The sequence below is a fragment of the Lactuca sativa genome, chromosome 9 (assembly GCF_002870075.4).
Source record: "Lactuca sativa cultivar Salinas chromosome 9, Lsat_Salinas_v11, whole genome shotgun sequence".
NCBI classification, from domain to species: Eukaryota; Viridiplantae; Streptophyta; class Magnoliopsida; order Asterales; family Asteraceae; genus Lactuca; species Lactuca sativa.
This window is the reverse complement of record NC_056631.2, coordinates 212767208-212911386: the sequence shown is the minus strand read 5'-3', so window position 1 is coordinate 212911386 and position 144179 is coordinate 212767208. Positions and strand designations below refer to the sequence as shown.

At 37.9% G+C, this 144179-nt stretch overlaps 6 protein-coding genes, 1 long non-coding RNA gene, 2 other non-coding genes and 1 pseudogene across 11 annotated transcripts; 4 read left to right on the top strand and 6 right to left on the bottom strand.

Annotated features, from left to right (window-relative positions):
• Positions 1-9942: 9942 nt before the first annotated feature.
• On the bottom strand, positions 9943-10049 carry LOC111899094 (small nucleolar RNA R71). Its single transcript, XR_002852771.1, has one exon. It is a non-coding gene; the product is annotated as a small nucleolar RNA R71 (small nucleolar RNA).
• A 36565-nt stretch (positions 10050-46614) lies between these two features.
• LOC111899060 (UDP-glycosyltransferase 71K2) lies at positions 46615-48374 on the top strand. The gene has a single exon (XM_023894916.3). The coding sequence runs from the start codon at positions 46883-46885 to the stop codon at positions 47459-47461; it is 579 nt and encodes a 192-aa protein (XP_023750684.1). The 5' UTR covers positions 46615-46882; the 3' UTR covers positions 47462-48374.
• Positions 47618-48374, top strand: LOC122194423 (anthocyanidin 3-O-glucosyltransferase 2-like; annotated as a pseudogene).
• Positions 48375-65745: 17371 nt separating this feature from the next.
• TRNAY-GUA (transfer RNA tyrosine (anticodon GUA)) lies at positions 65746-65831 on the bottom strand. The gene is given in 2 exon segments: positions 65746-65781; positions 65795-65831. It is a non-coding gene; the product is annotated as a tRNA-Tyr (tRNA).
• Positions 65832-66350: 519 nt separating this feature from the next.
• On the bottom strand, positions 66351-68777 carry LOC111899036 (lysine-specific histone demethylase 1 homolog 1). The gene has a single exon (XM_023894917.3). It carries the CDS (start codon positions 68588-68590, stop codon positions 66482-66484), a length of 2109 nt encoding a protein of 702 aa, XP_023750685.1. The 5' UTR covers positions 68591-68777; the 3' UTR covers positions 66351-66481.
• Positions 68778-77727: 8950 nt separating this feature from the next.
• Positions 77728-82510, bottom strand: LOC111899037 (uncharacterized). Of its 2 annotated transcripts, XM_023894918.3 has the most exons (14): positions 82187-82510; positions 81647-81723; positions 81175-81333; positions 80869-81082; positions 80298-80384; positions 80059-80198; positions 79898-79978; positions 79527-79591; positions 79250-79425; positions 79022-79152; positions 78865-78952; positions 78550-78766; positions 78382-78473; positions 77728-78282 (listed from the first exon to the last, which is right to left on the bottom strand). In XM_023894918.3, exons 1-14 carry the CDS (start codon positions 82352-82354, stop codon positions 77851-77853), a joined length of 2127 nt encoding a protein of 708 aa, XP_023750686.2. In that variant the 5' UTR covers positions 82355-82510; the 3' UTR covers positions 77728-77850. The 2 variants fall into 2 exon arrangements, with proteins under 2 accessions (XP_023750686.2, XP_042754331.2); XM_042898397.2 differs by lacking the exon at positions 82187-82510 and having other exon boundaries at positions 81175-81311.
• A 1976-nt stretch (positions 82511-84486) lies between these two features.
• On the top strand, positions 84487-88465 carry LOC111899088 (probable DNA helicase MCM9). 2 transcript variants are annotated; one of them, XM_042898540.2, is made up of 19 exons: positions 84487-84735; positions 84888-84990; positions 85068-85203; positions 85270-85408; positions 85496-85562; positions 85652-85826; positions 85897-85996; positions 86070-86167; positions 86275-86340; positions 86440-86532; positions 86636-86746; positions 86875-86947; positions 87030-87096; positions 87185-87266; positions 87356-87477; positions 87556-87623; positions 87695-87852; positions 87922-88074; positions 88195-88465. In XM_042898540.2, exons 1-19 carry the CDS (start codon positions 84614-84616, stop codon positions 88239-88241), a joined length of 1980 nt encoding a protein of 659 aa, XP_042754474.1. In that variant the 5' UTR covers positions 84487-84613; the 3' UTR covers positions 88242-88465. The 2 variants fall into 2 exon arrangements, with proteins under 2 accessions (XP_042754474.1, XP_023750740.1); XM_023894972.3 differs by having other exon boundaries at positions 86630-86746.
• Positions 88466-89437: 972 nt separating this feature from the next.
• LOC111899038 (dicarboxylate transporter 2.1, chloroplastic) lies at positions 89438-93420 on the bottom strand. Its single transcript, XM_023894920.3, has 4 exons — positions 92469-93420; positions 91179-91492; positions 90124-90572; positions 89438-89745 (listed from the first exon to the last, which is right to left on the bottom strand). The coding sequence occupies exons 1-4, from the start codon at positions 93288-93290 to the stop codon at positions 89630-89632; spliced, it is 1701 nt and encodes a 566-aa protein (XP_023750688.1). The 5' UTR covers positions 93291-93420; the 3' UTR covers positions 89438-89629.
• An 11782-nt stretch (positions 93421-105202) lies between these two features.
• LOC128128374 (uncharacterized) lies at positions 105203-106010 on the bottom strand. The gene is made up of 3 exons (XR_008226211.1): positions 105932-106010; positions 105362-105630; positions 105203-105274 (listed from the first exon to the last, which is right to left on the bottom strand). It is a non-coding gene; the product is annotated as an uncharacterized LOC128128374 (long non-coding RNA).
• Positions 106011-117349: 11339 nt separating this feature from the next.
• Positions 117350-120836, top strand: LOC111899039 (bifunctional riboflavin biosynthesis protein RIBA 1, chloroplastic). The gene is made up of 7 exons (XM_023894921.3): positions 117350-117505; positions 118107-118446; positions 118658-118873; positions 118978-119300; positions 119387-119516; positions 120125-120421; positions 120488-120836. Exons 1-7 carry the CDS (start codon positions 117456-117458, stop codon positions 120707-120709), a joined length of 1578 nt encoding a protein of 525 aa, XP_023750689.1. The 5' UTR covers positions 117350-117455; the 3' UTR covers positions 120710-120836.
• Positions 120837-144179: the final 23343 nt, after the last annotated feature.

Sequence of the window (144179 nt, the reverse complement as noted above, 5' to 3'; positions counted from 1 at the left end):
ACGAAAAGTCTTGATTCTGTCATACACAAGAACTCTGCGAGTTAGAGGGTAACTCGACAAGTTCGATCGCGAGTTCGAGGTTCTCTAGTTTATGGAACTCGACGAATTGATGGACCAACTCGACGAGTTGAGTCAACTAGATGTTGACTTTGACCAGGACTTTGACCAAATATTGACCTTAACTTTCACTTTGACCTAAGTTGACCCTTAAAGGGGTATGAGCATGAAAGGGTAACTAAAGGAAATTGTTATGTATAGGAGTTTGAGAGGAGTTGATCCCAGAGCCAAGGACAGTTCAGCTACTACGATACATTGAGATGAGTTACCTTTTAGTAGAAGTGGGTCGAAGGCACTAATGCCGGCCCACTAGTAAGAACTATAGTAGAGATGATTGTCTTTGTGATAATTATCTGGTATGTCACTATCTGTTATGCTTATATGCTAGTATGTTATGATGTTATGTGATAGTGGTAGGAGGGGTACGATAGACCCCAGTACCGGTCGATAACGCCAAAGGGGTATGCCAGCACCCGGATAAGCTAGGCAGTTTATGACTTATATGTTAATGCACTAGGATGCTATGTGGTAGAAGTAGGGGTGAAATAGTCCACGGTACCGGTCGAAAGGACCGAGAGGGTAGGCCAGCACCCTGATATGCTAGGCGAGGTACCAGTCGACAGCATCGAACGGGTAGGCCAACACCCTGATATGCTAGGAAAGTTATCAGTCGAAAGGACTGAAGGGGTAGGCCAGCACCTCGATATGCTAGGCAAGTTACCGGTTGAAAGAGACCGAAGGGGTAGTTAGTACCCAGATATGTTAGACATTATGTGTTATGTATGGTGTGTGGTATGATGGGGGAACTCACTAAGATTTGTGCTTACGGTTTTCAGTTTTGATTTTAGGTACTTCTTCCTCGAAGCGAAAGGAGCTGGCACGGTAGCAGTGCATCACACACACGATTTTCTGCATATGAGATTCTTGGGATTTGTATGCTAACATTGTTACTATTTTATGACATGCTTTTGATCCGTATGATCTATAGTTTTTATGAAATGAAATAACTTGATGATGTTTTCTTTAAATTGTTTTATGCATCGTTTTATCAAAAATGAAATTTTTGGTCATGATTTTTGGGATGTTACAAAGATCCCTCGAGTTATGATGAGTATTCTGATGATTTTTATGGTGTATTTTCAGTATGGTGATGCTACGCACTAGGCCAGTTGACAGCTCTGGCGCAAGTGGGATAAGGCTCGGGCTTTGGAGTCGGGAAGCTCGATGATCAGATGAGGGAGTTCATCTCATTTGTGATCACGCGCAGTATTATTGACCAGACTTTTGTGATCTTCGGTACGATCAAGGATGGTATCTTGGAGATTTTAGATGAGAGACTAGGTGCATTCCGCACTAAGATGGCGGTCATGATAGGGGCACGCATAATGACATTCAGGGAGTTCCGAGCTTCCAGGGATCCAGACTACAATGGGGCTTGGGACCCCATTGCTAGCAGCAGGTGGTTGGCAGATGTCGCCAACGCCTTTCATACTAGTAGATGTCCCAAGGGGGACAATGTCTGACTTGCTTCCTGTCTCATGAAAGATAGGGCACGCGACTGGTGGGAGGCGGTTGTGCATGCTATTGGTGATACTGCCCTTGATACTATGACCTGGAGCGACTTCTCAACAAGGTTCAGGGCCGATTTCGCACATGTGATTGAGGTGCAGCACCTTACGTGGTAGTTCCAGGATCTCCGGCAGACGACTGAGATGGTGACGGAGATCACCTCTATGTTCAGGGAGAGGGCCCTTCTCGTTCCGCAGTATGTGGCAGACAAGGAGATGAAAAAGGCCTGATACCTTGACATGTTGAGGAGCGATATTCAACTGTTTTTAAGTCAATCCAGCTGCAAGACACTAGAGGATATGATTGTGAGGGCTTGAGATATATATATATATATATATATATATATATATATATATATATATATATAGAGAGAGAGAGAGAGAGAGATTGATTTAGAGATGGAGAGGAAGAGGAAACCACATGTGGCATCTGGTGTGGAGGGTTTGGGCAAGAAGCCTAAGGAAGATTCCTGAGGGAACGGCCAGTAGGGTCGAGGCCGCTGCAGCAAGTGTGGTAGGACGCACGAGGGGACGTACAGGGCGGGTAGTTCGGTTTGCTTCAAGTGCGGCCGAGCTGGTCATGTCAGCAGGGACTGTACTGCTACCACCACTACCACGACAGTATCTGATCTGATTTTCTTTCAGTGCAATGAGAGGGGCCACAAAAGGTCCTAGTGTCCTAGTTTAGCAGCAGCATGACAGGTGGCGGCACCTGCTCCTGCTACATTGAGGATTATTGATGGCCGTCAGGCCGGGTAGAGACGCCAATGGCGAAGAGCAGAGCCTTCCACTTGACAGCAAAGTCAAGTGAAAGACTAGTGGATCTAGTACATGTTAATTTAGACTATTCAGATCCACCACAAAGGATGATAACTCTATTTGTCATGATTACTAATGTATCAGTAAATATGGTTGTGTTCATAAGATTAATCATAATTCTGATTCTTTGGAAAAGATTCAAAGAGTAGCAGAACAAATAAGAAGAATCTATTAGGCAGAAAGGAAAGGAGAGTAGTTTAGTATCATGTTTTGTGATCATATTAATGATTGTGGAACTATACCATAATTGATCTTCGAAGAACATCTTAGTGCAATTGTGTTACTAAGAAGACGAATCAGATATTGTTGAAATGGTTCAATCGAGAGATGAGTTATACTTTGTTTCTAATCAAGTTATAGAGTCATGCTCTAGTTACTAAACATCATATCTTGAAACTTATTTCATACTAAGTAGGTTTATAACACCTCATGAAATGTGGAGTAATAATGTTTTCTTACTCTAGCACATTTGGAATTGGAAGTTGTGATGTTTTTGGTAAAACAAAGGATGAACTAAGGCCAATTTCATGAAGTGTTTCTTGTCAAGAATCCATACTAACTTTTATATATTTGTTTTTGCTTGTGAAGGAATGTTCCTTGAGAGAGAAACTTATATGTCAAGAAGTCAGTGGGAGTCTTAATGATATTGAAGAGGTTGAGGATTCAATAAAGAATAAACCTTTTAGTTATCACAAGCACGTGACCTGAGGTAAATAACTTATCGTGTTAAGTTGACACATTCTTTTTTCTGTGCACCTTCCAGTTGGGTTGGCAATACTTATCAGTTCTATGGTTCTCATTTGACAGTGAAAGGCAGAGCACATTAGTCAATGAAAGTATATTGATCAATGTGAACTGCTTAACAACATGGAAGCGCTGGTAGGCCTTTGTGCTACCAGATGGCAAGAAATTAAGAATAAGCAAAGTTCAGTCCATAAAAGCTAAATTCGAATTTGGTTTTTTCATAAACCTTGTCTTATGATTGTAGGCTGGAAATTATATATTCACATGGATGGGAACATGTACACCATAAAATCTAGGTAGCAAAAGGTTTCGATCTAATTTGAATAATTATGAGGAAACACTTTCGCTAGTAGATTTTAAAGATCTGATAAATATCATGATGGTTAGTAGTTGTGATAATGGCATTCTCAAATTCGCAATATTATTACGGCATCCATTTTCATAGTTCGAATTTGTGAGATATGGCAAGGAATTGTTTCAACCTTCAAGACATATGGTTATAAGCTCTGAAAGGGTTTGAACACATACATATATATGCTATCTAATGAAAGGTGTATAAGTTTGAGAAGTCTACTTATAGACTTATCAAAGCATCACATATCAGAAATCTGCACTTTAGTAAGAAATTCAAGAGTACTGATTTCTAGAAGTCCAGTTCATTTTTGGATACATGTCAAATCTAGTGGGAGCATAATTGTTATGCTAGGTATTAGAAGTTGGCAATACTATTTGTATGAAACAAAGTTTACAAATTTGCAAGTTGCAAAGTTTGGAAATTGTTTCGCTATAGTAAGGCTTAAAGGAGAGGGCACTCATACTTCATTTCAAATCTAAAAGTTTAGATTGAAGGGTTTAAAAAAAACTTAGTCTTGGACATTTATGAATATTGTATTGAAATATTTCAACATAGGAAATTCGATATATGGAAATATTACCACATGATACTAATCAGATAACAGGTCTTTTCAACATAGCAAAGTTTAGATTGAAGGGTTTAAAAGAAATTAGTCTTGGACATATATGAATATCATGTTGAAATAGTTCAACATAAGAAATTCGATATATGGAAATATTATAGCAAGATACTGATCAGATATAACGTCTTTATGAAAGACATTATGAATCGAGTCTCATATGCTTCGGATATAGGCTTGATTACATATGCTATAATATTCACTTGTTCTGTTTTTTTTTTTTCAAATGCCTAGGGAATTAAGAGAGAAAAAGGACTAGAACTTGGTGTGACTAAAGTTGTTAAACAACTGTCGAGAGCAGTATGAGGTTTACCAAAGGATCGATTTCTTGTGAACAGTTGGAAGTATGGTATGGTTTGGAATAACCATATTGTCACAACTAGCATTTTAGCTAGGAAATTCTATTCTCATGTAAACATTCATCTAGTGTAATGACTTGTACTCTAAATGAATATCATGCTCTATGCTAACTCAATACATCTCTTATAGTCAATTATGTGTTGAAAACCCTAGAAATTCTGATTCAAGTTTATTATGAACTAGAATTCTCTTATTGGACCTAATGGACCAATAAACCTTCAACTTGACTATCTTGGGCCTAGGAACCCTAATTGGGCTCTAAATGGACCACATTCATAAAACTTAACATTTTGGGCCATGTGGTCCTAAAATGATTCATTTTATTCCTAATGGGCCAAATTGGACCATAAATGATTTAATTAATCCTAATGGGCCATAAACCCATTCCTTTTTACCATATTGGGCCGTGAACTTTCATAAAGGCCCAATGGGCCAAAAAATATGGTTAGACTTCTTAAAATTTGAACAATGCCAAGGTTGAGCCCAAATCATTTCATTATTATTTCCTTGGCCCAAATCTCGGCCCAATAGAGATAATTATGCATATTAGACAAAAAAAAAAAAAGAGAGAAATAAAGAGATTTTGTGCATACGACACCTCATGTTTGCATGGTGGATATCCATGCAAACATCACCTCAAACTTCCTCTCCTCCCCTCTTCTTATCTTCGGCCAAGACTCCCACCACCCCACCTCCATCTCTCATTTCAAGCACTTTCAAAACTCTCTCAAAAGAACTCCTCTTTCTTCCTCTAAATTTTCGAGATTTATGGGTATTCTCAAGAGATTCTTCACCAAGATCATCATCCTTGGTAAGTTTTCATTTGGATCTATGGTTTAGCTTCTTGATTTCTTCAAAAACCTCCTCTTAAACCATAACATTTCATGATTTATACATCTTTGCTTCATAGAGTTCGAGAATCCTTCAAAGAGCTTGCTAGGGTCGAGATCTCCACTTCATTCTTCATCAAACCAAATTCGAACTCCAAAGTGAGTTCATACCCCCTTGATTTTGGTTTTACTTTGTTTTTGGGGGAGAACACAAGTTGTTATGTGTTAGATCTATGTATTTGTGCATGTTTATGTGTGTTTTCTAAGTGTACATTGTGATTGTGTAAAGAACTTCATAGATCTAGACAATATTTGGGAACTACAACAATTTATATAACTTACTATGAGGATAAATGTGTTAAACATGTGACGATTCACAAGAAACTAAACAAAATCTTGAAAAAGGACCATTAACCTAAAAGATGAGACTTCCTTGGCATTTACGGTTTTACAAGGACTAAAATAGTCACTTTTTAAATAAAAATGGGTTTTTATGATATTCATAGTTTCCAAGGGGCTAAAAGTGAAATTTTTCGCATAATGGGCCTTATGGTTTTCTTGGGCTTAAAGTGTAAAACTTTTGGTTTTTGTGGACTAAAATGTCATTTTATACAAATTGAGTCAAAAATGTGAATTTACAGATATAAGGGCTGAAAATATCACTTTCTTCGAATTTAGGCCAAAAATGTTATTTTTATACAATTTGGGCTGAAATTGTCATTTCTATCAAAATGGGCCGAAAATGTAAATTATCATAATAAAAGGGCCGAAAACATCATTTTTATAAAACTTAAGTCGAAAAGTGTCATTTTATTTAAAAATGTGCTAAAAATGTAAATCTTTACAATAATGAGCCAAAAGAATAATATTTTACATATTTTGGGCCAAAAGTGTCAAGTTCTATAAAATGGGCCAAAAATATTCACGTATGTATATCTGGACCATAAATGTTAATTTCTTAATATTGGACCTAACAAGTCCATTACATGTCTATTTGGGCCTTTGTGGCTCAATTACATGATTGTTGGGCCTAATATGTCTATTACATGTAAATTGGGTCTTTGTGACCCATTAACATGCTTATTGGGCCCAGTCTATACATCACATGCTTAGTGGGCCATATGTTTGTTGGGCCTTATACATTCACATACCTATTTTTTGGGCTTTGTGAATCTTAACTATTTATAGATGAAAACATTATACATAGCAAAGTTCAATACTCGTGGAAGACAATAAATGATCTAGTGAGACTTGTTGGTTGACACCTTTAGAGTGTATGATCGTAGCCTTTAGTTATAACCAGAGTCTCCTGGAAGGAGAGCGAGAGTTTGGGTATAGATCTATATGGGGTGACTCCCCACACCTGAGTTGTTCGTTATAGCTATACTAGGCCAGTCTTGACAAACCTTACCATCAATCAAACCGGCGCCTAAGAACGCCACGACCGACGAACTAATCAAAAATCAAGTATGGTTAAAACGGCTCACTTAGAAATCCTCTCCAACATAATTTTGTAGAATACTTGTGGATACAAAAGCATACATATACTGTCATTCGGTCTTGGGGTTGAGACCATAACACTTTATAAACAGAAAACATCGGATTTTCTAGGGTAATAACCATTAAATAATATCTTTTACGTACTACAGAAAAATACAGGGTTTTATCTAGATTACATTTTTATACATTCCAAACACAGGAAACACACATGCATTAATACTTGATTTTGATACATCACGTCAAAACCATTTTCAGGAAATATCGGATTTTCTGGTGTTTCCAAACGATACGAAACTTTTCATACAAATATGCTTATGAACTAACCAACATTATATATGTTGACATTTTTCAAAATAACTTGTATTCTTAGGGAATCGTTAAGAAGAAAGGTCAGCAGGAAATGGTGGAATTTGTTATATTTTGTTATCAACATACATTAAATATTTTGAACATGTAATATTGTACTTGATGTAAACAATGTTGGTTGTATTTGATATGCATGATGATGATGTTGTCTTGTTTCAATTATATAAAATTGTGACGATATTTCAAGATGAAGTCACGCGTAGGCCCCCGGACGTTTCCTCCGTCTGGTTCGGGGGTGTGACACATATTGACATGTTTTAGATTGGGATGATTCTTGATCGAAATTGATGGTCATATGTGACTATGAAAATGTTTCCATAATGGGAGTTGATTATTAAAATCTGCATATGAGTTAGAAACTTTAATGCAAGAAAGGTGTTTGATATGTGCATATTTAGCTATATATTTAGTATAGATTTTTATTATTTATTGGCTAATTATTTGCAATTTATGGACAAAAGGTACTTAATTGTGTTAAGTTATATTTTCAGTCCAAAAGATCTGCTCGGGAGCAAAAGGAAGCAGGAGATGCAATCGGAAGTTCGGGAGTTGAAATAAAGAAGGAAAATGTCGAAAACAAGAAGAACTCGATGAGTCAACGCCTGACTCGGTGAGTCAGATCGAAGGTTCGCGAAGCTATAGAAGTCCTTGTCGTACATGGATTTTTAATGAGGGACTCGACGAGTCGGCATCTTGACTCGACGAGTCGAATTTGTTTCCAGAAAACTATAAATAGGGACTTTAAGACTGAGACAAAGGACTTCCAGAGAACCCTAGGAGGCTAAGCTGCGATTGAGAACATGGTGGAAGCTCTGAGAAGTGAAGAATCAACCCTACATTCGATTTTGAAGATGATTAAGGCAAATTCTAGTTCATTCCTAGTTAATATTTTTATTGAATCATGTTTGAACTAGTTGAATTCGTTTTTGAGTTTGTTTTTACTGCAACTATGAACTAAATCCCTTATCTTCTGTTTAGGGTAGATGATTTTGTGAATATGGATTGATTTTATGGTTAGGATTAATTTAATTTATTGTTTTGTTATGCTTGTTAAAGAACATTATGCATTAACCATAACTATTTTCTGTTAATTGACAAGTAATTAAGCTACATGAACATCTCTTAATTGCTTACCTCATGTGATTTATGTGACAACATTGTTATGTGCCTAGGAATAGCGAATGTGAAACTAAGATTAATTAGAAAATAGGTAAATTAATGTGTGAGCTTGTATGATAAACCACAAGAGGTAAAGTGAATTATTAATTTAACTAACCACTACAAGTCTTACTTAATCCGAATTAATAAACTAGGAAATTCATTAATTTAGACAACTGGCCATTGCTTGAATTAATCTGTTTTCTAAGGATTAGTAATATTGAACGTGAACCTAATCAACTTAATTGGTAGCCAATGAAAAGTGAATCCGACACATTTACCATAAAATCAACCATAGGATCAAATGATTCAAACCTAAACAGAAGTCTCTTTTACTATTGAATTTGGTTAATTTTTTATTGCTTAGTTGTTAGTTGCTTAGTTAAGTTTTAGTGAAGTTTCTAGTCTTGCAAAACTAGAGAAAACGCTACTTTCTATTACTTGTTCTTAGATAATATTAGTAATTAGTTTAATTTTCGTTCCTTGAGTTCGATACCCTACTTATTTAACTATACCACAATTTATAGGTCTACTGCCTTTGTGTGTCTAATTCATAATTAAAAAGTAGGATAAAACTTAGTTCGTTTTACACACATCAAGTTTTTTGATGTCATTGTCGGGGAACGGTTCAATAATTAATTCTAATTTCTAGTATTATAGACCCTTTGTGTGAGATCTATCTTGCACAAAATTACTGCTTTAGTAATTTGGTTATTAGGATAAATTTTAAGTTTTTCTACTTTAGAATTTTTGTTTAAATTTTTTCTGTCTTAGCCTTGAACTCGTCGAGTGCAATCTAAGCTACTCGGCGAGTCCACAGCTAAATTTCAGTTTCGTTTTTAGTTTTGTTTTTGTTGTTTTTACGCGTGTTTTTTGTTTTGCTTGCAGCTCGTTTATGACCAGAGGAGGAGGTACACCTTTGATTCCACCACTTGAATACCTGGAAGCAACTTTGATGAAAAACAAAGGCAAAACCGTAGGAGAAACTGCAACATCGAAGAATTCGCCATTAAAGAATCTCAAGTCTGTTTTTAGTAAGAAAAAGGGCAAGAAAGAGGGGGAATCCAGCATCTCTTCAGCAGCGGACGAAGACCCGAAGAAGGAAGATATCGAGTACGAATCCGAAAAGGAAGAAAGTGAGTTTAAAGAAGGAAGCGATTTAGAAGGCGAACTAGCTAACCCCATGGCTAACATTGATGAAGTTCCCATGGGTGAATAGAAGAAAAGGATGCGAGATGATACCGGCCCAGGGCTCGTGCAACCCGCAATTCCTGCAACTGCCACTTTTGAACTTAAAGGCCATATACTTGCTCAACTTAATGAGATCCCATTCTACGGGAAGGATCATGAAGAAGCATAAAAGCATCTAGACAAGGTCAACAATATAGCCAACTACTTCGATGTCCCTAATGTGGCACGCAACACTATTTTGCTTCATATGATACCGGTCACATTTAAGGGGGATGCGAAAGATTGGCTAAAATACTCCCTCCAGGATCCATCACCACTTGGGCCAAGATGAAAGAGGAATTTATTGATCAATTTTGTCCCCCTTGAAAGATAGCAAAGTTGAAGAAGGCCATAGCAAACTTTGAGCAACAAGCTGGAGAGTCACTATATGAGGCATGGGAAAGGTACAAAGGCTTACTAAGGAAATGCCCACATCATGATCTAAATACTCAACAAGAAGTCTCCATTTTCTATGATGGATTTAATGTAACAACCAGGCAGCTCCTTGATTCACAAGGACCACTCACAAAGAAGCCACCCCAATGATAAAGGAACTAATTGAAGAATTCTCTAAGCACTCTAGAGAATATCATAACCCAAGGAATGAACCAAATCGAGGGGTGGTGAACTCAGTTAATGATAGCATGGCAGCAATGATGGCTAAGTTAAAGAATTTGAATCGAAGAATGACTAAAATGGACCAATCCATCCATGCCATTAGGGTGGGTTGTGAAAACTGTAGAGGACCTCACCTCACTAAAGATTATGATCTTGACGAAAACGGGAACCGGAAGGTCCAAGTGTGTTATTCAAGTGGTGATAGGTATGATGACAATTGGCGGAAACCCATGAAAGAATGGCTACCTGATGATGAGTACAAAAAGGAAAAGGAGGAGAAATATAAGCAAAAAGAAAGGGGATTTTATCAAAAAGAGGAACCAGTGCTAGAGAAGAATTTGGATTTGGAGGATATGTTCACAAGATTTGTATCCACGTCCGAGAAAAGGCACAATGATACCGACGCTGAAATGAAGGAGCAACGAAATATGCTTAGAGAGCATGAATCTATGATGATGGATCAACAAAATATGCTCAGGAATCAGCAAGCATCTATTCATAACATTGAAAAATAGCTAGGCCAGCTTGCACAACAAATCAACCAAAGAGCAATCGGTGAACTTCCTAGCAATACCGAATAGAATCCCAGAATGGCGCGTGTGAAGGCAATAACAACATATTCTGAAACAATTTCCACTCCTATGACCCCTGTCTAGAAGAATCCCAACACGGTGCAAACAGAAGAGGTAAATAGCTGGGAATCGAGTAAATCCGACTCGACTCGTCGAGTCGCTAACAAGGACTCGACGAGTCCAAGACCTAATGATACAAGCAACTTTCTTTTGAAACCTTACCGGGCCCCTTTGCCATTTCCGATCCGAGTCATACCTAATGAGCAGATTCAAGAATATAGAAGGTTTATGGAGCACATAAGGGCACTTCAAGTGAATATTTCGTTTGTTGAAACGATAGTTCAAACACCGAAACATGCAAGTTTTCTTAAAAACCTCTTTCTAACTAGAAGAAATATGGAAGAAGTTGCGGAAATAGTGTTGAATGAACTGCCAGAACAGAGGGGCGATCCGGGAAGCATCACCGTACCTTGTCAATTTAGGAACATAATGACCACACGAGCATTAACTGATTCAGGGGCAAGTATTAATATTATGCCATATTCCTTCTTCCGAAAGTTAAACCTTCCGGTCCCAAAGCCTATTCATATGAAAATCCATTTGTCCGACAAAACGATAATACATCCAATGGGAGTGTGTGAAGATCTTCTTATCAAAGTTGATAAACTAGTATTTCCTGTTGACTTCATACTATTACACATGGAGGAGGACCTTAAAGTACCAATCATTCTTGGGCGACCGTTCTTGAATACCGCTTGTGCCTTGGTAGATATGCGTGAATCTACGCTAACATTAAGGGTTGAGGATGACACGGTGATTTTTAAAGCTGAGGAAAAGGATAAGCACATAGAGTCAAGAGAAGATAAATTTTCCTCAATAGATTTGGAGGATGAATTGTTAGAAAAAGAGCTTGCATGCTTGCATGAGATCAATCCAAGTCAATTCTTATTATCTTTGGAAGAAAATTCTGATGCCAAAGGAGATCTGGAGGAGATAGAGAGGTTGATCGAGGAAGCTGATTATCAAGAAAGCCTTAAAAGTATTGGAAGCTCACTGACTCGCCGAGTCGTACCTTCTGACTCGATGAGTACATATGAAAAATCCCGATTTGTTGAAGATTTTAGTCTGCAACCCATTAGTACCCTTTATGAACCAGATGTACACATTTTTCCTGATTACGTGGAGAATCTTCTTGAGGAAAGCAAAGCTGTTAAAGATTTCGTCAACTTTGAGAATGCACATTTGGCTTGTCTTGAAACAATTGTGCTAAATGATGAGGCTGCCCAAGAAGAGGATAAAGAAAGTTTATAGGATAAAGGGGATACTAAAACTTGGAATAATGATAACCATAACTCTTTCATTGAATCAGATATAGCGATGTCAACCAAAAGCAAAAGAACCAAACCTCGTGCCCTTGTCTCTACTACATTCGAAGTTTTCACTTTCAAAACACCGTATTCTTTAATATGTGATGAAAGTGAAGAAGAATTTGTACCTTCAAGTGATGATGAGCTAATGACCGAAAAGACAATTGAGGAAGATAAAGAAGGAAGGGAAACGATGGGGCGTGAAAAGGAAGAAGTGAAAAAAAAAAAGGAAGCATGATAAAGGGATAAAGTGTAAAGCTGAAGAAATTGTTGCAAGAAAGAGAATGGAAGAATTAAAGAGGGAATATAAGAGAAGAATCCATCTTTACAAGACAAAATATAAAGTGCAGAAACTGAAAAAGGAGATCCTAATGGAGGAGGCAGCAGCAACGTAAAGCGGGATGTAGTCCAGCTAAAGACTCCTCAAAAAGAAGCGCTAAACGGGAGGCAACCCGTCGATAGAGTTTGCTTTTCTTTCTTTTTTTGTTTTTTTTTTCGTTTTTGTTTTGCGTGGTTTTCTTAGGATTTTTCTACTAAATTCTTCATATTCATCTATAAATGATTGTTTGAGGACAAGCAAGTTCTGAGTGTGGGGTATGGTAAAAAAACATTTGAAATAATGATTTATTTTATAACTCGACGAGTTCATCCGTGACTCGGCGAGTCCACACGAATCAGGGAAGTTTTAATCACGACCTGACTCGGCGAGTCAGTATGCTGACTCGACAAGTCGATTAAATGTACTGGAAAAAAAATAAATTTTACGTTTCTTTAAATTAGGGATTTTTACCCTAATTGAGAAAACGCATTCATTCACACCAGCCGACACCCACTCGACGTGCCAAGATTCTCTCAAGCAACCATCTTCGTTTTTCTTTGATTTCTTCTACTTTCTCCCCACAAGGTAACATTTGTTGTTTATAATCTTGTTAAAGCTCTAATTTTTGCAGAATAATGGACCTATTTTGTTGCAAACTCGGTTTTGACTTGATTAGGTTTCTAGGGTTTCAAAATTTTGTCTAAATAGAATGTTATAGGTGAAATTTATTGTGAATCAATACTTATTATAAATTCCTAGACAAACCCCTGGAAGCACTTTTGAGTTTTGTTGGAGGAGTTGGTAGAAATCAGACATGCGACTCAAGCAGTTCATATGACTCGTCGAGTCTATTCGTGGACTCGTCAAGTTGGTCCCTGAAGGCAGTCCTCATTTTTGGGTTTAATGTTCTGTGTTTTTCTGTGTTTGTATGGATTGTGTCATTTTGCAGAAAATGTTTTCAAGAGGTGTACAGAGCTCTGGGGGTAACCAAGGGGATCATCCTTGGTTAAACTTTCCAATAATTGATTCAGAATCCATGATGAAACGATGGAAGAAGAAGTTGGTTGAAGTTAAAAAGAAAGAAATTTATGTACTAAATGCAATAAATTGGGAATGGCTAGGGAGAGTCCGATATGAGGAGGAGTTGGCCCCATTTCTTGTCAAAGAATTTATGCATGAAGGGGTATCCATCACTTGTGATGGATGAAGTCGACTATTCCTTATGCAAGAACTGGTGTTCAAGGAGTTGTGTTTGGAGCTTTTATCAACCATCAAACTTCGCGAAGGAAACGATTATTACAACCCAGGAATCATTACCTTTTGCCTTGGTGGTGAATTCTGCCAATGTAGTATGGTGGAACTTGCTTGCATATTGGGTATATATGACCAACAATTGGCCAGCACTTAAGGTTTTGGCACCTTTCTGGAGCATTGTCACAAGGAATTCCCAGATGGTGTTGTGGGTTCCACTTGGTGGAACACTATTGCCAACAAGGTTTATATCCCCAAGTCCGCTCAAAAGGGGAGCATTAGATCACCGACCCATCAATTGATTCACCGCCTCATTGCTAATACAATCAACATGCGAAAAGATGACGACAAGGTTCCTAACCTTGATGTTTTCTATTTATGGAGTATTATTACTCCAAACACTTTCTGCAATCTTCCGTACTGCATAGCATCTTATTTAGTTGAGGGGGCGGTCAAGGATCGAAAAACTTCAAAGATCAATGGCGGAATGTTTGTGACCCGCCTAGCAAAATCATATGGGTTAATGGAGAGAGGAGCATGGAACTTGATGAAAATGGTCCCGACCCCTCCTTTTACTGTCATTCTTTTTAGAAAAGCATGAATTATTGATGATTATGGAGGGGGCCACTACTCCATTCCTCATGATGATGCGGTTATAAGACCCGAGGAGCCGGGAAGGAGGGTAAGGTCGAGACATGACCGAGCACGTGAAGACCCACCGGTGATTCCGGTTGAAGATGAGATACCCGCGGAATGGTTTAATGTGGAGGGAAGAAGATACCAAGATAATTTGGGAAGGAGCATAAATTTCACTAACCGGTCATTTATCCAAATGTTTAATCACTTCAACATCTAACATATAGACGGGGGACAATTTCCTTATGTGCCTACTTGGGAAGAACGGATAAATGCACGAAGGAGTGAAGTCGGTGGGAGTGGAGCAAGAGAAGATGATGAAGAGGAAGAAGATGAATATTGAAGTTCTATCCTTTTTATTTGTTTGGTTGTGTTAAAACAATTTTTATTTGTTTGCTTGTTTTTATTTGCTTTGTTTGAACTTCTAAGTAGGGTTTGGTTTGTTTTATTTTATGTTTGTTGTTGGTTCTTCTTAGAATTTGAATTAGGGTATGCATGCAAAGGGTCTAGAGAATGAAAGAAAAATGGAAAGAGTCAAGTCTAAGCGAGAGAGAGTGAAGTTTTGAGTCCAAGTATCGAGTCCGGTTCTAGAGAGGGTTAAAGAGTGCGTGAATACTGAAGAAGAGAAGAGCATGAGTGTCTTTTTGATGCTACTTCAGCATACCAAACCGGATTTGAAGCATAAAACATTTTTATTACACAGCGTGGAACTCGCCGAGTGCACATTCTGAACTCGACGAGTTGTTTTTCATTCCACCTCTAAAGCTACTGATTTGATGATATTTTAGACGACACTTGACTGCATTTTTGAAGATTAATTCCTGAAGTTTTCCGAGAGTTTGTCCTGCAATTTTGGAGCTGCACCACACGAGACGTTTGACACCCAAGACATGGATGAGTTGTTCCCATATCTAAACTCAGCTAAAGATGGATCTCAAAAGAAGAAGATCAACCTTGCCACTACTATCCCAGGGGAGTTTGTCCGAATTCCCTATTTATTTTATGTTCTTTAATTGTTTTAACATGCAATGAGGACATTGCATAAATTAAGTGTGGGGTAGAGGCTTGATTATATTAGTTGCATTAGAATCCAAATTTAGGTATAATTTTGAAATTTTTGCATAAATTGCTAGGACTTAATTTAGAAAACTTTCGTAAAAACAATTAGGATTCCATGCTAATATTGTGTTTGATGATTCTTTGAAGACCCAAATGTTTAGTTAAGCCTATATACGTTATAGTGCATTTGTGGCCTCCCTTTATTCTAGTGAAATCATGGGACAAAAACACAACCTCGCTTAGTTTGAAGGATGCAATAAGTTTAGCAGCGTGTACTTGAAATGTATCCAGGAAAATTTTTATCTTTAACCAATAAAGGTTGAAGTTGAGCACCCTTGCATAAGCATGTAGGTATTGAGTGAAAAAAAAGTGAGTTACATGTTAAAAAAAAGAAAGGGAAAGATAATTACAAGAAAATTTGTAAGAATTTTGGAGCAATTAAAGTGAAGATCAAAAGATCAAAATTCCGAAGATTCAAATAATTGAAGATACCAAAAACCAAAAGGTGATGAATTCCAGGAAATTAAAGTCGAATTATCAAGAGTGAAGAATTCCAGAAGAGCTCTATAATGGTATCAAAAATTGTAATTTTCTAGATTATGTATGCTTGGGTTGCTTGACCAAAAATACCTTGAGGTTAAGAAGTTTTATGCGGATGGATTCGGAGGGATGCATAAAATGAGCATTGTTCAAAAGAAGTAGTCGAGTGTTTATGAGGATTGTTAGTATTTAGAATTAGGGGGGTCCTTAGGAAAAAATTTAGACACAAATGCATGCGTTGCGGTCTTGACGTAATGAATGGGTTTGATTAGGATTGTCTTATGTAATATTAGTGTGCTAAAATTCAGTTTTGCTTGGGTGTAGCAAAAGTCAAGTGTGGGGTATTTTGATATGTTCATATTTAACTATATATTTAGTATAGATTTTTATTATTTATTGGCTAATTATTTGCAATTTATGGACAAAAGGTACTTGATTTTGTTTAAATTATATTTTCAGTCCAAAAGATGTGCTCAGGAGCAAAAGGAAGCAGGAGATACAATCGGAAGTTCGGGAGTTGAAATAAAGAAGGAAAATGTCGAAAACAAGAAGAACTCGACGAGTCAACGCCTGAATCAGCGAGTCAGATTGAAGGTTCGCGAAGCTATAGAAGTCCTTGACTCGACGAGTCGAATCTATTTCCAGAAAACTATAAATAGGGACTTTAAGACCAAGACAAAGGACTTCTAGAGAACCCTAGGAGGCTAATCTATGATTGAGAACACGGTGGAAGCTTTGGGAAGTGAAGAATCAACCGACATTCTATTTTGAAGAGGATTAAGGCAAATTCTAGTTCATTCTTAGTTAATCTTTTCATTGAATCATGTTTGAACTAGTTGAATTCGTTTTTGAGTTTGTTTTTACTGCAACTATGAACTAAAACCCTTATCTTCTGTTTAGGGTAGATGATTTTGTGAATATGGATTGATTTTATGGTTAGGATTAATTTAATTTGGTGATATTGTTTTGTTAAGCTTGTTAAAGATCATTATGCATTAACCATAACTATTTTCTGTTAATTGACAAGTAATTAAGCTGCATGAACTCTTAATTGGTTACCTCATGTGATTTATGTGCCTAGGAATAGCGAATGTGAAACTATGATTAATTAGAAAATAGGTAAATTAATGTGTGAGCTTGTATGATAAACCATCAACAAGAGTTTACGTGAATTATTAATTTAACTAACCACTACAAGTCTTACTTAATCCGAATTAATAAACTAGGAAATTCATTGATTTAGACAACTATCCATTGCTTGAATTAATCTGTTTTCTAAGGATTAGTAATATTGAACATGAACCTAATCACCTTAATCGGTAGCCAATGAAAAGTTAATCCGACACATTTACCATAAAATCAACCATAGGATCAAATGATTCAAACCTAAACAGAAGTCTCTTTTACTATTGAATTTGGTTAATTTTTTATTGCTTAGCTGTTAGTTGCTTAGTTAAGTTTTAGTTAAGTTTCTAGTCTTGCAAAACTAGAGAAAACCCTACTTTCTATTACTTGTTCTTAGATAATATTAGTAATTAGTTTAATTTATGTTCCCTGAGTTCGATACCCTACTTATTTAACTATACCACAATTGATAGGTCCACTGCCTTTGTGTGTCTAATTCATAATTAAAAAGTAGGATAAAACTTAGTTCGTTTTACACACATCAGTGTTCAAGGAGTGTACCTTGAATTTGTGACTTCAATACCATTGAATTGTTTTTTACTAATAAAGTTCCAATGGAACATTCTAAAATATCATTGGTTAAGTCTCTGTGACTTTGAAGCTTCGACATCAGAGAAGGACGATGCATGTAAGTTTTGAATTCTAACACATTCAGTAGTGACAAGAATTTGGAATTGTGAAATGAGTATCATCGGAATAGTTACCATAGAGAAACATAGTATGCATGGTCATAACATGGCATGACTGATGTTTAATTCAAGTGGTTAGTTGATTAATCGAAACAGTATACAATGAATAATGTCTTAATTAATATGGTGATTAAATAATAAGAGTTTTATTTATATTCAATAGTTTTTAGACCATAGTTAATTACGTTATTATTGTGTTTCACTTTGCATGTTTTATGTTGGGTCCATTATGTGTTGCGTCTTGGGCTCGGTCCTTAGCCCAGTTTTGTATCCGGATTGGGCCTGTCCATCCGTGATTTAATTATTAGGGTTTAGTATTTATAGATGCTTGCATGCATCTTTGTACGTAGCTGTTTAGTCGATCATTCAAAGCGATCATTATTTTTATCGATTGTAACCCTAAAAGCCTCTACAGTGGAAGTTCTTCATCGAGCTCTGCTGAGGCGCGAATCTATTGAATCATTCAGCTCATTATTGATTCATTCTCTTGTTTGTTATTTTGTTTGCATTATTCTGATTAACCTGTGTAAGATCTAAACGATTAAAGAGTTTTTCAACTCATCAATTGGTATCAGAGCAGGAGGTTGTGTAATTCATACACATCTCTTCTGTCAAAGAAGTGATTAGGGTTCATTCCGCATTCATTGATATTTATTGAGCCGTCACTCCATAATTGACGTGTCTCATTAATTATTAATCTTGCCCTAATATTACGTATTACAAAGTCTAATCTTATAACAGGTTAAACGATCAAGCGTGGACGATTCTCAATCCAATCCCATCAACATCTCTAACAGCATCGGATCTACAACCAAGATCCCAATCCTCTACACGCAATACTATGAAGTGTGGACGCACCATTTTGAAGATTACATTATTGGATCGGAAGATAACGGGTATTTGATATGGGAAGCAATCACAGTTGGCCCCTTCGCTCACTCAAACACTTCAAAAATCATTAAAACTCAGAAGGAGTACAATGATCTATTAAAAGATGTGAAGGACGTCGCTCAGGATGAAAAGGAGAAGTTCCAATGCAACATTAAGGCATTGAGACTAATTTGATTCGCCCTTCAATCCGACACGTTTCGGTTAGTAAGTTCATGTGGTACAGCAAAGGAAATCTGGGATCGGTTGCGAGAGCTGTATTCCACAGATGAAGATCTGGAGCACTCGATTCAGACCCCACTTCTCTCCGAATTTGGAGAGTTCAAGCAAAAGCCAGAGGAGGTTGTTACACAAACGTTCGATCGGTTCAATCATCTTCTCAATAAGATGATCAAACATGACATAGAAACAAAGCTCATCGAACAGAAGGTCACTTTCTTAAATGGCCTAAGACCCGAATGGAGGGCAGTTGTGTCGACGGTTAAAGCACATGAGCAGTTCAAATCATATTCTTTGGCGAAACTTGTGGGGATTCTGAAATCCCAGGAAAAGATTGTGCTGCAAGAGAAGAGCATGGTTTCAAACATGGGGTCTTTGGCCCTTCTATCTAAAGGTAAGAGCGCAGCAGAAGAAGAAGAAGAATATCTGAATCTGGGAGACTATGATCTGACATCTGAAGATTATGCAATGATGGTGTCAAATCCCAGGAGGTTCATCAATAAGAATTTCCCTACCAACAAGAACCGAAATTGGCAGGGAAGCTACAGCTCTGAAAAAGCGAAAGAGGAACCGAAGGTTGAAGAACCAAAGAAAGAAGCTAAGGGTGAAACTGATTCTGGTGTCAGCTGTTTTTACTATGGAGGGAAAATCACTACGCAAAAGATTGCGTGTTGAAGAAAATGGCAGAGAAAGATGAGGAGAAGGATGAAGAAGCAAGTCTCCTGAAAAGACTGGAGGAGATTAAAAGGAAGAAAGTTGCTACTAATCCCTCTATGAATGCTCTAGTTGTGCAGGGTTCGATAGATGATGATGAGTTCGGTGGTGTACAGGTGTGGTCGACTGACTCAGAAGATGATGAAGTGAGAAAGCCTACTCATGGAAAGGCTTATGTGGCGAAAAGTGGTGATGCTAGTGGAAGATGTTTGATGGTGATAGATGTATCCCAGATGAGGGGATACAAAACTGATGGTGGAAACGAAGTGGCTAACGAGCGAGAGGACGTGTGCTTTACAGCGAAGCTTCTCAGTGTGCAGATCAGTGAACTTGATGAACTGATCAAGAAGGTACAATCCATTTTTGTTTCGTTTAAAATTCCACAAACATCATATGAAAAAGAATTAAATAACTTGAATTCAAGATTTTCAAATCTAGATAGTTGTTTAACTCAAACACGAGTCACCAATTCAAATCTGACTGACCAAATGAGCAGGGTGTCATCCAAGAGTGAGGAGCGAAGAATGTGGATTGAGCAGAAGGAGTTGGAGCTGGTTAAGTCTAGGGATGAAAATATCTATTTGCAAAGAGACAATCTTAAGTTGTTAACACAGAGAAATGTTTTTTGTTTGATTGCAAAAAGACTTTATACTAACATTACACAATTGCGTTTAGAATGTGAAATAGGCCAGAAAATACATCGCATGATTTTGCCCTTCCTTGAGCTAAAGAAGGATGAAATCGATGCCGAAGCATACAACTGTGAAAGTGTTGTATCTTCAGATGATGTAAATCCCACTTATAAGTTTGGTCTGGACAAAATTGAATCGTTTATAAAGTCCAAAGACCATAAGGACATGCTTAAGAACCTTTTGGATGAAAATGATAGGTTGAAACTCAGAGCCGAAACTATACAAAAATTTGACTCATTGAGTACCAAATTAAGTTCAGAAAATAAAATTGATGTTGAAAATGCATCTGAACTTAATGAGGACGATGACATGAGTGAAATCTTTGTAGAGGATGAGGTTAACCGTTCAGAGTTTATTACGAGCGAACCTGAAAACCACAAAAACTTGATTTCTGAAAATTCTGTGGAATTCGCTCGTATGTCCAAAAATAAGTCCCCAATCCTTAAAGAAAAGGTTGTTGTATACCAAAACGTAAGAACCACTCCCAATCAGGTTTATAAGGTCACGGGAGTAACCGAACATCAGACAGCCGAACTCACTGCATTGGTAAATGAAGATAATGCAGATGGTTGTGATGAGTTTTTCTAGTTTGCACCGATAGACAACGCAGATGAAACAGTTGGTTTATCGGAGCGAACATCATGGAAGGTCAAAGGTAGATATGTGGCAGAACCACTTAATAAACCTACCAACTTTGACGTGCCCAGTACCAGTGGCACAAAAGAGGTTCCAGTGGAATACGTCTCCTTAACAAGCGAAACCTCTTCCATGGAAAGTGAACCTGTTGTTCAGAAGCCGAAACAGAAGGCAAATATTTACAGACAACCGAAACAGGTGAACAATCAAAAGCAGCAGAGGAATCTGAGATACAAGAAAAATCTCTCAGAGCGAAAGCAATTTTGGCGCTCCCAAAATCCTCACTATACTCACTTTGATAGAAACTCCAAGCCAAAAGGAGAAGAGAATAAGGATAAAAGGAGCTTCGGTCCGCTGGATCAAAAGAACCAAAAGAAGACTTTCGGGCCACAGAAAGAACAAGACCGGAAGGATAGGTTCGGTCCTGAAAGTAACAACAACCGAAAGCCTGGTTTCGGTCCACCAAACAACAACAGACAAAGACCATGGTTCAGTCCATCAAGCTTTTACAGCAGAAGACCCAGTTTCGGTCCAGCAACCCACAACAACCGAAAAGCCAGTTTCGGTCCATCAACAAATAGCAACCGAAGGTCCAGGTTCGGTCCCTCAAATGATCACAACCGAAAGGGTCATTTTGAACCTCAAGTCAGGAAAGATTCTCATTCTAATTTCTATTCCTCTAATTCTGCTCGTTCTCATTCTTCTTCTAAGCCTAATTCTCGTCCTACACCAAGCTCACAATCGACGAAGGATTTGAAAGGAAAAAGTAAGATTTCCTCAGCAAATGAAGACCGAAAGCAAGCTAAAGTCCAAACTCCTAAACCTAAATCCAAAACACTTGAATCTAACTCCAATAAAATCAAAGTGTTTACTATTAAGAGGAAAGATAAAACAACATTAACAAAATGAACTTATCTTGTTGATGCTTCTCTTACTATTCTTGTTTCTGTAAAAGGCTCACGAGGACCCAAGAAACTTTGGGTTCCTAAATCTGCTTAATTTTTGCAGGTTATAAGTGACGAGCAGTTCGACTAAGAATGGTACATAGACAGTGGCTGCTCACGTCACATGACAGGAAGGCAAGAAGAGCTAAGGGAGTTTCAGTCCCTTCAAAACGGTGGTAATGTCAAGTTTGGTAACAACTCCTATGGAACGATAAAGGGTTATGGGATGATAACCAATGGAGACGTTACAATCAGGAAGGTGGCTTATGTAGAGGGGTTGCAGCATAACCTCATCAGTGTGTCTCAACTGGTAGGAAGTACAGGTCTCAAAGTCTCGTTCGATGATGAAGGTTCAGAGATAATAGAGAAGAAATCCAACAAGGTTATTCTCAAGTTAGAACGAAAAGGTGAAATGTTCCCTCTGAATCTCAACCCAATCAAAGGGAATCCAGCCATATGTCTATTGTCTAAAGCCCATTCATACGAAAGTTGGTTGTGGCATCGAAGGCTCTCACACCTCAACTTCAAAGACATCAACAAGCTAGTCATCGGTGATCAGGTTCGGGGTCTTCCACTGCTTCAGTTCGATCGAGAACACTTATGTGCTGCTTGTGAAATGGGGAAAGAAAGTCGCCAAAGTCACCCAACAACCATAAACACCAAAGTTGTTGAACCACTTGAGCTGCTTCACATCGACTTATGTGGTCCATCATCAATCGAGAGAATTGGCGGTAACAAGTTATCCTTGTTATTGTTGATGACTTCTCACGGTTTACTTGGGTGTTCTTTCTAAAGCACAAATCTGAGGCGACTCCCAAGCTGAAGATCTTTATCAAGCAGGTCGAAGTGCAGCTGAGAAAATTCGTTTGAAACATCAGGAGCGACAATGGACTGGAATTCAAGAACAAAGAATTCGAAGATTTCTTAGCAGAAAAAGGCACCAGTCACAATTTATCAACCCCCTATACACCTCAACAGAACGGAATTGTCGAAAGGTGAAACCGATCCTTGTGTGAGGCGGCCCGAACCATGCTAAGTTTTTCCTCCCTTCCTCTATATTTCTGGGCAGACGCCATTGCTGCAGCTTGTTTCACTCAAAATAGATCTTATCTCAACAAGAGTTTCTCTCTCACCCCCTATGAGATTCTTAACAACAGGAAGCCAAATGTCAAGTTCCTTCATGTGTTCGGCTCGAGGTGCTTCATTTTCAACTCCAAATAGCATCGCAACAAATTCGATGTCAAAGCCGATGAAGGCATCTTTCTGGGATATTCTCTTACTTCAAAGGCGTACAGGGTTCTGAATAAGCGTTCTAAACGAATTAAAGAAACCTATTATGTAATGTTCGATGACAATTACGTCAAGAAGTTGAAGTCTACCGAAGGGGCAATTGGAGAGATTTTCTCTCAAACCAGTCAGGTCACAGCCTCAATCGCCAATTTTTTTGACCAGTTCATGGATTTATTTGATGAACCTGAGAAGGCTATTCACTCTGAAGCCATGGTAGCAGACAACAAGGTGGATCACCTTAAGAAGATTATCGAAGACGCAGCTAAACAAATGGCAGAAGAAGAACCGGTTAGAAACGAACCTCCTCAGAGCAATACTTCAGTCAAGGGGGAGAATCAATTCTCTTCAGATCGACAGGACGCACATATCTAGGGGGAGGGTCCATCATTTTCAATCGATGATAATGCTCATGGCCAGGGGGAGAATCCAATCTTTGACAAAACCAAAAGCCCAGCCAGAACCGAAAGCCCGGTTGCACCCGAAAGTCGTGTAGCAACCAAAAGTCCGGAACAGCCCGAAAGCCCAGTAGAAGAAGGATTTTTTGGTTCACATCCAAATGTTTCATCATCTGTCGAGGGGGAGAATTCCAATATGCATTATGATGATGATATTCAATCAGAGTTGGAAGAAGTGGTAAATGTTGAATTGGATCCCTCTTATGATCCAAATTATCCTCCTCTCACCAATTGGACTAGAGATCATCTTGTATCTCAAATAGTGGGGAATGCATCAGAAAAGGTTCTAACTCAATCACAACTGAAGGCGAAGCAAACCGCTCTATTCTCCAAAGTAGAATTATGCATGCTTAATTCATTCATCTCCAAAATAGAGCCGAAGACCATCAATACTGCTCTCGATCATTCTGATTGGGTTCAGGCAATGCAAGACGAACTCAATGAGTTCGAAAGAAATAAGGTCTGGAGACTTATTCCAACACCAAAAGATGCATCGGTTGTCGGTCTCAAATGGGTATTCAGAAACAAAATGGATAAGGAGGGAAATGTGATCCGGAATAAGGCTCGGCTAGTGGTGAAAGGATATTGCCAGGAAGAGGGAATCGATTGCGAAGACACATTCGCTCCAGTTGCAAGGTTGGAATCCGTTTGAATATTTCTTGCCTATGCTGCACAGAGGAACTTTGAGGTCTACCAAATGGATGTGAAGTGTGCCTTTCTGAATGGGGAACTTGAAGAAACCGTGTACGTGGAGCAACCTCCTGGTTTTGTAAATGAAAAGCATCCAAATCACTGCTACATCTTGGATAAGGCAATTTATGGTCTGAAACAAGCTCCTAGGGCATGGTATGAAACATTAACTAAGTTTTTAAAGATGTCTAAATTCAAAAAAGGTTCAGTTGACCCAACCTTCTTTCGTAAAAAGGAAGGTAACCACCTTATGATCGTTCAAATCTATGTCGACGATATCATCTTCGGCTCTATGAATCCAAGCCTAACAGCTGAATTCAGGAAGTTGATGGAGACTAAATTTGAAATGAGCTCAATGGGTCCGATTAACTTTTTCCTTGGTTTAAATATTAGACAGATACCCGAAGGCATCTTTATCAACCAGGAAGCACACACAAAGACTCTCCTTGCCAAATACGGCATGATGGGAGACTCAAAGGTCAAAGTCCCTATGGCATTCAGCACCAAGCTCACACCATCTTTGGAAAAACCGGCAGTCGACATAACGCTATATCGCCAAATGATTGGTTCCCTGATGTACCTCACAGCTAGCAGGCCCGATATCATGTTTTCAGTATGCTATTGTGTCAGGTTTCAAGCAAATCCTCATGAACCACACATGTTGGCAGTGAAGAATATATTCTGGTATTTGAAGTGAACCACCTCTCTCGGTATCTGGTATCCCTCAAACTCAGGTTTCTTCATTCAAGCCTACTCAGATGCAGACTTAGGAGGATGTGGTCTAGACCGAAAAAGCCCCACAGGAGGCTGCCAATTCTTAGACGGGAAGTTGGTTAGCTGGCAATCGAAGAAACAAACATGTGTTTCTCTATCTGCAGCCGAAGCAGAGTACATTGCAGCCGCCTCCTGCACATCACAAGTGATTTGGATCCAAAGCCAACTCCGCGATTATGGACTCAATATGAAAAAGATCCCACTATATTGCGACTCAGAAAGTGCAATTAGGATCTGTCATAACCCAGTGCAACATTCCAAGACCAAGCATATAGCACTGAGGTATCACTTTATTAAGGATCATGTGGAAGATGGAAACGTCGAAATTCACTTTGTTCGAACCACTGATCAACTGGCCGACATCTTCACCAAAGCCCTTCCTGAAGCAAGTTTCAATAAAATCCTACAAGGCCTAGGTATGATGGAATTGGAGTCAGTACCAAAAACACCTTCTCAAAACTAAAAGTTGGAATCGAAATGAACCGAACGCTCGGTCTATTTCGGGCTCGGTTCACACGGGAACCGAAATGAACCGAACTCTCGGTCTATTTCGGGTTCGGTCCCACTTCACTTGTTTTTGCTTATCTCAAAAAGGTGATGTATTTGGTTGTATACTTTTGTACAATTGTTTTCCAAAAATCCAAAAATATTTTTTTTAAGGAAACGAAATGAACCGAGCGTTCGGTCCATTTCTGGTTCAGTTCAAAAAAAATTTGTTTGGTTTGTTTTGTTTTTCTCTTTACAAAAATATCAAAATTCCAAAAATATTTTCTTTCTTTTGTCTTTACTTCTGTTTATGTTAACAGTTTCTGGAATGTCAATGGGGCAGGTATCATTCTCACACTTTATACTAGCTAAGTGTCCCTAGAAGCATGTTGTTGCATGTTGTCCAAAGCCTCAACTGATTTTGAATAAAGCCTTATTGACTGGGTATATACAAACCTTGTCTTCCCAATTAGGCTGCTAAATTTATTCTAATCAGGAGCTACCTTACTTTTTTCTCATATGAGTGAAGAGTTTTCTGCTTGGTCATTCTTTTTATAGCAGAGGTACTTTGGTTTCTTAACAACACCTCAAACATTTTTCTCCATCATATTTCGGTTCATAAATGTAACCCTTGAGACTCTCAGAAATAACCACCGAGGTTTATGGTTACACAATCTCTGTGTTTATGATCTTAGCTTCGTGTCACTACATGCTAAGTGAAACCCAAAATTCAATACCCACTATGAATTGACGATGAACAATTAAATTTGCTCTAGCTTTCACCCATGAATTAACGAAACCACCCAAGTGATTGTACCATGAAATCTCTATTTTTCTTTTTGTGTGATTCTTATGAAATTGTTACACACCATAACATTTCTTCCCATAGAATCCAGTTTTAAATTTTTTTTTTGAGATTTCACACCAAACATTTCCAACAAGTTACTGAATATAGTCCAAACCTACTTGTTCAACAGACCACATCGGTCTCACAGGTACTTCGTTCGGTTTCGGTCTTATGTCAAGATCCGGAATTCTGAACTAAAGCAAAATCCACCCTTCTAAGCCTCATCAAAAGATGCCTTTCAACACTTCTTAACAAGTGCTTGATCGTAATTCAACGGGAAACCACACAGACACTTTAAAGTCTCTCTCGACTTTGAAGGAAGAGATTCGTGCCCGGGATCCACTGTTCCGTGTCTATATTGACATCACAAATTCCCACATAGATGTTGCTTTATTTCTTTATCTTTGAAACTCTATGCACGAAAATCTTTTTGAATTTCCAAAAGTCTGGTTCGGTTCTCTACAAGCTACTTTCCTTTATGTAGCTTTGGTTCTTAATGATATACTCAACAAGGGAATGATGTGGTTTTTCTAAGTCTTTGATTTTATTTAATGATGACAGCTCAGTTAAAAGATAAGATGATGACTCAGCCGGAAGATTAAAGGTTTCAAGAATTCAAAAAGGGATTTGGTGGGAAGGCGTGCTAAATGGAAACGATTTTCTCTCTCATGTGTAATCATCAGGGTTGCCAACTGTCACGTTTCAATCAATTCAGGAACCGTTTCGTGTTTCAAGAGGATTTGGGGGCGATTTTTTCTCTCACCTCCATACCCGGTATAAAGGGTTAAACCCTAGTTGTTTTGCCTCTTTACTGCAACCCAAATTTCTGAGAGCAAACAAAGGCGATTTTTCTCCCACTGTTCATCTTCTTCTTCGAAGCATTCAACAATGGCGGATTCCTCCTCTTTTCATGAAACATCCAACATTCTCCCAATCAGACCTTAGCAAAGCTTGGTCATCGACCTCACCCCAATCTCCTATGATGCCTTCATGTATCCCATAGTGGAGTGTCTTAAATACTCTCCACTGGTTCTCGCACTCTCCATGGTTGAAATTGTGCCTATGGAATGTCTATCCCAGATTTTCTCCACAGCTCACTACGATAAATCTGTTGATCGCATCTACTTCAACATCCTTGACACCAAAACCTCCATCTCAAAGCAGCGATTTTGCTGGCTTCTAGGGTTTGAACCTGACGAATCGAGGGTTAACCCTGATTCGATCTCTGTGGGTCAATTACTCTCCATGTTTTACAACATGGGTTACACTGAAACCCTTACTACTGTCACGAAGTTCAAGAAGTCATGCCTTCCTCCTCAATCGAACGGCTTCTTCACGATTTTGTTGAAAGGTTTATTTGAGAGGAGTGCAGGTTTTGATGGGGCCAGTCGTTTTTTCATGACAATTCTTTATGGGTTGTACAATGGGATCAACCTCGACTATGGCTCGGTTCTCTGGCAGTAATTGATTCAAAGTCTCGGCTCTACTTCTCGACACACTGAAATCTCCTATGCCATGTTCTGGACGCTCGTCACCAAATGGGCAATGGACAAGTATCATGTCCCTACTATGGCCACTTCTCCATTCTCCTCGATTGGCGTGTTCCACACTACAAAGATCATCGTCACTGATCCCTCCAAGTTCATCTTTGTTGGCTCAATTCCTGAGTCCATGTATGCTTGTGTATCAGAAGAGAGCCACATCATCAAGACCTACAAGGAGTTTCCTCTTTCGGGTCCGAGAGAGCTGACTGCAGAGATGCTTCAGTCCATCAACGACGCAGACAAACCTGCTACCAGGGGCAAGAAACCATAGAAAGGGAAAGAAACGAAAGTGGTCAAAGGGGTGAAAGGCCCTACTCCTAAGAAGAGAAAATCAACAAAGGCAGCCCAATCACCTCCACCGAAGAAGAAGAAAACTCAGCCTAAAAGAAAACTTATTCTTGCTTCTTCCTCAAGCGAATCAGAGGATGAAGGTTCAGACTCAGAGGAGTCGGTTCGAGCCGACTCTCCTCCCCGTTCGCCTTCACATGAGGTACCAGTCACAACCGAACCTGTCTCTTCTCCACCTATCACTATTTCTATTTCCATTCCCCCCATAACTTCCTCTACTTATATTCCACCCACTTCTATTCCTATACCACCTCCCATTTTCTCTGAATCCAAAAAAACAACAACCACTGGAGTTCGAACCAACGTATCTGATACGGGGGATCGTACTTCAGCACCCGAACACACACCTACAACCGAACCCACTTCCACACCCGAACCTACTCCCACAACCGAACCTCCAACATCGCCTTTATCTCCCAATCACTCAGTCGAAACTGAGACATTTCTAGGAGGGAAAGATATGACTTTCGATTCAGTTTACTACAGTCCCTACCAGGTTCAGAGCGATGATGATGATGATGCTCCTGTCACTAAAAAGCACATTAAAGAACTTCACGAGAAGATTGATAATCTCGTCGCTTCTTCCTCCTCCTCTTGGTCCCATATCACGGAAGCTGCCATTCAGGGGATGGTCGATACTTTCACCAAGGCACACGAAGCCTCCATCAACTCTGCTACTGTTGCTATAGATGCATCAACAAAGGCTTGTGCTGCTGCGACCGAAAAAGTCGAAAAACTATTTCGAGATGCTACCCTCTTTTTGGAGTCTTTGCAGGGAGCAGCCGAATCTAATGCAGCGAAGGTTAATTCGATTGTTGAGAAGCTGGCTACTTCCTTTGAAACAGAACAGCACCACTTCGCCAGTCTTCGTCAGACCCTAGAAGCAGACAACAAATCCTTCCAGACAACCGTTAAGGATCGCCTGACCAAGCTCCAAGAAGACCTTGCCACGGAAAATTATGTGATGGATGCACTTGCACGCAAAACAACTGCGCTAAAAATCAAGAGTCTTCAACTTTCCCAAACTGAGAAGGAGGTTGATTCTCTTTGGTCCGAGCGTGCTGTGATTAAGATTTGTGTTTCGGATGTCCACGGAGCCCTCTCAAACATCATTGAAACGCATAACCCGATTTTCAACTACTCAGTGAGGCGAACTCTTGCTGAGAAACTTGCTCCTGCCCTTGCCATGCTTAGTAAAATTGAGGGGCTTCCTGAGCAAGTGGTCCATCCAAAACAAGGGGGAGAATGAGCTTCAATGGGCAGTAATCAATCTCAACCTCCTCCTGTTTCCACAGCTCAATCCCAACCGCCTCCAATTTCTTCATCAGTTCCAACTAAAGCAACCAAACCACCAACAACTGGTCATGCATCAGGTTCGGGTGCTCAAGACAAAGGCAAAAAGGTTCTCGATGACAGTGATAGAGACGAAGACAAAGAAACCATTGTTGATATTTTGAAGAAACAGGCCAGGGACAAGGAACTGGACATGAATGCTCGGATTGCTAGGGAGGCCGAAGCAAATGAAAGGAGGATGAAGGAGGCTCATGATCTCCTTGAAAGTCGAAAAACCCTATTCCCTCCATGGACTCTTGAGAAGCTTGTCAAAGAAGCTATCGATCCCCCCAGCATCCTCTAGCTTGAACCTGTGATCTCTTTGGACAGGGCTAATTCTATTGAGTCTCAATTCGACATGCCCTTGACCCGAAAGGCATTTATCTTTCATGCATTTCCCCACATAGCTGAAGTCCCTCATCCTCACCCGAAGGTTGATAGGGATCTTATTGATTTCTATCTGAGGTTTGCTTAGCCTCAGTATCAGATGTGGAGTGCACAGAAGATTGTCAATGTTCGGGTCCTCAAACCCTTTCGGGAGGGTAACTTCACGAACGTCAGATTCAAAGTCTTGAGGGGGTCAGCTAAAGCCGAACATGCCATTTCTCTCGCTGATCTTCCTAACCTAAATCCTCACGATTGGATCATCCTGCATAACATCCTCCTCACCAATGAGACTGAATATGGGTCAATCATAGATCACTTCAAGAGGATGTTGGTTTGTTATATCATGGAGGTTGCCAAGTTGGATCAGGAAATTGCTAATGTACTTAGAAAGAAGCCCACCATCTCCCCAGTCGGTTCTACAAGTGATCTGAATACAATGCAGATGGGGAGGATTGATCCGAAACGAAACTCGGTTATGTTCACCAGGAAAGAAGGGCAGAAATGTCTATTCGCTTTGGCTGACAAACATCTTTACACCACTTCGTGTCTGGAGCATGTTCTGGGGATCATCAATCGGTGTAAGCAAAATTCTGAAGATGATAAGAAATACTTCAATGACATGGTCCATTGGTATATTCATTTCCGACGAACTCTTCTTGCCCTCATTCCTTGCCTGTTCAAAACCACGAAGAAGGTTGATGCAGCAGGATCCAGTAAGCCAAAGTAGAGTCTCGCCCCAATTGACGCAAAGGGGGAGATTGTTGGGTTCATTATGTGTTGCATCTTGGGCTCAGTCCTTAGCCCAGTTTTGTATCCGGATTGGGCCTGTCCACCCGTGTTTTAATTATTAGGGTTTAGTATTTATAGATGCTTGCATGCATCTTTGTACGTAGCTGTTTAGTCTATCATTCAAAGCGATCATTATTTTTATCGATTGTAACCCTAAAAGCCTCTACAGTGGAAGTTCTTCATCGAGCTCTGTTGAGGCGTGAATCTATTGAATCATTCAGCTCATTATTGATTCATTCTCTTGTTTGTTATTTTGTTTGCATTATTCTGATTAACCTGTGTAAGATCTAAACGATCAAATAGTTTTTCAACTCATCATTTTACTTCCTAAATAATTTGATTATTCAAGATTCCACAGTCACTCGTACTTTTGGAAGTAAGTAGAAAATTAAGATTGTCATGAATTGAATTGTAGGTTGTCTATAAGGTTTAGACATAGCAATTGTTTGTTGCAATGTTCATTAGTACTTAGAAAAATGGGTATTTTGAGTATTGGATAAACTCACGCTCAGAGAATTACTTCATGGATTTTATCACGAGTAATTTTGAGACAATAATATCTTATAATCTTGAAATAGAGATATATGAATTGTTGTTTACAAATCAGTTGTGCATTGATAATACGTATTATTGTGCATGATTTGATGAGTAAATAGTAAAAGCATATAAGTCAAAGTTTATGCGTTCCTTTTGCTCTAATGGGAAAAGCGATATCTTTAGGTCCCCTCGATGATTTGATGTCGACATCTGAAGTGTTTGGCCAAGCCTGGACTAAATTGATGTGTTCAATTGGTAGTCTGATTTCAGTCGTCATAAATCAAAAATTGGGAAACAAAAACTTGGACAATGAGATTAATTATAATCCATGTCTCGTGTCTATATGATATCTTGTAAAATGGAGGAATATTTGATCACTTATCTTTGGACACGTAACTAATAGGGTTAGAGTTCGATAGCAGCTTTTGGAAGCTACAATTTGCTGATCAGTTTAGAAGTTATACCAGTAATTATAGTTATTAGACTTATCCAAGTGGGAGACTGTTGATTAGGTGTCTAAGCCCATAACTATAATTGGTATATATTTGAATTTATAGTAGCACGGTCCTTTCGGGTTACCCTCAAACCTAGCAATTGAATATGATGGCTTTTAGAGAGAGAGAGAGACTGACTGATTAATTTATTATATTGGTTAATAAATTAATTGGAAATCAAAATAAATAGTTTGTTTATATATTAAGAATAATATATTAAGTGGAAATAGTATTATATAATTAATCATTAATCCGAAATTAATTTGAATTAATTTCGGATTAATTGGATTAATTAAAAGTGCATGGTCTGTTTGGTTAATTTTGAAAGTTAAGGAAATGAGCCCATGGAACTCATTGGATGAGGTGGACAGAAATCGCTTGGGCAAGCCCAAGGAATTTCGTCCAAGCCCTTGCATAAGGAAGGGAATGGGTTGTTTAGTCACCAAGGAAAATGATTAGGGTTTCCTCCTTAAACCCTAGCTTTGGCACCAAGCTACCTTAGCTATATAAGGACCCTTATCCTTATAACTTTGGCCATGACATTCCTTTAGAGGTAGGGCCAAAAATTCCACCTCTCTCATCTCTCTCTCTCTACCTCTCTCTCTCTCTCTCTCTCTTCAAGTTCCTTGATTGCTAGGGTTTGGGTATGAACCATTAGAGGCACGACACTTGTGGTACTTGCTTCCAAGAGTTATTTAAGGAGGAATTAAATATTTTTTGCTATAGCAATCTTCAAGGTATATTTTCTTTCTTTCTTTCTAGATTTCGAAAATGCCTAGATATCCTTAGAGAACACATAGATAAAAATTTAGGGTTACATGCACACTTAGGATTTTATTTGTTTTGCATAAAACCCATCAGTTTCTGAGACAACATTTGTGACAAATTAAGAATCTTGGGTTTGACTGGTTTCAGAAATTCCTGAGATTCAGAGGAGTGATTCGGAATGTTTGGTTGGTATGTTGGTGGATTTTATGTAGGTTTAGGGAAACGTTGAGGATTGCCTTGATAAGGAGCTTGAAATCGGTTTTGAAAAGGTTTGTGATTGGGATTCCAGGAACGTTTGTACCTCATGGACAAAAGTGTGAATTCTTGTTGGAAACGAAGTTCGGAATCAACTGAATCGAGGTCAAAATTTTCTTAAATGAATGGTTCGGAACAGGTGGGACATGTGGAATAGGAAGTGTTGGTTGAGCATATGAAACAAGTGGGATAGTTCCAAAAGGATCCAGAATAGATGGGTTCGGAATTAGTAGGTTAACAGAACTAACTAAGGCAAGAGGACCTCCTGACATTTCTCTTAACATTTGAGCAACGTTAGATTCATGGCCTTGCAGTTCGTTAAATAACCGATGGAGCTTTAGTTTATTTAGAAACCATTACTCTGAATACATGACTTAACATTTCCCCATCCTTTTCTGAGACTGTTGATGAACTTCATATTGTACTTAAGTGGAGTTCTGACTATTCCATGTGATGTCATGTTGTTCACAGCGATCTTATACCGATTTGATGCAGAGGCTATGGATTCACCGAGAGTTTTAGTGAAAGTATCTAATTCGTTTACAACGGATGTCAAATGCTTATCCTTCATGTTCTCAGAACCTTCGAACAAGTCTTGAAGTGTATCCCAAATCTCTTTAGTAGATTTGCACAATTTTATATGCTCAAAGAGAGAAGGAGGAACACCAAACACCATTTACGAGAACGCAATCTAATCTGCATGAAGCTTTTCTTGGTCTGATGCAGTTAGAGGTGATAGACGTTGTTCTTCTTGACCCATGAGAGTAGCAACAACATCTCTAACCATTTGTCTTACGAGAACATGAGGACCTTCTTTCACAGATCTCTATATCTCTTCACCTTTTTCCTTACCAAGTAAAAATCTCTTCATTCTAACTTTCCAGTGATGCTATTTGCTATATTTATTGGATACATTTGTTGAGATTGATTAGGAGCAGTCATTAAAGCTAAAGTATTAGAGCTGAAGTGGTATATAGAAGAAATTTTATCCTGAACACAGAAATGGTTGAGATACCAAGGTAATCTCAAATTAACTATAACATGTTCTTATGGATTCAAAGTGCAACCACTTAGGCTCTGATACCAATTGAGAGTGCAATAATATGTGTGCGGACAAGGTTTGAAAACTCAAACCTTGAATTAACTTAAGATCAATGTCTGCTGCTAATATTAATAGTCCAGTCAAGTCTGGTAAACCAGTCTTGTCTTGATGTAAGAAGTTCAACAAAGTATTCAAGTATGAGAAGATGAGTATGAACAATGTAAAGAGATTTTAAGAATAATGAGAATGATAGAGAGAATGATTTGACTTGAAAGATACTTGGTATTAATGTGAAAGAGAATGTTGTTCTAGCTGTTGCATTTGCATGATAATTACATCTCCTTAAATAGACAAGGAGTGATAAAGAGACAAACTAGAAAGACTGAATTGACTATCTAAAGCTGCAAAGTCAAAAAGCTGACACACAGGATTTTCTCGATCTTGTCTCATGATCTTTACAACAAAACAAAGACTAAAAAACAAGAAGCATTAAATGCAAATACATACTTAAAATAGCGTTGAATACAAGGTGTTTCTCATACATGTCTTCATTTCAGAAGAGCTTCATTTCGGAATGCACTTCACTTCGGAATGTCTTGACTTCGGATTGCTAAAGGTTCACTTTTCATGTATCAACAGATGTCACCTAGATAATCACACAATGTGAGACCTTAATCTTTCTACTAAGACATTAACAATAGAATAACACCCACAAGTCATTAACATTTGAATAGCACCAAAACTAACTTAAAAGTTGGCACTTTATATACATGCATGTCCAATGCATGTCTTGAACCCATATTAGGTCAAAAATAAGGTTTTTATGACCTAATCCCATACATGGATCAAAAACCCAACCAAACTCCAGATCCATGGAACAAAATACACCAAATGTCCCAGAGATTTATAAAGTTGCAAACTTTATGAGATCTCATAATCTCAACAAACAAGAACAAGAAGTTAATAGGACAAAACTGAAGATCTAGCAACCTAGCATGATAAAAATCGAGTCATGGACACTTACGAAGGTCCAAAAGAGTGCTAGGGTGAAGAACGGAGATTTGCTTGCTTGATCTTTGCTTCCTACTTCCTCCTTCTTCCTTCTTTAGCTTCTAAGGACACCAAAACTAGCTCGATAATGGAGGAAAGTGTTTAGGGTTTCTTTGGGGCTTGAGGGAACTGATGGAAGTTGAATATGAGCAAACCCTAGCCTCATCATTCCTTTAAATAAGGAGAAAAACCCAAAAAAATAGGTTTTGCATGATAGTCGCGACCACGTTGTGGCCAATGCTGCCACGCCGGGGTGACTTGGATAAACACGCGACCCATTTTCGTCTCGTCATGTCATGGTGGTGCCTTTACCACGTAGTGGTAATCTCAAAATGATAGTTTTAATTGCAAAAAAAAAGTTCCTCGAGATCCGGGCGTTAATATATATATATATATATATATATATATATATATATATATATATATATATATATATATATATATATATATATGTGTGTGTGTGTGTGTGTGTGTGTGTGTGACAACCCGATATTTCAACTCTTTGTAATGACCAAAAAGGGTCAAGTATTGTAACCACTTTTGAGTAATAAAATTTACTTTCATAATAAAATGTACAAATAGTTCTATTTAATTTCCTTCTATGTTTAAATGTCTTTGAACCATGATCGTACGTGAAAAGAACGCCCAAATCCGACTTCATATAGCGAAGTTATGATTTTTCCAAGTTCGGCTTAGCAACAGATAGCTAAAAACTCGAATCAGAGATCGAGCGACTTTTGTCCGGAATGACCTAAACGAGAATCGAAGGTCTCGACAATGGTATTCCAGCGGTAAAAAGTCTGGCAAAAACCGACACCAGATAAAGAAGTTATGAATTTTCAAAGAAATTCCTTAAACACGATGAGTTTAAAATAATTATGAAAAAAATAATTTCGGAATTTGCCGTCGGAGTCTAAACGAAAGTTGTAGAGCGTAGTCTCACCTACGCGTGGATATAAAGACCATCGAAAACGGAGTTCGTATGAAGAAGATATGAATTTTTGAAGTTTATTAAATAAATTATATATTTATTTAATTCAAAATTCGGACCTTATCCGAAGAGGAGTCAGCGTCCTCATCCGGGTACGCGTTGCGTACCCCTGTACGCCCTGCGTACCCGAGAGACTTGGCCTCTGATCGTCCACGTCGCCCTATCCGAGGCATCCGACCCGTCCGACCCGTCCGAAGTATCTGACCCGTCCGACCCGCTGTCCCGTCCGACCCGCCGTCCCATCCGACCCGTCTCCCCAGCAACCCGTCCCATCCGACCCGCTTACCCAGCAACCCGTCCCATCCGAAGCCGAGGCAGTCGAGGCTTCAGTCATGCATGACGTACGCGTACGCGCTGCGTACGAGCGTACGCCCCGCGTACCGAGGCGGTTCAGCCTTCCTATAAATAGGATGCGAGGGCTTCCGAGAAAAGGGCTCATTTCTCTCCTCTCTCTCACAATCTTGCCTCGTTTTCCGTGCCCGTTCAAACCCGAAGCTCTGGTCTTTTTGCTCAAGTCCCGAGGGTCGATTTTACTCCCGAGATTCCCGAGAATCCCGAGGAAAATCCGTTTTCCGAGACGAAACTCTGCCCGGTTTTCCATCTCGCTATCTTCAAACTTTCAAGTGAGTTCATACCCCTTAATCTACCTTTTAAATATTCTTTAAATTCTTTTATATGCTTTCAAGGGGGGATTACAAGTAAAACACACGAGTATTATCGTGTGTTACATAAAGAAACTCTTTTATATGCTTTTATATATCCAAATCACATGCGATTTACAAACTTTATAAGGAACTTTCATATATATAAAATATGTTAAAATAGCATTCTATCTTTTGAAATATACATTGTTGTAATGCATGTATAAACTAAACTTTTCTTAGATTATTCTTGTCTATCTTAGACTCTACACCAAAAATCTATGCTTTCATAAACAAGTGATTTCTTTTCTAGGTATTTCTAAACAAACAAGACACACTTTTAGAAAACTATAATAGGTATAGTTTTACGAACAAATTTCTAACTCTTATGTACTAGAAACATGAATTTCAAGAAGTTAACTTTCGTATACAAGAACAAACGTAACATTTTAACAAGTAGATCTGTTTTTATACCACGGTTTTGTGAGACACTAACTTCATGTATGTTCGAGTACACATTTCAAGTCATGTATTATATACCAGAATCCCTTGGAGGGGGAGCGTGGTGTTTGTATATAGATCTATACGAGCTTGACAACCCGCGCCCTGACTGTTAGCTGCAGTCCACCGTTTGGGGTGACAAACGTCATAACATTCCAACGTCTGAAGAACATTGTGTATAGGCATTCCGAGTCAATAGTATGGTTATAAAACTCACAAGGGGTATTAAAAATGCATTTATTTACAAGGTGTTCAAACTCATTGGTTATTTTACACTTACATACATTTTAGAAACAAACATTGGTCTTGAGTGAAGGCTACAATTATACTAGTAGAAAATATAGGATTTTCTAAACACAAACAAATAAAGACAAAACATTTCATTTCAAACAAACATTGGTCTTGAGTGAAGGCTACTATTATACTAGTAGAAAATATAGGATTTTCTAAACACAAACAAACAAGGCAAAACATTTCATTTCATTCAAACATTGTCATTTAAATACTTATGAAACTCACCAGCTTAAATGCTGATCTACTCTTTCAAAATTACTTGTATGTCCCAGGAAATCAGTAAAATTCAAGTATTCATCTTGCTTTTGATGAAGGGATGCTGCAGCGCCAGTTTAATCTCGTATTTTGACATCATATTGTAATTGGTTTTGAACATGTAACTTTTGACAAATGTAAACTTTCAATTATATATATGATGGTTGTATTGCTTTCTTTACTATGTATTCATTTGTTACGTTACCACATGAAGTCATCCGCCCCCGAACGTTTCCGCCGTTTAGGTTTGGGGGTGTGACAGATTGGTATCAGAGCAATGTTTATAGTGAACTAAGTATATCGAACCACATAAGATATACAAACTATAAATGCTTAAGGGACTAATACTCTCTGACAAAACAAATTTTCGTTTTACGCTTAAGCAGCTTTGCGTTCAACTTAAATTGATAGTTCATTTAAGTACAATTACATGCATACCACGAATTATTTTCATGTTATACAACTATACAAGTATTTAGACAAGTTGACACTACGATTGAGACTCGATATATGTAATCAGATTTTGGACAAATATAGCGTGATCAACTATATTTGCCCGAGATTGGACCAACGTATATCGAGGAATGATCGTAGTAAGCAACAAGTCAAACCTTACCAAACCATTACAAGAATCAAACACAAGAATTAAAATACTATAGGAGTATTTGCGATCTAAACTAGTTTAACTTACATGTTTTGCATGTTTCAACTTTATTCCATTCTTATAACCCTATTTCTCGTACAGTCAAATGGCTGGATTTCACCACCCTAGCGACCCCTACTTTCCCAACCAAGGCAACGGAGGATGGATCGAAGATGATCCCGAAGAGGACGAGGAACCCATAGAAGTGGGTGATGACTCCGGTACCGACTCAGAGCCGGAAGTTATCGATCCACCACCCATTCAACCTCCCGTCTTCGTAAGGAACTTTCAAGGACCGACTCCCGTCTGAGGAAGTCACCTCCACCATTGGAGCCAACAGCAAAACCTACGCCCTCCCTACGGCATGTGCCGGGACTTCTATGATGTCTGCGGTGGAGGTTTAGCTGATCGAGCACTCCCGGTAATGGTGGGTAAGTTAGCCAATCAGTCCTATCAGTCTGGAGTTCAAGCTAGTCGACTCCGGGATGTCAACGTGGAAGTACAGGTTCACACTTCTGACATCCGTAGGCTGGACAAGATACAAGACAATGCTCAACTCCAAACCGAAGCATTTCAAGCGCAAATGATTGCAGCCCTCGCTGATCTGAGGGAACAACAAGCCGTTTTTGATAGGCGTCTAATGGAGTCAAAGCAATCAGATGCGGAGTCAAGCTCCAAGCGCAACCTTCGACGCAAGTAGTGCTTGTCAAGGACTCAAATTTTGTTATAGCTTAGGACCTCGGCTAAAAGTCTTTAAATTTCTCGAACTTTGTAATCGGAGACCCTTATAGGGGTCAAATTTTCATGATCGTTGTAACAACTTTTATATTAATATAAGTGACACTATTACTACTATGTTGAGTATTTCGTTCAAACCTTGAATGGTCTTTGGGAAGCCAAATACTTGTTTCATACCTTCAGTCTTACAAATAACTTTCATTCTTCTATTTTAAGACTCATACTATCATCTGTTGTTGAACTATGGCGATTTAGTTCATGAGACACATACATTTTCTATTCTATGAAATTCTTATCCTTGTCTTTTCAACCTATAGTTGAAGGATGCCTCCGCGTAGGAATCCAAGGCGAAACAACGGTGAGGAAGCACCTGTACCACCTCCTCCACCTCAATTTGATGATGTTATGTTTCAAGCAGCAGTCACCGCAGCGGTGGCAGCTGCCATGTCACAGATCAATAACTCGAGTACTAATGGCTCGGGATCTGGCACACACCTATCCAACCATGGCGAGAGTCATGGACCACCTCGAGAATGCACCTATAAGGACTTCACTAATGCCAAGCCCCGGATGTTTTATGGAACTGGTGGTGTAATGGCCCTGAGGCAGTGGATTGAAAGGACGGAGGCAGTCTTTGAAATCTGCTCCTATCCCGAGCACAGCAAAGTCAAATTTGCAACTTTCACCCTTCTTGATAAAGCTTTAACTTGGTGGAATGGCCACGTTAAAGTACTTACCCTGATCGTGGCAAACTCCATAAGCTGGGAGAGCCTGAAAGCCATGATGATGAGAGAATATTGCCCACGGGGAGAGATTCAAAAGCTTGAACACGAGCTATGGACTCTTGGAATGGTTGGTACCGACATCGCAACTTATACCAACAGATTCTGCGAGCTGGCAATCCTTTGTCCAGATATGATTGCTCCCGAGAGCAAGAAAATAGAAAGGTACATCTGGGGACTGACGCCCCAAATGCGATCAAGCGTGTTAGCTTCTAAACCTGACACCTTTGAAAGTGCTAAGGAACTGGCACAATCTCTGATTGACTACGGAGGTCATCAGAACTCAACCACTTCTGCACCAGCACCACAGAAAGGAAACAACAACAACAACAACAACAACAACAACAACTACAACAACAACAACAACAACAACAACAACAACAACAACAACAACAACAACAACAACAACAACAACAACAACAATGGCAGAAAGAGAGTGTGGAATAAAGGGAAGGGTGGGTCTTCCCAAGAATCCGCAAAGAAACAACTGGTTTCAGTGAATGTTGCCACTGTACCTACTACAGCTCCTACAAATACCTACCCAACAAAGCCTTATATAGGTAACCTCCCAAAGTGCACCAAATGCAATTTCCACCACCATGGACCTTGTCGGGAAATGCAGTGCGCCAACTGCAACAGGAAGGGACACACAGCCCGTTTCTGCAAGGACCCTGCAAAACCTATCACTCAAGTTCCCAGTGCGGGTGTAGGGCAGACTTGCTACGGTTGTGGAGAGGTGGGCCACTACAAGAGGAACTGTCCTAAGGCAGCAGGCACCGGAGGTGTGGGACGAGTTTTGGCGATAGGCCACGACGAAGCTGTAGCTGACCCAACTATAGTTGCTGGTACGTTCCTTCTCGATAATTCATACACATGCATATTATTCGATAGTGGAGCGGAGAGAAGCTTCATGTGTCAAAACTTTATTCATTTACTTAAACCTAAACCTAGCAAGTTAGAAAAATCATTCACTGTAGAGATGGCCAATGGAAAAACCGAAAACACAAATTGCATATACATGGGCTGTACGTTAACTTTAGACGGCCATTCTTTCCCAATCGATCTCATGCCGGTCCAAATTAAAAGTTTCGACGTCATAGTCGGCATGGATTGGTTGAGTCTTCTTCGCGCCGACATCATGTGCTTTGAGAAAGCAATCCGTCTTAATCTCCCTAACAACGAAACATTAGTTATCTACGGCGACAAATCTAGTACAAACCTTCGCATCATTTCGTGCATCCAAGCTCGAAAGTGCTTGCGGAAGGATTGTCAAGCATTCCTAGCGCACATCGTTGATACAAGTCAAGAACTAAAGGACATCAAGAGCATCTCGGTAGTACGCGACTATCCCGATATCTTTCCAGAAGAACTACCAGGATTACCACCGCAACGCCAAGTCGAGTTCAGAATCGACTTAGTTCCAGGAGCTACCCCAGTAGCGAAGTCGCCTTACCGTCTCGCACCAGCAGAGATGCAGGAACTTTCCAGTCAACTTAATGAACTCCTTCAAAAAGGATTCATAAGACCAAGTTTCTCACCTTGGGGAGCACCGGTCTTGTTTGTAAAGAAGAAAGACGGATCGTTCCGTATGTGCATCGACTACAGAGAGCTGAACAAACTTACTGTCAAGAACCGCTATCCTCTACCCCGCATTGACGACCTATTCGATCAACTTCAAGGAGCGAACTACTTCTCAAAGATAGACCTATGATCCGGATATCACCAATTACGAGTTCTAGAGGGGGACATTCCAAAGACAGCTTTCCGAACTCGTTATGGACACTACGAATTTGTAGTGATGCCGTTCGGATTAACCAATGCACCAGCAGTATTTATGGACCTAATGAATAGGGTATGCCGCCCTTACTTGGATCAGTTCGTCATCGTCTTTATCGATGATATACTTATCTACTCTCGAAGTGAGGAAGAGCATAGTCAGCACCTACGAAAAGTCCTAGAAACACTGCGAACGGAGAAACTCTATGCGAAGTTCTCTAAATGCGAATTTTGGATTCGAAGAGTCGAATTTTTAGGCCACGTTGTTAGCGAGAAAGGTATACACGTGGACCCCTCCAAAATTAAGGCTATTGAGAACTGGTCGGCACCAAAGACACCTACAGAAATTCGTCAATTTCTAGGTCTAGCTGGCTACTATCTCAGATTCATAAAGAACTTTTCGAGCATTGCGAAACCTCTTACTACATTAACCCAAAAAGGTGTGGCCTTTGACTGGGAAGCGAAACAAGAGAAGGCATTCCAAACACTAAAGCAGGCCTTGTGCACTGCACCGATACTATCCCTCCCCGAAGGGATAGAAGACTTCGTGGTGTATTGCGATGCGTCAAATCAAGGACTTGGTTGTGTTCTTATGCAGAGAGGGAAGGTTATCGCTTATGCCTCCCGACAGCTTAAGACACACGAAGTGAACTATACGACACACGATCTCGAGTTAGGAGCAGTGGTATTTGCTCTGAAGATCTGGAGGCACTACTTATACGGAACAAAGAGTACTATTTTCACCGATCACAAGAGCCTTCAACACATTTTCGATCAAAAGGAACTCAACATTCTACAACGACGATGGGTTGAGTTACTGAATGACTACGAATGCGAAATTCGTTATCATCCTGGCAAGGCCAACGTAGTAGCTGACACCCTCAGTCGAAAGGAATACACTGGTCGGAGGGTCAAATCTCTGACCATGACTATCCATTCCCACTTATCCACACAAATTAAGGAGGCACAAATAGAAGCTTTGCAACCTGAAAATGTGGCAGGTGAATCCCGACGAGGAATGGAGAAGAATCTAGAAGTCAAGGGTGGCGGAGCCTACTATCTCATGGACCGAATCTGGACCCCGAAACATGGTGGTTTCAGAAACATAGTCATGACCGAGGCTCACAACTCAAGATATTCCGTTCACCCGGGTTCAGATAAAATGTATCTGGATCTTAAGAAGCAGTATTGGTGGCCTAACATGAAAGCAGAAATTGCTACCTTCGTGAGTAAATGTCTTACTTGCGCTAAGGTTAAGGTCGAGTATCAGAAACCGTCAGGATTACTACAACAACCAGAGATACCAGAATGGAAATGGGAGCGGATTACTATGGACTTCATAACCAAGTTACCCAAGACGACAAGTGGACTCGATACCATATGGGTCATTGTCGACAGATTGACCAAATCCGCGCATTTCCTACCCATCAAGGAGACTGACAAAATGGAGAAGCTTACAAGAACTTACTTAAGGGAAGTAGTGCGACTGCATGGTGTTCCGATATCCATTATCTCCGATCGAGATAGTAGATTCACTTCAAGATTCTGGCAGTCACTACAAAGTTCCCTGGGAACTAGGCTAGACATGAGTACAGCCTACCACCCACAAACAGACGGACAAAGTGAGAGAACAATACAAACTTTAGAAGATATGCTGAGAGCCTGTGTGATTGACTTTGGAAAGGCATGGGATATTCATTTACCCCTTGTCGAATTTTCATACAACAATAGTTATCATACAAGCATAAAGGCTGCTCCGTTTGAAGCCCTCTATGGTCGAAAGTGCAGATCCCCTCTGTGCTGGACTGAATTTGGCGATACCCAGTTAGCTAGAGGAAGAGTTCCTGAAAGCACTCTCACCGGTCCGGAAATCATACGAGAAACGACAGAGAAGATCGTTCAGATTCGTGAACGATTGAAAGCCTCTAGAGACCGACAGAAAAGCTACGCTGACCAAAGGAGGAAACCTTTGGAATTCCAGGTAGGAGACCACGTCTTATTAAAGGTCTCACCGTGGAAGGGTTTAATACGATTTGGAAAGCGTGGGAAACTAAATCCAAGATACATAGGGCCTTTCGAGATCCTTGCCAGAATCGGCCCTGTGGCTTACAAGCTTAACCTACCGCGTGAACTTAGTAACATCCATCCAACCTTCCACGTCTCAAACTTGAAAAAGTGTCTGTCCGACGAGACTCTTGTTATTCCACTCGACGAGATCGAGATCAACGAGAGCCTCAACTTTGTGGAAGAACCAGTAGAAATCATGGACCGAGAGGTCAAACAAACAAAACAAAGTCGCATACCCATCGTGAAGGTTCGCTGGAACGCCAAGCGGGGACCTGAATTCACATGGGAACGCGAAGATCAGATGAAACAAAAGTACCCTCATCTCTTTCATGTTCACTAGTATCTTTACTACTTTAAATTTCGGGACGAAATTCTCTCTAACGGGGGGATGATGTGACAACCCGATATTTCAACTCTTTGTAATGACCAAAAAGGGTCAAGTATTGTAACCACTTTCAACTCTTTCATGTTCACTAGTATCTTTACTACTTTAAATTTCCGGAATGACCTAAACGAGAATCGAAGGTCTCGACAACGGTATTCCAGCGGTAAAAAGTCTGGCAAAAACCGACACCAGATAAAGAAGTTATGAATTTTTGAAGTTTATTAAATAAATTATATATTTATTTAATTCAAAATTCGGACCTTATCCGAAGAGGAGTCAGCGTCCTCATCCGGGTACGCGTTGCGTACCCCTGTACGCCCTGCGTACCCGAGAGACTTGGCCTCTGATCGTCCACGTCGCCCTATCCGAGGCATCCAACCCGTCCAAAGTATCCGACCCGTCCGACCCGCTGTCCCGTCCGACCCGCCGTCCCATCCGACCCGTCTCCCCAGCAAGCCGTCCCATCCGACCCGCTTACCCAGCAACCCGTCCCATCCGAAGCCGAGGCAGTCGAGGCTTCGGTCATGCATGACGTACGCGTACGCGCTGCGTACGAGCGTACGCCCCGCGTACCGAGGCGGTTCAGCCTTCCTATAAATAGGATGCGAGGGCTTCCGAGAAAAGGGCTCATTTCTCTCCTCTCTCTCACAATCTTGCCTCGTTTTCCGTGCCCGTTCAAACCCGAAGCTCTGGTCTTTTTGCTCAAGTCCCGAGGGTCGATTTTACTCCCGAGATTCCCGAGAATCCCGAGGAAAATCCGTTTCCCGAGACGAAACTCTGCCCGGTTTTCCATCTCGCTATCTTCAAACTTTCAAGTGAGTTCATACCCCTTAATCTACCTTTTAAATATTCTTTAAATTCTTTTATATGCTTTCAAGGGGGGGATTACAAGTAAAACACACGAGTATTATTGTGTGTTACATAAAGAAACTCTTTTATATGCTTTTATATATCCAAATCACATGCGATTTACAAACTTTATAAGGAACTTTCATATATATAAAATATGTTAAAATAGCATTCTATCTTTTGAAATATACATTGTTGTAATGCATGTATAAACTAAACTTTTCTTAGATTATTCTTGTCTATCTTAGACTCTACACCAAAAATCTATGCTTTCATAAACAAGTGATTTCTTTTCTAGGTATTTCTAAACAAACAAGACACACTTTTAGAAAACTATAATAGGTATAGTTTTACGAACAAATTTCTAACTCTTATGTACTAGAAACATGAATTTCAAGAAGTTTACTTTCGTATACAAGAACAAACGTAACATTTTAACAAGTAGATCTGTTTTTATACCACGATTTTGTGAGACACTAACTTCATGTACGTTCGAGTACACATTTCAAGTCATGTATTATATACCAGAATCCCTTGGAGGGGGAGCGTGGTGTTTGTATATAGATCTATACGAGCTTGACAACCCGCGCCCTGACTGTTAGCTGCAGTCCACCGTTTGGGGTGACAAACGTCATAACATTCCAACGCCTGAAGAACGTTGTGTATAGGCATTCTGAGTCAATAGTATGGTTATAAAACTCACAAGGGGTATTAAAAATGCATTTATTTACAAGGTGTTCAAACTCATTGGTTATTTTACACTTACATACATTTTAGAAACAAACATTGGTCTTGAGTGAAGGCTACAATTATACTAGTAGAAAATATAAGATTTTCTAAACACAAACAAATAAAGACAAAACATTTCATTTCAAACAAACATTGGTCTTGAGTGAAGGCTACTATTATACTAGTAGAAAATATAGGATTTTCTAAACACAAACAAACAAAGGCAAAACATTTCATTTCATTCAAACATTGTCATTTAAATACTTATGAAACTCACCAGCTTAAATGCTGATCTACTCTTTCAAAATTACTTGTATGTCCCAGGAAATCAGTAAAATTCAAGTATTCATCTTGCTTTTGATGAAGGGATGCTGCGGCGCCAGTTTAATCTCGTATTTTGACATCATATTGTAATTGGTTTTGAACATGTAACTTTTGACAAATGTAAACTTTCAATTATATATATGATGGTTGTATTGTTTTCTTTACTATGTATTCATTTGTTACGTTACCACATGAAGTGATCCGCCCCCGAACGTTTCCGCCGTTCAGGTTTGGGGGTGTGACAATATATATATATATATATATATATATATATATATATATATATATATATATATATATATATATATATAAAATGTTAGTTTTTAGATATTTTTAGTTAAATTTGTATGCCAATTTAGGTTTATATTTAATTTATTTAAGCTTTTTAATTATTTTAAAAATAATTTTGTAAAGTTTATTTCATATTTTTGATTTATGTTTTATATTTAACATCAATTTTAAATTAATAAATTAAATAATTCGTAAATTAAATTAAATAGTCTTATATTAATATGATAATATTTTAATAAATTTAATAAATTAGGTTGAATGATGAACACTTGAGATTTCAAATTGATATGGGTAAAAATATTGAAAATTTTTCTTTGTGTCTTATATCGTGTTAAAAAATCAAATGATCATTTAATATTTAAAAAATAAATAAAAAGTTATTTTAATTGGGTTTGAATCGAATAAATTGCTTTTTGTGAGGTAGATCGTGGTTCACGTGGTGGTAGCAAAGTAGCAAACCAACCGACAAAAAAAGGAAAAAAAGAAAAATCTTTGTCCCGCGCATAGTAAAGCTTCTTTCAAAGTAGGCTTCTTCTGTACTCCCGATTACCTCTTCGTTATCGAACGTCAATCAGATCTAAGAGATAACAGTTATGAAGAAATCAGAGCTTGTTTTCATCCCTGTACCTGCTTTCGGTCACCTAACCTCAACCATAGAACTCGCAAAGCGTTTGCTTGATCAAGATGAAAGATTATCCATCACAGTCCTTCTTATCCCTCCCCTCGGTGAAACCGATCTTGGTTCCTACACAAAGTCGCTTGCTGCTTCTGATGCTCGAATCAGATACACCATGATTCCTCCCACTAACTATCTTTCTCAACCTCCTTCTGCACCTATGGCCTTCGAAAAGTTTGCTAGCCTCTTCATTGAGAGCCATAAATCTCATGTCGAACGAGCAGTATTAGAGTTGCTATCAGATGATTCAACTCATCTTGTTGGGTTTGTACTTGACATGTTTTGTTGTTGTATGATTGATGTCGCCAACACATTCAAAGTCCCTTCATACGTCATTTTCTCTTCAAACACAGCTTTTCTTGGATTTCTACTCCATCTACCGGAGCGCAACAACAATGGTGAATTCAACTTTAACCCATCGGATCCTGATTCAGTGATCCCATGTCTACGAGAATCCTGTTCCTGCGAATGTGCTCCCAGATGCTGCATTAGATAAACCTGGTGGTGGGTATGAAACTTTCCTTTATCTTGGCACCAGGTTTCAGGAATCCAAAGGAATTATCATAAACTCATTTGTTGAACTCGAACCATACGCTGTTAATTCAATGGTATCCCACCCGATCACTGTATACCCAGTTGGGCCTTTGCTTGACCAAAGATCAACCATAACAAGTCTACTGGATCGACTGAGATCAAGAACTGGCTCGACAATCAACCTTCAAAGTCAGTCATCTTCCTGTGCTTTGGGAGTATGGGGTGTTTTAAGCAACCCCAGATAGAGCAGATTGCTATGGCTCTTGAGCAGAGTGATCATCAGTTCTTGTGGTCAATTCGAGAGCCACCACCAGAAGGCATGCATGGGGCTCCAACAGACTACACGAGCTATGAAAAGGTTCTACCAAATGGGTTTTTGGAAAGAGTGAAAGATAGAGGTATGGTTTGTGGTTGAGCACCACAAGTCGAAGTGCTAGCTCATGTAGCCATTAAAGGGTTTGTGTCTCACTGTGGATGGAACTCCATTTTGGAGAGCTTGTGGTATGGGGTCCCGATAGCAACTTGGCCATTGAATGCAGAACAACAAATGAATGCTTTTTATATGGTGAGGGAATTGGGATTGGCTGTTGAATTGAGTTTGGTATACAGAAGCAGTGGGAGCGAGATAGTGATGACAGATCAGATAAAAACAGCGATAAATTGTTTGATGGATGATACCAATCCAGTGAGGGAGAGAGTGAAGAAGATAAGTGAGGAAAGCAGGAAGTCTTTGATAAAAGGCGGATCTTCGTTGGTTACACTAGGAAAATTGGTTGAAGATATGTTAGAAAACTTAGGAAAAATCAATACAGCTATTTAGCGGTAGAGAATTTAATTCCTTCCCCATCAATAATAATCCAAGTGATTAAACTCTATTTGTTTTTGTTGCATTGCTGTCATCGTCATATTACTTATGGAGGCTATTGGTAAGTATCATCAGTGACATTAGTGTTCATATTATTCCAGCCTAGCTGGGAAGAGGTACCGGGTTTAATACCTACGAGCGTAAGGTTGGGTTTAATACCCACCTGAGGTCAGAGGTCGAGACTCAAGAGTTCAATACCTGCAGAACCCAAAAATGGGTGCCTCTTAAACTTGTGCCACATGTGGGGAAATTTTCCCTGGAAACCCCTATAGGGGTTGGGTTTGACATGTAAAGGAGCTCGAACTCAGAGTGCTCGTAGGTCTGGCAATGGAGCAGGTTTTGAACGTGATCCGATCCAAGCCCTTAACAATTATATGGGTTTGGAGTATAGTTTTTTATTCATTTACTCGTTAATGACCTGTACCCGCTAACCCTTTTATTAAAAGGGTCGGGCATGGATCATCACTGATATGTTCTGTTTATAACCCGCCACATATAAATTATAGAATTATAAGTTTATATTTTATACCTACCTATACTTTAATTTTAATTCTAATTAAAAGTCTCATGGGAAAAGGCCAAAGACCAAACTATTTTTATATAGGACTCAAGGAGTCGACTTCTAGACTTCTGAACTTCTAACAAGAATCATGATGTCAATTCATTTATATTTAATCAAGCAATCACTAATTTCATTTATAAATCAATAAAGTCATTTATCAATCGCAAGAAAGTTTGCAATTGCTATTCTCTATCTATAACATCCAAAAATTTCAAGCCAAATTTGAACTTAAAAAAAACATTTCAAACCATTTAAATCATTACAACTTTATTTTCAAAATGTAAAATATCAGAGTTTTCCCAGAAACATAAACAAAACATGAGGAGCTATACGATCATGCATTCGCCTTGTCGCGATCCCCTGATGGTGAAACAATAAACTGGAACTGTAAGCCCGAAAGCTTAGTGAGTTCCCCCAAAATACCGATACACTGCACATAAAACAAATACCAATAACAGCATGTACTGGGTTTACAGCTTTACAAACTGGATTACCCCCTGGGCCCACAGTGTGATTCTGGATTGCCTTACGGGCCCACAGCTCACATCTGGCTTGTCATCGAGCCCACAGTACGAGTCTCCCTCAGCTTGTATCTGAAATGCTCTCAGGTTTGTTGGTTACCGCACGGATCAGTATCATCTCAACCCATCCCACATAATATGTCGACATATAACACAACTAATGCACATACAGATAAACACATAATACTACGATAGTCCAACAGATCTACCTAACTGGCATAGCAACTAGCATGCAACTCTAACTCATACTCAACATACGACCAACTGCTAGGATATCATATCCAGTGGGTCAGCCTTGGTGCCTTAGACCCCTTAGTATAATGAGGTAACTCACCTTGTAAGTAGTACTGAAATACTGCAAATCTCTGATTGTTGTCTCACCTGGAATCCCGAACTGTCACATAATAATAAATATTAGGTTAATACCCAATATTACTCCATTGATTAAGTGTCCTCATAACTCATTAAGTCCATTCCTTTTTGTTGGGCCAAAGCCCCACACCAAGTCCTTAACTTGAAAGTCCATATACACAAGTCCACTATTGGCCCAATTTACCAAACTGGGCCCAATCTCCTTATTGGGCCTAACCCCATGATCCACTACCATTAATTGGCCCAAAACATCTTATTTACAAAGTCCAGCAAAGGCCCAAATCCATTTAGTCCATAAATAACCCGAAACCCATTTGTTAATGGCCCAACAGAGGACGTACGCGGGGCGTACTTCTCTGGTACGCGGGGCGTACTCATCCAGACATTGACTACCATTTGGGTGGTTAACCCAGTACGCTGGGCATACTGGATTTACAGCGGACGTACTGGACTGTTTGCCAAAACCTTATTAAGTGCTTAATGGCTTAAGCACTTAAGCCCAAACTTCATATCCAAAGATCTAACATGCCTAGGATCCATAATGTCGTGAACTTTATCACTTTCGACGTCCATAAAGCTCTAAATGCTTGGTCTTAATCCATTAAGACCTTATCCTTCCATGTACGGGACACCTTCAGCTAATGGGACCTCACTTTTATCACTCAAGGTCCCTTCAAGAGTCCAGAAAGACAGTCTTTTTCGTTCAAAACACAACATGCAGCACCTTGTGGTTTTTGGGACAAGAAATGGGTCTTTTAAAGCAAAATGGAGAGATCTAATCATATAAGCATAAAGTTTGGAACTTTATACCTTCTGGAGCTTCTTGTGCACGAGCTAACTTCGGATCTACAAGCTTGGTCTCTTCCTTCAACTCTTTGGTGCAATGGTTTCCTCCTAAGGCACTCAAGAACACACCAAAATGAGCTTAACACACACAAAGGGGAGGCTAGGGTTTGTGTAACATCCCGATTTTCAAGACCAAAAATTTCATTTTTAATTAAGAAACTCATAAAACAGTTTAACCAAAACATTACCAATGTCAAACCAAATCATAGAACTGTAACAACGTGTCTCAAAATCGTATCATCAACAGTAATAAAAAAATTAGAGTGCAATCCCAGAAAGCTCGGTGCGGAAAACATGTGTGAGTGTGATGTGTCGCTACCGCGTCGGCTCCTTCCCTTTTGCTAAAGAGGTACCCGAAACAAAACTGAAAACTATAAGCACGAAGCTTAGTGAGTTCCCCCATCATACCACATACCATATGAAACACATACTGTCAGGCATACCGGGGTGCCCGACCTACCCCATGCCAGGCATATTTGGGTGCCCGACCTACCCTGTTGAGCATATCGGGGTACTCAACCTTCCTCTATCAGACATACCGGGGTGTCCGACCTACCCCTTGGTCCTAAACAACCGAACTTGGGGATTATTCCCCTATTCTACTACCATTATCACATAACATCATATCATGCTAACACAAAACATATCAGGTAGTAACGACCTAGATGATTATCACAAAGTCAATCATCTCTCATACAACTCCTACTAGTGGGTCGGCATTGTGGCCTTAGACCCACTTCTACTGGAAGGTAACTCACCTTGCAAATTGCGTGTCGAATCTCGCGGAGGAATCTCTAACAGTTGCTCTGATGACTCCCGGCTATCAGAGACACATAACACTCAATCAGAGTCTATATCTTTCCTTGGGGTAAAATGACCATTTTACCCTTTGCTCCAATTTGAGAACATTCAAAAGACCCCACTCTAGTACAATACATTCAACACACCCTTGGCCCATCTAGACTCTCCAAAGGTCCACAGATGGCCTAATTTTCCAAATTGGGCACAACCCTTCAAATGGGCCTTTTCATAATTCCTACTAAGTCTTTAGCCCAAAACAAAATAATCCAAATGGCCCAACATAGCCCAAGGGCCCAACTCTTCTAACTCCAGATTTCCAGGCCCAAAGTTACGCTTTATAATGGGCTATGAGGCCCAAAAGTCCAGGCCCATCCTTCTAAGGCCCAAAAACCCAAGGAGTGCACTCTGCATGCATACGTGCGGCATACCTGGCACGTACGCTCGGCGTACGCTGGCCTTGACCGCATACGGGAAGTTGACCCAGTATGTGCGACGTACTAGGGAGTACGCCCAGCGTATTGGCCAGCTTTCTTGGGGCTTCACCCATGACTTAATCCATTCAGCCTTTACGCCCAAAATGCAGATCCAGGCCCTTTTAGACCTCCTAGACCATAAAGTCACGTACTTTATGTGCTTGCATGCAAGAGTGGGTAAAAACATGATTTTGGTCCATTAATCCAACTTTATGACCATCTAGTTCTTGCATGGTTTTGACTTAACCACCAAGATCCGATTTTTATGACTCTAGTTGCTTCCAAGAGTCCAAAAGGACAGCTCTTAAGCTCTGGAACCGACCATACTCAAACACTCCCAACAATGGGGTCCAAAAAGGACATAAAACCCCAAATAGACAAATCCAAGCATACAATGGTCAAGTATGGAGCTTGATACCTCAAAAGAGTCAGAAATGGTGTCAATCCTCTGGATCTACAAGCTCGTGGTGGATCCTTGCTTCTTCTTCAAGCTCTTTTCTTCTCTTCTTACTAAAATAACACAAACACTCTCAACAATGGCTTCTAGAACACAAAAGCACACAAAGGGAGCTAGGGTTTTCATGGTGGATAGGTAGGAGTGAAGGGAGGTTGAACCAACAGGAGGGGTTACGTTCTTTATATAGGGAGCAATTAAAATTTTAGGGTTTAAAGGGTATGCACACGTATGTTGGGCGTACTCCTGGTACACTGTGTGTACGTGCTTGATCTCCGCGCTTCCTTTCCATGAGTACGCTAGGTGTACCAGGCTCTATACGCCCCGTGTACGCAGCTCCCTCAGTCCACTAGCAAGGCCCAAAGATCAAAGCCCAACCCAAACCACACCATACTTCAATTATAATGAATAAAAATAATACCGGGAAAAATCTCGGATGCTACAGTTTGAGAAAGGCGAGTTTGATTTGTGGAGGCTGAGGTAAAAGAGGTGTCGGTGCACATTATGTTGCTTATATAGGCCCCAAACCCTAAATATTAGGGTTTCACCCAGACATTAGTACGCTCAGCGTACTAAGGCGGACCTTAATACACCACGACGTACTCCCTTTTTGACCCACGTTTGCAAACTTGGTCCTTAAACTTATCTTGGCTCTTCACTTCCAACCCCAAGGACCATAAATGGCAAGGTAATGATAGAAGAGGGTTTGAAAATACCTACCAAATTCTCGGGATGTTACATTATCACTGCATTCGACAGTCAAAAATCAATCAAACATACTAGAATAGTGATTTTAATTTCCATCGAAAGTCCTCGAGTATGTAATGCATTTTATAAATCAACGTTTGTTTTATTTAAGAAATGTTATTTTAAGAATTTAGTAAAATGTGTTTGATTATTCAAAAAACCTATGGAGTGTGGGACGGGTTTGGATATCTGTTGATTCAGTGGATAAGGGTATGGGTTTGATTATTCAAAATCATGCGGGTTACGGAGCAGGTTTGGATCATATTTTGGAATTTGTTAAACAGGTTTGGATCAAGGTCGATTCGTTCCAAACCGGCCTCATTCTGGATGTCTAGGTGCTCGTTGAAATATGCGAGTGGGCTTCCGTTGAAATATATATATATATATATATATATATATATATATATATATATATATATATATATATATATATATATATATATATATATATATATATATATATATATATATATATATATATATATATATATATATACACACTTATGTATTGGGCTTTTCATATTATTAGCATAATAAGATATATATTGTACTACTTATGTATTGGGCTTTTCATATCATAATAAGATATATTGGACTACTTATAATATTATCATAATAAGATATATTGTGCTTTATGTATTGGACTTTTATTTATGTTAAACTAGATAGTTTTTTTAACGTGATGGTTTTTCTACTTATCTTTCCTTTTCATTGTAATATATTTTTCCCTTTCAATATTAAAAATAAACCCTAGTCATATTATTTTTGCAATTGTTTATTTTATTTTTTGGTTTCGATCTCATTTTTGTTGTGTACGTTTTCTGATGTCGTTATATCTAACTTTCATTGTTGTTATCCTTTGTTGTTGGTTTGCTTTTGGATATTGGTTTTTGTTCTCGTACAAGGTATCTGTTTCAATTGATTATTGGTATTATGGTTGAAACAGATTATTCTCTTCTGTCTCTTAGTACACAACTTGATGGCAAGAATTTTGCCTTTAAGAGTTTATGTCTCTTAGTACACAACTTGATGGCAAGAATTTTGTCCGTAAGAGTTATGTAATGAAAACAAATATGCGTAGGAAACAAATGTACGTGTGATATGTAAACTAGCAGATGAGAAAGCTGCTAATTATGCATCATTACTATATTCGTGGGAAACTGATAATTCTAAGATTAGGACTTTGATCAATAATTCGGCAGTTATGTCAATCGGCACCCAATTGTCAAAGTATGATACATCAAAAAAAAAATTGAGACACTTTGATAGATTGTACACTCAGTCTAACTTTGCAAAACAATACCAGGTGGAGATTGAATTTGAGCCCTCCAACATAATATTATGAGTACTCATGAATTTTTATGTTACTATAAGTTATGTTATAATGATGCTTTTGTTATATATTTACACAGTGTTTTGAGTTTCCGAACCATAAAAAAAAATTTAGACGTGTTGGTAGCATTTAGGCATGAGCTTGGTTATTTACTTAAATAGTGTTTCATGAAGTTTAATTTGGAATCATATTTCATTAGACATTCATGATTTAATACGTAATGGTTTTTCCTTTGACATCTATGGTGCCCGCATTCCATATGACCAAGAGTCTATATTTTTGCCACATCTAAATAACAAGAAAAGGTAACTCTTTTGGAGTTTTTTCATTTATTTGAATTTAGGAAAATCTCAAGAAAAATCCCAATATTTTACCCTAAATTATAAAAAAAAAAAAAAAAAAAAAAAAAAAAAAGTCTCAATTACCGGTAAAAATGACGATTTGACCCTATTTCCCCGGTTACCGGTTTCATTACTTACCCGGTTTTAATAAAGTCTCATTGTTTTACCATAATTTATGAATAAATCCCAAATTATGGTAAAATAATGGGACTTTAATGAAAAGTATGGTAAATAATGGGACTTTAATGAAAATTATGGTAAAATAATGGGACTTTAATGAAACCGGGTAAGTATTGAAACCGATAAACCGGAAAAAATCGGTCAAATCGTCATTTTTCCCGATAATCGGGACTTTTTCATAAACCAATTTTAGTTTGGGACTTTTTTGTAAATTATGGTGAAATATTAGGACTTTTCCGAAGATTTCCCTTGACTTTATTTAAAAAAATGATCGATTAAAACTAATGTATATTTTATTTACAACCATTGTTTGAAAATATTGATATTTGTAACAACGTAAATTTTCAAACAAATTTTTCATTTCAAAATAAAGTGTTTTCATTCAAAACAAGGCATAAACATTCCAAGTGTCATGTCAAAATACAAATCATATGAATCCCAAGATCATAAAACATCTATCAGTGTGTACAGATCACGTCGGCGCCTTCCGACGGTCCTCGCTAGTACCTGAAACACATACATAACAACTGTAAGCATAAATGCTTAGTGAGTTCCCCAAAATACAACTTACGCACATACGCCTTTCCAGGCCCTGACCTTCCGGTCCATGTGTCTCAGGGGACTTCCGTCCCTGCTAGGTAAACCTTCCGGTCCTACCCACGCCAACCTTACGGTCTAGATTACACGCCTTCCGGCCCATAACATAATGCCTTCCGGCCCACATAAACATACATAGCACGCATAACAATTATCTTATCACATATATCACATATCATATCCGACCTTCCGGTCACACAGTTAAACCCTTCCGGGTACGTATAGTGAGAAGACTCACCTCGTGAATATCGAAAGCTAACAAATCCCGAAATCACTCGTACTCGATCCGCCGAGCTACAATCTCCCTATAACACCATACATCTCTTATTAACACTTTTATCTTCTAAGTTTGACTATCCCTAAGAAGTCAAACATAGGTCAACTCTGGTCAACGGTCAACGGTCAACGGTCAACTTGACCGGACTCGGTGAGCGCTAGGACGACTCGGCGAGTCTAGACGTCCTCACCAATTCTCTAAGATTCCCTTTCTACTCGTCGAGTATCTCCCCTGACTCGACGAGTGCCTCCTGGAAGAATCGCGGGGCCACCCCGACTCAACTCGCCGAGTCTGAAGAACAACTCGGTGAGTCCCAGTTAATCTTCAAGCTACTCGTCGAGCCTGTTCATCGGACTCGGCGAGTCCATGCCATGCAACTGCTCAAACTGCTTTCTAAGGTCAGATCTGCTCTGACCATTCATAGGTCTGACCTTCCTAGACTGGTTCATCACGTAAAGTCCTCATTTCGGTGCTCATAATACACCCCATGACTCATAATTCACCTTTTGACCTAAGGCATAAGGATTCCAATCCAAAACCTCCATTGATTCCCGAAAAGCTCAGGCATGGGACATTCTAGACTTCCAAGGGTCCCAATATAGGATTCCAATCGCTTGGGGGACTAAGGAAACACTCAATCTAGCCACAAAAGGGTTCAATAAACCCTAAATCCATATACACATCAACATAGAAGGGATTAGCTCGAAATTATTACATGAATAACGTTGCTCTGTGTCCCCAACCCTCAGAATGTGGCTTCTCCTGCTGTTCCCTTAACCAAGCCTCCTCCTTCTTGCAAAATAACACTTCCAAGATCAATAATGGTCTTCTACCTTGCTCCAGATGCTCACAATCGAATTAGGGTTTCACTCACAGGACTAGGGTGAACAATGACGGCCATAAGGCCCCTTATATGTGTCCCAAACCTGAAAGGTTAGGGTTTCGCTAAACAGCGCGGACTCGCCGAGTCCATACCGGACTCGCCGAGTCCATTCGCGAACCCGCGACCAGATCCACGATCCTACTCGGCGAGTCTGAGCTCCAACTCGCCGAGTCCCCTCTTAAAACACCCAAAATCATAAATATAACAATACATGGAATTCCGGGCTGTTACAACTCTCCCCCACTAGGACTAGACTTCGCCCTCGAAGTCTAACTCTGAAAATAGCTCCGGATGCTACTCCCGCATCTCACGCTCCGGCTCCCAGGTCATTTCCGATCCCTTCCGGTGCTGCCACTGAACTAACACCAGAGGTATCTCCTTATTCCTCAGAACCTTGATCTTCCGATCTTTGATGGCCACTGGTCTCTCGGCATAATTCAGGCTCGCATCCACCTGAATGTCCTCTAATGGAACCACTGCCGACTCATCGGCTATACACTTTCTCAATTGCGACACATGAAAAGTGTCGTGGATCTGTCTCAATTCCGTTGGCAACTCCAAACGGTAGGCCACCCGACCTACCCTCGCAATCACACGAAAAGGCCCAATATACCGGGGTCCCAACTTGCCCCTCTTCCTGAATCGAATCACTCCTTTCCAAGGAGAGACCTTCAGGAGTACGAAGTCGCCGACCTGAAACTCAAGCTCGGACCGACGTCTGTCTGCATAACTTTTCTGTCGGCTCTGGGCGGTCAATAACCTCTGTCTAACCTGCTGAATCTGCTCTGTCGTCTGAAGCACGATCTCTGTACTGCTCATCACTCTCTGTCCCACCTCTCCCCAGCAAATGGAGGTCCGACACCTCCTACCATACAACATCTCAAAGGGTGGCATACCAATGCTCGAATGATGGCTGTTGTTGTAGGAAAACTCTGCCAAGGGTAAATACGCATCCCAGCTACCCCCGAAATCTAACACACACGCTCGAAGCATGTCCTCCAGCGTCTGAATCGTTCGCTCGCTCTGGCCGTCTGTCTGGGGATGATATGCGGTACTAAAATGCAATTTAGTACCCAGCTCCTCATGGAATTTCTTCCAGAATCTGGAAGTGAAGCGCACATCACGGTCTGAAACAATCGAGATCGGCACCCCATGCCGAGATACCACTTCTCTCACATATATCTCCGCCAACTTCTCCGCTGAAGAACTCTCACTGATGGCAAGGAAGTGAGCGCTCTTCGTCAATCTGTCTACAATCACCCAAATTGCATCAACTCCTCTGGCAGTCCTCGGCAATTTGGTGATGAAATCCATAGTGATCTGTTCCCACTTCCATTCGGGAACCTCCAATGGCTGCAACTTGCCATGCGGTCTCTGGTGCTCGGCCTTAACCCTGCGGCAGGTCAAGCACCTCTCAACGAACCATGCGACGTCCCTCTTCATACAGGGCCACCAATACTCTTTCCTCAAATCCAAATACATCTTTGTAGCCCCCGGATGGATCGAAAACTTCGACCGATGAGCGTCTTCCATCAAAGTAATACGCGTACCACCCACGAACGGTACCCAAATCCGACCCTGAAACGTCATAAGCCCTCGTCCATCCGTAACGAACTCTGGAACCAAACCAACAACCCGCTCTCTCTTTTGCATCTCTGGTCGCACAGCCTCGGCTTGTGCCCCACGAATAGCATCCAATACGGAAGCTATCACAGTCAACCTCAAACATACATTTCGTAGTGGAGTGCTCTCCCCCTTACGGCTCAACGCATCTGCTACCACATTAGCTTTGCCCGGGTGGTACAGAATCTCGCAATCATAATCCTTGACCACATCCAACCACCTCCTCTGACGCATGTTTAGGTTGGGCTGGTCCATCAAGTACTTCAAACTCTTATGGTCCGTGTATATCGTGCAACGAACCCCATACAAGTAATGACGCCAAATCTTGAGGGCGAACACTACCACCCCCAGCTCTAGATCATGCGTGGGATATCTCGTCTCGTGAGGCTTCAGCTGCCTCGATGCATATGCTATTACATGCCCTCTTTGCATCAGAACTGCACCCAACCCCGAAATAGATGCATCACAATAAACTACAAAATCCTCCATCCCTTCCGGGAGCGCTAACACCGGGGCTTCGCACAATCTCTGGCGAAGTGTCTCAAAAGAGGTCTGCTGCTCGGGTCCCCATGAGAATGCAACCCCTTTTCGGGTCAATCTAGTGAGTGGCACTGCAATTCTGGAGAAGTCCTTAATAAATCTCCGATAATACCCTGCCAATCCAAGGAAACTCCTGATCTCAGAGGGTGACTTCGGCACCTCCCAACTCATCACCGCCTCAACCTTGGCCGGATCGACCAATATCCCTTCCTGATTAACAACATGTCCTAGGAATTGGACCTCCCGCAACCAGAAGTCACACTTGGAGAACTTTGCATAAAGCTTCTCCGATCTCAAAACCCCAAGGACCTCCCTCAAATGTTCCTCATGCTGCTCTAGATCTCGAATACACCAAAATATCATCGATAAATACAATCACTGACCGATCCAACATCGGCCTACATACCCTGTTCATGAGATCCATGAACACAGCCGGGGCATTGGTGAGCCCGAAAGGCATCACCACAAACTCATAATGCCCATATCGCGTCCTAAACGCTGTCTTTTGGACGTCCTCATCCCGCACTCTCACCTGATGGTACCCCGACCTCAGATCGATCTTGGAGAACCAAGATGCTCCCTGCAACTGATCGAATAGATCATCGATCCTCGGTAACGGGTAACGGTTCTTGACCGTCAACTTGTTCAACTCCCGGTAATCAATGCACATCCGGTGTGAACCATCCTTCTTCTTGACGAACAGAATAGGGGCTCCCCACGGCGAGCTGCTCGGCCGAATGAATCCCTTCCCCAGCAACTCCTGAAGTTGCGAGGACAACTCTTGCATCTCTGGAGGTGCAAGACGATAAGGCACCTTAGCGATAGGCGCGGCCCCCGGAACCAGATCGACACCAAACTCTACTTGCCTCACAGGAGGTACTCCCGGCAGCTCCTCGGGGAAAACATCTGGAAACTCACGCACCACTGGGACCTCCTCAACTGATCTCGGTCTCTCGGAAACCTCCCGCGTATCCATCACATACGCCACAAAACCCTTACAGCTCTGCTGTAGACACTGCCTTGCCCTAGCGGCCGAACAAAAAGCTGATCCCGAACGGGTACCCTCACCGTATACTGAAAGAACTCCCCCACTAGGGTCTCGTATAGTCACCAGCTGACGCTCACAGTCGATGACGGCGCCGAATCGGCTCAACCAGTCCATGCCCACAATGACACAGACATCACCCATCGCAATAGGAATCAGATCAATCGGAAACTCAACCCCGAAAATCTCTAACACACATCCCTGGAGAACCTCCGTGGCACAAATCACTCTCTCGTCAGCTATAGAAACTCTCAGAGGCCGATTCAACGACTCACGACTAACGCTGATATGATGACTAAAGGCCAAAGATACAAAGGACCGACTCTCACCCGAGTCAAATAACACTAAAGCAGGCACAGAGTTCACAAGGAAAGTACCTACGCATATCATAACATAAGCATAACATCTCGACATCAAAATAAATACATGAAATAAAGCATACCTGCCACAACATCGGGCGCAGCGCGGACCTCCTCCGCTGTCAGCTGAAAGGCTCTCCCACGAGCCCTTGGGGCCTCGGCCTTCACCGGTCGAGTCTCAGTAGCCCTGGCAGTAGGTGCAGATCCCTAAAGAAGCTGAGGGCACTCGGCCTTCCGATGGCATGTCTGGTTGCAATGAAAGCAAACCATAAACCCCTTGGGGAAATCCCTAGTGATGTGCCCCTCCTTGCCACACTTGTAGCAAGCACCAGATCGACATGTCCCCTCATGACCCTTGCCGCACTTTCCACAAGTGCGGCCCTTCGGACCTCCCGTCCTCGAATCGGCGGACTTAGCCCGCTTGGCTGTCGGCTGAGACTGAGCCGGCCGCCGGTCCACCCGCTGAGACTCGGCCTCCTCCCTGGCCTAGGTCTCCAACTCGATCTCGCGCTTCCTGGCATTCGCCTGAAGCTCAGCAAAGGTATGATAGGTGGAGTTTGACACAAACTCCCGGATATCCCTCCTCAAAACACCCAAGTACCGGCTCATCCGAGCCTGCTCTGTGGACACCAGCTCAGGGCAGAACATCGCCCTCTCATGAAACTTCCGCGTGATCACCGCAACCGAATCAGTACCCTGCTTGAGGGTCAAGAACTCCTGAACCAATTGTTCTCTCTCCACTGGGGGAACGTACTCGTCTCTGAACATAGAGGTAAACCCCTCCCATGTCACCGTTGAAATCTCTACCAAAGTGAAGTTCGCCGTCATGAACTTCCACCAATCCTTTGCTCCCAGACGGAGCTGGTTCAAAGCGAATCGTACCCTCAGATGCTCCGGACATGAACAAGTGTAGAAGCACCCCTCAATATCAGCGATCCACCTCATCGCAGCAATCGGATCCTGCGTCCCATCAAACTCAGGTGGCTTCGTGTTGCTGAACTCCCGAAACAGCAACGAGTCACCCCCCCTGTGGCCTGGCAGCGGCCACAGCTGCAGTAGCTGCAGCGGCTGCAGCCTCAGTCAATGCGGCGTACCGCTCATCAAAAGTCTCCATCAAGGTGGTCTTAATAGACCCAAACATCTCCGGAATCTCAGCCCGGATCGCTGCAGCCACCTCCTCATGAATCATCTGACGAATCTCCTCGTCACTCCCACCGCTCGTACTCGCTCCGTGGTGTGGTCTAACCATGATGTCTCTGAAATACGACATAAAACTATCAGAGACTCCATCGAGTATAATCGCATTCGATAACGCAACCCTACTCAGTCTCCGATATCCAGGGATTCTTACTTGGGTCTCCCACTGACCCGGTGTCTTCGGTAGTACGGGCCCAATACTACCGACCACACCGCATCAGCATTCATCCCAAATCTTCCTCCCCAAACCCCGGATAGTGAGTACTCTACTTTTGATATGCACTATCTATCTGTACGCTATCAAAGCAACTCATATCGGCAAACTTCCCTAGACTAAGGCATCACAAATCAGGCCACTCTAGTCCTATCATGAATACCTAGTCTTCTAGCATGCATAACAGTTCACATCATATCTTATCTCTTAACATAACATTGTAAGGTGTTTTGGGGATCTTTACCGTTCGGGCGCTGACTGATCGTACACACTGCTGCTTTCTTGTTTACTACAAAATCAGTCACAAAAGTTTATGCCTTTATTTTAAAAGTTTTCCTCAAATCCTCGGTTTGAGTTCAGTTACGCCCGAAGGTGTACCCGAATCCCTCAAACCAAGCCTCTGATACCAATTTGTAACAACGTAAATTTTCAAACAAATTTTTCATTTCAAAATAAAGTGTTTTCATTCAAAACAAGGCATAAACATTCCAAGTGTCATGTCAAAATACAAATCATATGAATCCCAAGATCATAAAACATCTATCAGTGTGTACAGATCACGCCGGCGCCTTCCGACGGTCCTCGCTAGTACCTGAAACACATACATAACAACTGTAAGCATAAATGCTTAGTGAGTTCCCCAAAATACAACTTACGCACATACGCCTTTCCAGGCCCTGACCTTCCGGTCCATGTGTCTCAGGGGACTTCCGTCCCTGCTGGGTAAACCTTCCGGTCCTACCCACGCCAACCTTACGGTCTAGATTACACGCCTTCCGGCCCATAACATAATGCCTTCCGGCCCACATAAACATACATAGCACGCATAACAATTATCTTATCACATATCATATCCGACCTTCCGGTCACACAGTTAAACCCTTCCGGGTACGTATAGTGAGAAGACTCACCTCGTGAATATCGAAAGCTAACAAATCCCGAAATCACTCGTACTCGATCCGCCGAGCTACAATCTCCCTATAACACCATACATCTCTTATTAACACTTTTATCTTCTAAGTTTGACTATCCCTAAGAAGTCAAACATAGGTCAACTCTGGTCAACGGTCAACGGTCAACGGTCAACTTGACCGGACTCGGCGAGCGCTAGGACGACTCGGCGAGTCTAGACATCCTCACCAATTCTCTAAGATTCCCTTTCTACTCGTCGAGTATCTCCCCTGACTCGACGAATTCCTCCCGGAAGAATCGCGGGGCCACCCCGACTCAACTCGCCGAGTCTGAAGAACAACTCGGCGAGTCCCAGTTAATCTTCAAGCTACTCGCCGAGCCTGTTCATCGGACTCGGCGAGTCCATGCCATGCAACCGCTCAAACTGCTTTCTAAGGTCAGATCTGCTCCGACCATTCATAGGTCTGGCCTTCCTAGACTGCTTCATCACGTAAAGTCCTCATTTCGGTGCTCATAATACACCCCATGACTCATAATTCACCTTTTGACCTAAGGCATAAGGATTCCAATCCAAAACCTCCATTGATTCCCGAAAAGCTCAGGCATGGGACATTCTAGACTTCCAAGGGTCCCAATATAGGATTCCAATCGCTTGGGGGACTAAGGAAACACTCAATCTAGCCACAAAAGGGTTCAATAAACCCTAAATCCATATACACATCAACATAGAAGGGATTAACTCGAAATTATTACCTGAATAACGTTGCTCTGTGTCCCCAACCCTCAGAATGTGGCTTCTCCTGCTGTTCCCTTAACCAAGCCTCCTCCTTCTTGCAAAATAACACTTCCAAGATCAATAATGGTCTTCTACCTTGCTCCAGATGCTCACAATCGAATTAGGGTTTCACTCACAGGACTAGGGTGAACAATGACGGCCATAAGGCCCCTTATATGTGTCCCAAACCTGAACGGTTAGGATTTCGCTAAACAGCGCGGACTCGCCGAGTCCAGTCGCGAACCCGCGACCAGATCCGCGATCCTACTCGGCGAGTCTGAGCTCCAACTCGCCGAGTCCCCTCTTAAAACACCCAAAATCATAAATATAACAATACCTGGAATTCCGGGTTGTTACAATATTTTAGTGGAATCATCTTTTATTAGACATCCTTGATTTAATGTCGTAATGGTCTTTCATTTGACATCCATGGTGCCGACTAGGGCTGGCAATTCTCGACACGACCCGCAGCACGACACGAAATAAATGGGTTTGGGTTGAGTTTTTCAACACGCCAACCCACTAACCCGCCAACCTGTTTATTAAACGGGTCATATATGTGTTTCTCAAAAAATAAACGGGTTGACCCGCCAACCCGTTTATATTTTCAATAAAAAGATTTATTTTATTTTTAAATGTATTTATGTATCAAGTATTAATATTTAGTAAGTATTATATAATATATACCATTGATTCATAGACCATTTGATTGTTTTAACATTTTGACTCGTGGTGGATGGCCTAAGGTTGTAAATCGTAACCTGTAAGGTTAAGTTTGTAACATGTTTCTATGAATGTTTTTAATTTTAGTTTGGATGTTTAAGACTTAAATGTCTAAAATTCAGATATGTTTGCATCAACCATCAAGGATTTATTCATGTTTAATTGTCAATTTTATTTATGAAATCTGACCCACGAACCAAAATCTGACCCACGAACCAAAATCTGACTCACGAACCCGCCAACCTGTGAACCTATATAAATAAATGGGTTAGCGGGTCATATATGAGTTTATGTTCCAAACCCGCCAACCCGTGACCTGTACATTTAAATGGGTCGTGTTTGGGTTGGCATATTTTGACCCACCAACCCGCGACACGTTAACCCGAACACGACACGATTGTCAGGCCTAGTGCCCACATTCCATATGAGAAGGAATCTATATTTTGCCACGTCTAAGGTTGTATTTGGTGCGTCACAGCTAACTTATTTTTTGAGCTTTTTTATGTCCTCGTGTTTGGTAAGCCAAAAAGTAGTTTATAAGCTAGTTTTTTGAAAAGCTACTTAGACTAGCTTTTTATGAGTTTTTTTAAAATTTTCCAAATACATCTCTTAATTAATTATAGAAATATATACTCTTAAATGTCCTTTTATGTAATTTTATAAATTTCAGCTAGCTTTTCAGGTAGTTTTACCAAACATTATTTTTTATCAGCTAACTTTTTAGCTATCAGCTAGTTTTTCATTTAACAGCTAGCTTTTTAGCTAACAGCTACATTTTTAGCTAGTACGCCAAACATAGCCTAAATAACAAGAAAATGTAACTGCTTGGGAGTTTTTTAAGTTATTTGAATTTATTAAAAAAAACTTTCATTTAACATCCGCCACATTCCATATTGACCATGAGTTGATATTTTTTGTCACGTCTAAATAACAAGAAAACGCAACTCTTTGGAAATTTTGAGTTATTCAAGAGTGATTGTATTTTATTTATTTATTTATTTATTTATTTTAGTTATTTGAATTTATTAAGAGAATGTTTGGGATTTCATTATGAAGTTTAAAATGACTTTTATCCAAAATGACTTATTGACTTATGAATATGGGAAAAGTAGTTTGTAAAAAAGTGTTTGGATTAGATTTTTAGTGGCAAAAGTCAATAAGTCAATAAGTTAAAAAGTGTTTGGCTAACTTATTGACTTTTGCTTATTTTTTATTCTAATAAGTCATAAGTCATTTCAAGAAGTCATAAATTGTAACTTCTTCAAAACTCCTTTTCAAAGATTAAAACAAAAGTCATTTTAAAAGTCCTTATTAATTATCCAATTTTTTTAGCTTATTAACTTTTCAAAAAGTCATTAAGTTAAAAATGAGTTTTTTGATGAAATCCCAAACACCCCCTAAAAACACATCTAAATAATAAGAAAATGAAACTCTTTTGGTGTTTTTTGAGTTATTTGAATTTTTTTTAAAAAAAACGATAGATCCTAACGGATGTATATTTTATTTATAACCATTGTTAGAAAACATTGATATTTTAGTTGATTATGTTGGTAGTAGTATAAACAACTACAACACAAATATAGAGAAAAAATATAAAACAAAAAAGTCCGACCTGCCGGATTCGAACCAGCGACCTAAGGATAGCTATGATCACACTACAGTCCTCCGCTCTACCAACTGAGCTAAGGTCGGAAGATGTTTGAGGTATAATAAACAAAGTAATAACCAATATTAGTGCTTTAGTATTTTAGTACAAGAAGATACAAGATATTGATGTGTTAAAACATTAGTCGTGTATTTGATTTAATATTCAAAACTCAGTTTAGTTGATCGATTTACAAGTTGCAAACAAAATAACATGGCTGATCGATTTACAATTTGGGAAAAAATTGTTTATTTATGTATTCTTATATCATTTTTTTATATTCTTTTAATGCAATAATAATGTTCAATTTTTTTTGATAAAAGACTTGTTATTTTACAATTTTACCCAAATATTACTTTAAAGTTTCAACTTGATAAGACATTCATTTTCAAAATATACACAATTGTAACAAAAAAAAATGTCTTTATGCTTGAAATTTTGTATTATATTTACTATAATTCATGTGATCATGAAACTTGTATTATATTACAAGTTTACAACTACAACACATTGGTCTTTTGAAGATGCAGGTTGATGATTAAATATGCTAGAAAGAGGAAGCTCCATAAACAAATGCCAAAGCATGACATAAATGATAAAATAAAACCCCTTAATTTCACTCTAATGTCTAATTATATACACATAATAAATAAAATGTTAACTTTTTCATCCTTTTAACCCAACAACCAAAAATGACTTATTTGCCCTCATTCAACTTCAACCTCCTCCGCTTCTCAATTCTAGACATATTAGCCGCCTCTCTCAACCCACTAAGAAACGCCCCATGCATAGTCGCCGGATAAAGTTTATTAGTAGCTTCTCCGGCGAAGAAAACTCTACCACCTCCGATGTTCTCCGCCAGTATATCATAATCATTTCCAGAAGCACCAATTCCAACATAAGAATAAGATCCATAAGAAAACTGATCCTGGCCCCACCGTGTGCATATTGCCTGAAGTGGGTCCGGCACTGCAATCCCTTTTGGATTAAAAATCCCCTTCAAAATCTCCATAACTCTTGTAACAGATTCCACCGGAGACATCTTTTCAAACTCAATTGCAGCTTCTCCGGCCACCAGAGCAACCAAAAGTGGCCCACCGGAGACAGATGAGTAGCTGTAGAATAAAAAGAACTCACCTCTCATACTTGATTTATCAGATAGATGACCGAATGTATCAATCTCGCCTCCCCAGAAATCGTAAGGAAATAAGATGGCTACTTTGTTTAATAACCCGAAACCTAATCTATCGATTGCGTCTTTCTTTCTTTCAGGAAGATCGGGGATGAATTCGATTGATTTCTTCTTTAGCACGCCTAATGGAACTGTACAGAGAACCATATCTGCGTGATAATCTTGTCCGTTTGCAGAGATTGAGACGCCATTAGATCCATATTTGATGCGTTCGACTGTTTGATTGTAGAAAATGGGAAGGTTTTCGGATAAAGCTCTGATGAACAGATCGTTTCCTCCTGGAATGAAGCAATGATCACCACCCATTTCAAACGGATCATCTTGATCCCAGAAAACCATGGAGAGATTTGACATTAATGTTGCGTTTGCGTATTCTAGATTAGCTAAGTGCCAATCTAGGAGCATTTTCTCTTGTGGGTCTTCTGCTACTCTGTAAACCTGTCGGAAAGCTTCTAGAGCTGTACCTAATGGAACGTCAATGGATTTTGCTTCTTCCATCATTGATTGCCGGAGCTTGCAGACTCTATCCAGGAGTTTATTGAAGGAAACTTCAACTTTTGAATCGATTTCAGGGTTTACAGTTCTTCCATTGGGGAGATAAAGAGGGCAAATGTCTCTAACTTTGTGAAGAGGAAACCCTAGTTGTCGAGCTAGAACTCCAAGGGGATTGCCATTGATTCCGGTGAGTACACTGCCGCCTAGATCTGCTGCAGCGACACAATCGCCACCTGACATTTTCTTCGTGCGAACACGGCCGCCTGGCCGGGATCTGCCCTCTAGAACCACGACTTTAAACCCTAGAAAAATCAATTGTCTTGCTGCTACTAATCCAGAGAGTCCGGCGCCGATTACGATAACATCACCTCTGGAAACACCCTCGGGGGGTTTCAATTTGGCTTCCTTCACGGCGGCGGCGACGCCGAAGTTGATGTAACCGTGTTCAAGGAGAAACGAGTACGCAGAGTCGACAAGGTTTGTGTGTTCGAGTCGGATCGCCTCCAGTGCATGATCTCTGGTTAACCAAACATCAACATTTGATCGCCACAGGGCGAGAATGTGGTTGCGAACGACGATGTAGTTTGATTGCTCAGTTCCGCCGATTGTTTTGACGACGTTGGCTTCAATCTCCTCTTCAGTCAGCGAATCGGCGGGGAATCCAACGGAAATCGCGATTAGACCCTCGACGTCGAGATCTGATGATATTCTCCGTCGACGGCGAGATGATGGGTCGTCGTCTTCGTATTCATCGATATCTTCTGTTGATCTGTTACCAGATTTGTGGCGGATAACGCCCAGGCCGTCTACGGCGGCGGCGATGGATATCATCTCTGGGAACTGCTTCTTTCGACGGCGACGTTTTCGAGGTGCAGGTAGACCATCGGTGTTAACTGCAGCTGGTTCCATAAGTTCAACAGACTCACCGGTGGTTTGGAGGGTTGAGTCCGGCAAGACGTTGTCTGACGCCGTACCGGCAAGGGAAGGAGCAACGGTTGGGGTTAGGAGTGAGGGAGGATGGCTGATTTCGAGAGAAGTGTCATCGTCGCCGGAGGAGCCATTGTTGGGGTTGTCGGAGGCGTCGGCTCGGGATTCCGTCGTTTCCATGGCGGTGTCCATACTTACTATGAGACTGAGTGCAGCACGGCGGCGAAGTGGCTCCGATAAGAGAACGATTGTATATACCTCAATAGTGTAGCAAAAAAAGGGTTAGGCGCATTTATTTTATAAAATAATATATTTTAATTTAATCTTTGACACATAAGGTTTTATTTTGGGACGGGCTAATGTCATAAAACTCCTCAAATTTTAAGAAATGTTCGATTATATCATAAGAGTGTGTTTGGTTGGCAGAAAATGATTGGAATTCGAGGGAAAAGGATTCCAATTCCCTCAAATTCCTACGTTTGATTCAACTTAAGGAAGGAAAGGGAATCCTAAACGAGGAAAACATTCATTCATAAGTTGGGAACTACATTCCTTCAACAAACTCAACAAACTAAAGGAAATAATTCCATACCATCTAGGAAAGTGAAATATTACCATTATACCCTTTATATTTTAACAAAACCCTTCTAATAGCAAAAACCCTATTCGAACGTATTCCTCAAAATCGGACTCAACCAACATCACAGTGTGCTCATCTTCTCCATTGCTCATCTTCTCCATTTTTTCATCAAAATCAAATTGCAGGCTTCATCAAACTTAACTAGTTCTCCATCTCTTCGTCAGGTGTGTGTATCGATACAACTCGTTTTCTTGATTTCTCTCACTGTCTCTCTCTAGTGTTCTCTCTCCCTCGTAATCTTGATTTCTTTTGACCCACTGTTTCTTGTTGTGATAAGTCGATTTCAGGAAAATCGATTATCTAGATTTATTCAGTGAAAATCGATTTCCTGAAACATGTATCTAATTGTTTCCTGTTTTCTGTTGATTCACACTGAACTTGTCTTCTCGATTTCCTGAAAATCGATTTCAGTGATAATCAAACTTGTTCCTTTTTAGTTTTATAAGTAATATTGATTATCTAGTTGTTTCTGTGAAGATCTATGCTTATTCAAAAGTGTTGTTTTTGTGAAAACAATGTTGTTTATCTTCTCAAAATCAAAGTGTTATTAATTAATCAATTAGAACATTTTGGAAAAGACTGAGCTCAAGGAAATAAAGCTAGAGATTTCATTGAGATGGAGCAAGATGTGAACTTAGAAGAAGAAATGCAAGAGTCGGATGATGATTTCCTTGAATCCGAGGAAATTAGCCATAATACAACAGTGCAAAATGAGGAAACTTCACCAAGTGTTCGCTCTAATAAGAGGAAACAGCATGCTGATGATGTGTTCCATAATGCGGTTGGTTTGATTAGTGAAAGTATTAAAGAAATATCAAAAGATTTGAGTCAAGGTATTAAATTTGACATGAAGAATAACGAATTGAGTGAGAAGATCCCTCCGGAGATTTTAAAGATGAATTCATTAAGGTCCTGTTTGATAGTTGCTGACCGAGAAAGTGCTGACTGAAAAAGGTCTGTCTGAGTAATAAATTCTTACTGAGTAAGAAAACATGTTGTTTGATTGTACATCTGACTGAATGTGCTGACTCATGAAAAATGACCATTTTACCCTCCTACTGCTAAATAATTACAAAAAGAGTATTTTAATAACTTTAAAAGGAAACCTATCTTCATCAGTTTGATGTTAATACAAAACAAAAACATTGATTTTCTAATGAAAATCACATCATTAATTTCATGAAAATCTATCTTCATCAATTTGATGTTGATTCACTAACCCGATAAGATGCTTATAGCTCTAAGATCCATCTTTATCGAGCCTGATCCTCCACTGGAAGATTCCCAAATCTCTGAGCATACTTTTGTCCATTTGAGATTTGCTTCTTCTGTGACACAATCTACATATCATAAATTAGATTAACAACAAAGATGTCAATTTGTTGTATCATAGTGCAAGGTATAAATCAGATTAACATAAATCATAAACTCAATTTCAGCAAATCATAAATAACAAAAATCATATCAGCCTCCACAAACATTAGATTAACAAAAATTAGAAGCAACAAAAATCAGAAGGAACAATCAGCTTCACAAAATCAATTTCAGGAAATAACAAAGCTATCATGTATAATATCATTAAATAACCAAGCTATCTACAATTTTGCTCATCAGACTCCAAAAAAATCATATTTCAGGGAAATCAAAACAAACCTGGTGACGGAGAAGGAAACTCCGACGAAGGCACAACGAAGACTGCGATGGGACAGAAGGTCCGACAAAGGAAGGAGCAGCGTCGGCGAATGGTGATGGAGAGTGTGGAAGAAGTTGCGTCGATGGAAATGATGGAGAGGTGGCGTCGTATCACAGAGGATGCATTTTAAGGTTGAAAAAAATTAGATTTTAAGGAGATCGTCGGTGGAGGCAGTCGATGAGAAGAATGAGATGAGGTTGTCGATGGAGGCGTTATCATAAAAATCTTCGATGGCTGGTTGATGCGTGGCTATGGGAACGCTGCAAGAAGATGGAGGCGCTGAAAGAGAATACTAGGGCAAGGGTAAAGATGGAACATATTTCTCTTTCTCAGTCAGCTACTTTTCCCCTTCTATCTCAATCAGACTAATATTACCCAGTCAGATGCCTAAACTTTGATTACCAAACACTTTTTTGCTGACCGAGTCAGCTAAAAACGTCTGACCCGACTCGGTCAGACGCATTTCAAACAGGACCTAAGTCAAGTCGAGAAGTTCAAAGCTTTAACCAAGATAAGAAGTGATCCTATAAACGTACAAAATTTTTGGTAAACTGAAGAAGGCGATAGAGAAGTTTGGGTCAAATACATTTTGGAAGGGTAGTATTATTAATTAGGATGTTAATTCGTATTTTGGATTTTTAAGCTCTTTTGAAATGTTTATTAGGATGTTGCTTGATATTTTGGATTTGTAAGTTTTTGGTATCTTCGATAGGGATGTATCGAAATATTGATATGCTTTTTGGTAACGTTATTATGATGCAAAGTGGAATGACTTTAACTTATGATGTTTATTAACATGATTTTCGCAATATGTTTGTATGAATGTTCAATCAATAAATTAAAATTTTACTATTTCAATAATTTATATGATATATGCTTACATATAACTTAAAAAAACAAAGTAAAATTAAGCAAAACAGACAAAAGGGCAATTCTGTCATTTTACATGAATTTCAATTCGATTTCCTGTGAACCAAATAGAATTTGGAATTAATTCCAATTCCATTTCCTGTCAACCAAACAGCATATGGAATTGAATTCAAATTCCTGACAGATTCTTTTTCCAATTCCAATTCAAATTCGTTCAGCAACATTCTGCAAATCAAACAACACCTAAGTTCATTTTTATGTCCATAAAACCGTACATTTGGACAAAAATTGTCATAATTGGCCTCTTTTTCGATTTTACCCTTCTATTGCATTAAGGGGTGTTTGGTTACAAATCAACACATGTTAGGGATGTTTGGCATTAGGGGATGTTTCGGCGACCTGTAACTTCCAATGACCTTTCATGGTCCTTCTCTTATCGTCGGCGACAACCAATCGAGAGGAAAAGGAATCAGCAACAGGGTGGATCCGGAAAGTACCTCCGTTGCTCGCCTGCTTTGTAGAAGAAGAAGAAGAAGAACAGAAGCAGGAATCAAGAAACAAACTTCAAATATGCCTCTCAATAGAACCAGGATTGGATCTTTAGCTTGAGACCCATTGACCACCAGTTAACACCCTCTCCACTATCATGCCCGCCACGACCACCATCACTCTTAGGTCACTACCAAACTACCACCACCCACATCTCCTGAACAAAGCCTACACCATCGCCATCGCAGCCAAGCAAAACCCTAGCCTCTGTTTTTAGATAAACATAATCAAAATTTCAAAGTATGTTCCCTATAAACCCTTACCTCTTTTTGTTCACCCGACCCATGTATTCAGACCCACACAACCATAAATGACCATCATCGAACATGCTAATGGAGACCTCTTTCAGATATGAGAAAAGCTGAAGGAAATGGAGAAACACGGAAGATGGGGTCTTTAAAGGTTTGACTCTTTTAAATTAGTTTAACACGTAAAAATCATTTCATAATTTTCATAGCTTCATCTAATTTCTAACATTCATAAGGGAGAATCAATGGATACACCAGAGTGATTATTGATTTGTAGGTTATTGAAACATATTTTTTTTGTGAAATATGAGTGGGTTTTTATTTTGAAAGTAAGAAAGATTAATCTTTGACAAACAAGTAAATGATTATGGATTCTCATAGGTTCTTTTAAATTTGAGCTTTGCATTATCTACTTTACAGTAAAAATTGAAAACCCATTTCTTGCCTTTACGACCTCAGGTTGGACATTAAAACTTCTAGGACAATATTTTTATCATCTGATTATCAATCTTCAGAGTCTTGCATTCATGCCCTTAATTTAGAAATAAAATTTCTTGAAGAAATACAAAAGGTATCTAAAATTTATGTTGTATCGAGTATTGGGGACAACTGAAGTGGTCAAGTGTGTATCGTTTTAGGCTATGATAAGGCCTTTAAGGTATTTTGTTGTTCATCTCGTTGTTCTAACAGAGGGTTGTCGGAAGTTGCAGGTCGCCGGAACATCCCCTAATGCCAAACATCCCCTAACACGTGTCAATCTGTAACCAAACACCCACTAATGCCATAGAAGGGTAAAATCAAAAATATGGCAATGATGACATTTTTTGCCCAAATATACGGTTTTTGTGGACATAAAATGGACTTAGGAAATAACCGAACATTTCTTGAAAACTTGAGGGTTTTCTATGAAGAGATTGATTATTTAAAATTGTGGTTAAAAAGGTCCCTCACGATTTTTTTTTGTTTATTTTTTGCTTTTTAGGGTTACGTAGTTGTATTTTACCTTCTAATAAAGGGATGAACCATATTTTAAGCCGGTTTATCAGTTACAAAAAGTTTATTTGGCTTTTTATTTTTCTTTTTAAAAGAATAATACATGATGGGTTTTGTAACGCCCCATTTCTGGTATGTGATTTAAGATAAAGTAATTTTCAATTCTTAAGGGGTACTCGACGAGTCTGTAGCCCAACTCGTCGAGTAGAGACGGGATTTGCACGCGGGTTAAGCTGGCTACTCGACGAGCCCATATTCTTGGACTCGGCGAGTCTGCCAGTTTGGATGAAACCCTAATTTCAAGGGTTTGCACCCTATTTAAACAACACTATGCGCCCAAACCAGCCTCCATCACCCTCAGAATGTCCCTTACTAAACCCTAGCCTTCCTTTAAGAGCATTCTTGGAGTATTTCTCATATTGTGAAGGATTTTGGGTGCATTTTGGAGTTAGAAGAAGAAGAGAGAAGAAGGGTTTTCAAGAGGAGCAAAGAAGATATGAGATTCTTGTGTCATTCCAGTTTCCATCGAGGTATAAAGCTCGAATCTTTGCTAGTTATCATGTAGATCTCCTTAAAATCTTATTAGTGTTGTTTTTGAGCCATTTTCTAGTCATTGACGTCGATTTAAGAGTAGTTAAGATGAATGGGTTTCAGATCTAAACATTTCAGAACTCCTTAAGCTCAAGGTTGCCACCTTTATTGAGCTAAACCCCCATTCCAAACCTAGATCTCCTCTTTTAGCTCTTTATTGGACATTTGAGCTTCTTATGAGCATGCATGCACGTAAAGTTTCTATGAATGGTATGCACTGGATTCGAGCAGAATCGACTGTATAGTAATGGCATGCATAGGACTCGACGAGTCGAGTCGCGAGTTCTCGAGTTTTCCCCGTTTGAAAGTTAGGGTGGAATCAGTGAGTAGAGTAAGGACTCAGTGAGTTAAGACTTGGATCTGGAAGCAGACGGACTCGACGAGTTGTTCATACGACTCGGCGAGTCATAGAATGGTATGTGTTTTTCTATTGAAGGGGAACTCGACGAGTTGTTCATACAACTCGGCGAGTCGGATGAAGTTAGACTCGATGTTAGTATCGAAGAAGAACTCGTCGAGTCTTTTCCAAACTCGACGAGTAGAAGCGGGTAGAGGATTAGAATGAATGATAGGGACTCGGCGAGTTGGCGGCCCAACTCGGCGAGTCCGGTCAACTGAAAGTTGACTTTGACCAGGAAGTTGACTTGACTAGGGGTAAAATAGTCATGTTACCCTGAGAACAGTTATTAGTATCTGATTTAGTGTTTATGGGTTTGTAGCCGGGGAGTTCCGGAGCAGCAGTCAGCCAGTTCCTGATTTAGTATCTCAGCAGGTGAGTTTTCTTCCAGTAGGAACGGGTCTATGGCCACAATGCCGGTCCGTTTAGTCAGCAGTAGTTTCCGGGCTTCGGTCCGATGCAGTAGTTCAGTGTGCTTGATGTCTTTGTGATTCAAGCATGTCTTTGTGTTATGTGTTCCAGACCTCGGTCCGATGCAATATGCATTTTATGTGTTAGTTGATATGATTATGTTATGCTATGTTCAGTCAGTTCCGGGCTTCGGTCTGATGCAGTTAGTTCTGGACTTCGGTCCGATGCAGGGACAGGGTCCCAGTCAGTTCCAGATTTCGGTCTGATGCAGTTTTCGGACTTCGGTTCGATGCAAAGGGCAAGGCCCTAGTTAGTTCCGGACTCGGTCCAATGTAGTTTCCGGACTTCGGTCTGATGCAGAGGGCAAGGCCCTGGTTAGTTCCAGACTTCGGTCCGATGCAGTTTCCGGACTTCGGTCCGATGCAGAGAGCAAGGCCCTGGTTAGTTTTCAGACACCGGTCCGATGCAGTATCCAGACTTCGGTCCGATGCAGTGGGCAAGGCCCAGTATGTGCTTTATATGTTATTGTATCGTATGTGGTAGTTTGAGGGAGCTTACTAAGTTTTGTGCTTATAGTTTTAGTTTTGGGTTTCAGGTACTTCCGCTAGCAAGGGGAAGAGCTCGGGATGATGACATGGCACACACCACGGTTACAGTTTTATCCTGGGAGATTTATTCAGATATTTTGATATGATTGATACAATTTTTGTTTTGACACAGTTACTTTGACTTTTGAGTTACTCATTCTATGATTTTTAGTATATATGACATTCGATGATGATATTTTTAGTAATATTAAAATAAAAATTTTTGGGTCGTATTTTGGATTGTTACAGGGTTTTTTTTTTCTTCTAAGTCGGTCAACCCCTGCTTCTTTATCTTCCTCTTCTTTTTTTTTTCTGCTAAAATCGCAAAAAGCCACCCCCTTTTCTTTTTTATTCGATCAAAGCCTCTTTCTCTCTTGTTTTCCTTCCGGTCGTACTACACAGTCGTTAAAGTGCTTTAAAGTCGACAAAAAGGAGGGATTTTGTACTTGAAACCCAACAACGAGTCTGAAAAGGAACCAAAATTATGGAAGAAATTTCTGAAAATCGGGTTGGTCTATAAAGATGATTTCGTTGAAAAAGATTTGAAATCTATAGATTTGTACAGAATCCAAGCTAGTTCTATATCGTAAATATAGCAGAGGGTCAGAGGCTACATATCATCACTAGCATCGACACCTCCGAGAGCTTCGATTGGAGTGCTTTTCAGGTACCCAAATTTGAATGAATTTCTGATTTTGATATACTTTTTCCATGAAACAGTTCATTAAGAAAGGATTAAAACAATTATTAAAAAAAAGAACTTAACCTCTAAGTTATCTTACAATCTTTCTAACTTTCTATATAGTATACACACAATCTTAGTCTACGAAAAGTTGTCAATTTCTTGATTTGGGGGCGAAAATGAGAGGTGAGTTTTCGAATATGGAAAAAAGATAAGCACAGAAGCGAAATCCATAGCGGTTTTGTGGGCAATTTCTTTGAATCGTTGCATGAGGAGTTCATCGCAAATGCGTTGGCACTCACGAGCCCTAGGGATGTCTGTAGATTATCATTCATGTGTTTTGTTTTCCGATTTGCGACGGAATAAGACATCGTATGAAAGAAGTTATTGCCTCCGGAATACCAGCAGATTTTGACGGAGGTGGAAGACGGTGGCAGTTCAGCCAAGTGTGGTTCGAAGAAGGATATGTATCTTTGTCTCTGCGATCATCTAGTCATCATTGGTGGTGGAAACAAGGTTGAATCTTTACCTTTTCTTTATAATTTTACTTATTTTATAGTAAATCTTTACTAGAACTTAGGAATTCGTAATGATCCACTGACTTTGATTATTTTATGTCATACAAAATTGATCTTTTTGGTTTTAATACTTTCTTAATGAACTGTTTGATTCCATTATCCCTTTATGTTTGAAACAGTTGGACGCATACCAAATGTCAGGTGACACATCAAAATTTATGATTAGAAAGGGATTCACCGGGTGACCCCTTTATATTTTTGATACTTGTCTTTTAAAATGGTAAAACATAAATATATGCCCTAAAAGACAAAAGAAAATCGCAAGAGACTTTTTAAACCAATATACTAAATAACGTTAAGCTACAATGACAATAACCTTTAAAACTACTTTATGTTTTTTTATAAATATTTATTAACTTGTTTAGAATTAAAATGAAATTAAAAAAAACAATTGAATTAGTTATCCAGTACAATATTTATTAATTTATCTAGAATCAAAATAAAATTTTAAAAAACAATTGAATTAGTTATCTAGTATAAAACGTAATAATTAAGGGAAAGTAATAGGATTATGGACACCAAAACACTTTCATGTTAAATAGTCACTAAACTAAATTTCTATCACTTAAACCATTAAAATAGGAAATGACTTGTTGGGGAATTGTCTACAATTAAACCGGTTAACGTGCTGACGTAGTCAAGATGATGGCACATAAACAAAAAAAATGTTGGCATGGGTTGTTTAGTCGGCTCAACAAATACGATTGTGGCAAGGGTTTGAAGATATTAAAACCATACACATCATTCCCTCTCCAAAAAATCAGCAAGTCATATCCTCTTCAAGTTTATCCCATTAGATCGATCTTGATGTCGTACCCTTAATTCGAGTCACAACCTTATAAACTCCAAAAGTTTATTTGTATCTTCAAATTCGATCTCATCGAAGCTTAACAAATTGAATTTAAACTAAAATCACTCAATAAAAGCTCGACATTTTGCAATGGAAATATAACGCATGAGTAAAATACATTTAAGTGTATCCCAAACCAATGTTGTGCACATATCAACTTAACTCATCTAAAACATGGATGCACTACGCCTCTATACGTGGCCCACCAAAATCACACAACTAAAAGTTGTTGAGAGTCACTTATGGATTCTAACATTCTTACTCTTAAAACAAAGCACGTATACAATATAAATATACATTTACACACTAATCAACACAAATCTTCATCCTATATAACAAAATTTACAACAACATCCATGTATTTCACCTTTGGGGCCCACGATTACTCGGGCCCACAGCAAAACCGTCAAGATCCTCGTCATCATTAGCTCGTGACGGTTGTTTTAACCTCTCGAAGATTTCATCGAGAGATTGAGAAGGTGATTGTTGAGGTGGTTGTGATTGAGGTACTTGCATGAATCTTTTAGCCGCCATATTAGACCTTAAATTATGGAAATTTGTCTTCATCGACACCCATGTTGATGATATTCTAGAAGCCGATGTTCTTGAAGATTGTCCACTTTCTGAATTGTTAGTGTTAGTGTCGATATCGAGTGAAGAAGCATTTGAGAAAGTTCTATTTGTACGGATTTTTTCATCCACTCTTAATGCTTTGTATTTTTGGTTCATTTTCTCTTTGTTAGTGGTATCATGGGGTTCGTTTATCGAAAGAGCTGCTTTTGAATCAGGGGAAACCTAAAACAAATACCAAGAGTATAAAGGAAATTGTTTTAATAAGAATAGAACCGAAATTAAGAAGATATAATAATTATAATAATAAACAAATTAACTTACTGTTTCTATATCTGTATTCGCATCATTAAAATATCTTGCTAAGGGAATCACAAGTTCACCAACTTTATGTCCGTTTGTAATGGAAGAACATTCTATGAACACAAAAAAAATTAAAAATTAAAAATAATTTATGTGTATAAATAAATATCAGAACAAGTAAAAACTTACCTTTTTGCAAAATCATCAATCCAGATGGATCAAATCCATCAACATCATCACTACTTTCATTTCTCAGTCTGAATATCTTCCAGTTTCCACAATAACTCATAATTCGATCAAAAAAATTGCTTGCGACAATTATGGTATATACAACCATAATAAGCGGATAAACCTTGTTAAAATTTTCCCCAAAAAAGGGAACTGCATCATCAATTTTCCCCATTCTCTGCATGTCATTACATATAATACATGTAAAAAAAAAGTACCATTTTTCTTTAAAATTTATAATAAAAAAAAAAAAAAAAAAACATACGAAAATCTAACCTGTTCAAATACAGTATTAGTATTTCGTGGAAGACGAATAAGATTTAGGAAGTTATATGAGATTGGAGGTGCGTATCGCGCCACCTGTCTGGTAAATATTTTAATGTTAAATTTTTGGTGAATATATATAAAAGGTTAATTAATATTTAATACTTACGAGCATATCATTAAGAGGCTGACTGAACTTGTTTGACTTGGAGTAAGTGAGTAGAAAGTCAACATTCCGATTTTGAATAATGAATAATAAGTGCAAACGCACATGTACATTAGGGGTATGAAACTAACAACCTGAAAAAAAAATATATATCTATATAAATATAAATATAAAAAAAAAAAAGAGAGAGAGATAGGTTTGTAATATTAGTTAGAATTTAGAAATAGTTACCTGTACAAGGACTCCATTTGTTTTAGCTGCATTAATTAAAAAAGAAAAAAGAGAAAAGTCAACTCCTTTAGGGAGTATAGTGGCTTCTGCTACAAGAATTGCAGCAGTTAAGCAACCAAGTATGATAGCCAAAAGCTTTTGGAGTTGCTTCCTTAAAATACATCGCCATACCAGCTCTGAAAAAAATATATATATATGTTAATTGTTTTTTTTTTTTTTTTTTTAAATAAAATTAAAATATATTATTATTTTGGAGCATAAAAAGTAAAACGATTACCAATTGTGTCAAGACAAAATCCTAGCTTCCCTTCCCGCTCGGGCCTGTAGCTTGAAATATATTTCCTGCAGTTTAAAAGAAGTAAAACAATAGAAAAGTTTTGAATATTTTATAGAAAATTACACATTAGCACCTATATAAATGTTGTTTTACAAGATTGGTCCCTAACATAAACAAAGGTATATATATCATCTTAAACTTAACAATGTCAAAACTCTCTTAAACTTTGGATTATGTTTTCTGTTGGGGTTCCAAGAATTTGATATATGATGAAGAACACAAGTTTTTTTTTTTTTTTTATTTTCTTTTTTTTATATTCAGAAAAAGAGAGACACAATGGGAAGAATAACAAGCCTGGATTGAGAGCAAACCATCCAGTTGCATTTCGGCGCTCAAAATTCTTTAGAGTGTCCTCAAGCTCAAGAGCTTCCAGCACAAAATTCATATATTCACTGATTTTAAAAAATAAAAAACATAAATGTCTTAGAAAACAAAGAAAAAAAAAACAAAAATAGAATTATTTTTTACTTACCTTTTACAACGATAGTACTCAGCTTTGGCTCTGCCTAGCTGGCGTCTTAGTGTTGCCATAGATTTCTCATCAGCATCATAATCCATATCATTTTCCCCTAATCTTCCTCCTTGAGGCTTGAAAGATGGATCTTCATTAAGCTGGATATAAGAAATTAATATCATTTTGTCTTGTAGATTCAAAATCAGAAAGTGAAAAATATTAAAAATTTGAGCTACAAACATAAAAAGAAAACTCACCATATTTGTCAATGTTACATCAATGATATCCATGTAGGGTCTCAATGGATCACGATTTGACATTTGCTTTGATGTTGCTTGAGCAGCCTAATACAATAAATCATTATAAACATTACTTGTATCTAAGTTGTATTGAAATGTTATTTATTAAAAAGGGCTTTTGACATAAAAGTCCTTAAGTTTGACAAGTTTTGTCCCTGTAACAATTTTTTGTTTGTTAATGTCCAAAGTTTGTCATGTTTTCTTTTTTTTTGCCCTTGTTACAAAACTTTTATGTTTCTACCCTAAGTATGTTTATCAAATTTGACATGAAAGTCCTTAAGTTTACAAATCTTTTATGATTTTACCCTAAGTATGTTTTTCAAATTTGACATGAAAGTTCTTAAATTTGTCAAATTTTGTCGGTTTTGTCCCTAGAAACCTGCTATTACAGGTAACAAGGGCAAACATGAAGAAAAAAAAAGGGCATTGACAAACAAAAAATTGTCACCAGGACAAAACCGACAAAACTTGCGAAACTTAAAGGACTTTTATGTCAAAAGTCTTAAAACAAACAAAGAGTGATTCTTACAACAATAGCATTTGACAAATTCTGATGAGCATCATCAAGTTTTAGAGCTGCTCTAGCCACTTTATGGGAAAGAACTTTTTGGCGGGAAACATAGTCAGATTTACTCCAAATACCCTTTGGGATTTCACTTAAACCAAAACCAAGAAGAAATGCACCAGTAACAAGTCCAAATGTATTTGAACAAGCCATGGCAAACCCAATTATGCCACCTCTCCTATCAACCAATTTAAAAGGATAGTTATAATAATAACAATAATAAGAAAAGTAGAGGTTTAGAGAATTAAGTAAAGGTATGAAGAAACAAACCAGTTTTCATGCAATAAAATAAGCAGTATAAGTCCAAAGAGTCCAACAGAAGCAAGAATGAGGTAGAAAAGTAAATTCACTTGTAAACTGGTTTTTAATCTTTCCATTACTGTGAAATCTCCAGCATCTTCATAACCCTGAAGGATAGGCACGACAGCCCTGCTTAGAAAAATTGTTCAATACAAATTTATGAGAATATGATGCATCTAGATTCTAGAAGCTAATATGTTATGAAACTATGGAAGAATATAAACATCAAGAAAGGCTACAAGAAACAAATTAAGATCATGAACATATACACATTGTGAATATTGGATGCAAGTTATGCAGAATCACCTTATTGTTTATATGTGTTTTTTTTTTTTTGAATATTTATTTAACTTCTTGCAAAACCAAATGGGAATACTAATCTAGGAGCAAAATGTAAGAAGAGGATAAAAAAAAAGTAACAGATATTATTTTAAAGCCTTACCAAGTAAGTAAAAATGTACTCCAATATGACCAGCTCCAAAAGAAAGAAATGCCTCCCCTTGCCTGATCACTCATAGCCTGCACACATATTGATTCATTCATTGGAAGCTCATGAACATTTGATATGAAACATTAGAATACAATGGGAATACAATATGTCCAAAACAAGATACTCATAGTTTTCTGCTAATTGAACATTAAAATACTTTTATCAGTTGATCTTGTATATTAATCGTTTGCAGAGATTTAGTACCCCAATATGATCACACTATAACCAGTAATATGAATAAATAGTCCTACAACAACAAGACTTTCATCTCAAACTATGCGGATATGAACTACAAAATGGGGCAAATAGCAAGCATACAGGTGGTGGAATAACACAATGTTGGTGTTAATTTCGAAAGATAAGCAACAATGAAGGTTTCGCTTTCTCAATTCAAACGAAATCCTAAGAAAATTTCTAAAATATATGGAAACCAGAGATGCATGTGCAACGAATCAACAATCAAACAATTTAGAGAGGCGAAGAATAACATACAGCCCAAATGTCGGCGGGGACGAGGACGATGAAGGAGAGAGAGCAAAACCACGTGTAACCAACGGTGAATATGACGTAACGAGGTATGTCAGGTCCGGCGAAGTATCTTATCGTCAACATCACCATACCCATCGTCAAGGGTAACGAGATCAGGTAGAATGCCCACATGATTCTTCTCTCTCTTTCTCTCTCTCGATTTCCGTTGGAAAATTACAGAATGTGTTCAGAAAGACGTTGAAAAGAAGGAGATCCTTCAACAGAGAATGGGTCAAGCGTCGTCAAGAGGCGCTCCCGTCGGTTGCTCCTTCGGTTAATTTTCCAGGCTTCCAGCAGCTGCAGCTTTCTACCTTGGCCCAACAAAAGAGAAAACTATATTAATAGTCCCTCTAGTTTGTTCCAATGTTCAAGTTTCGTCCCTATGTGGAAGTTTTCACTTGGATAATCCATGTGGTTTGTTTCGTTTCAATTTCGAACATGGATCAATTTAAAATGACAATTTTATCCTTATTTACTTTTATTCTTGTTTTATTATTTATATAACATCCAATGTTAATGAGACTCATCCCTACACCACATAACCCATCCAAGCACCCATCCTCCACTCCTCTCCTACCATTTGTTTCTCTTTTTCTTTGTTGATGAAATTTCATCATTGGTCTCCTCAAATACCACTATCCACCTCATTGGAGCCCTCCTTCTTTATACCCTAGCCATCGCCCTATGGAAAGCATAAAGCAATAATTTTATTGGAAATTAGGGACCTACACTTCAGACTAACATTCACGTTTAATAAAACTAGAAAATATAGAAAACACAAATGATGATGATATAAGGTTCTTAGGGTTTCTTTTTGTGGGTTTTTTATTTTTTATTTATTTATTTATTTTTTTTTTCCGAATGATGATGAGGGGCGACAAGATGTTTTACCACATAGTATGCTAAGTAATTGTATACACCACAATTCTTAGGTGTTTTATACTAAAATCATACATCATTTCAGATACGTTCATTGCATCACATATTGTGTTTTTTCAAACGCTACAATAATGAAAGAACATAGTCACATAAGCAAGAACTTACCCACAACACCAAACTCTTCATCATTGAATGACATTTTTCTAGCAATTATGGAGTGTGCGTAATGTTATTCTAGGATGTGTTGGGCACTATTCGATTTTGGGATTAGAATATCGGTCAACAACTTGGATAAATTCAAGAACACTAACAATACCACTACCCGAATTCCAAAAGAAAAAAAAGGGGGGGGGGGGGGGGGGGTAAATGGGAGGTAAGAAGTAGGCAGTCCTTATCGATGGTAGATGGTATGTATGATTGCTTTGGACGATTACCCTCAATATGAGAAAATAACAAATAATAATAACACAACAACAACAACAAAAATAGATAATTAACAATTGTCTTGTCAATGCACCCGTACTCATACCGAATAAACTATGCAATATGTAAACTAGTCCAAGATAGATGATGCGAATTAGAAAAGACTAAAATAAATATATGTAAAGGGAACAACTTGGATAAATTCAAGGATTTTGTATAAAACACTTTCGAAAATTTGTGATTTCGACCCTATTGTTTGGGGATCACTAAATCATGGTTAATTGAAGGAAAAAAAAACATAATATGGATTTCAAGCAAAATCCAATATTTAAACACAAAAACATCTTGCTTTGTTTGATGTTTTGGATACAATACTTTGAGAAAAATGTAACAGAAAAAAATATATTATGCAACAAAACAAACATGCAAGTACATATATTAATGAGAATATTTGATTTTGTATTTGTTGGGAACAAATAGTTTTTTGGCAAAAATTAACGAATGGGTATATCCTTTACATATAGATCCGCTTTTTGCGATTAGCCTTTGCACTCTTATCCCGCCTGTTGCACGGATGTGTGATACTCCTTGGAACCCCACCAAGACGTTGCTTCCAGACCCCGTGTTCCCGAGATCATTTTAGCTTATCCGAACGTGCATTTCACCCCTCCATGTTTGTATATAGCTAAAGTTAAGCTTATCTTGTCTCGAGTTAAACCCAATTATATTAAATGATTTGACACTAAAATCACCGACATGCACCACGTTCCAAAATGCCTTTATATATATGCCACATTCTAGAATGCCTTTATACATGGGATCTAACATAACCGCTTGTGACCATTCGAATTTGTGTCTTGAATGACATGTTCCGGACAATTAGGTCATTTTTTAAAAATTGACAAAAAATAAGGCAATTTTAGTTGATACAAAAATAAAAAGTGATCACTTATGTCGATATTCCTTCTTTGCCCTTCCATCACTAAATTGCCTCGCGCACCTCTTTCCCGCCAAATCCATTGAAACCCCTTAGCTCTCCGGCGTACCTTCTTCAAGTGGTCCTCCGGTGGTATCGAATTAGTTGTTGAAATGGACGACGACGACGGATCAAAGAAAACCCTATCGGATTTCTTGACGGAATATCACTCCGATCAGCTTCAATCGATCCTTCACTCCTCCGACCATCGCCTTCATTACCCCCTCTATGTAGAGTACGTATCCCAAAAGAAGCTACAGTCTTAGACTTGAAGTTTTAAAACAGAAAAGACTAAACTCTGTTTATTGGGGACAATGGATATTATAGTTTATGGAGCCTGTTCAATCACGAATCTCAATTGATTTTTTCTCTCGTTTTTGCTACCAGTTTTGCTGAAGTGATGGAGCATGATTCTCCGCTTGCTCATGAAATCCTTTTCGAACCAACAAAGTACTTGCCTTTATTCGACGAAGCAGCAAAATTGGCTCAGGTTTCATTTCTCTTCCATAACAATCTTCCATTGTAGTTAATACATGTGCATGAAAGTCATAAGTGTTTTGGATTTAGGAAATCATGTATGAACAGACTAAGAAAATTTGGGAGAATGAAAGTTATAAGGAAGGTCTGGAACGTCCACCTCCAACTATCAAGGAATTTGTGCATGTTAGGATTGAAATCCGTGGTCCTATGCTTGATAATCCTGGTAAAATTCCCTTTTTCAATAAGCTTTCTGTTTACTTCATGAATCTTACAGTTTCTTATTATGCAGAATTATGTCCTAGCATTGGACGTGTTCGTGTGAAGCATCGAGGTGTTCTTCTCACTCTGAAAGGAACAGTAATTAGGTCTGGTTCGATTAAGATGATAGAAGGGGAAAGGGAATATGAATGCAGGAAATGTAAAAAGAGGTTGCTTTTCATTAAACTGCTCTTTTCCATAGCTATAAAACATTATTATCTTTAAATACAATACAAACTTGATTATTTGATTTGCAGGTTTAAAGTTCATCCTGAGCTTGAAAGCAGAAATTCCATACCCAAGCCCATTTTTTGCCCCTTTCAGGTCATTTTTGATTTTCACTCTTTACCTGTTCCAGTAAGTGTATACAAAATTACAAATTTGCCACCTATATTTTTTTGTTATCTTTACAGAAGCCAAAATTCTGTGAAAGCACAAGTTTCCAGCTTCTAGAAGGCAACAAAGTGTGTCATGATTACCAGGAGATAAAGATTCAAGAAAGCACTCAAGTTTTGGGTGTTGGGGCAATCCCACGTTCAATTCCTGTTATTTTGCAGGATGATCTTGTTGACATTGTTAAAGCTGGAGGTATCATGTAATCTTTTTATATTTTGCAGGATGAATTTTGGAGTCTAATTATTTATAAGTTTATCTGCAGATGATGTTATTGTCACAGGAGTTTTGACAGCTAAATGGTCACCAGATTTGAAGGATGTTCGCTGTGACCTTGAACCTGTATTTGTGGCCAATTATGTGAGGTACTAATTAATAGGCATATTATCTTTCTTTTTTTTTTTTTTTTTTTTTTAAACTTGGGTTTTGTTGCTTTAGGCGAATAAATGAGATAAAGTTGGATATTGAAATCCCTGATGATGTTATTCAGAAATTCGAAAACTTTTGGTCAGATTTCAAAGATACTCCTTTAAAAGGTGAGTTTTTTTTTTTTTTTTTTTTTTTTTTTTTTTTTTTTTTTTTTTTTTATGGTAATCATCTATTATCATATACATATATACCTTATTGATAGATAAAATAACAGGTAGAAATGCCATTCTACGGGCTATTTGTCCACAAGTTTATGGGCTCTTCACTGTAAAGCTAGCAGGTAACTTTTCCTAATTTTAACCTAAAAAGGTAACTTTTCTAATTTTAACCTAAAAAGTTAAGATTAAATAGTTATGAAGACAAGTATTGTTTAATGTAGTTACATTGACACTTATTGGAGGAGTACAACATGTTGATGGTTCAGGGACAAAAGTTAGAGGCGAATCCCATCTTCTTCTTGTTGGTGATCCAGGTGATGCCAAGTTTCTATTTTCTTGAATTAAATTTTTCAAAATTTATTGAGTTTATTTAAGGGAATTTGCCCTTTATTTAACTATGTAAGTTTTCAGGAACAGGAAAGTCTCAGTTTTTGAAATTTGCTGCTAAGTTGAGTAAAAGATCTGTTATTACTACTGGATTGGGAAGCACTAGTGCTGGATTGACTGTCACAGCAGTCAAAGATGGAGGTTAGACTTGTTCCTTTGGTAGGATGGAATCGGAATGGAATCGCTGATTCCACTGGAACTGAAAAAAAAGCTGTTTGTTTTACCTGATGGAATGGAATGCCCCATAATTCAATCCAAGGAACTTGTAGGTGAATGGATGCTGGAAGCTGGGGCCCTTGTTTTAGCTGATGGTGGACTATGTTGCATTGATGAATTCGATAGGTAGTACAATATTTTAAAAAAAAAGTAATTTTTTAAAATAAAGAAGTAAAAAATAAGATGTTTTTGTAATCTTTATATGAAGCATGAGGGAACATGATAGAGCGACTATACATGAGGCAATGGAGCAGCAGACTATAAGTATTGCTAAGGTATACATTATCCAATATACCCTTTATCTTTTAAAAAACTACAATTTCGATCCCTGTCATTTATATTGAAAAACTATTTAATTTCCAGGCAGGTCTTGTAACCACTCTGAGTACAAAAACTATAGTCTTTGGCGCAACAAATCCCAAAGGCCAATATGATCCTAATCAATGTATCATTTCTTGGAATACTATTATATAGTATTATTAATTTTCCCTTTATTATGTCACAAAATATAATTTGTTTCTTGACAAAATTCAGCTTTATCTGTGAACACAACGTTATCTGGGCCTTTAATAAGCAGATTTGACATAGTTCTTGTTCTCTTGGACACCAAAAATCCCGAATGGGATAAAGTTGTCTCGGATCATATTCTTGATCAGGTACATGCTAGACCACTTGATGTTGTGTGCACCCTGTTCTTCATTCGTACATATGACTGAATCTGGTCTTTATTTCAGGCAGAATCAGAGAAAAATAAATGTCATGAAGATCTTGATAAGATGTGGCCTCTTTCCACTCTCAGAAGGTAGGATGGCAGATTTGTAAATAATTAGAACTTAATGGGGAGCATTTTTAACTCTTGACACCATGTTGCAGTTATATACATTTTGTAAAAGGGTATTTTAGACCAACTCTATCGAAAGAGGCGGAAAATGTTATTTCGAGATATTACCAACTTCAAAGAAGCATTGCAACTGAAAATGCAGCAAGGACTACTGTCCGAATGCTTGAGAGTTTAATTCGACTTGCTCAAGGTAAATCTTTTATACTGTATACTGCGTACTGTGTATTGTGTACTGTGTATTGACGTATCATGATTGTAGCACATGCACGATTGATGTTTAGAAACGAAGTGACTCGATTAGATGCCATCACAGCGATCTTATGTATCGAGTCATCTATGACAACATCGGCCATTGTTGATAGTGTTGGGAATGCATTGCACTCCAATTTCACTCATAACCCTGATCAAGAATGTATCCTTTTATTTATTTATTTATTTATTTTTTATTTTAAATTCTCTTATAGCTTATAAGTTATAATACATTGATATTATTTTTAAATTAAACAAAAAAAGTCCTTGACTAATGGTTCAGATGCCAAGCAAGAAGAACAGATCCTTAAGAAGCTTAAAATCTCTTGATGAAGTTCGACGATAACCATATGAATCTCAGAATCTGGCGTATGTGGTTATGTAGATGTACCAGGTGATAGAAAATGAAAAAATTTTATTGTCTGTGAAATTAAGTATAGATGCTATTAAATATATATGATGCTAGTAAAAAAAATTGTAGAGGTATATTAGTAGTATAAAATAAAATTTTAATTTTCAGTTAATTGATTTTGCTAATTTCTAAACCACCAAAAGCGAATTAATTAATATAAAATAATGGAGGCTGTTTAAAAACATTTGCACGTGGAGAATCATAACTTCGATTTGCATGTTGCCAAATACCCACGTCGAGGTCAACTTTGATAGTGATTTTTATTTTGTTTTGGATGTATAAATAGGTAAATATAAATATCGTTGAAGAAAAAAAAATGTTTAATTGAAAACTGTTCGCCTAAATTAGTAATTAAATAAAAATTGTTGCATAAACAAATATTTAATTGATGTAATGTGAGGCAGTGAGGGGTAATTTGTCATGTTATCAATATTACATATTTTACTCATAGGATATAACGATATTTCATTTAAAAGTCATGATCACATGGGTTCAAATTATTTGATGTAAACTTATAAGTTATAATCATGAAACAAGGTGGCAAGATATATGTACTATGTTTGCCACGCATTTGAGTACCATTCCCACCAATTCCCAAATACAGACCAACAATGCTACTATAGCTTATACCCTTTGAAGTAAAACTTGTACACTGCTCTTCCTTTATCCATTTTCACTCTTGACAAAAAGATCTTGCTCTTCTTTGCTAATGGCCTTCTATCTGTCCAAGAGACACCTTATCACTTCATTATCCTCCTATATGCCCATATGTGTGCTAGACTTCACACAAACCAAGACCATAAACAAACCATCCATCCCAACATATGAAGGCTACCTTTTCCTTTGTTACAAGGAACATTATTAAACTAAACAAATTTTTTAGGGCTATTTTTATGAGAATATTTATATATATTTTTTTACATATACGATATATCAATAGCAAATCTTTCTCATTTTGTTTCACCTTTCAGTTGGACGAATAATGAATTACAATTTTTTGGTCCTATTTTGTTCCGGATGTGACAAATAATTGCAATTTTCGTCTCACTGACATGAATCTCAGTCCAACGCATGTCAAACACAATATAACAAATGCATTTTATGCAACTACAAATCCACAACTCAACAATCAATCTGACTTTCTCAAATAAGTCTTTGTTACATACGTTCATTGTTGATACCAAAATGTCAAAACCCAAAAGTACAAAATTAGTGAGGTTTTCTTTAGTGCTCAAAACCCTATCGCGAATGAAGGGTGTTATCGGAAATGAAAGATGTCTTCTACTTACATGGAAGTACTCAAGAATCAGTACAACCCCAAAAACTTCCACCATGCACCGCCAACAACCGTCCAAATCACCGCATTGATACAAGCCATAATGAATCCAATTCTAAATACATCAGGGAGGTCCACATATCCCGCTGTTGACAAAACAGAACAAAACAAACAAAGTTAGTTCCAATTACCTAAATGCAAGAAATAGCAATGCACTTTCACTTCTTTCTATTACAACATTCTACTTTCGATTTTTTTTTTTCTTATTAAGGCCAATATCGTACTTAAAAGAAATGAAAGTAAAATGTTTCCACAAATTGGTTATCATCATGCGAGATATAAATCAGGTACATAAAACGTGGCTGACATAAGGGCCCCACTACCCAACCAACCAGACATTGAAACTGAAACTCCCACACTTCAATGATTGCTCAAGTTTTCTTTTAAAATATTTTATTTGACCTCAAAAAAAGTCAAACGACATCCACAAAGAAAACAATTTAAGAGAAAGAAAGTGAACAAACCTCCAAAGTAAACCGCGGCTTGACCACTGCTATAATGAGTTTGAGCACCAAACAAATTCGTATTGTAAGCCAAAGCAAGTGCCGCCAACACACCGGGGACTCCGGCCGCCAAATGCATAGCAAGAAAAGCAGAGTACAAGGCACCCACATGACCCGTTTGACTCGCAAACATGTAGTGGATTAAAAAGTAAGCTCCTTGAAGAACACCAAATGCTGCGGGCCAACTTAAAGAGAAAGATTGAAGGAACCTAGCTACACAACTAGACATCCATGTCACTATTCCAAGATTTGTTAATTGACCCGCCATGCCCACAAGAACTGCAAACCAAGTCAAAGTGTCCCACGCCGATTTCTCACTTAAGCAGTCGTCCCATTCGAGTACTCCTAATAATAACAATACCGATAATCCCAACATTGCGGTGACTACACTTGGTATTCCAATTTTGTCCCTAGAAAACAAAACCATGTTACATATATTTGTATTTGTTTATATCATTTTGTGGGTCCCGTGGTGTTTTCCACAAGGGTATATGCTATTATATCTAATTCTTTTAGGGTATGTAATGTAGTAGAGTCACAACGATTTATGTTTTGATTTTTGGGCTAGATGCAAGAAATAGCAATGTTCTTTTGTTTATATTACAACATTGTTGTTATGATTTTTTATGCATTGTACGTAGGAAATCTACCAAATTATAGTATTCTACTTCCAATTTCTTTTTCTTGTTGGATCGTTGTACATTGAAAGTTTTATCCAATTACAGAAAATGGAAATTTCTTTGTAATTGGATTTCATTGCTATAAGTAGGTAGATTTTTCAAAGTACAAATGTTGTAATAGACAAAAAATGAATGTAGGATGCTATAATAAACAAATCATGATTAAGTAGGTTGCGATTTCTCACCATTTTAACCCTTATTCTTTTACATTACAATCTTTTCAACCATATTCACTTTTTTTAGCAAAAGGGGACCATTTCTTCTCGTGTATATTATATATAACCATGACCCACATAATGAAAAATGTTAAAAGACTAAAATAAAGAAATTACGTACCCAAGTACCCATAGAGACACTGCAAGAATCATGGTGCCAATCATGACCCATTCATTAGTTGTGACAGGACCCATGGCTTCAAGCCTTTTTGCAGCCATGGCAGGGGCCTCTGGTGTATCTTTTGTTTCTGGAGGGTAGATTTTGTACAAAATGTATGGAGTAAGTAAAAGTGAAACAAAAGCAGGCAAACTTGCAGCCTTGAACCATGAAACCCATGGACTTGCAATCACTAATCCAAGCTCCTCAGCCAATTTTAGACACAAAAGATTTTGTGCTGCAGCAGTTAGAAAAAGAGCACTAGAATTTCCCGCACTCTGTTAAATAAAATTTTTAATTATATCAACAAATTCATCAAAATAGCAAACATTTTGTCCTTCTAGTTGATATCATAAGCTATATATAGGTGTTTCTTTTTGACTTTAATACAGAAAGTCAAGGAAATGAGGCTTTCCTCATTAAACCCTAGTTTTGTGCTCGTTTATTTTGGGTTAAATGCAAGAAATATTAATGTATGTTTGTATATTTGTGTGTTATAGACTCTAGTATCCTACTTTTGTTTCTTTCTATAACAACATTTTATTTCTTGTTAGGCATTGTAGTTTGGAAAATCTACCCAAATATAGCACTGTAATTTTGATTTTTTTCTTATTGTAATAGTGAAAGTTGCTTTGTATTAAGATGAGATTGCTACAATTGGGTATATTTTTCAAGGTACAATGTTGTAATAGGAAGAAATAAGTAATTCTAGGAATGAAATATTTATATAATTCTAAAAGCAAACCACAAGTCCAAGGCAATAAAATATGAAAAATCAAAAAATTTCATATTTCGAATATTAAACAAGACCTCTACTTAAAGTTGACCATACTAGTAATCAATTAACTTAATAAATTAAAACTTGCCCTCTAGCTCCATTAGAGGCCATACTTAATGCACATAAAGATGTAATTTAATGACAACTTGTAAAAAATTCCATTTGTCTAGAAGACTCCATTTATCCTCACGACATTGAATATGGACCCATGAAATTAAATAATAAGCATAATTAACAAATGAGGTTAATCACTGGGTGCAAAGATCATTAGTTTTCTGCATCAATTCTTCAATTTTAAAATTCAAATTGTGTAATCTTACTGCAAATCTCATGGCCATTAGTGACTAGATGAATCAAATTAATGTATTTTAATCATATTACTTTCATCGATGACAAATGTATGAAGCTGAGCGAAATTAGTAAACCAAAATGCAAATAAAATGCACTCGAATTGAAAATTTTAGGGCTGAGCTAACCTGGAATTGAGACTGAATAAGATATGAACCGAGTTTTCTTGAAGATGGATCGTTGGGTTTACTCCCAGCTGACAGTGATAAGGACTTAATAATGGGTAAGAACACTCCGCCGGCCCTGGCGGTGGTACTGGGCATCGCCGGAGCAATCAAAGCCTCGCTCAAAGTTAATCCATAAGACAAACCCAGTGTACTTTTCCCTAACCATTTCACGAAATAGGTCGCAATTCGATCCCCTAATCCGGTCTTAACAAACCCACGAGCAAAGAAGAAAGAAATCACAATCAACCAAATGACTTCGTTGGTGAAGGCGCTAAACGCCGTGGTGAATGTAAGGGTTTTGGTAATAATGGTGGTGGTCAGACCTAAAAGAGCCCAGGCGCCGACGGGTAACGGAGAGAGAACAAGTCCGGCAATGGTTGAGACGAAAATCGAGAGGAGTTGCCATGCTTGTGCAGTGACTTCAACTGGTTTTGGGACAACGAAACGCACTAGTAGACCGATCGCGATTGAAAGTGCTAAGGGTACGATTTTTGCGCCTTGTAATTGGGTTTTCTTTGGTTCGGCGATTGAGCTCACACTAGTTGATGCTGCTGAGATGGGTTTGAGGGGTTTTGGAAGGGAAGTGAAGAGGGAGGGTTTGGAGGTGGTGGTGAAGAAGAGGCGGCGAGCGTTGGTGGCGACGGGTGGTGGTGATCGGAGGAGGGGATGGAAACTGGTTTTTTTAGTGGGGAAAACATGGGGTCGAGATTTAGTGAGAATACGAGATCGAAGATGAATGGAAGGTGGTGAGAAGGCAGTAGAGAAAAGGGCTGAAGCCTCCATTGCCAATGCGGAGAAGAAGCTCTGAGATTCACAGAAATGGTGATGGCTGGGCGGAAAGCACGAAGATGAGTCCGCCACAGAATTTGTTTTGTGCCCAGGAATATGAATCTGTTTGCGGCTAAAACTATGCACTTTTTATTATTTTCTAATCTGCCAAAAAAATTGTATTTTAGTTAAACTTTAGAGATTATATTACAGAAATGGTCCCTCATGTATATACAAATTGCAACTTCATGTCAACTGTTTTCCCCCACGACTCGTTGAGTCTTGCTCGTGGGTTGCTGGTCTTTGTTGGGCTCCTTGTTGGTGGGCTACCAAAAGCTTTGGGCCGAAGTCCGATTCATGTTTCTGGTATCCATCTTCGTATGTATCGTAGCCCAAAACAAGGAAATCGCAGCCCAATATGGCCCATTTTCTTGGCTATTGTAATTTTTTTTTTCTTGTAAAAAATTTCAAAAATTAGGCTAGATTTTGTTTTTAATAATATCCAATTATAAAAATATTATTATGTAAAGTTCATAAGAAGCATGAACCAAAATCAATCTCATTAATTTGTTTCCTATAAAAAAACTTGGAATATTAAAAAAAAAAAAAAACTAAAAATAAAATAATGTATTTTTAAATTAAAAAATGTAGTGCTGAACATTTTCTTTTCACTGAATATAATATCACGTTCATTTCCCCCGCCGGTCTCTTCAACTCGTGAGTCGTGATAAGAGGTTGGTAGTTTCTCTTTTTTTTTTTTTTTTTTCAATTTGTATGTATGTTGGTTTCAATTTGTATGAGAGAATTAAGAAATTTTACTGAGGTTAAAAAAAATACATAAATTTTTTAATTTAATATAAAATCATATATTTATTTCTTTTTACACAGCGCACAAGTATTTGTGTAGCTATAATACATATGTTGATAATTGATAGTAAGATCGGTTATTGGAAGTAGAGATGGCGTATTTTATTTATTTATTTGTTTATTTTAATTTTGACAATAACTGTATGGGCAAGCACATGAGATGATGGCAATCAAAAATAATATAAAATCAATTTCAAGTTTTCAACATCTCCTTCAGACCTTCACATTCAATTAAACATATATCGAAGACCTCGATGCACATACTTATGAACTAAGTTATATGAATTTGGACAGAATAAATGAAGTATAGCAAACAAGGAGAAAATCAATCAAATTTTAATAAATCCAACTTTTAATATGTGGAAATTAGAGATCCCAATAGTAGTCTAGAAAAGGTATTCATACTTCGAATGTTATGATAAAGTTCAAAATCCAAAATTTTTTATTTAGAACATCTTTAACAGGAGAAGTTCTTATAAAAGTTAAAAACAATTATATATTAATATATTTTTAAAGGGTAAACAACACAAAAGTCATTACATTTACATTGAAATTCTAATTTGATATTTTTTGTCTAAAACTTGATAATGTTTTTCAATTTATTACAATTCTGACCATTTAACCGGTCAACACGGTTGTCTGCTGACATGATATGATGATGTGCCAGTTCGCTGACTTGTTAAAATTGATTTATTTTACAAAATACATTAAGTTTTCACCTTTTCAATTTTAACATTAAGATTTTAATTTTTTTTTTTCAATTTTGAAACTCCATTTTTTTGTTCCAAATTGAAATCATTTTTCCAATTTGGTTCAATGTTGACCATTTTTCATTTGAAACGGTATATATATATATATATATATATATATATATATATATATATATATATATATATATATATATATATTTACATTTGAAACTGTATAAATACATTTTTTCATTTAAAAACCATATTTTTGTATAAATACAATGTTTTGCTTACATTCAAACCACTATGTTATGTATATATTAATCTCGGAAACACGAGAGTTCGAAGGTCGCTTTAATTACCAAGGTGGGACCGTTCGTTGTATATATATTCGTAATTTTTGGTTAATGCCGAAGTATTTCTGTCTTCACTTAACATTATTATGCAAAAATCTTGTTTCAAAGAACATCAAACAAAACAATGTATTTTATGTTTCTGAATTTTAGATTTTACATGAAGTCTAAATTTAGTTTTCTTAGATTATTCCAAATATCGTTTTATGTTACTCCATCATTATGTCACGTGCCACATAATCAAATACATGAAAAATACATTTATAATATAATTAATACATATTTATACATAACATTATGATTTGAATGTAAAAAAACCTTTAATTATACAAAAAATATGCTTTTTAAATGAAAAAAAATATATTTATACGGTTTCAAATGTAAAAGATTCCGTTTGAAACCGTGTGTGTGTGTGTATATATATATATATATATATATATATATATATATATATATATATATATATATATATATATATATATATATTACATTTGAAACCGTATAAATTGGAAAATTGTTTGAACACGTTTCTAATAGAAAATGGTTTGAAAAAATGTATTTATACGATTTCAAATGTAAAAAAAAAATTATATGATTTCAAATGGAAATGCTTAACATTGAACAAAATTGAAAAAATATATGATGTTCTGTAACGCCCCGATTCTCGAATACCAATTTATGGTTATGAATTCTCATGAATTCAAGATATACTCGACGAGTTGGTTGCCTGACTCGTCGAGTAGCAACGGGTTTGGGCAACGTGTTTAAGTGACCAACTTGCCGAGTCGGAAGAGTGACTCGACGAGTTGGAGTTGGAGGGTGAAACCCTAATTTCCGGGGTTTGGCACCCTATTTAAGGGATCATTAGCCTCCTTTAGTTCCTTTGCGGCCTCTTGAGTGTCCAGAAACCCTAATTCGTGTGTGTGCTCCATATTAGTCTAAATTTCAAGCTTGGAAAGAAGACCTTGATGCAAGAAGCTTGAAGATCAACAAGTTGGAAGCAAGAATGTTTGTGGGTATGAAGTCTATCTCAGCTAGCTTCATTTGAGGTATCAATTCATGATCTTGGCCTCATTCCTTTCTAGGCCTCATTGGATGAAGTTAGGGCTTCTTGGCTTGGTTATGAAGCTATTCTTGGGTATGAGCTTAGATCTGAAGTTGTAACTTCAGATCTGAACTCTCTTTAATTTATAAATCCATAAAGCTATCAGCTTTGGCAAGCATGAACCCCTCCTTAAGTGTAAAACCCCATTTCAAGCTTGGTTTTGGCAATTTGAGTCATTAGAGCCTTGCATGCACGTAAAGTTTGCAACTTTATGTGATAAGCATGCCTTGGGAGCTTGGATCTGTAGTATGGAGCCTTGGCATGGCTTAAAAAGCATCTGCATGGATGAAGGACTGAAGGGACTCGACGAGTCGCATGGTAGACTCGGCGAGTCATATGAAGATGGTCATGAACTCGACGGGTTGGATGAATAACTCGGTGAGTCTGATGAAGATTGCCTTGGACTCGGCGAGTGGCATGGTGACTCGGCGAGTTGGCAAGTTATGCAAGGAACTCGACGAGTAGCTGAGGGTACTCGACGAGTTGAGGTCAACATGGACTGTTGATCTTGACAGTTGACTTTGACCTCGAACCAAGGGTTGACCGATTTGACTTTTGAGAGTAATTGGTAAGCGGATATTTATGAATTGGATCATTGATGGTTATAGGTGTTGGAGTTTGGGGCGGTGTTTCGGGAGCGTGATTTCGTGGTTCCATCCGGCATTGCAAGGTGAGTTATCCTCACTATACTCAAGGGTCTAAGGCACCAAGGCCGACCCTTTGATTTGTTATTTGAGATAGTTACTATTGTGATATGTTAGCTCGGCATCCTAGTAGATAAGATGGTGATATGCTAGTATGATCTGTTAGATCGGTATCCTGGTAGATCGGATGTGGTTATGCTTAGCGACCTATAGTTGGTCTGACTGTCTACATGCTAGTTGTTATGCCAGTTAGGTAGATCTGTAGGACTACCTGTAGTATGATGTGGTTATATGTATGCGTATTAGTTGTGTTATATGTCGACATATTATGTGGGATGGGTTGAGGTGAAACTGCTCCGTGCGGTAACCAACAAACCTGGGAGCATTCCAGATACGAGCTAAGGGAGACTCGTACTGTGGGCTTGGGAGCATTCCCGATACGAGCTGAGGGAGACTCATATTGTGGTTGACTGGACCCATAGTATGTTGTTCATTGCTGTATGTGTATGGTTGTGTGTATGGGTATTTTGGGGGTAACTCACTAAGTTTTCGGGCTTACAGTTTTAGTTTATTGTTTCAGGTTCAACGGATGGCTGCGGGTAGGCGAAGGTGTGACCGTACACTTCCTCGATTGACGATTATGATTTCTGGGAACTCTGATGTATAAACTATTTTGTAAACAAATTGTAATAATTGAATGGTTTCAAATGATTTAAAAAGTTTTAAATTTGCTCGAATTTTATGGTGTGACAAGTTGGTATCAGAGCCTTGGTTTGAGTGAATTGGAGGAACACTCGTGTGAATCTAGTCTCAAATCAAGAAAAGATTTTCAAAATGATTTTTAAATGGTTTTCAAAATTAGTAAAAGAGGGTGCGAAGTGTACGATCAGCTGAAGCCAGTAAGTAGACCCCAAAATACCATACGGCTATTTCATATTGTGATATGTTAGAACAGCATGCTAGTACTAGGCTAGGGATCTTCAGGAATCGCATGATAGAATTGTCTGATTACATGATGCTTGTTAGCCTAGGGTTCTCCTTATATGATACTGACATCATTATTGTAGTTTCTTGTGTATGCATCACAATTGTATATAATTAAGATCTTATAGCCTGAGAATGTTTGATATGGCCTTATGTTCTGTTCTTATTGATTAGGGCTTAGGGTAGGATTGGATATTCGAAAGTCTATAGGGTCCAACGTTATGTATGTCTAGCATACACTAGTGCTGCAGGGGTTGGTGGAAGTTTCATGGATGGGTGGGTAGTGAGAGGTCGGGAGGCCAGTTATGAGATATTTAGCATTCCTTTAGGAGTGAGGATTTATCGCTCACTATGTATATGTATATGGTAGGATGTTGTGGTGATACTTGAGACAAATATGGGTAGGTGTGGAAGGTAGTATGGGCCCGTACTACTGAAAGCACATGACCCATACACATATCAAGGAAGTCACAACCCCTAGGGTTGGGTTGGGAGGCGGTTCCCAGTTATGGTATGGAATATTCAAGACATCTTGAGACCAGATCCAGGTTAGGATCGGGAGTGGGCAGCCATGATAGGCCAACATTTTCAGGGGATCGTGTTAGTGAGATATTCGGGAGTAGGTGATCAAGATTGTACGGGGGCAGTTTCCGGAGATGTCGGGTCTATTAAGACCGCCATGGCTGAGTATTTCGGCGAGCACTATGCAGCCATTGCTGAGACGGCTGTTGCGACAACTTAAACAACTGTAACGATGGCAGGGAGAGGAGCTGGACGAGCTTTTCCAGTACCAGGACTTGTTATTGGTACATATTCTGACGAGTAGAGGGCTGCGGTTATCTGGGATCAGGAAGATGATCTGTACTCGTTATATTTCAGCGGGTTGAGCGGGGGAGTCTAGCTTATGAGTTCTAGATTTGAGGCTCGGGGGTTTGCTCGAGGCCGGATTATGTGTTGCGGGGACTCCGGAAAGGAATGGTGATTATGTTAAACTGGGATTTTGCAGCTGGAAGTGGAATGGTTAATTGATGGATTGGATTGTCATTTTGTAGGACAAGGATTGTGCCTTCTCATTCTTTCGAGCTCGAAGGAGTGAGCAGACTTGTGACCCCAGGATCAGGTTGTATTCCAGCTCGGGGTCAGTTGGTTGCAGAAATAGGCAACATTATTCAGCGCCGGTAAGCACAGCACAGTCAACGTGGCATAAATATTTGTGAGGACCGGTTTGCCTTGGATCTCTTGTATCGGATGGAAAGGATTGGTTATGCAATCTATTGCACTTTTAGGATTGTAGACTATATCTTGGGAGTAGTTTGTAGCTCGGTTTAGGGTAGATGTTGTTTTAGTTGTTGCAGTTCAGCTATGGGTGTTTGAGCTGGATTTAGAGTCAGGGTGTGAACCCTTAAGAGAATGATTTCTAGAGCCCGAGAGCGGGAAGCTTGTTTGGTACACCTTTGGAAAAGGGGGTATTATGTGGGAGGCCTGCGGATAGGGTCCCACAGAAGGGTTATTCATCATTGTCAGGATTCAATGGTTAGCAACCGTTAGTGATTGACGGACTCAAGCGCCAATGGAAGGGGTTCGTTGCCGAGGTGTTAGTTGGAGCATTTATTTGTTGATCTTCGGAACATGAGTGTGGGGTCGTTCAAGCATTAGTGGCTGAAGGTTTCACTGGGATTGAAGAAGTGTTCATCTGGTTCTTAGAAGTATGTGATCGATTGGGATTATCTAGCAATGGAGCACTAGTGGGAAAGAGTTGGTCGTTATCAGATCGATCGTTGGGAAGTGAGAAGGATTTAGAATCCTCTAATTTTCATGTATTTTGAAGGCTTAGTTAAATCTAAGTGGGGGAGGTTACCATGAGATGCGGAAGTGGGAGAGGTTTTGAAATGGTGATAAGTTTCACAACCCGATAGGGAGAATGGAGGCTCTAGTGGCTGCTTGGTTTGAGGGTTGTGTTGATTGGGGGTTCGACAAAACTCCCCAGCATAAGAAAACGTCTTCTGGGTGCTTGATAGCAGAAGTTGGGGAACCAGGTTGGAGTTTTAGTCAAGAATCGAGTTCCGTTAGAGTATTCGGTCGAGGGTGTGCTCGACTCTAAGGTTTTTTGGATTGATATATTGAGGGTTTTGTTAGCTGCCAGGGCTCAGCAGTGCATTCAACACAGGAGTGTGAGTTATTTAGCGTATGTGGTGGTCATGCTGGACAGGGATATATCACAGATTTCCAAGAGGGTGGACGATTGACATGAGGCCTTGGGTTAGGCTGGGGATATAGTCCACAGAGTAGATCCGGAGTTCGAAGCCCCAAGTGGGTGAGAACACGATGCATGGGAGAGAGCATCAGGAAGGGGGTCCAGGGAGGTGCTCAACAGTTTAGAGTAGCCCAGATAGAATGAAGGCTAGTGGGGCATACCAGTTAGACTGAAGGTTCTAAGAGTGGTCCAGATAGACTGAAGGCCTGGTAAGGCGGTCTAGTCATGCTGAAGACCCTGTATGTGTTTGTAGAACTATGTGCGGGTATTGGGTATACTACTATGCTATATCAATCATTAGGTCTATCCCCAATTATTGAACATGTTGCTGGAATAGGCTGAAGACTCCAGTGTATTTTGGTTTGATCGGAAGTTGTTGTTAGAGATCAGATAGAGTGCTAAGGATCTTGGTGATCCCAGCGGTTCAGATTGTCTCTGAGGTTTTGTCTTCTTGGATCGGGTAATACTCCAGTTGGGGATTGGAGGTGGATCCGAATGGGTATTAGTAAGTTTTGGGATTAGAATATCCTATCATTCAAGTTCTGGGAATCGTGTTAGATCTTTCTCATGATCGTCTATGGCATTTGGATAGGGTTGAGGTGGTCCTGCTCTATGCAGTAGGCTAAGATACCCGGTGCGGGCCGACTGTAAGTCGTAGGCATGGAGGCTCGAAGGGAGCGGTAAGGTTGGAGCGGTAGGCCAACAAACCCTGAGAATTTTGACTCGATAGTTGAATTGATTAGACATGTTGGTATCCTAACCCGAAGGGGGTGATATATGGGTTAGATATGAGTGTCGTGCTTGTTGGCCGATAGTGGTAGGTATGTCGATGACGGTTTGAGTTATTGTGATGTGTCTTGGGTTGGTTTCATCTGTGATAGAGCCATACCGTGTCTAAAGTAAGGAGAAGATGGGTCACTAAAGACCGAGTCGGATGTGAGGTTGACGTGGGTCATGTAACATTCATTATGGTGGCAGGAGTTGGTGGCAGGGCGTGGAAGCAGGTCCAGCCAATTGGTTTCTTCTCGGGAAGACAAGTGGGAGTGTCGTTTGTGTGTGTGTTTTGGTTCAGTAATCGGTGAGGTGTCCGATGTTTGGGTTGTGGGCAGACAAGTTGGGACCAAGGAGGTTCGACTTTGCTTGAGAAACGTCATATGGTAGTAGGAAGAGTTAAAGTGGGTTTATGACTTGGGATTAATGTGTGGTAGTAGTTTTTGTATCGTTATGTTGCTCATTGATGAGAGGAGCATCGATTAGGCCCTTCAAGTGGCGGAGGAAAGTGGATATTCGCAGGGTCGGAGTGTTGGGCAACTGAAGTGACGACAATAATGCCGGTCGGTCATCAGGAGCATTCCAATCATGAGCTGAGGGCCGAGGAGGGCATACCAGACTCATGCTGTGGGCTCAGAGGCAATCCAGACCTATGCTGAGGACCACGTAATGGTATTCAAGTCATAGGCTGTGGGCATAGAGATTGTGTTGGTTATGTCTGTTGTAGGAGCGTGTTCGGATTGGATGTATTGTTGAAGATTCGAGGGAGTTGCACTCGGTTGTGACGAATCAGAGAATGGTGGATGAGACGTAAGGATAGATCCTTGGATCTCAAGTATGAGTAGACCCGAGTTATGTTCATAGAGGTATTCCAATCTAGGGTAATCTGTGACATCCCCATTTTCACGGCCAGAAAAGACCGATTATGTTTATGCTTTATAAAAATCAGAGTACCCTTTTTAATAAAATGTTGCGGAATTTGTTCCCAAGAAAAACATGATAAATACGTTATCAAAGCATTTCCAAAGAATGTATTTTTTTTATTTATTTTAAACCATTGGGATGTCATCGTCAATACAAAAGCATAAGCATAAACAAAACTTACATTCATTATCACTAGTGATTTACATCTCCTTAATCTCTCCATGTAATGTAACTTCATATAGACACCTGTGATACAAATAAGCTGGAGTGGGTCAGGTTGGGAAACTTGGTGAGCACATAGGGATTTCAATCCCACAATGTTATATCATATATATAATTTAGAATTCACAAAATATACAATTTCACCATATATACATAAGCAACTCTTACCCCCCCCCCCCCCCCCCCGCATTAATCCTTACAACGAGACTATCCATACTCTCAAAACTTAAATTTTACCTCTTATTTAACCCATAATCTCGGATCTAATTCCTGCTCTCGGATTAATAATTGTGCCCATTACATACTCTCGGATTAGGGACAAGTATTTATGCGTAAATCCATTCTCCCGGATTAACGATGAATGACTATGTCCTATCCATACTTCCGGACCGAGGACGATGACTATGTCTAATCCATGCTCCCGGATTAATGACATATATTAAAGTTCTATTCTCTGAGTATAACTCACTCGTACTCGTAAGAAAATACTACCCAATATTCCTCATAATTAATTTAGGTTTACTCTTTATCCTAAATTATCATGTATAATCAGGTATGTTCTTTAACACGTATTTCAGGCAACATCAATTAACTCGCACATAAACATATAATTAATACTTCAAGTAATACTTGTATTAAAATCATGTTCATGAAAGGGACTATGCACTCACTTGAAAAGATGGTGCTTCCGAACTCAGATAGCGCTTCGCTTCTTAAAAATAATTTCCTTCGACGAAACATAGTATTATTACCACTAGAGTTTAGTCTATTATTTGTCGAGACTAATTAATAGTCTAGCTATTACTACTATTATATAAGCATTAAACAATACTTATATAACCCATAATAATAGCCCAAGTACTTATTATAAGTCCTAATAACATTACTATAATTAAATAAACGATATATTAAAAATAACGTAGGCGTAGCTCACTTACAACGAGTTTTATAGAAAACTGGGCTTTGCTTGGAGCAACGTTCCCGAGTTGAAAAGCTCTTCTTCTCGAAGCTGTCGAGCACTCCGGGGCTTCCGCCTCGTGCTAGGGAGGTTCCCTAGGCTTTTTCGGGGGGTTTCGGGGCTAGAGAGAGGTTCTAGAGAGAGAGTAAAAAGAAGAAAGAATGAAAAAGGTGTGAAGAAAATGAGGGTGGGAGAGGTTCTATTTATAGGGTGAAAATGGATGAACTTGGTGCCACATGTCACCATCTAGTGGCAAGACTTTGGGAGAAAGCAATTGCCAAGATTGTGCCACATCACCCATTTTCGCACAACACACTTCTGACTTCTAAAATCCGTAAATTTCACATACAACCTCCGTTTTTGACGTTCTTTATATTCACACGTAGGTAAAAATAAGATCTACAACTTTCATTTTGACCCCGTCGGCTAGTTCTCAACCGATCTTAAATTTAACAGTACGAGGAGATTATACTGTTAAATATCCGCATAAAATTCATAACTTCTACATACGGACTCTGTTTTCGTCTGTCTTTTTACCGTTGAGTTCCTATTAATGAGATATTCAATTCTCATTTAGGTCTCATAGGCCAAAAACCGCTCGAACTAAAATTCGAGTTTCGGGTCGGGCACTGCTATGCTAAATCTTATAAAATTCATAACTTCCTCATACGAAGTCAGATTTGGGCGTTCTTTTTTTTGTATGTTACCGATTTAACATATACTACAACTTTTATTTGGATCGATAAGGCTAAAAAGTCATTTATCAAAAAATCACTATTTACGTCTCCCGGTGCCGTGCCGGTTTTGCCGTAAAACTTCGACGGGCCATAACTTCTTCGTTATAACTCGGATTTCGGCGTTCTTTATATGTACGGAACCCTTGAGACATATTATAAAGATTGGTTAAGATTGTTTATTCTAAATAATATTTTGTCAAAAAGCCGTTTTCGACCCTTATTATCTCTAAATTGACTAGCCCGGATCTACGGGCGTTACATAATCCATCCTAGGGATAACCGGACCCTGTGATTGATTGGACCTTATATGTTTGGTATGCCAACCCGAGGGTTGAATGGGCCAAACAAGTGCAGGATGCGAGGGTATTCTATCCTAGGGATGACTGGACCCGTCGTAGGCATGCTCGACATTCGAGCCCAAGGCTGATTGGGCCAGGCGTGAGTGTTCGTGTTTCAGTGGATTGATTTTGTATGATGTTGAGGGACAATTTTCCTGTCAGCACAAAGGGTTCGCCTCAGGAAGAGGGAAAGTTGAGTTTCCGATACGTTGGATCATAGGATTTTGTCAGATGGCAAAGTGGCTTGTATGTTAGGCCTTTTTAAAAGGTTCGTTTGGGATTTGCCTCACCTAGTAGAAAAACAGCCTTTTATGACGCGCAATGCGTGTTGTACAATGCTCAGACGACACGCAAATGCGTGTCAAGGAAGGCCTTGTCATAACGAGAGACAACACGCTTTTGCGCGTCGTCTCTAGACGGCGCACATTTACGACGCTCATTTATGACACGCATTGTGTATCATTAAAGCCGCTGTCAAGAAAGGCCATGTCATAATTGAAGATGACACACATTTTTGCGTATCGTAATTTTAAATTTTTTTTTTAAAAAAATTATTTACTAATTTTCATATTAAATTTGCATTTCATGTCTCATAATAGAAAATAAAATACCATATACAAAAAAATACAATCCATTGCACAAAAGTTAATGTCATACAAATAATCATTCCAATAGCAGACAAATATAATACATCCAATGTGAAAGAGATGAAAGTCATCAACAAATAATAATTGAACTACAAGAACTTGTTGCCCACCTTCACAACATCCAAGCTACTTTGATTGACACTATGCACATAAACAAGATCTACAAATTTGAATATTGCAACCATTAGATTCACAAAAACCAATATGTAAAAATGAGAATAACTATACTTAGTACTTACATTTATTGCTAACATGTAGCAGTCGCACCACATGAATAACAAATCATAAGCAAAAATGGTGGATTTTATTTTTGAGTATGAGTGATGCAAATTCATCAGAAACATCTTCTTATTAAGGCTAGTTCTATCTAGTTTAAGTTAAGGCAGAGAAATGCTCAAAGTTGCTATTTAAATTACCTTAACGTGCATAGGATGCCCGACTCTATCAACATGATGAGGAACCGCATCATGAAGTATACCCAAATGTCTCAACCTGTCGCAACTTTTCTGTTCAACAGCAAAATTAATTCAATACATAGATTTACAAAATAATATGACAAATATACATCATCAAAATTCATCTAGTGATCCTACTTGTGTGAAACACAGGATGTATTTTGAAGCCAAAAGTCCACAACTTGGCATTTTTACCCTCTCAATGGTGGGAAAAATGATTCTGATAGATGGATTTCTCAACTTTTGGCTAGCACTCCAACAACCCTACTGAAACATTATGAAAACAATTTATATTAATAATAATTAATAATGAAGCTCATCTTAGAGTTCAAGGAACTGCACTAGCAAGCTATCTCCTAAATGACTCCCTTAAAAGAAGAAAGAGCTTCCAACAGTAGTGTGATTCCCTGTAATACAATAAAACCTCATCACATATTGCAAAAATAGGCCAAATTAATTCCTTTTCATATCTTTATAGTGTTATCACATAGAGCAAATTGTTACCATTTCTGTAAATCAAAGAAAAGCTTCAAAAGCTTCAAAAGCCTAGCTCTTTAAATCAAAGAAAAAAAGGTAAAGATTTTACTATTTCTATAAAATAAAAAAAGTTAATTACCTAAAATTCCATTCAAGACAAGAATAAGGACTAACTTTGATGTGATAATGTAAAATTGATAAAAATAGGATGTCCATGAATGAGAAGCTTACATCACTTATCATAAAAGCAGCAATGGATCCAAATCCAAGGGCGTATCCGTCTTTTTGCTTATTTCTTCCATGGCTGCCTCCATGGAGCAAAGAGTAGTTTGTTAGAAGTTAGAACTTAGAAGCAATATTTATTTATTATGCATCAATATATGTAATGTAAAGCATAACAGACAACTGAAATCAAGAGGTTACCTTGTTTTTGGTGTTTGTAGATAATGAGGAAAGTTAAGTCCTAATGATTGGGATTATCAATTTCTAAGCATTTACTTAGTCTCATATTTTCTACAAAAGGGTTTTACAGGAAACCAACAAGAATAATTAGAGTATTTTATCAAGGAGGGGTATTTTGGGTATTACGTTAATTAGTTTGCTGCAACTTGCAACAATGCTTATTTTGGGTATTCTGTTCCCTTTCTTCTATTCAAGGTTTTATCACTACATTAGGACTTGACTCTCCTCATTATCTACAAACACCAAAAACTGAAACAGATGTTTGTACTCTATACTATGTTTACATTACATGATTATCTGTATAGTCAAAAAGACAAATACGATCAGGAGTAAAGCATAACAGACAACTGAAATCAAGAGGATACCTTGTCATATTATAATCACATAATCACACCAAATGAAAAATAGATTCGCAATCAAGAAGGCAGGAGTTGAACCACGCAGTCCAAATAACCTCTTGCATCTTCTCTTTAATGTTGTCATCCCTATCAATGCCATCACCGAGCATAGAAAAACCTCAAAATTAATTCGAAATCTTAAAAAAAAATCACCACTACCACATATATAGATATTCATAGATACAGAAGAACCTAAGAATATAAAAAGGTATAGAAGGCGAAGAAGGAAGATATCAAGTAAAAGGATAACTATGCTAAGCAAACACATATAAAGGACACTGTGCTCCAGCCAATTAACCTCCATGGATCCCTACTCTTTCTCCAATGCCTGAATGCCCATTCCATTTTGTAAATAGAATTTATGAAATCAATTTCATGAATCAATCATGGGAATCAAATAATGAAGAAGAGGATCGGTGGTGATGGAAGAAAAGTCGATCGATTGAAGATAAGGAAATAAATTGAAGACATTGAAGCGGTCGATTGAAGATAGTTGAAAAGACCTGGGTTTTTCTATTGGGCGTTTTAGGGATGATGGGCTAGTGTTTTTCCAGGATGATGATGTACATAGGGTTCGAAATCGAATTGAAAAAGGAAGTCAAATTCATCCAAGTTCTCATCACCGTCATCATCTGTATAGACGGCCGTGAATGTGGAGGAGATGGAAGCCGGAAAAAAAAATCAACCGATCATGGGTTTAGAAACTGAAGTGCGGGTGATGTTGGTGGAGTCACTGATGATGTTTGAGGGAGGCGGCGTAAAGAATCATTCTTAAGGCTTATGGAAAAGAAGGAAACAAAAATGAGGGATAAGAAGGAAGGCGGTATTTCTAATTTTTAGAATTTTCATCTCCCGCTCGTAGCTACCAAAGGAGGCGTGCGATCACCTGAAAAAATATAAAACGACACATAATTCTTGGTCACGCAAAAATGCGTGACCTAAATACTTCAAATTTTATTAGAGATAACGTTTTTTTTACAATACACACTTTTGCGTATCATAAATCAGTGTGTGCCATAAATTGTGTGTCCTTAAAGGCCTGTTTTCTAGTAGTGAATTTCACGATTCGCATTTGCGAAAGTGCTTCATGGATCAGGAGGCGGTAGTATCATTGAATGACATTCAGGTTGGTGAGCGCCTGGATTATATGGAGAGGCCTGTGGCCATTCTGGTCAGAGGGGTGAAGGTTCTGCGGGTCAAGGAGGTACCTTTGGTAAGGGTCCAGTGGGAGCACCAAAGAGGGTCCGAGTGGACGTGGGAGCCAAAGGCAGAGTGTAGGAGCACTATCCGAGGATGTTCACCGCAGCAGACTTCGAGGACGAAGTCTAGTTCAAGTGGGGGAGAATTGTAACGCCCTGATTCTCAAATACCAATTTATGGTTATGAATTCTCATGAATTCAAGATCTACTCGACAAGTTGGTTGCCTGACTCGCCGAGTAGCAACGGGTTTGGGCCACGTGTTTAAGTGACCAACTCGCCGAGTCGGAAGAGTGAATCGACGAGTTGGAGCTGGAGGGTGAAACCCTAATTTCCGGGGTTTGGCACCCTATTTAAGGGATCATTAGCCTCCTTTAGTTCCTTTGCGGCCTCTTGAGTGTCCAGAAACCCTAATTCGTGTGTGTGCTCCATATTAGTCTAAATTTCAAGCTTGGAAAGAAGACCTTGATGCAAGAAGCTTGAAGATCAACAAGTTGGAAGCAAGAATGTTTGTGGGTATGAAGTCTATCTCAGCTAGCTTCATTTGAGGTATCAATTCATGATCTTGGCCTCATTCCTTTCTAGGCCTCTTTGGATGAAGTTAGGGCTTCTTGGCTTGGTTATGAAGCTATTCTTGGGTATGAGCTTAGATCTGAAGTTGTAACTTCAGATCTGAACTCTCTTTAATTTATAAATCCATAAAGCTATCAGCTTTGGCAAGCATGAACCCCTCCTTAAGTGTAAAACCCCATTTCAAGCTTGGTTTTGGCATTTTGAGTCATTAGAGCCTTGCATGCACGTAAAGTTTGCAACTTTATGTGATAAGCATGCCTTGGGAGCTTGGATCTGCAGTATGGAGCCTTGGCATGGCTTAAAAAGCATCTGCATGGATGAAGGACTGAAGGGACTTGACGAGTCGCATGGTAGACTCGGCGAGTCATATGAAGATGGTCATGAACTCGACGGGTTGGATGAACAACTCGGCGAGTCTGATGAAGATTGCCTTGGACTCGGCGAGTGGCATGGTGACTCGGCGAGTTGGCAAGTTATGCAAGGAACTCGACGAGTAGCTGAGGGTACTCGACGAGTTGAGGTCAACATTGACTGTTGATCTTGACAGTTGACTTTGACCTCGAACCAAGGGTTGACCGATTTGACTTTTGAGAGTAATTGGTAAGTGGATATTTATGAATTGGATCATTGATGGTTATAGGTGTTGGAATTTGGGGCGGTGTTTCGGGAGCGTGATTTCGTGGTTCCATCCGGCATTGCAAGGTGAGTTATCCTCACTATACTCAAGGGTCTAAGGCACCAAGGCTGACCCTTTGATTTGTTATTTGAGATAGTTACTATTGTGATATGTTAGCTCGACATCCTGGTAGATAAGATGGTGATATGCTAGTATGATCTGTTAGATCGGTATCCTGGTAGATCGGATGTGGTTATGCTTAGCGACCTGTAGTTGGTCTGACTGTCTACATGCTAGTTGTTATGCCAGTTAGGTAGATCTGTAGGACTACCTGTAGTATGATGTGGTTATATGTATGCATATTAGTTGTGTTATATGTCGACATATTATGTGAGACGGGTTGAGGTGAAACTGCTCCGTGCGGTAACCAACAAACCTGGGAGCATTCTAGATACGAGCTAAGGGAGACTCGTACTGTTGGCTCGGGAGCATTCCCGATACGAGTTGAGGGAGACTCGTACCGTGGGCACGATGGCAATCCATATGTGAGTTATGGGCCCGAAAGGCAATCCAGACTCACATTGTGGGCCCAGGGGTAATTCAGTCTATAAAATTATGGACCCAGTACATGCTGATTATTTGTATATATGTTACGGTATGTTGGCATTCCAACCCGATGGTTGAGGGCCAGGGGTATTCCAACCCGATGGTTGACTTGACCCATAGTATGCTGTTCATTGATGTATGTGTATGGTTGTGGGTATGGGTATTTTAGGGGTAACTCACTAAGCTTTCGGGCTTATAGTTTCAGTTTATTGTTTTAGGTTCAGCGGATGGCCGCGGGTAGGCGAGGGCGTGACCGTACACTTCCTCGATTGACGATTATGATTTCTGGGAACTCTAATGTATAAACTATTTTGAAAACAAATTGTAATAATTGAATGGTTTCAAATGATTTAAAAAGTTTTAAATTTGCTCGAATTTTATGGTGTGACATGTTCGATTTGGAACAAAAACATGAAGTGTCAAAATTGAAAAAAGAAAATTAAAACTTATTTTCAAAATTGAAAAAAGAAAATTAAAACTTAGTTTCAAAATTGAAAAAAGTGAAAACTTAGTGTATTTTATGAAAAAAAAAAAATTCAATTTTGCTACATCAGCATGTCAGGTTATCAAAACTGACACATGATCATGTCATATCACCAGACAACTGGGTTGATGAGTTTTGTATTAGAAAACATAATGTCAATTTTGAGACAAAAAAACACAATCTCAAATTAATTTTTTTTAAAACTTAATGAGTTTTGTATTATTTATCATTTTTTAAATCATTGTAATAGATAACCCTATTATCAAATTCTATCAATCATTTATTATATACTAAATGTTTTATTTAGTTTTGTATTTTTCAGAATTATTCATAATAATTGTTGACTTTAACTCTCTAAATTATATTGAAATCTCATAGTAACTAATTATATTTTTAATTTAACCTATTAAATATTGTATTCCTAAAGATTATATAATAATTGTATCTTTTTTTATAACCATAATCGTTATAAAATTTATCATATATCATAATTTTTAAAAAATAACCAAAATTTAGTGATGATCAAAAACCAAACCTGAAACAAATATTAATAGTACGATTGTAACATCTTGATCCAAGTATTTTTCGTTTTTGCCCTTAAAATGAAATTACATTGCAAATTTGGTTCCTTGGCTATGTAAATGAGGTCGTGTGCGTTGCCAAGTATATTGGGTGTACTCAGCGTACGTAGGGCATATGTGGATGAGGGTCAAACACTAATTTGTAGGGTTTCGGCCTTATTTAAACAATATTATCTCTTCAAGACCTCTTCCCACATCATCTTCCATCTCCCAAATCGCCCCTTGCTAGCCCTAATCCATTGTGTGAGCATTTTGAGCTTAAAAGTGTGCTTTTGGTGATCTTGAAGGAAGAAGAAATGAGTGGAATCAACTAAGAAGCTCAATGCATCTTGGATCCAGAAGTATCTTGCCCCCACGCATCATTTGGAGGTATAAAGTTAGAATATTGATGCATATTTGCTTTGGATCTTGCTAATTCTTAGGTTTTTATGATTTTAGTCCCATAATCTTGGTGTTCATGAGTATGGCTTACTCTAACCCGTAAGGGCTGTCCTTCCAGGCATTTTTAGATTCTTAAAACCATAAAAATGTGATTTGGGTCCCTTTTCTTTCTTCATGCATGAGATATGAGGTTTTGGTTTGTGTATTAAGTTAGGGTTTAGTTGTTGGACCCATTCTAGCCTTGAAAAGTCATAAAGTCGGAAATTTTATGATTTAGAAGGTTATTCGGGACTAGATTTGAAGTTTTGGATGATGTGTCTTAATAGATTAAGCACTTCAAAGAGAAAAAAATACGTTAGCCGAGTACACTTGGCGTACCTGATGGTACGTTGTGCGTACCTGGTCGAGAACCCATATTTCTAGCCAGGAGTACACTACGATGGGTGTATTGGTTGAGTACGCCGAGCGTACTCAGTTTGAGTTGACTCTTTGAAATTTTGAATTTTGACCCGAATTTTGACCAAGTTTGACTTGGGGGTATTTTTGATATTTTGAGTTGTAGTTTGAGTTTAGGTCACTGTTTATTGTATAGGTGACCTGTAAAGTTTACACTTGGAGCATCATTCTTTTTTGCTATCTTTTCAAACTGTGAGGTGAGTTATCCTCACTGTACTTGTGGGTCGAAAGTACCAATGATGGCCTACTAGGGTTATGTATCCTGGTATATAGGATGTTGCTATGTTGTAGTGATATGTTAGATCTGCATGATTATCTGTTTGTTGGTTATATGTTTATTTGTTACATATGTCGACAGAGTGTGGTTGGGTTGAGGCAATACTGCTTTGTGTAGAAGCCAACAAACCTGAGAGCAAACCAGCCATAAGTTGTGGGCTAGGAAGGGCAAGCCAGACTTATGTTGTGGGCTTGGGAGCAAGCTAGACATAAGTTGTGGGCCGGTAAGGCAAGCCAGACTTATGTTGTGGGCTCAGGAGCAATCCAAACATGGGTTGTCGGTCGGGAAGACAAGCCAGACTCATGCTGTAGGCTCAGGGGTAATCCAGCCCGATGGCTGTGGACCTAATATGCATGTTGTTATATGGTTTGTATGGTGGTACCTTGGGGAAACTCACTAAGCTATGACTTACAGTTTGATTTATTGTTCCAGGTACTTCAGACAGGGATAAAGCGAAGGTGTGATCGTGCACATCCTTCAGATTTTATGAGTTTTGATTTTGGGATACTCTGACATTTTAGGAACTATGTTTTGTAAACAATTATGGATTTGGGTTTTGGTTTTGAATTGGGTTTGGATTTATGGCTTTGGGTTTTGGTTTTGACTTGGGTTTGGATTAGAAACAATGATTTTACCTTAACTAAATATTGAAAAATTTTATCGTGATTTTTAGGATGTTACAATGGTACTAAGGTTCGTGATGTTTTCAAAAAAACAAAACTTTTTAGTTATGTACGGTGTAACTACTGATGACTCATAAACTTAACACTTGCATATGTGATGATATCAAAGGATATAGAGAGCACTAGAAATTAAGAAGGCTAGGAAAGTGCAATTTAAGAATTAGAGTAGCTCTTTACATGTTCGAGTTAGAATGATATTTGTATCCATCGTCTTACAAATAAGTTATTTACTTATGTATACATGATTCGATTTGAGTTCTTAATGCAACCATGGAACTCAAATAACAAAATAGATTGCAAGTTTTGTTTGGGAATTAATGGTTTACACAAAGCTATAAAACAAAGAGTAATGATAGAGTGTTTTCGATAATAGGTGAGATGCAATGATAAGAGACATAAAGAGCGGTTAATAGAGGGATGGTGAAAGGATGGGCATGGTGTGGTTTGGTGGGGGTAACATTGTAACATCCCGATGTTAAGTTACTTCTAAATTTACCCCTTTAAGTTTATTATATGACATTTTGGTCCCTAAGTCCAAGAGAATTTGCCTTAAAGCCCAAGTGGCATTCTCGTAATTTTATGGATGAAGGAGTACGCCAAACGTACATGTGTGTACGCTGAGCGTACATGTTGGGTTTTAATTCAAAAGTAGTTTCATAAACTAGAAAAATATAGCAATAGGAGACTTTAACTTTTGAAATAACATAAACATTTTATACCCACAAAGGATCTTCTTGCAAGTTATAGAAAGATTAAAGCACCAACCAAAGAAGAGGTGAATAAATAACAACCTTTGTAGTTCTTTGGGTCCTCTTGGGAGGCTTGGAAGTTGATGAAGAATGTGAAACCTTTGAGACACCAACAATGACTCAACTTGATGTAGATGCTAGTCCAAAACTCTTAAACCCTTAAGCTTTAAGTTCATAACCAATATGAACTTAAAGAAGGCTTGAAGATGCAAGTAACTTCAAGTGTTCTTAAATAATTAAGATAGAATGAGAGGGAGAAGAGGAACTTTCAACCATTGCTTCTTTGAGTGAATAAGCAAAGACGCCAAGTGAAAGCCCTCCTATTTATATGCATAAAGTGAAGTTACTAACCATTAGTTCCTTCAACTTTTGACAAACTTGTCTCCATGTCATACTAGTGTCCATGCATACTTCTAAAGCATGATTTCTTTTGATTAAACAAATAAAAAACCCATCACTAGCATGCTTGTAAGTGTGCTCACATTTTTTTTGTATAAAAAAAGTCAAACATGGTAAATTGTATAAACTCTTTTATAAAATATAAACCTTAACCTTTTGGTAAAAGACAAAAAGTCCTTTTGGTCCAAAATATTGTACATGACTTAATAAATCATACTATATGATATATTATGTTACTTGCTAATGAAAATTAATTATTTCCTTGAAATAAATAATTCCCAATTTAATTATAAGTGTTTTATTCAATATGTATTAAAATCAATTTCTAATAAATAATCTATTGTATCAAGTTGTTGTTAGTGTGACCCATTAGTATCATATTTTATTTAGCAATATCACCTTAGAGAGTTGAGATTCGGAATCGGACCTCATCAGTTTTGTTCAATTTACGATGTGAGTTTCCTCACTGTACTTGCAAGTTAAAGGCACCAATGTTGGTCCATTGGATTGACATCCTGTTATGCATGCTAATGTATTGTATTGATCTGTTAGATCGATATCCTGGTATATAGGACGATGTTATGCTTTGTGATCTGTAGATCTGTTTGACTGGCTGTAGACTATTATATGATTATATGTTATCTGTGCACATGTTTGGTCAGTGTCTGGGCTTCACTGCTTTGTACGTAAGCCAACAAGACAGGGCATACCAACCATATGGTTGAATGAGCCCGAGTGTATTCCATCCCGAGGATGATTCCATAATATGTTGGCATTCCAACCCGATGGTTGAGGGGCCTAGGGTATTCCAACCCGATGGTTGATTGGACCCATAATATGTCGGCATTCCAACCCGATGGTTGAAGGGCCTAAGGTATTCCAACCTGATGGTTGATTGGACCCATAAAATGTTGTTATTGTATATGTGTTATTCGTTTGTGTGTTGATACTTTGGAGGAACTCACAAAGCTTTGGGCTTACAGTTTTAGGTTATGTTTCAAGTACCTCAGATAATCGCGGGAAGGTGAAGGCGTGATCGTGCATCTCGTCGTGTTTTGTTTTATGATTTTTGGAAAAATATGATATTAAACATGTTTTGAGAACTATTTTGTAAATAATGTTGATTTTTGGATTGGTTTTAAAAGTTTAAATTTTTCATGAATTTTATGGATGTTACAAACATATAATAATTCTTTAATCAAATTCAACAAAACAAAATGATAAAAGAAATTAAATAAGGGCATTTTAGTCATTTTATACGGTAACAAAATACAACCCTAAGACTCACATAGGAAGGACAACCCCGTGAACCATTTCTATTTTATAGCGTAAATTGATTTATAAATAACAACTCCTATTACCTGTGTTGAAGTGAAATTTTCACATTATATGTCATAACCACTTGCATATATTTTATAAAGAAGAAGGTAAATTGTATCATCTAAGCGACCCACATCAACCTGTCCCACGGTTCACGTGGGCGGTCAATTGCGAAATACTAGCAATATTTTAGGTGTGCTAGAGTTTGAACTATGGACCTCTTTTGTCGAATTTTACTCCTCCACCGCTAGACTTCTATCGCAGGGGCTTGTATATATTTTTCATAGTCATAAACAAAAGAAAATATTTAAATTAAATTGTCCCAATAAAATGTTCATAAACTAGGTTTTGCACCCGCACGATGCATCGTAAGTGCACATGTTTCCAAGTTAGTATTATATATATATATATATCTATATATATATATATATATATATATATATATATATATATATATATATATATATATATATATATATATATATATATATATATATATATATATATATATATATATATATAGATGATTATGTTATTATATGAAAGAATTCAATTCTTGCATGATGTTAAAGGATTTTGTGTATGTATAATATAAGACATAACTTGTAGTATATTATATTTAACTATTTGTAAAAATACACTTCTGCTTTTTTTAAAGTGATATTAAAAAAGAGAACCTTATATGCATAAACAAATATGTAAAAAGCGTTACAAAATAACAACTTACTTACAATATTGTCCTAATATATTGTTAAAATAAACATACTATCAAACCTTATAAAAATAGTCATCGGAAGACGTTGAAAAAAGACTTAATCTTGTGAAGAAAGTTGTGGCACATGAGGTAAATAATTAAGCTTCGTTATCACAATAGCAAAATTCCATTTCAACATTTCTTACTAAGTTTATGTTTGTATCTTGAATGTCATTTTAAGGGACCTAATATGTTGTACAAGGAGGAGAAGAAGAAGCAGATACTAGTGTCCAAAAATTAACCAATCCAATTGGAACCGACCAATTGGATTGTATATCCAATTAAAGTTGGATCGGATCGGATGTGAAATTTCAAAATGCAATTGGATTAGATTGCTTATTGGATCATCCTGAAAATCCAATGGATAACCGAACCGATTCGATTCAATTGGATATCCAATTTTAGTCAAATAAATATCCAATATTATAATTCGAATCCAATTAGTATTATTAATTATTCAATAAAAAATAAGTTGCAGACTTAAAGTTAATGTTACTTTGTTAGTCTTATTTAGCGTAATTGTGTGCGGTTTCATTTTTAGTTATCATAGTTATATGTGGTTATTCCATAGAAATGTATTACAATTGGTTGAATCTTCTGCTCTAATAAATGAAGTTTTTTTTGTCACATGTCACACTCTCATTCAATTTGACAAGTGTCATTTTGTGGTTATTTTGAATTAATTTTTTTCCACATGTCATTTCATGAGTTTTTCTATTTTAATAAATTCTACATAATACTTTAATGTAATAATTACAATAAATATAGTAATAAATGAATATCAATTTCATTAATGAACTTATCTTCTTATTTCAATATTCCCAAATTAAAGCTCATTCGTTTATTTTGTTTATTTATTTAAATTTAAAAGATAACAAAAATCAATTTTAATAATTCATTATTTTTATATTTTTTTTTATAAATCCAAAGTTGTTAAATATTTAGACCTTTATATTTAATTTTTTTTAATTAACCCATATAATTAATGAGTTTTATATCTAGTAATAGATAACCAATCAAAATATCCGATGGATAAACCTGATCCAATCCAAAATCAATTAGTTCGATTCAATTCAATTTTTTATACTGAATTAGATTGGATTGGTTGAAAAGTCTAACATCCAATGGATAATTGGATTTGATCGGTTCCATCGAAATCCATTGAATTTGAACCGATGAACATCTTTAGTAGAAACCGGCATATGATTTTAGAATCAATTATCTTTTTAAGTGATTGATCTTAGGATGTACGTGAGTTAAAACAGTTGGTAACCGACTATATTAATAACATAACAATAGATATGCTAAAGTTGAGTTTATTTTGAAAAAAAAAAGAAGTCTAAAACAGAAAAAAATGTAAAGTATAAAGCTTTTTTAAAAAAAAAACTCAATTTATCTATTTATAACCGATTTGGAGGCTGAAATAACCAAGTAATAGATAAAAAAAAATTCTCCAAAGAATGCCTAGCCCATCGATATCATATGATTACCTCCTTAATTTCGTTTGAGGTCGAAGATTTAGATCCTACTTGAAAAATATATAAAACTGATTAAATTTGATGTTAAAAAAACATTTTATCTTTTTCACGGTTGGGATTGGTTGGTGATGTAGGAGAATCACCTACCAAATTCCTTCCGACTTTCCACATAATTTCGTTATTAATAAATTCCTCTATCTTCTGCCACGCTACTCCCCCCATATTCGTATGCTATTTCCCATGTATTTAACTGTCAGCAATCTGGGTTTTCTTTCAAGATTCAAATCAACCAAAATCCCATTTCCTGTCCCAAAAGATACATCGACCCAGTTTCAAATCAATGGCTTCCATTAACATGGCTTCGTCTTCCTCACAACTACTACGCTCCAAGTAAAGCTTTCTTCTCTTGTTATTTTCCTCAATTTCTTCTGGTAAATGCGTGTTTCGATTCAGAAACAAGCTATATACCTTTCCATGATAATGCGATCGTGCTCTTTGCTTCTTGGGTTTTTCTGAATTCATGTTGGCTTGAGATATTACTCCTCGATTTTTAATTCTTTGACATCACTTTGTGATTTCTTTGAGCTCAAAACATGGGTATTTCCATGTTTTATCTTTTACCTATCTACTAAATAAGTTCATGATTCTGTGGATTGGTTTCAAGGGTGAATTTCGATGTATTGGGTTTGTTTTGTATCAGATTTTAATGTTTTGAATTGAAACGGCTATACTCTTCTATGATCTTATGGTTTGAGAAACTTCGTGTAATTAATTATCAGGGATCGTATGTGTTCTTCATTGGTTCCTATTTTTATAGCAATAGAGAACAGGAGAAGAGCCTTTTTTTTTGTTTAACATACTAAGTTTACTGCTATTTACTTACTCAATCTTAATCATATTTTGTACCTTCTCTTTTGTTCTTTCCTTTTATGAAAACATATCAAGATTGCAAATATAAATATAAATATTGATTATAACTTTTGTTTTGTAGGATGAATCCAAACTTCAGCTCATTTAATGCTCTTTACTCTCTAAATCCTTTTTCATGCAACACCCATGTAACAGACGCGTTTCTTGGTAAAAAATTGTGCTCCATAAGTAAATCTGATGGAAGCTTCAAAGCTTCTCCTATAGGTTTATGGAAAACTGCTGTTAGCTTGTCATCTGGAATTGAATTACAATCTGATTCAATAGCATTGGGGACATTAGAAGCAGAAACCATTCCTAGCATGAATTCCTTCCCACATGATGCAGATGGATACAATCTTGATTTTCCCACTCCTGGCTTCTCATCCATTCAAGAGGCCATTGAAGATATTCGTCAAGGAAAGGTTGTTTTTAAACTTTACTTTCCTTTTCTCCTCGAGTTTTTACTTTGTGAAAAAACTAAATGAGTAGTTCGACATCCGTTTATTATTTCAACAAAAGGGTTATTTTTATAACTGAGTCGTTTTTTCAAAGTTTGCAATGAAAAAATGAAAGTGCATTGATGTAATGAAAAGTTAAATTAAAGTGTATTAAACCCTTTGGTTTATGTCACAGATGGTGGTGGTTGTAGATGATGAAGATAGGGAAAACGAAGGGGATCTAATAATGGCAGCATCAAGTGTTACACCCGAGGCTATGGCTTTCTTTGTTAAGCATGGAACTGGGATTGTTTGTGTAAGCATGAAAGCCGAAGATCTTGAAAGATTGCAACTTCCTTTAATGGTAACTCATAATGAAGAGAAGCTTTGCACAGCATTCACAGTCTCAGTGGTACGTAATCTTGTTCAATAATTCATATTTCAAAAATCTACGTAATTATAGCTATATTTTTGAGTTATATGTTTTGATAGAATTTTTGTAATACTGATTTATAGGATGCAAAACATGGTACAACCACAGGGGTATCTGCTCATGATAGGGCAACAACAATAAAAGCTCTAGCTTCAAAAGAGTCAAAGCCAGAAGATTTCAATAGGCCAGGTCATATATTTCCATTAAAATACAGAGAAGGAGGTGTTTTGAAAAGAGCTGGTCACACCGAAGCTTCGGTTGACTTAGCGATGCTAGCGGGGTTTGACCCTGTGGCGGTTTTATGTGAGGTGGTGGATGATGATGGTTCCATGGCTAGATTACCAAAGCTTAGGAAATTTGTCGAAAAAGAGAACCTGAAGATCATTTCTATTGCTGATCTTATCAGGTAGGTGATTCGAGTTTTGTTATCTTGGAATTGTATATATGTTTGAAAAAAAAAGGGTATTTTTGATATTTTGTTTAAATCGGTAGGTATAGGAGGAAAACCGATAAATTAGTGGAACAAGCTTCTGCTGCACGGATCCCTACTACATGGGGACCGTTTGTTGCTTACTGTTATAGGTCAGTCTTGGACGGGATGGAACATATCGCCATGGTCAAGGTGAGCAACTTTTGTTTGACTTTTACGGTCAACTTAGATTGAAAACCAAATTGGTAGGTCTTTATGATGTGTTTGACATGCATTGGACTGTGATTACAAGGCTGATGTTAATGGGATAAAAATAGCAATTTTTTTTGTCTCATTCAAAAGGTGGGACAAAAAATTGCTTTCGATTACTCGTTTGTTGAAAAGACGTGAATACCCTCTTCATCCTCATCATCGAAAAATGCCATAAAAAGTTTGTCCAGTCCCGTTTTGTTCGGTCATATCTCTTGTAACAAACACAGCGTAAAGTTGTGTTTTTGCAAGGATTGAGATTAGACGGGACCAAACAAACTTTCTAGGGCTATTCTCGATGATAAATATAAGGAGGACATTCACGTCTTTTCAACAAACAAGTAGTCAAAAGCGATTTTTTATCCCACCTTTTTGGATGAGCAGAAAAAAATTGCAAATTTTGTTCCATTGACATCCGTTTCATTCCTTGTCTAATGCACGCCTTGTCTAATGCACGCCAAACACAGTATAAAACTTTCATGTTTGTCTGTCATGTCCCGTGTAACCAACTTGCCACAAATCGATGAGCGATTTTTTACGTGTTGAAACAGGGTGAAATCGGGGATGGGGATGATATACTTGTGAGGGTACACTCAGAATGCTTAACGGGAGATATATTCGGTTCCGCTAGATGTGATTGTGGGAACCAACTCGCACTTTCAATGCAACAAATTGAAGATGCTGGGAGGGGTGTATTGATATACCTTAGAGGTCATGAGGGCAGAGGCATCGGTTTAGGCCATAAGCTTCGTGCTTATAACCTCCAAGATGATGGGCGTGACACTGTGGAAGCCAACGAGGAGCTCGGTTTGCCCGTTGATTCAAGGGAATATGGCATTGGTGCACAGGTAGGCTCGCCATATTTGAAATATCCAACTGGATTGTAATCTTGATTTGGGTTGAACCATATGCAGATTTTAAGAGATCTTGGTGTAAGAAAGATGAAGCTGATGACGAATAATCCGACTAAATACATTGGGCTCAAAGGCTACGGTTTGGAAGTTGCAGGTAGAGTTCCCATTATGACTTTGATCACAGAACACAACAAAAGATATCTTGAGACCAAGCGAACCAAGATGGGTCATGTTTACAGCTCGGGAAATAATGGAGTTTACTTTGTTAATGAAAAAGATTAATCAAACTCTGTGAACCTCAGTAATTAACATGTTTTGAGGTGTAAACTATGATTTGTATTCACATTCTTCACTTACACACATCAGAGAAGTCATAATTGAAAAAAGACCTCCATTATGCTCCCCAAAATGTGTCCTAAAAGGCTCACCATGGTGACGTCACGCCGACCATTTTGAAATGCTCACTTAAGTTGAACACAAGTTAGGATAAGATTCTTGTAAACTTGAGAAATGTTTTATGTGATTTTTTTCCCAATTTTTTGGGGGTCTTAGTTGCTAGCTTTTAAGCATTTTTGAAAAAAAAATCCAAAAAAATTGTATTTAAAAAATATGCATATATAAAAATGTTTGATGTGCATCTCTGCATGTCAGAAATTTGCATGTATGCACCATTATGGAAAAGACATTTATCTTGATTTTTTTTTTCAACGAATTAGGCCCATAAAGATTGGTTACAAAATATCAGAAATATGGGTTTGGAAAAAGTTTTTGGGTTTTCACGAATATTCAAGTTCTCAACAGAGAGGTTAAAATGAGAATAATTATCGGATTTGAAAACATAAAAACAAATTTGGGCAAATTATTTTTGTTTATTTAATTAAAATCATAAAAGAATTTTCTATAAATAAAACAACAACTAAAAAACCTACCAACCAACATCACCCACGCACCACTCTCCACCACCTACAACCCACCACCCATCACCACTGACTACCGACCACCACCTACCTCCCATTACTACCTATCACCATCGACCATCGACAACCACCCATGTAACACCCGAATGCTAGATATTTCTTATTTCGACCATTGATATCAAATTAGTTTGCAAATTTGGTCCCAAGGGGCGAAAGTGTAAATCTTAGGGAGGGGGTGCGTATGCGGGGCGTACTTCTATTACGCGAGGCATATGATGTACGGGGTCAAACCCTAAGTTTTAGGGTTTGGACCCCATTTAATCATCATTATGGATCCAAGACCTTCCCCCTCACCAGCCTCCATACCCTAGAAGATATCCTATGAAACCCTAGCTCGCTTTTGAGTGTTCTTGAGCTTTTTAGTGACCTTTTAGTGCTATTGGGTGATTCTTGGTGGTGAAGGAAGTTCCTTGAAGAAAAGTGGTGCATTTAAGTCCTTAGATCCAAATTCTACACCTTCTTGTGCATCTATAGAAAGTATAAAGTTCACACCTTTGAGTTCTTTGTTTTAGATTTCATTATGTCCATGTTTATGTACTTTTTGTCCTAAAACCTTGGTCTTCTGGAGTATGGACTACTCCAGACCATTTGAGCTGTCCTGTTGGACATTTAGGAGTCTATGAAGTCATAAAAATCGAATCTTTGGGGTTGAAGTTCACCCATGCTTGAGTTGTTGGCCTTTTTTTTTATGTAGTTTTGGACCTAGGGTTTGGTGTTGGGTCCTTTTTAGCCATGTAAGTAAGTAAATTTGTCAAATTTATGATTTAAGACCTTATTTTTTAGTAGATCTGAGGTTTGGACGTAAAGGTCTTAAGGGATTAAGACCCTAGGTTGGCTTTTGGGACTCTAGCCAACATGACAGGCATACTCCTTAGTACACTGTGCGTACTGGGTTAGCAGACCACTTCCAGGTCAACATGCATATGCGGGGCATACACTAAGTTGTGGGCTTCCTTTGATATTTGGTCATTTTGGGGCTATAGGATTTTGGGCCTTGAATATCTTATGGACTTGGGCCATTTTAGAGCTTTAAGTGCTACTTAGTTTGGTCCATTTGAGGAAGGGTAAAATGATATTTTATCCTTGGAATCAAGAATTATGATTTAAAGTCTCGGTTATGGTTTATGAGCTAATTATTAATTAGGATGTTATTTGATTGTATTTAGTGCGGAGATTTCCCGGATTAGCAACCCGATCATTTACCCGATTTTCCAGTAGATTGAGGTGAGTCTCCTTACATTACTTGTGGGTCGAAGGCACCAATGTCGTCCCATTGGATTATGTTGCAATATGTTATTTGTCTTTGTGACTCTTTCATGTGTTGTCTATGTATGTATGTATACCGGACGGGGCCCGCTACTAGGCGTGGTCCGATGATGGGTGGGGGCCAATGTATGTATGTATGCATGATTTGTATGGAATGAGGTATTTTGGGGAACTCACTAAGCTTTGTGGTTACAGTTTATGTTTAACATGTTTTAGTTACTTCCGGTTCCAAGGGGAACGACTCGAGTTGATCGTATCCTATGCACCTATGATTTCCGCATGTCGACTCCGATGTATTTTTGGATGATTTTCGTTATACTTTGATTTTCACATAATGTTTTTGCTATAAACAATGAATGGTTTGTGGTTTTATATAATCTAAAAATGAAATTTTTATTTATGAATTTTTGGGACGTTACAAGTTGGTATCAGAGCCTTCATTTGAGGGATTCCAGCATACCCTCAGGTGTGTCTGAACTCAAACTGAAGATTTGGTAAGTTTTTCATAAAAAGAAATGGTTTTCTAAAAAGGTTTCTAATGAATGAAAGGGTTGTGGTGCATGAAATCGACCGAGCTCAAGTAAGTTTTCCCAAAATACCCATACATGTTTTGTGTGATACTTGGAATTGAGAATATGTGAATCACATGCTAGATTAGATCTAAGTATCTGCTCAGGATTGCATGATAGAATGCTAGGAGAGATTCCTTTATTTGCCTACTATATGAGCTTGTAGACTTGCATGCTAGTACTAATCAGTCAGTGATATGATGACCTGTTTAGGTTATGCTTTGTTTCCAAATACTCAATGCTCAAATGTTGCTTTCTTTGTGCTTTTAGGAGTTCCCATTAACATCAACTAACTAGTATGTTAATACGCTAAGTTACATATTACCGATATTAGATAATTGTAGAAGGTTAGGTTTAACTCTATTATGAGCTCTTGTTTGAGTCTAATCGTTGTAGTGTGATGCATGTAATTGTAACCATAAGAAAGTTATAGGGTGTTATGGGGAGTTCCTTCTGCAGCTGACAACGGAGAGTGGTGTGATGGTGGCTCTAGGAAAACCTAGGAGATGATTCGATGCCGAGAGCTTTGTTTTTATAAGGGTTTTTTGGATTGATAGAGAAGTAACTTGGGTGATTCTTGAGGATAGTACAGATATATGTGGAACGTAGTATGTCCTATACTACTGGAAGCAGAGGATCTGTACTTAAGTCAACGAAAGTCACGATGATACCAAGGAGCTTGTAGAATATGGGATTCTTCAAGTATATTCTGATAGTTTATATGGTTTATTTTAACTAGGGGTGTAAACGAGCCGAGCCGAGCCCGAGCTTGATCAAGCTCGAGCTCGGCTCGTTTAATTTTGAAGAAGCTCGAGCTAGATTCAAACCATAAAATGAAGCTCGAGCTCGGCTCGTGAACAGTTTAGTGAGCCCGCAAACCTAAACGAGCCTCTCTCTCTTTATACACACACACACACACACACACACACATATATATATATATATATATATATATATATATATATATATATATATATATATAAGCTCGTTTAGGCTCGCGAACCTACTAACTGAAGCTCGACTCGAGCTCGTTTAATAAACGAGCCTCATATTTAGGCTCGGGCTCATTTAATTCGATCTCGAGTCGAGCTTTTAATGAGTCACTCCCTAGTAGCTCACGAGTAGCTCAGCTCACTTACACCCCTATATTTAAGTATGGTGGTCACTCGAGGACGTTCTGGTAGCGGTTCTAGTAATGGTTCGGGCTCTGGGGCCGGGTTTGTGGATGACAGATGTGGGATTTCATTTCAGCAAAGATTACCCATAGTATTCTTGATCAGGCTCTTGTGATTTCGGTACGGTCAAGTAGGGTATTCTGGAGATTTTGGATGAGCGCTTGGGTGCTTTCTGTTCTGAGATGGTAGCGATGGTGGGAGCTCGCACTTTGACTATCCGAAAGTTCCGTGCATGTGGAACCCTCGAGTTCTTCTGGAAGAAGGATCTGATTGCCAGTAGGAGATGGTTAATGGATGTCACGAATGCCTTCCGAACTAGTTGTTGTTTCGAGGGGGAAAATGTTAGACTTGCATCCTGTCTTCTGAAAGACATAACACGAGATTGGTAGGAGGAGGTTGGTCAGGCCTTGGGAGGAGATGCGGTTGAGTCGGTGACTTGGGAGGATTTTGTAACGAGGTTTCAGGTTGAGTTTTCATTTGTGATTGAGGTCCAACAGTTGGTGATGAAGTTTTAGGACCTTTGCTAGACTACTAAGACAGTGTCATATATCACCGCTATGTTTCGAGATAGGGCATTTCTAGTTCCTTAGTATGTGGCGGACGAGGAGATGAAGAAGGAGAGGTATCACAATATGATTAGGAGCGATATCACACAGTTTGTGAGTATATCCAATTGTAGGACATTGGAGGATATAGTGGCACGATCCAAAGAGAGGGAGATTGACTTGGAGATAGAGAGGAAGAGGAATTCGAATAAGGATCAGGATTATGAGGGTTTGGGAAAGAGGCCCAAGCTGTTTGATTCGAGATCAAGGGGCCTGCAGGGTTGGGGTTGCTACCGCAAGTGTAACAAGATGCACGATGGAGCTTGTAGGGTGGATTGTTCTGGCTGCTTTAAGTGCGAAAGGATGGGACATATCAGTATGGATTGCACTGCCGCCACCACCACCACCCAAATATATGATCTGATTAGCTTCCATTGCAGTCAGAGGGGCCATAAGAAGGAAAATTTCCCGAGCCTAGCAGCATCATGACCATTGGTAGCACACGCTCTGGAAACCTTGCAAATTAAGGATGGTCGTTAGGGAAAGGCAGAGGCGCCTGTTGTAAGGATTAGAGATTTTCAGCTGACAACTGAGGAGGCTTGTGCAACACCTAATGTAGTGACAGGTATGTATCTTCTCCTTATATCTTTATTTATGTTGTTTTTTTCCTTTTATATATATGTGTTTTGTTTTTAAGATCGTTCTTTATGAACGGTATCTATGCTTTGGTTTTGTTTGATTCGGGGGTCACCCGATCCTTTGTATATCTTGCGCTCAACAAGAGGTTTGCCGATGCTCCAGAGGAAATGGAATGTCCATAAGAGGTTGATATTGCTGATGATCGTCATGTGCGGGTATCAAGGGTTCATCGTGGCCATGTATTGGAATTGTTCAATGAGTGGTATCCGATTGTTTTGGTTCTTATTCCTCTGCATGAGAGCAATGTTATTGTGGGGATGGATTAGCTGAACCCCAATGGGGCAATGATTGATTGTGAGAATCAATTGGTGCTTATTCGGATCCCAAGTAGGGGGAGAGTTAGTGATTCAGGGAGAGGGTGTTCAACATGGACTGACTCTATGTTCAACAGCTAGGGTCAGTCGCTATCTGCAGCAGGGATGTTCTGGGTTCGTGACTTATGTGATGGATACCCAGGAGAAGGTTAAGACGGCGGTGGATGATATACCAATTGTTCAGGAATACCCAAATGTGTTCTCGGAGGATTTTTCTGGAGTGCCTCCGGAGATATAGGTGGAGTTTCGGATTGACTTGGTTCCAGGTGCGGCTCCGATAGCCAAAAAACCTTATCGGTTAGCACCCCCATAGATGCAGGAGTTGTCTACATAGCTGCATGAGCTGTTAGACAAGGGATTTATTAGACCAAGTAGTTCTCCATGGGGAGCGCCGATCTTGCTCGTGAAGAAAAAGAATGGATCGCATCAGATGTGTATAGATTACTAGGAGCTGAATAAGCTAACAGTGAAGAACCGTTATCCACTCCAGAGGATTGAAGTTGACCAACTTCAGGGTGCATCTTGGTTTTCTAAGATTGATCTGCATTCGGGTTATCATCAGATGAGGATCAGAGAGGAGGATATGTAGAAGATAGCCTTCCAGACCCATTATAGTCATTACAAGTTCGTGGTGATGCCCTTCGGGATCACCAATGCTCTAGCCGCATTCGTGGATCTCATGAATCATGTATGCAGGCCTATGTTGATCGGTCGGTGATTGAGTTTATTGATGACATCCTGGTTTATTCTAAGATACAAGAGTAACATGAGGAGCATCTGAGGGAGGTATTGGAGACTCTGAGGAGGGAGAGGTTGTATGCGAAGTTCTTCAAGTGTGAGTTCTGGTTGCGCAAGGTGCAGTTTCTGGGGCGCCTTGTTAACCAGAACAATATCATGGTCGACCCGACTAAGGTCAAGGCAGTGATGAGGTGGGAAGTTCTGATGTCTGCATCTAAGATTCAAAGTTTCCTTGGATTGGAAGGTTAATATAGGAGATCCACTCAAGATTTCTCCAAGATAGCAATTCCTTTGACCAGGTTGACAAAGAAGACTTCAACTTTTTGTTGGGGGCCTGAGCAACAGTCAGTTTTTGAGACTATGAGGTAGAGATTGTATGAGGCATAGATTCTGACCCTAACAGAGGGTGTTGAGGATTTTATGGTGTAACGTGATGCATCACTCGTAGTTTTGGGTGCATCATTTATGCAACGAGGTCATATGATTACCTATGCTACGAGGCAGCTGAAGCCTCATGAGGTGAGTTATCCCACACATTAATTTGAGTTGGGGGTTATGGTGTTCGCCCTTAAGATTTGGCGACATTACCTCTATGTGGTTCGTTGTACTATTTACACTGACCATAAGAGTTTGAGGTATTTGATGGATCGGCCAAATTTAAACATGAAGCAGCATAGATGGTTGGATGTGGTGAAGGAATATGATTGTGAGATCGTTTATGACCCGGGGAAGGCAAACGTGGTGGTCGATGCTCTCAGGTGTAAGGTGGTTACTGCCCCGATCAGGGATGCATGTTTGAGGATGACCCTGATTACCCCACTCTTGGAGCAAATTCAGGAGGCTTAGGTTGAGGCAATGAAGGAAGAGCACTGGAAGAGTGAGCGTATAGTGGGTCAGGTGACTTCCTTTTATTATGATTACAGAGGGTTATTGACCCTTTAATGGAGGGTGTAGGTCCCATACTAGGGTGGTGCACGTCTGGTCCTAATGGGGGAGGCGCATAAGTTGAGATTCTCTTTTCATATCAAAGCAAAAAAGATGTATAGAGATCTCTGATGTGCTTATTGGTGGCCATGTATGAAGTGAGACGTGGCCTAGTATGTGGAGAGGTGCCTGACTTGCAGGAAAGTCAAGGCCGAGCATTAGCGACCCCACGACAAGATGGAGCCGTTGAATATTCCCGTTTGGAAATAGGAAGAGATTACGATGCATTTTATCACCAAATGCCTATGACGGCGCACGGAGTGGATTCAATATGGGTCATCGTGGATTGATTGACTAAGAGTGCACATTTTATTCTTATTTAGGAGAGCATTTTGGCGGAGAAGCTGGCCTATATCTACATTCGGGTGGCGGTGGCAAGACATGAGGTGCTAGTGTTTGTGGTATCTGATAGGGATGTTGGGTTTACTTCCAGGTTCTGGAAGAGATTCCACTAGGATTTGGGTACCCAAGATGACATAATTGATTCAGTAGGTTCGCAGTAGACTTCAGACGACATAGAGAAAACGAAAGAGTTACGCAGAAAGGAGGCGGTAATACTTGGAATTCGAGGTTGAGGACATGGTGCTCCTGAAGGTGTTACCTTGGAAATGTGTCATGGGATTCAAGAAGAGGGGTAAGCTAGTCCCCGAGAATATTCGTCCTTTCAGGGTGATAGTCGGGGTAGGCAGGGTTACATATCGTTTGGAGCTGCCCGAGGATCTTAGTCAGATTTACAACACTTTTCATGCCTCTTAGCTATGTATGTGTTTGGTTGATGATTCTGCAGTGGTTTCGTTGGAGTACATTCAGGTGGATGATCGCCTGAATTATATAGAGAGACCAATGGTGATCCTTGATAGGAGGACGAAGACCATGCAGAACAAGGCGGTGGATCTCATGAAGGTGCAGTGACAACACCAAAAGGGTTCAGAGCGAATGTGGGAGCCTGAGTTCTAGATGAGGGAGCATTACTCAGAGTTATTTGCGGCAGCAGATTTCAAGGATGAAGTCTAATTCAAGTAGGGGAGAATTGTAACACCCAGATTCAATGTGCTTCTTATTTTGACCATTGATATCAAATTAGCTTGCAAATTTGGTCTCAAGGGGCGAAAGTGTAAATCTTAAGGATGGGGTGCATACGCGGGGCATACTTCTGTTATGTCGGGCATATGCTACGGGGTCAAACCCTAATTTTTAGGGTTTGGACCGTATTTAAGCATCATTATGGACACAATACCTTTCCCCGCACCAGCCTCCATATCCTAGAAGATATCCCATGAAACCCTAGCTTGCTTTTGAGAGTTCTTGAGCTTTTTTAGTGACCTTGGAGTTCTTTGTTCTAGATCTCATTATGTCCATGTTTATGTACTTTTTCTCCCAAAACCTCGGTCTTCTGGAGTATGGACTACTCTAGAACATTTAAGTTGTGCTATTGGACATTTAGGAGTGTATGAAGTCATAAAAATCGAATCTTTAGGCATGCTTGAGTTGTTGGCCTTTTTTATGTAGTTTTGGACCTAGGGTTTGGTGTTGGGTTCTTTATAGCCATGCAAGTTATTAAAGTTGTCAAATTTATGATTTAAAAACTTATTTTGTAGTAGATTTCAGGTTTAGACGTAAAGGTCTAAAGGGATTAAGACCCTAGGTTGGCTTTTAGGACTCTGGCCATTACGTCAGGCATACTCCTTAGTATACTACGGGTACTAGGTCAACAGCATGCTTCCGGGTCAACATGCATATGCGGGGAATACATATAGGTTATGTAGGGCGTATGCCAAGCTGTGGGATTCCTTTGATTTTTGGTCATTTTTGGGCTATAGGATTTTGGGCCTTGAATATCTTATGAACTTGGGCCATTTTAGAGCTTTGAGTTCTAGTTAGTTTGGGCTATTTAAGGAAGGGTAAAATGATCCTTTATCCTTGGAGTCGAGAATTATGAAATAAAGTATTGTTTATGGTTTATGACCTAATTATTAATTAGGATGTTAATTGATCGTATTTAATGCGGAGATTTCCCGGATTATCAGCCGATCATTTACCTGATTTTCCAATAGATTGAGGTGAGTCTTCTTACAGTACTTGCGAGTTGAAGGCACCAATTCCGACCCATTGGATTATGGTATAGTATGCTATTTGTCTTTGTAACTCTTGCATGTGTTGACTATGTATGTATTTATGTATACTGGGCGGGGCCTGATGAATGTATCGGGTGGGGCCCGATGACGGAGTGGGCCTAATATATGTAGCATCCAAAACCTTGAGTTACTTAAATTCTTGAATATTTTCATTTTGGAGGAGGCTCACGATGTGAGCCATAGTTGTCATGACGTGAGAGTGACCATTATCTATTTGACCTATATTTTTGAACCTTATGACCTGAGGCATAAGGTCTCACGATGTGAGCCAGACTTGATGACCCAAACCCTAATTTTCGAGTATTTAAAGGAATGAGAGAGCAAGGGTTTCCTATCCTCAACCTCTCTCTGTAATGCCTGACTCCTGGTATGTATTTCTAATTATGATTTTCTCATTTTTGAAGGGACTTGACGAGTTGGAGGCCCCAAAATCATTAAATAGGAATGGAACTATTGGATACGAGACTTGTGGTAGAAGTAAGGGGTAAAATAGTCCCGGGTACTGGTCGAAAGGAATGAAGAGATAGGCCAGCACCCTGATATGCTAGGCAAGTTACCGGTCGAAAGGACTGAAGGGGGAGGCCAGCACCCTGATATGCTAGGCAAGTTACCGGTCGAAAAGACTGCAGGGGTAGGCCATTACCCTGATATGCTAGGCAAGTTACCGGTTAAAAGAGACTGAAAGGGGAGCTAGTACCCGAATATGGTAGACAGTATGTGTTATGTATGGTATGTGGTATGACGGGGGAACTCACTAAGCTTTGTGCTTATAGTTTTCAGTTTTTGTTTCAGGTCCTTCTTCTTCGAAGGGAAATAAGTCGTCATGGTAGCAACGCAGTGCATCACACACATAATTTTTCGTATATGAGATTCTTGAGATTTGTACTCTGACATTGTTAGTAAATTATAAAATGGTTTTGAGACATATGATCTATGGTTTTTATGAAATGAAATAACTTGATGATTATTCTATAAATTGTTTTATGAATCGTTATATCAAAAATGAAATTTTCGGTCATGGTTTTTGGGATGTTACACTCTCACTCCCTCGCTCCCTTAAAACCCTAAACTCAACCTCCTTGAGACATGTGGCCATTATTGGTGATATTGAAGATCTTACTTGGAGGCTGTGGTTCTTTAAAGTGGAAGACGACTCTTGTGGTGCTTCATTTTGGAAATCTAGCTTTTACCTTTTGGTCTTGTTGAGCTTTTGGGCATTTGTAAGTCATAAAGCTCTTACCTTTTTGCCTCATGCATGTTAGATCTAAGCTTTAGAGCCTTTATTTGCATGGTTGGGTTGTGTAACATGTATGAGATCCATAAAGTTGGCAACTTTTATGGATCATTGGGACATTTTTTTCATGTGAGTCCATGGATCTGAGTTTCCGTGTTTGTTTTGGACTGCAATCATGAGTCTTGATCTTATTACGTTTCTTTTGACCTAGTTTGTGTCTAAGTCATGCATTGGACATGCATGACTAAAAAGCTATGATTTTTATGGTCCTTAGTGTCGAGGAAGGTACTCTGGAAAGTCCCAATGTATATCTTAAAGGATTAAGAGATTAATACTCAAAGTTGATCAGAACTGATCTCACGACATGAGGAATGGAACCTTATGACGTGAGAAAGATGGTTGTCCCAATATGAGGATTCTGTTGGATTGATGAAACTGAGTCGACTCACTGATTAGAAACAGGTCGAGTCCATTCTCACGGCATGAGCCTTAGTGGTCACGACGTGAGGGTGATTTGAGGGGAAAGTTGACTTTGACCCTAGACGTTGACTTTTTTATCGCAGTTGGTTTTGAAGGGGTAAACCTAAGATTTGCCTTGCATGATTATCTAGGTGTGGAGTAGCACCATTATAGCTAACCGTGCGAGCAACACTAGTTGATTATCGATCGAGAGGTGAGTTTACTATGATGTACTCATGATTCGAAGGCACCAAGGACGAGCCACTAGATTATTTTTTTAGGGTGGTAATTGACTTCGTGACAATTACATGTTATGTTTGTATATGATTGATGTCTCTATGACTTGTACTGATATGTATGCATGCTAGGTGTATGGGGTGAAATAGACCTGGTACCGATTAAAAGAGACCGAAGGGGTTGAAACATACCCAATACCTATTGAAAGAGACCAAATGGGTTGGAATATACCCACTACCGGTTGAAAGAGACCGAAGGGGTTGAAATAGACCCAATACCGGTTGAAAGAGACCGAAGGGGTTCAAATATACTCATATATGTTTGACTGAATTTATGTATAATATGAGGTATTTTGGGGGAGCTCACTAAGCATTGTGCTTACAATTTTCAGTTTATGTTTCAGATACTTCCAGTTTAAAAGGGAAGGGTCCGGCTTGATCGCCCATTTTTTTCCGTATTCATGTGATTTTGGGATTTGTACTATGATATTATGATATGATGATATACTCTCGACGGTTTTTATATAATCATCGTATGATTGCTGATTAAAAAAATAATTTAATTTTTTTAGATAATCGAAAATAATACTTAAAAACGAATTATTCTAAAAAAAAAATCCATTTTTAATGCATATTCATATATTTTTTTATGCATATGCACATTTTTAAAATACATGGGCATATGTACATACATATAATTTTTTTTCAATTTTTTTTTGGAATTCTCTTATATATGCATATATACATACACATGTGAAATTTGGTACATAAATTTATTATAGATAAAAAGTTTGTTGATGCCTTAAAACTTTTAGTTTTAGCTTTATAATTATGAGTATATTTGTCAATTATCAAATACATGTTTATAAATATTAAAAAGGGCATTTTCATCTGCCAATTATTAAAAAAAGAATGACATTATTGTTAATAACAACACATCATAGCCTAGTTTCACAAACAATTTATCAGATGTTGCAAACTAGATCTAAAAGCAAGATCTGTTTCATTTCTTCATAGTTATAAAAAAATCAACCCCTCCATCCTCTCCTTTCTTATATCATCGGTGACAGGAGCCTCCAGCTGCCGTTGCTGCTGATGTTTTCCTCACCACCACCTCTCTGGAATCCAAGTGCATACCGTCGCTGTCTACTAGATCTTTCATTTTTACTCTAGATCTATTGTATCGAACCACCAAAGAACCACTAGATGCATTGCTAACATCGTCATCCTCCACCTCCAAATATCAGATTTATAACAATAAGCGCCACCACAGACAACCGACGAGGTCCGTATCAACTCCGAGGACATTACCTCCAATGACGACATCAACTTTGTTATCCTCCCCTGACTTTGTCTCATACCTGCGGCGGACCACCTCGTCCGACTATCCTCTCTAGTGACGTGATTCCGACCACTTTCTTTTGTGTTTTTTTGCTCAAATCTGTTTAGATCTGAATGATTCTTGTGGGTTTTCCTTGTCTCTGATGGTGTTCCTAGTCTACATATGGTCAGATCTACAACCCGCGCCTTTAGATCTATAACATCTGCCTTCAAAGATGCCATTATCACCTAACTGCCACCTTTTTCTACCATCGTCGCCCTGATTGCCGCCTGCTACCAACCACTATTATTTTTTAGAATAAAAGAAAACACCACAAACTCTACTTTTCTGGTAATAGATCGACAATACTCTCTTTTAGATCTAATATCTACACATCCAAATATAGTTCTACGCCATTATTTTTCATGAAATTTGAAGCCCAAACTATCTTTGATGCTCATCTCCTCCAGATCTGCCGTAAACCACCATCGATGACCATCACTGCCCTCTCTCATACCGGATTTGTTCAAATCTAATATGTATCTAAGAATTTTGTTCTATTTCACAACGGATTTTGTTACCTTCTACTAACGACATCACACCGCTACCACCATTTTTGACCGCTGCTATTGTTGACGAACGTTACCACCATTGACCTCTACTCAAGGTGTTTGATGTATAATCATGTTAGATCTTATGTGGTGTGCTTATAGATTTGACGTGTGTTATGCACATAATGTATTTGATAAATGCTTACCATGTGTTATCTTCTATGATCGGTTATTTGGTAGAAAAGTGTATAGATAAAATAACTAGAAACAATGTGCATAGAAGGTATTTAATAGCTTCAATGAAATGATTGTATATTTTAAGTTGTAAATGAGTGTAATCTATGAAGCTGTGAATGGATGTAACACAAGTATTCTTAAGTTGAGACTTAGTGGCTAAACTAGTATTTTTAAGTTGTGCCTTAGTATCTGAACTAGTCTTTTAAGTTCTGAATATTATTTTAATTTTTCATTTGTTGTTTAGCTTTTGTTAATCTCAATTTTAACTTTTGTTAACCTCTGTTTTAATGATTTTTGTGTTAAAATTTTTAATGATTTTTGTGTTAAAATATAAATGATTTATGTATGAATGTTTGTATTAATTTCTTGTGAATACATTCATTTTTATGTTGTATAAATATGTAAGAATGTATTAAAATTTATAATTATTTTGCATTAAACTCAGACTTAGTGAATTAATTGATTTATTAAACTGTGAATATAATATTTAAACTGTGAATCCATGATTATATATATATATATATATATATATATATATATATATATATATATATTTCAAAAATGAAATTGTATGTGTTAAAATTTATTAACAAAAAAAATGTGAACTACAATGTTTTTTTTTATTAAATTGTGAATACGACCAGAAAAATGTCATTGAATTTTGTGTTAGTCCGACGACGGATCAATGGTGGTCTGGCAGCGGTCTGACAACAAGTGGCAATTAGTTGTAAACTTGATAATAAAAAAATATGCTTAATATAATATTAGAGTCTGATTTGTCCAAAATGTCTTTAATGAAAACATTTTAAAAAGTAGTTCTTAGGGTTCTTAACATTTAGGGATTGTCATTTGAACCATTCCTTATATATATATATATATATATATATATATATATATATATATATATATATATATATATATATATATATATATATATATATATATATATATATATATATATATATATATATATATATATAAGAAAAAAATAGTTTAAGATATCTAATCTAATTTTTTTTTACTTTAAAGGGCTAAAAATCGCAGGTTTTGAGTCACATTCGCTGAAAAAAATGAATTTTTTTTATAAAAATTAATTTTTTTGTGATTTTTAATTTTATAAAGTAAAAAAAGATTAGCTATCTCAAGGTATTTTTTTATATATTTTTAGGGGTTTTAGGGTTTTGTTTTTGAGGTTTATGCATTTTCTATTGATTTTTAATATATGTATATATATATATATATATATATATATATATATATATATATATATATATGTGTGTGTGTGTGTGTGTGTGTGTATATATATATATATATATATATATATATATATATATATATATATATATATATATAGGGACGGTTCATTTGAGATAAAAAAAGTAGAGATCTTGAGATTCAACTCCAACCACATATTTCTTATTTGCCGCACTAACGTTTCAGCGTACCGACAACAACGAAGTATGCCTAATCATAAATGATTATATGCCAGAGAGGTATATTCGTATATGATTATATATGTTTATATGTATATGCTTAATCATAAATGATCATATATATATGTCTGTTCACAAATTGAGTAATCCTCTATGATTACGAAAGTTGGTGACAGAGGAGGTAGTGGTGATAAAGATAGAGGTGGTATAAGTGACAGGGGTATCAATTGTGGGGTCGACTAGTGTTAGAGGTGGTGGTAATGGTCATTTCGTTGGCGGTTGTGGTGGCGGTGGAGAAAGGAATTGGCGACGCTATATATTCATTTATGATTATAATAGGCCTGTCGCTCTGGTACGCTGGAGGGTTAGAGCGGAAGAGAGAGAGAAAAGATCAAATGAGACCCACTAAAGGTTGATGTTACAACTAGCGTTTTTGGCTAGGAAATTCTATCTGTGTATGATCAACTTTTGACGAATCTTGAAGCTATTCATGTTATTCAATTCAAAAACAACTACTCGAATCAAAACTCACTTGTAAATCCCTAAACCTAATTCAATATACTACATTAACTCGACTTTGGGTTGTAACCCTAACTTCCCGGTTCAAACCTATTATTGGGCCAGGAATCATTTATTGGGCCTAATGGGCCAATAAACTCTCAATTGATTATTTTGGGGTAAGAATCCTCATTTGGGGCCTAAATAGACCCACATTCATTAAACTATAACATTTTGGGCCATAAGACTTTTTATGGGCCTTATTGGACCTAAAATGTCTCACTTTGCTTCATGGGCCTTATTGGGCCGTAAATAACTTCCTTAAACCTGAATGGGCCGAAAAACCCATTTCTTTTTTTTATATTGGGCCGTAAACACACAAGTGGGCCCAATGGGCCGACAACTTACTTATTAGGCCATATATTTTCGATTGTTGTTCCATTCTAACCCAACATTCAAATTTCTTTTCCCTCCCATCTCTAATTCTCAGGTTTTATAAAAAAAAAGGAAAAGAAACATGGATTATTTGAATTAGTGAGACCTCAATATTACATAATGTATATCCATGCACAAAACACAACATTTATCTATGCAATCTCATGTTTCCATGCCACATCTTGTCTCATCTCTCTCTTCTTCTTACCTTAGGCCAAGAGAACCCTAACCAACCTCACTTCACTCATTTTTCAAACACAAAAATCCTATCTAACTCTTAAGAAACCTGTCATTTTCCTCTAATAAAAATCGTGGGTGCTTGTGCTGAGACCAAGGATAATCCATCAAAATCCATTCATTTTGATAAGCTACTTCCACTTAAGAAGATTAACTTCATGTTTATGTTAAACTTATTACTCTTAATCACTCCATTTTATGATTCCTGATTCTTAAAGCTTCCTAGAACTCAAAAAATCTCTTCAAGGAAGCTTGCTAGGACCGAAACCTCCTCCAATCTTCTTCAAAAACCGAATCCATCAATCCAAAGTGAGTTCATACCCCTTATTTTCGGTTTTATATTATTTTTTTGGGGGAGGATACAAGTTGCTTTGTGTTAGATCTATGTGTTTATGCATGTATATGTGTGTTTTTCCATGTTCTATGTTGTGATTACGTTCTAAAACCTTATGTAACTCGAAATTACTAACAAATCTTGGCGATATTTGTAAACTAAATCATTACATGCAACTTACTATGAAAATGGAAAGTTTAAAACTTGTTATGATACACTAGAAAACAATCCAAACTGATTTATGGGCCATTTTTGACAAATAAACAAAAGGGGAAGCCTTTAGGGCATTCACGGTTTTACAAGGACCAAAGGAGTCATTTTATAAAAAAATGGGGCTTAAGGACATTTATGGTTTTACAAGGGCCAGGAGTGTTAATTTTCACAAAATAGGCTTAAAGTTGGGCCTTCACGGTTTCATGGGATTAATTTGTAAACTTTTGACTTTTGTGGATTAAATTGTCATGTTAAACAAATTTGAGCCAAAAATGTAAATTTTCGGTTAAATAGGTTGAAAATGTCAATTTTGTTAAACTTGGGCCGAAAAGGTAAATTTCTATACATTTGGGCCGAAAATGTCAAATTTCATAAAATTGGGCCAAAATGTTATTTCTAATAAAGTGGGCTAAAAATGTTATTTTATTTGAAATAAGCCCTTAAATGTAAACTTTTGGTCTTAAGGGACCTAAAGTCTCATTTTTACCAAAAATGTGCCTTAATTGTAAATTTTCAGTTTTATGGACCGAAAATGTTTTTATTACAAAAAGTGGGCCTTTTATGTCATTTTGGTAAACAATTGAGCTTAAATAAACGACGTAATAACAAATAGACTAAATACGTCATTTTCACTTTTATTGGGCCTGAAATATACATTACATGTTTATTGGACTTTTATGGTCAATTTACATGCTTATTGGGTCTGGAATATACATTACATGTTTATTGGGCATTTGTGGTCCATTTACATGCTTATTGGGCCTGAAATATTCATTATATGTTTATTGGGCCTTTGTTGTCCATTTACATGCTTGTTGGGCATTGTAAACTTAAAACATACACGGAAACATCATTTACTACGTTACATAGTGTAATACAATATTCACATAAATTTAGTTAAGGCTCTTGTGAGACATTTTATTCATTCGTACCTATCTAGTGTATAACCGTAAGCCTGTAGTTATAACCAGAGTCTCCTGGAGGGAGAGCGAGAGTTTGTGTATAGATCTATATGGGGTTGACACCCCACACCTGAGCTGTTCGCTACAGTTAGACTAGGTTAGTCTAGGGTGACAAACCATACCTTAAACAAGTTGGCACCTGAAAAACGTCATGACAGGCGAATCAGTCATTATCAAGTATGGTTATAAACCACCCACATAGATATTAACTCCACTGTAAAATTTACGGAATACATATACAGTTTTGATGATACAAAAACATACATACATACACTGGTATTCGGTCTTAGGGTTTTTAAGACCACAACACCTTTATAAACAGAAAATATCAAATTTTCTGGGAAAACATACAATTATACAGTACCTTCTACTTACAACATAAAATATAGGATTTTCTGGAATACTCTTTTTATACATTTTCAAAACAGAAACACACATGCTTTACACAAGATTTGATACAAAACTTTTAAACCATTTTACAGAGCATATCAGATTTTCTGGTGTTTACAAAGCGATACACGACTTTTCTTACAACATACTTTTGAACTCGCCAACATTATATATGTTGACATTTTCAAAATAACTTGTATTTTTAGGAAATCGTTGAGCAGGGGGACATCAAGATCACTTTATATTTTAAGGATGTAACTTTTATAAACAATTACAATGATGTAAATTGTTGTATTATTGTATGTGTGATGACGATGTTCTCTTGTTTCAGTTATATACACTGTTATGATATTACAAGTTGAAGTCACCCAACCCCCGGACGTTTCCGCCGTTTCTCAGGTTCGGGGATGTGACAGTTAAGAACAACTTAAGAACCATTTTTATTAAAGTATAACAAAAGAACTCACTTTCATCTTTTGTTATATCAGATCTACACACTACATACACTCTCACATATTATCTTCTCTCTCATCTCAAACTTGAAGAACACATAAACATTACCACCAGTTAGCTACCAGCTACCACCCTTGACTGCCGCCGCTTCCTACCACCGACGAACTGATGCCGCTTCGTACCACCGACGAACCACCACCACTAGATCCACAAGCTTCGCTTGGCTCCATATCTACAATTTCAGCTTTAGATCTACAATTTTCCTCTTTAGATCTATGATTTTCGTCTTCAGATCGATGGTTTTCGTCTTTAAATCAATATATTTTAACTTCAGATCTTCGATTTTCTCTTCTAGATTATGATCCCCGACAAGCGGTAATAACCACCACCTTCCTCTATAACTGTCATCACGGATTCCTCTTCCGTGTCGTTACCCTACCACCAACAGAAACACAAATCTTATGATATACCTCCACATCCACCGTCAATCGTCACCTGGTCTTAGAACCGGAGTCAAGAAGTTGTTTCATCTTCACTTTCTCTCTGTGAAACGCAAAACATATCAGATCTGGTGCGATTTGGTCATATTTGATATTCGACCTTATCACCACCGACCGCCACTTAACATCAGTTAGTTTGCTTCGTTGGGACAACAAAAAAATGTCACACTCTACTCCGAAGTCCAGATCTAGTTAGTCTCAAGATCTTCGACGTCCAAATTTGATGGAATACAAGTAAACATCTTCGATTTGCTTCGTCAAAACAATAGATCTGATGGAAATCACCACCAACAGATCTGATGCTCCCACCGGCAATGTGACTCCACCTCTACCACAACTGAAGTCGCACCACCATGGTTGCTGCTTACCATCAGTGCTTATGGATCTGAAGCAAGGGAACAATCTCAAATCTGGATATAAGATGCATTGAAGGTGGTTGATGAAATGTCTCCCTGAAAACAAGGTATGTTTTTAAACTTTGAATAATATGAATAAGTTTCTGAACTAGTTTATTAAATTGTGAATAAATGTCTAGACTAGTTTCTTAAGCTATGAATAAGTGTTTTTTTTTATAGTTATAAATTTAATAATGCATGTATTTTATACATATATGATTGTTTCAGTTAAAAAGAAGTTTTATGCTATTAATGTATGATTTTTTGTAAGAATTAAGCTGTGAATGCATATTTTTTATAAGTTTTAGTTGTGATTAAATGATTTTTTTATAAGTTTTAACTAGTAAATGTTTTAATGTGAATTTAACATGTTTGTATTATATTAGTGTTTTCTCAAATAATGTGAATTTAGGTTTTTTAAGTTGTGAGTTGTGATGAGTGTATGAACTGCTATCTAATAGAACCTCCAAGGCTCCAAACATGATCAGATGTAATTTTTCACTTGTAAATATATTTTATTAAACTAGGAATTTGTGTATTAAATTGTGAATTAAGTATATTAAAATATGAATTGAGTATATTAAGCTGTTATTGTTTATATATGTACTAGTTTATAACCCGTGGGAACCACGGTTACAAAATTAATTAAACTTTTATAGTAAAAACTCAAAATTATTAATCAATTATTTTAAATAAATTATTAATTAAGATATTTTTTAGTTACACAAAATTATAGTCACTGATTTAAATAAATATGTGAAGTTATATCAATTTATATTTGTATTAATTTTATTTTAATTTTTATTAATGTTAAAAATTGAATGTAATTAAAGTGAGAAATTTAAAATTTGAAATGAAGAATCAATAAGTTGACAAGTGGCATGCATTAATTAGGAGACATAATAGGGTGACACATAGGAAAATGAGGATAAAATATGTATTAATTAGGAAGCCTAATAGGATGACACATGTCAAAAGGAGAACAAAACTATTCTTTTATTAGAATAGTGATTTTTATGAATTTTATGTTTTCTTCGAAAATATGAGATGAAAGAAGCATTATACATATATATATATATATATTTTCTTTTCTCTAATTTTGAAGAAAATATGTAAAATTTAAATTGTGAATATTATGTAAATGAAATTTTGAAAGAAACACCAGCCCACATATCTGAAGGTATAAATGTAAGTTTTAGAATGAGAATATGGATGTGAATGTATATATTTTATGTATTAAATTGTGAATTTGATATACTAAGCTGTTAATTTTATTTATTAATTATGAATTAACTGTAATAAGCTGTGAATCTATTGTATTAAGTTATGATATTTTTATGAATTTTATGTTAAAATATAAACATTTGTATTAATTTTTATGTGAGTATTTTTTGTGGAGTAAATATGTAAGAATCTATTAGTTTTTATAAATGTTACATTAAACTCTATATTAGTGAATTAATAAGTTTATTAAACTGTGAATATAGTATTTTAGGTGACAATGCATGATTTTATATACATATTTGGTTTGAAAGGAATGACGGTCACGATGTTGACATAAATGGTTGGTGCTGACGTGTGGTAGTTGGTGGTGGTGATAGAGTTTGAGTTTGACTCTCTTAAGTTAGTGAATTAATGATATTATGATTATATTAAATTGTGAATTTTGTGTAGTAAACTATGAATGTACTTTATTAAATTTTGTATTTTATATAATTTTTGTGTTACATTATGAATCAATGTATGAATGAAAATATTAGACTGTAAAAATTACAATTTTGCCCTTGTCGTACCAAAAAGACAAAATAAATCAGGATTTTAACATGTTTAGTTTTGTGAGACGACCTAATTTTGTGAGACCGTGAGACGGCCTAATTTTGTGAGACCGTGAGACGTAATCCTAGCTATTCATTTGGTATATATAACAAAAAACATTTTTATAATGCAAAGTAATTGAAAATCTTCGTAATGTTTTTTTTTTACAAAATATTATTTTCGGAATTTGTATTTTCCAAAAAAAAAAAATACCAAAACATATAAAAATAATAAAAAAACATTTTTTTACATATTCTAGTAGAATAAATAAAATATTCTACATATCTAAGAAATCTAATATAATATTCTAACATTTTAAAATCACATTAGAATATTTACAATGTAATATTCTATTAGAATATTTCACGTATTTTTCAAAAAAAAAAAAAACGATGATTTTTTTAATTTTTTTTAGATAATTAAAGTTCCGAAAATAATAATTTAAAAAAGAAATTTTGGATTTTTCCTTTTATTTTGCATTTTAAAATTATTGTTTGATTTGGTCTCACGATCACACAAAATTAGCATGGTCTCAAATGAACCTGCACACACACACACACACACACACACACACACATATATATATATATATATATATATATATATATATATATATATATATATATATATATATAAGTAGGTTCATACGAAAATATAAATATTTTGGGAAAACGCGAAAACTAATTTTCTCTTATAAAAATCAAGCACAAGTACTATAAAGTTAATTTTATTAACAGTAAATTAAACATAATTAGTTTACATTAGATTGTTTATGGTAATATAGATTTGAAGAAGGTTGTAACAATTTTTTTTTACGTCTTTAACAATTTTTAAATTCATGGTTTAATAATAAAAATGTCAAAAATTATGCTTTTCTAATATGAAATAATTTCTCATAGATGATCGATTATCATGATTTAGTTCAAAGTTTGGATAAATTATTATCCAAAATATAAGAATGAGGTGACACAATGTCATAAGTTTTTCTTGTTTTTGCGTTTTCGCAAATTATATGCATTTTCGCATAAACTCTCTCTCTCTCTCTCTCTATATATATATATATATATATACACACACACACACACACACACACACACACCTTAAAAAGCATTTACAAGATTTTGCTGAATTTTAAGAGGTACAAGCTTTTAAGCATCATATACAATAATTTTATGCATCGGAGAATAATAAATCTTATCCGGTCAAAGATAGATTTTGAATATGTCTTCTAAGCTTATCTTTAAATTGAATAGGTTAAATATGAAAAAGTCAAATAAGATGATGATGATAAGATTTTGAATGGATCAAAGTTTGACCAAGTATTCCTCATATCCAATTGAATCGGTAAATACTAAATCTTATCCGGTCAATATTTATAAAAAAGTCAAATAAGATGATGATGATAAGATTTTGAATTGGTCAAAGTTTGACCAAGTGTTCCTCATATCTGATTGAATTGGTAAATACTAAATCTTATCTGGTCAACATTTATGAAAAGTGAAATAAGATGATGATGATAAGATTTTGAATGAGCCAAACTTTGACCAAGTGTTCCTCATATCCAATTGAATCGCTAAATATTGAATCTATCAATAATAATGAAAAAGTCAAATAAGATGATGATAAAAAAAATTACAAGATTTTGTTGAATTTTAAGAGGTACAAGCTTTTAAACATCATATACAATAATTTTATGCATCGGAGAATAATAAATCTTATCTGGTTAAAGACAGATTTTGAATAGGTCTTCTAAGCTTATCTTCAAATTGAATGGGTTAAATATGAAAAAGTCAAATAAGATGATGATGATAAGATTTTGAATGGGTCAAAGTTTGACCAAGTGTTCCTCATATCCAATTGAATTGGTAAATACTAAATCTTATCCGGTCAACATTTATGAAAAAGTTAAATAAGATGACGATGATAAGATTTTGAATGGGTCAAAGTTTGACCAAGTGTTCATCATATCCAATTGAATCGGTAAATACTAAATCTTAATCGGTTAACATTTATGAAAAAGTCAAATAAGATGATGATGATAAGATTTTGAATGGGTCAAACTTTGACCAAGTGTTCCTCATATCCAATTAAATTGCTAAATGCTGAATCTGTCAATAATAATGAAAAAGTCAAATAAGATGATGATGATAAGATTTTGAATGGGTCAAAGTTTGACCAAGTGTTCCTCATATCCAATTGAATCGGTAAATACTAAATCTTATCCGGTCAACATTTATGAAAAAGTCAAATAAGATGATGATGATAAGATTTTGAATGAGTCAAAGTTTGACCAAGTGTTACTCATATCCAATTGAATCGGTAAATACTAAATCTTATCCGATCAACATTTATGAAAAAGTCAAATAAGATGATGATGATAAGATTTTGAATGGGTCAAAGTTTCACCAAGTGTTCCTCATATCCAATTGAATCGGTAAATACTAAATCTTATCCGGTCAGCATTTATGAAAAAATCAAATAAGATGATGATGATGATAAGATTTTGAATGGGTCAAACTTTGACCAAGTGTTCCTCATATCCAATTGAATCGCTAAATACTGAATTTGTTAATAATAATGAAAAAGTCAAATAAGATGATGATAAGATTTTGAATGGGTCAAAGTTTGACCAAGTGTTCTTAATATC

What these genes read in the sequence shown, in the direction of transcription:
- LOC111899038 (XM_023894920.3), bottom strand. Translation starts at nt 93,290, where the DNA reads ATGGAGGCTTCAGCCCTTTTCTCTACTGCCTTCTCACCACCTTCCATT. An exon ending in TTATTCAGTCTCAATTCCAG is followed by an intron (nt 91,493 to 92,468) that starts GTTAGCTCAGCC and finishes TTTATTTAACAG; the next exon opens with AGTGCGGGAAATTCTAGTGC. An exon ending in AGCCGCGGTTTACTTTGGAG is followed by an intron (nt 89,746 to 90,123) that starts GTTTGTTCACTT and finishes TTTTGTCAACAG; the next exon opens with CGGGATATGTGGACCTCCCT.
- LOC111899039 (XM_023894921.3), top strand. Translation starts at nt 117,456, where the DNA reads ATGGCTTCCATTAACATGGCTTCGTCTTCCTCACAACTACTACGCTCC. An exon ending in TCACAACTACTACGCTCCAA is followed by an intron (nt 117,506 to 118,106) that starts GTAAAGCTTTCT and finishes TTTGTTTTGTAG; the next exon opens with GATGAATCCAAACTTCAGCT. An exon ending in AACATATCGCCATGGTCAAG is followed by an intron (nt 119,517 to 120,124) that starts GTGAGCAACTTT and finishes GTGTTGAAACAG; the next exon opens with GGTGAAATCGGGGATGGGGA.
- LOC111899036 (XM_023894917.3), bottom strand. Translation starts at nt 68,590, where the DNA reads ATGGACACCGCCATGGAAACGACGGAATCCCGAGCCGACGCCTCCGAC.
- LOC111899088 (XM_023894972.3), top strand. Translation starts at nt 84,614, where the DNA reads ATGGACGACGACGACGGATCAAAGAAAACCCTATCGGATTTCTTGACG. An exon ending in TCCTATGCTTGATAATCCTG is followed by an intron (nt 85,204 to 85,269) that starts GTAAAATTCCCT and finishes CTTATTATGCAG; the next exon opens with AATTATGTCCTAGCATTGGA. An exon ending in TGACATTGTTAAAGCTGGAG is followed by an intron (nt 85,827 to 85,896) that starts GTATCATGTAAT and finishes GTTTATCTGCAG; the next exon opens with ATGATGTTATTGTCACAGGA.
- LOC111899060 (XM_023894916.3), top strand. Translation starts at nt 46,883, where the DNA reads ATGAAGAAATCAGAGCTTGTTTTCATCCCTGTACCTGCTTTCGGTCAC.
- LOC111899037 (XM_023894918.3), bottom strand. Translation starts at nt 82,354, where the DNA reads ATGTGGGCATTCTACCTGATCTCGTTACCCTTGACGATGGGTATGGTG. An exon ending in ATTTTGTCTTGACACAATTG is followed by an intron (nt 79,426 to 79,526) that starts GTAATCGTTTTA and finishes TATTTTTTTCAG; the next exon opens with AGCTGGTATGGCGATGTATT. An exon ending in CAAATGGAGTCCTTGTACAG is followed by an intron (nt 79,153 to 79,249) that starts GTAACTATTTCT and finishes TTTTTTTTTCAG; the next exon opens with GTTGTTAGTTTCATACCCCT.